The 121,896-nt window shown below is 38.4% G+C and overlaps 1 protein-coding gene and 1 pseudogene across 1 annotated transcript; one reads left to right on the top strand and one right to left on the bottom strand.

Moving 5' to 3' along the window:
• Nucleotides 1-505: 505 nt before the first annotated feature.
• Nucleotides 506-41,771, top strand: LOC127674798 (bile salt sulfotransferase 2-like). The gene is made up of 7 exons (XM_052170526.1): nucleotides 506-641; nucleotides 973-992; nucleotides 1,690-1,878; nucleotides 5,520-5,646; nucleotides 24,792-24,886; nucleotides 37,518-37,695; nucleotides 41,613-41,771. The coding sequence occupies exons 1-7, from the start codon at nucleotides 506-508 to the stop codon at nucleotides 41,723-41,725; spliced, it is 858 nt and encodes a 285-aa protein (XP_052026486.1). The 3' UTR covers nucleotides 41,726-41,771.
• An 8,768-nt stretch (nucleotides 41,772-50,539) lies between these two features.
• LOC127667671 (etoposide-induced protein 2.4 homolog) lies at nucleotides 50,540-52,423 on the bottom strand (annotated as a pseudogene).
• Between the last annotated feature and the right edge of the window lie 69,473 nt (nucleotides 52,424-121,896).

Genomic DNA, 121,896 nt, shown 5'->3' with positions numbered 1-121,896 from the left:
AGATAGCAACAAATATTAAAGAACAGATCATAAATATTGGAAAGGGAGGGATGGCTTTGAGTTGAAGAATAAGGGCAGTTAATGTACTATAAGTTCCTAAAAATCAACACAATTTTTAAGAAAAAGAATTGCTAAGTGAAGTTTCTGTGTGATTTCAGTCAGTTTCCTGCACATTTAAAATCATTCTGAAAGCTAAATATTATTAGAAGAATTTTAAATTAACCTGCATTTCTATGTCCTATTACATCTTACTAAGTTTCTGGTTGGAAGTCATAAACTCAGGCTCACAAATGCTGCAGAATGTTCTTTGTAGGAGTTCAAAATTGCTCAATACAGTAACCTTTGACTATGGGTTACAATATTTATTTCTTATCAGTAGCTAGTTTCACAACAAATGAAAGAATGTTAATGATTCTTTGCCTGCACTATAAATCTTAACACACAGTATTTGCTATAAGCTGAAGAGGTAGCCAGAACTGGAATCCCAAGAGCACCTACAAGGTTCATGATGTCAGAATATACTTGGTTTGAAGGAATAGCTTTTTCTGACAAAGTGGTTCAAAAAGAAATTTTGGAAGATATCCGTAATAAGTTTGTGGTGAAAGAAGAAGACTTAATCATGTTGACATACCCCAAGTCAGGTAAGTACCATCAGTAAGACTGATTCTGAATTATGGAAGGGAGGTAATGCCTTTGATCATCATTTATTTTGTGTGATGAGTAAACTGCTCTGTATACAAACATGTAAAATGAAGAGATTTGTGTGAGTTCTATTCAGTTCAACATAAGTGGACAAAGGTTATTACCTTTTACACAAGAACAATGATAGTGGACCCTGAGGCAGAATCTACCATTGGTGTCCCTATGTGGGTAAGATATAGAAGAGGGAGAGAGATGAGAATAAACAGAGGGAATAAGACTAAGAGTTAAAGCCATATGTGTGAGGATATACAGAGCAGAGGAGATTGCCAGGTAGAAATGCCATGGCTCTTGTCTAGGAAATGGAGTATGAAAACTCAAGACACCAAAAAACATCATAGTGGTTTGGGAATGGGTTGTGTGAAAAAAAGCACTGAGCATGGGGTAAGTATTAGACTGTTGACACTGAAAACACAATGACACAAAAATCCAAAAGTAGTGGAAATGCAGGAGAAAACAACCAGACAGTAACTCAGTAAAAGGAAGCTAGAGAAACATTTGTTGACAAATAAACACAAATGCAAGTATGTAGTATAAATATCCCCAAGGGTATTTATTCACCTCAAAAAGAAGTACTCAATAATACACTATAGCATATATGTATCTCAATAAAATGTACTAAATTAAATGATGAAGTCTCAGAGGGCAGATGCTATGACTATATCACTGTAGAATATATCTGTGATAGTCAAATTCATTCCATCAGAATATAGAATGATGGTGTCCTAGGGCTGGAGAAGATATTCCATTGGCAGGTTGCTGTTTACTGACTATAGGATATCAGTTTTGGAAAATGAAGTCTAGAATATGTTATGTGAATATGCTTTGTCTTATATCACGTGAGCATTTTGAACACCTCAAGTCTGTGTATTTGAAAATGCGCAGCACTCAGAATTGTATGGGCAGTTATTTTACTTCATGCCTTTTTACCAGAAGTGCTGAAATGAGCAAAAAAAGTCACTTTTCCTTTTCATCCAGGAACACATTGAGATTGTCTGCTTGATTCAGACCAAGGGAGATCCCAAGTGGATTCAATCTGTGCCCATCTGGGACCGCTCACCCTGGCTAGAGACTGACTATGGATATACTTTAATATTCAACAAGGAAGGACCACGGCTCTTCAGCTCCCATCTTCCCATCCAACTTTTCTCCAAGTCTCTCTTCAGTTCCAAGGCCAAGGTTGGTGTCCAGTGGTTGAGATTTTCTTTAGGCAAATCTTCTTTGAACTTAGTTTACCCTAACAAGTCTTGGAGCTCTTGCAGAAATGTGAAGGTGGGATTTTCAAGCACAAGGTGATGCTGATGTTTTCCCTAATCAGACTACATTAGAATACCAGGATGTAAAACATCACACAGTGATCCTGGGCAGCTTTTTTTTTTTAACATTCCCTTTGAAATATTTACTAATTTGTTTTATTGGTCATAGTCTACATTATTCCCAAATTAATTTCAAAGCATTCAAATCTTTTATTTGTATTAGACTTTTTCCTTATTTTCTTTTCAAATGCTATCCCCTTTCAATATTCTGTGTCTCCATGCTCACTAACCCACCAACCCGGGCCCAATTACCTCAACTGGCATTCTCCTACCCTAGAGCAATGACCCTTCACATGTCCAAGTGCCTCTTCTCTCATTGATGTCCTACCAGGTCATTCTCTACTATACATGTGGCTGGAGCCATTGGTCCATTCATATGTACACTTTGATTGGTGGTTAAATCCCTGGGAGCTCTGGGGCTTCTGGTTAGTTTATATTGTTGTTTTTCCATGAGGGTGGAAATTCCTTAAGCTCCTTAGGTTTTTTCACTAGCTCCTCCATTGGGAAGCCTGTATCCAGTTCAATGGTTGGCTGAGAGCATAACCTTCTGTATTTTTCAGGTACTATCAGGGCCTCTCAGGAAACAGCTATATCAGGTTCCTGTCAGGTAGAAATTGTTGGAACCCACAACAGTGTCTGGGTTTCCTAACGGTATATGGTAAGGATACCCAAGTCAGACAGTCTCTGAATGATCTTTCCTTCAGTCTCATTTCCACACTTTGTCTCTGTATTTCCTCCCATGGTTATTTTGTACCCCATACAAGAAGGACCAAAATCCACACCTTGGTCTTCTTTCTTCTTGAGCTTCATGTTGTCTTTGGAATACATGTTGGATTTTCTAAGCTTCTGTACTTATATCTGCTTATCAGTGAGTATACACAACGTGTGTTCTTTTGTGATTGGGTTATCTCACTCGGGACGATATTTTCTAGCTCCATCCATTTCCCTAAGAATTTCATGAAATCATTGTTTTTAATATAGCTGAGTAATACTCCATTTTGTAAAAATGTCAAATTTTCTGTATCCATTCTTCTGTTGAGGGATATCTGGGTCCTTTCCAGCTTCTAGCTATTATAAATAAGGCTGCTAGGAACATAGTAGAGAAAGTGTCCTTATTACATGTTGGAGAATCTTCTGGGTATATACCCGGGAGTGCTATAGCTGGATCCTCAGGAAGTAGTATAATCACTTTTCCAAAGAGACACCAAACTGATTTCCAGAATGTATGTATCAACTTACAATCCCAACAACACTGGAGGAGTGTTCCTCTTTTTCCACATTCTCAACTCCATCTGCTGTCACTTGTGTTTTTTATCTCAGTCATTCTGACCGTAGTGAGGTGTAATCTGAATGTTGTTCTGATTTGAATTTCCCTTATGACTAAGGATGTTGAACATTTCTTTAGTTGATTCTAGTCCATCCACTATTTCTCAGTTAAGAATTCTTTGCTTGACTCTATGCCCATTTTTCAATAGTTTGATTTGGTTCTCTAGAGTCTAACTTCTTGAGTTTTTTGTAAATTTGGTATATTAGCCCTCTATCCAACATATGACTGGCAAATATATTTCCAAATTTGTTAGTTGAAGTTTTGTCCTCTTGACAGTGTCGTTTGCCTTACAGAAGCTTTGTAATTTTATGAGGTCCCATTTGTCAATCCTTGATCTTAAAGCATAAGCTATTGGTGTTCTGTTCAGGAAATTTTCCTCTGTGCCTATGTGCTTGAAGCTATTTCCCACTTTCTTTTCTATTAATTTAAGCATATCTGGTTTTACATGGAGGTCCTTGATGTACTTGGACTTGAGTTTTGTACAAGGACATACGAATTAATCAATTTGCATTCTTGTACTTGCTGACCACCAGTTCAGCCAGCACCATTTGTTGAAAATGCTGTCTTTTTTCCACTGGATGGTTTTAGCACATTTGCCAAAGATCAAGTGAACATAGGTGTGTGGGTTCATTACTGGGTCTTCAGTTCTATTCCATTGATCTACTTCCCTGTCATTGTACTAGATTTTATCACTATTGCTCTGTAGTAGAACATGAGGTCAGGGATGTTGATGCCCCCAGAACTTCTTTCACTGTTGAGATTAATTTTTGCTGTGCTGGGTAGGCACGATTGGATTGATCGGTCAGTGAAGACCCTCATTGAAGCAGGGAAACTGGGAGTGAAAGGGTGGTTTCCCAGGAGGAGGCAGGAAACCAGAAAAGTGGATAATATTTGAAATGTAAATAAAAATATTCAACAAAATTTTTTTAAAAAAAAACCTCTAATAGTAGCTCGTGAGGTGGCTCAGGAGTTACTCTTAAGTACAGGATGCTCTTACAAATGACCCAAGGTCAGTTCCCTACATCTACATGGTGACTCACAACTGTCTGCAACTCTAGTCATTGGGCAACCAACCCCTTTTTATGTCTGGAGGTTTCAGTCCACATGTGGTGCATGAACATGAACATGTTCACTCAGGCACGCATTAATAAATATCTTTGAGTGTAAAAAAAGATGAGTTCTAGGGTAATTGGTACAAAATATATAGTTCATTTTATTAAGAATGATTACTTTTGGGGATAGAGGGAAGGTTCAGAAGTTAAGAGCAGTAACTGCTCTTCCAGAGGTATTGAGTTCAAATCCCAGCTTTCACACCATGGCTCATGTCCAATTGTAATGGGATACGATTCCTTCTGGTGTGTCTGAATATAGCAACAACAAACTCGCATATATAAAATAAATAGATCTTTTTAAAAATAAATGCATTTTACTTATTTTGTGTTTTGAAATTACAACAAAAAATATAATTATGTATATTATTTCCTCCCCTTTTTTTCACCCTCCAAACCCATTGATATATTGCTCTTTTCTCTCTCCCAAATATAAGGTTTCTTTTTTTCATTAATTCATGTTGCACACACAAACACACACACACACACACACACAGACACACACACACACACACACATATATATATATATATATATATATATATATATATACATAAAACTAAATATATTCATATGTTTATGTATACCTATATAGATATATTTACATGGTTCTAATGTATACAATATATATTCCTAATTAAATAAACAATCAATGTATTCCTAAATACTTCAGAACTTCCTTCTCAGTCAGTACAATATTATTTGTATGTATATTTTACAGGCTGGGCATTTGGTGTTGGATAACAAATTATTATTTTGATCTTTAGAACTGTTGAGTAAGTCTGTTTTGGGTTTATTTTTACAGTATTAATGAGCTAGTCATTTTCCTATTCCATTTTTGTAAATCAAATAAAATTAAAAAGGGGAATTATGACTATAGATTTTTACAGATATATATATATATATATATATATATATATATATATATATATATATATATATATTGTCCAAATAAAAATAATAAATGTATTTACAAACCTGTGGATAAATGATGATATCATGTAAATTATGCCAGTTAAATGGGAAGAAATAATAGTTGATCTTCCTTTACATTTTTTTCCATTTAAGATGATCTATGTCATCAGAAATCCAAGGGATGTTCTTGTGTCTGCTTATTTTTTCTGGGGTAAGACAAACTTTGTGAAGACTCCAGAGTCACTGGAAACTTATTTTGAATGGTTCCTCAAAGGAAATGGTGAGTATCCTGTGAAACATAGGAGATGTGGGAGACTCATAGATAATTATTTCATCAATTTATTTATTTATTCATGTTGTATCCCATTATCCAGAATCCCTCTCCTCTCAATGTCCCCTTCCAACAGCTCGTTTCCCCATTCCCCTCTTCTCTGAGAAAGGGTAGGTGCCTGCAAGGCATCTCCCAACCATGACACATAAGTTGTCTGCAGGACTTGGTGCATCCTCTCCCACTAAGGCAGACAAGACTTCCCAGGTAGGGGAATAGAATCCACAAATACGAAAAAGATTCAGGAACAGCCCCAGCTCTTGTTGTTGGGAGACTTTCCTGAAGACCAATCTGCACATCTGCTACATATGTCCAGGGGTCCTAAGTCGAGCTCATGATAGCTTTTTGGTTGGTGTTTCAGTTTCTGACAATGCCCAGAAGTCCTTATTAGTTAATTCTGTTGGTCTTCATCTGGAGTTCTTAACCTGTTTGTGTCCCTCAATGCTTTCCCAAACTCTTCCACAAGACTCTCAGAACTCTATCTAATGATTGGATGTGGCTTTCTACATCTATTTTACTCAGCTGTTGTATAGGACCTCTCAGAGCAGTTATTCTAGTCTCGTGTCTGCAACAGGAACAGTAACCGTGTCATGGATTGTTTCTTATCCATAGTGTATATTTCAAGTTAGGGCAGTAATTGACTGTCCATTCTCTCTGTCTCTGCTCCATCTCAGTCCATACATAGCTTGTACACAGGACACATTTATGCCCAAAGCTTTTGTGCTATTCTTATCCATACAAAGGGAGACCTACCAGGGTACATGAGGTGGTACTTTGGGCTGCATATCCCCTACTGTTATGAGTTTCAAATAGAGTCATTCCCATAGGCTTCCTGGAAGCAACAAGTCTTAGAGACTTTAAAATAATAGACAACGTGAGATGCAGATTAGGTTAGCCTTGACCTCTCTGTATAACCAGGGATGACCTCAAGCATGGTTGGTTCCTCCTTCGGGTACCTCTTGAGTTGAAGGATTACAAACACCATAATCTCTACTACTGTATATGCTACTTATTTTGTGCTGGGGCTAAAACCCACATTGCATGTGTGTTTCCTAAATTGCCTACATCTCTAGCCCTTTAATATCTTCTTTAGGGTCCATTTGTCCCTTTACATTCAACCAATCTTTGGGCCCAGGGCTCACCACCATTTCAAACCTGATTGTGAACGCTTTCTCTATTCACACACTACCACAGAACAGGACACAGCCACATATTGCCCCATGATATACCATTTTAGCAACATTTTGAGTATCTAGTCTTTCCAGACCCAATGTAGATTCTGGCATTTGTCATCATTTGATCAAGAAATGGACCACACAGACTCCTACATTTCAGCACTTAGCTCCCAGTTGATGTCAGGTTTCCAGAATGTTTATGAAACACAGCCTGGTTGGAGTAAGTATTCCATTCAAGGTGGGCTTTGAGAAGGTAAACCTTTAATCCACTTCCAGTGTACTCCTTCTGATTCCTACTTGTAGTTGAAGAAATGAAATCCCAGCTTTCCATTCCAACAGCTATGCCTAACACAAACATCATGTCTCTTCTGAGGTTGCTTTGTTTATCACAGCAACTGAAAAATGATAAATGCTATTTTCTTCCTACCATTCTTCTTTTTTTGTGGATTTTCTTAGTCTTTTTTTTGTAATGGTTTCTTTTACATCTTATACATTAGTCTGATCATCCCCCATTTAGTTAAAAGTTATCTTTCTAAATATTGTTAGTCTTAATCTCCTCTTTATCTCAAAAATATTTTCAGAGGTGGGGTAAGTGATTCTTGATATTTTGATTTTATTTAAATTCTTATTGAATTATATTAGTTATATATAATAAAGGGTTTTATTATGAGATTTTTATTTGTGTGTACAGGAATTATGATCACAATAATAGCCCACATAATTTTCTAGCCTTTTTGCTATTCTTGCTGATCCTGTTCCTGTGTAGAACTGGCTCTCCTTTGTACTTTCATACTCCTTTTCTGCATGTGTATGGTTTTGCTCCAGTGAGTTCCATTGGGGCTGCTTACTGGAGCAAATGCAAGGAGTCATTTTTATGAACATGGGTACCCAATCAGTGGTTACTCTATGGAAAAAAATTCCTTCCATGAGAAAGCACTAGCATCTTATAGATCCTGCAAGGATGGGGGTTCTCATGAGCCCTGATTCTAGCTACTGTTAATTTTCTATGAATCCTCAAAAATTGGATAGGTTTTGGGAGTAGCCCTTTTAGCCTTGATAGAATATTGAAGGGCCCCAGGTTTTGGAGGTCTTGAACAATAATCACAGATACTGTGAGTTCAGGAGTGCTGTGGCCATGCCACATCTAGAAGATAATATTCCACATCATTCTTCACCATCTTTAGGCTCTTTCATCATTCTCATACCTTCTTCCTTGATGTTTCCTAAATCTGTACTGTGGCCTATAGATGTCCCATTTATGTTGACTACTGAAAAGACACTAATTCTCAGCACTTTGGCTAGATTTGAGTCTCTGAATTTACCACTGCCTACTACAAGAAGCATCTTTTGATCAAGCTGACAGTAGAGATATTTTTATAGCTCACTGAAATTTTATTTTGCACACACATCTCAATTTTATTATCTATTTTTACGTTGATGAGCACATAGGCTGAACCTGTTTCCTAGCTATTGTGGGTAGAGGTGTAATGAGCTCAGATGTTCAACTACTTATTAATAGTCCATATCTATATATGTAGGAATATATACATATATACATAACTACATAGTGGTATACACCTAAGTATATGGTATCATACACCTAAGAACATAGTGTGTAATTAAGTATATACTTGTATACACCTAGGTATAAAGAAGTATAGATCTAAGTATGTAGCAGTATAAACCAAAGTACAAAGTAATACACTCCTAGATTTATAGTAGTATACACCTAAATAGCTTGAGTATATACTTTATATTTGACAACTGGGTCATATGGAAATCTGTTTTCAGCTTTTTGAGTAAACTACACAGTGATTTCAATAGTGACTGTGTGAGTGTGCACTACCACTAATGTTTCTCTTTTCCCTCATTTTCTTTTTAATTTTTTTAAAAGTTAGTATAAATTTTTAACATTTTTAAGTTTATTATAAAGAAATTTCAAATTAATAAATTAAATGCACAAACACTAATGATAATCAAATTCTATTCAACTTAATGAATTTATATATAATAATAATTGGTATTCAAGAAGAAGCTATTAAGCTTTACATTAAATATTGCTCTTTCAATATCACCTCAATTCAATAAATAATCCACCACCAAAACCAAAACACCATGACAGAAATAAAACTAAAACAACAATTAGCCATATATTCTGTTTCAACATTATTACTAATTACCTATATTTACTCCTTTCTCATCCCTTTATATTTAGATTTTCTTTTCCTAAGGCTTCATACATATGTTGTCATTTTTTTTCTTGCAATGACCATTCTTACTGGAAAAAGACAAGCACTCAAAATAGTTTTTATTTGCATTTCCCTGATGGCTAATAATGTTGAAGTGTTTGAAAATTGAGTTCCATGACACCGATTTTGCTCCAGTTTGTTTTCTTGATGGTGATTTTTTAAAAATTCTTTGTTGACTCTAGACACATGTAGCCTGCACACGTGTAACTGGCAAAGGTTTTCATGGATTCTGTAGCCTGCATCTTTACATGACTATTGAGTTCCACTGGGTTATAGAAGCCTCTTAATTTAGCAAGGTCCAACTTATCCATTATTGTCCTTGCTTACTGATTGGGATGAGTCCTATTCAGGAAGTCCTCAGCTTTGGCTATGTACTAGTTTCTCCTTTGGCAGTTTCATAGATTTGAGTCTTCTGTTGAGGTTCTTTATCCATTTGGGATTGGTGTGTGTCTGTCTGTCTGTCTCTCTGTCTCTGTCTCTGTCTCTGTCTCTCTCTCTCTCTCTCTCTCTCTCTCTCTCTCTCTCTCTGTCTCTCTGTGTGTGTGTGTGTGTGTGTGTGTGTGTCCATCCGTCTGTCTATCTGTCCGTCTCTCTGTCCATCTGTCTGTCTGTACTTATGGCTGACTGGCTGGCTGCCTGTGTCTGTATGTTTGAAGAAAATAAGATCTAAACTCACTCTTCTACATATAGCAATCCAGTTTCCAAAGCACCACTTACTGAAGAACTTGTGTTTCTCACATGTATATTCTTGTCATTTTGTCAAACATAAGGTGCCTTCACTTGTGTTAACATATTGTCTTGGTTTTCTAGTCCATTAATCTCTGTCTGTTTTGTAACAGGGCAATGATCTTTTTAATTACTATATCTCTGCAGTATAACTTAAAATAAGGTACTGCTTTTTCCAAGATTGGTATATCTGAAGAATTTTTTGCTTTCATACAAATTTATTATTGAACCATTTTTTTTGAAAATTACATACATGTTTGAATTATATTCTGATTACTGAAACCCTTCACCCTCTCTAATCTCCCTCTGCCATTTTAACCTCCATTCCCTACAGTCCTCTTTTAAAACATTCTTATCTCTTTATTTGTGACCCATTAGTATAACCATGATTAGAACTTTCTGTGAGGCTTTGGGGTTAAAATATCTATTAAGACCTAGTAGGGATCTCAGTTTGTAAACAAGTGAAGACAATCACTTCCTATTACCAACAATCCTTCAGTATCTAATACTTCAGCAGGTATTAGTGATGTTTCATGAGTCTTCTCCCCAGATACCATAAAAAACATTGACTCAACAGTCAAAATGCAAAATGCATGAATCTAGAAAACCTCCAGGAACTCCAGGACATAAACAGAAGACCAAACTGAAGGATTATATATAATTTTATTTATATTTTTATCTTAGAGGATTTATATCTTAAAGGTCCAGTAAATATCCACCAAACTGAAGGATTATATATAATTTTATTTATATTTTTATCTAAGAGAATTTATATATTAAAGGTCCAGTAAATATCCTCAACAAAATTGTAAAATAAAGCTTCCCTAATCTAGAGAAAGAGATGCACATGAACATACAAGAAGCCTTGAGAACTCCAAAAATACTGGACAAGAACAGAAATTTTTCCCAGCACATAATAAAAAAGACAGAAAATTCACTAAACAAAGAAATAATATTAAAAGCAGTAAGGGAAAATGGGCAAGTAACTCATAAAGGAAGACCTATGAGAATCACACCAGACTTCTCACCAGAGACAATAAAAGTTAGAAGATCCTAAGTAGACCTCATACAGACCCTAAGAGAAAACAAATGCCAGCCCAGGATACTATACTCAGCAAAACTCTCAATCAACATAGCACAATATCTGTAATCAAATCCAGCCCTACAAAGGATAATTGATGGAAAATGTCAACATAAAGAGGAAAACTACACCCTAGAAAAAGCAAGAATCTTCTTCCAACAAACCCAAAAGAAGATACCCACACAAACATTTAAAATACATAAAATAACAGTAAACAGCAATTACTATTCCCTAATCTCTCTCTCTCTCTCTCTCTCTCTCTCTCTCTCTCTCTCTCTCTCTCTCTCTCTCTCTCTCTCTCTCTCTCTCTCTCTCTCTCTCTCTCTCTCTCTCTCTCTCTCTCTCTCTCTCTCTCTCTCTCTTTCTCTCTCTTTCTTTCTCGATTGAGGAACAGGGTTTCTCTGTGTAGCCCTGGATCTCCTGGAGCTCACTCTGCAGACCATGATGGCCTCGAACTCAGAAATCCACCTGCCTCTGCCTCCCAAGTGCTGGGATTAAAGGCATGTGCCAACATCGCCCAGCTCCCTAATATCTCTTAACAACAATGGATGCATCTCCCCAATAAAATGACATAGACTAAAGAAATAATTTTCATATAAATCTTCAATTTTATCAGAAAATGTTTGTTGTAATTCTGCTTTTAAGCAATTCACTAATGTTTTTATGTCTACAATTTTATCTGCATTATTTTTCATGATAATCTTCAATTTTAATGTCTTTCAAAATACTCCCTCTATTTTATCAGAAATTTTTTCATTGTAAATCTTTGATTTTATCACAAATGTTTCTAATTCTACCTTCAATTAATTTAGAGTTTTTATTTCTAACATTTTATATGTAACATTTTCATGAAATAGTCAATTTTAACATGTTTGTCTATTTCTTTAATATTACAACTAATATTTTCCATGTAAGTCTTCAATGTTATCTGAAAATGTTTATAATTACACTTTCAATCAACTTAGAATTATCTTTTTTTATTTATTTTTATTTACATTGCAAATGATTTCCCCTTTTCTGGGTCCCCACTCCCCGCAAGTCCCACAAACCCTCTTCCGTCCCCCTATTCTTCCATCTACCCCTTCCCACTTCCCTGTTCTGGAATTCCCCTATACTCTTGCACTGAGTCTTTCCAGAACCAGGGCCCACTCCTCCATTCTTTTTGGACATCATTTAATTTGTGGATTATGTCCTGGGTATTCAAAGTTTCTAGGCTAATATCCACTTATCAGTGAGTGCATACCATGATTGATCTTTTGAGACTGGGTTACCTCACTTAGTATGATGTTCTCCAGCTCCATCCATTTGTCTAAGAATTTCATGAATTCATTGTTTCTAATGGCTGAATAGTACTCCATTGTATAAATATACCACATTTTTTGTATCCATTCCTCCGTTGAAGGACATCTAGGTTCTTTCCAGCTTCTGGCTATTACAAATAGGGCTGCTATGAACATAGTGGAGCATGTGTCCTTATTGCATGCTGAAGAATCCTCTGCATATATGCCCAGGAGTGGTATAACAGGGTCCTCAGGAAGTGACATGCCCAGTTTTCTGAGGAACCGCCAGACTGATTTCCAAAGTGGTTGCACCATCTTGCAATCCCACCAGCAGTGGAGGAGTGTTCCTCTTTCTCCACATCCTCGCCAACACCTGCTGTCTCCTGAATTTTTGACCTTAGCCATTCTGACTGGTGTGAGGTGAAATCTCAGGGTTGTTTTGATTTTCATTTCCCTAATAATTAATGATGTTGAACATTTCTTAAGATGTTTCTCAGCTCTCTGAAGTTCTTCATGTGAAAATTCTTTGTTTAGCTCCGTACCCCACTTTTTAATGGGGTTATTTGGATCTCTGGGTTCTACTTTCTTGAGTTCTTTGTATATATTAGATATTAGCCCTCTGTCAGATTTAGGGTTTGAGAAGATTCTTTCACAGTCTGTTGGTTGAGGTTTTGTCCTTTTGACGGTGTCCTTTGCCTTACAGAAACTTTGTAGTTTTATGAGGTCCCATTTGTCAATTCTTGATCTTAGAGCATAAGCTATTGGTGTTCTATTCAGGAACTTTTCCCCTGTGCCCATGTCCTCCAGGGTCTTCCCCAGTTTTTTTTTCAATTAGTTTCAGTGTGTCAGGTTTTATGTGGAAGTCCTTGATCCATTTGGAGTTAAGCTTGGTACAAGGAGATAAGAATAGATCGATGCGCATTCTTCTGCATGCTGACCTCCAATTGAAACAGCACCATTTGTTGAAAAGGCTATCTTTTTTCCATTGGATGTTTTCAGCCCCTTTGTCAAGGATCAAGTGGCCATAGGTGTGTGGGTTCATTTCTGGATCTTCAGTTCTGGTCCATTGATCTGCCTGCCTGTCACTGTACCAATACCATGCATTTTAACACTATTGCTCTGCAGTATTGCTTGAGGCCAGGGATACTGATTCCCCAGGATTTCTTTTGTTGTTGAGAATAGTTTTAGCTATCCTGGGTTTTTTGTTATTCCAGATGAATTTGAGAATTGCTCTTTCTAGCTCTATGAAGAACTGGGTTGGGATTTTTATGGGAATAGCATTGAATCTGTAGATTGCCTTTGGCAAGATGGCCATTTTAACTATATTAATCCTGCCAATCCACGAGCATGGAAGGTTTTTCCATTTCCTGAGATCTTCTTTGATTTCCTTCTTCAGAAATCATCAAACTCAGGGCTGAAATCAATCAAGTAGAAACCAAGAGAACCATACAAAGAATCAACAAGACCAAAAGCTGGTTCTTTGAAAAAATCAAAAAGATTCATAAACCCTTAGCCAGACTAACCAAAGGGCACAGAGAAAGTATCCAAATTAACAAAATTAGGAATGGAAATGGAGATATCACAACAGAAACCGAGGAAATTCAAAAAATCATCAGATCCTACTACAAAAACCTGTACTCAACACAACTGGAGAATCTGGAGGAAATGGACATTTTCTTAGACAGATACCAATTACCAAAATTAAACCAGGATCAAATAGACCATCTAAACAGACCCATAACCCCTAAAGAAATAGAAGGGGTCATAGATAGGCTTCCAACCAAAAAAAGCACAGGACCAGATGGTTTCAGTGCAGAATTCTATCAGACCTTCAAAGAAGACTTAACACCAATACTCTTCAAACTTCCACAAAATGGAAACAGAAGGAACACTACCCAACTCCTTCTTCGAAGCCACTATTATGCTGATACCAAAACCACACAAAGACCCAACTAAGAAAGAGAATTTCAGGCCAATTTCCCTTATGAATATCGATGCAAAAATACTAAATAAAATTCTTGCCCACCGAATCCAAGAACACATCAAAACGATCATCCGCCAAGATCAAGTAGGCTTCATTCCAGGGATGCAGGGATGGTTCAATATACGGAAATCCATAAATGCTATACACTACATAAACAAACTCAAAATAAAAAGCCACATGATCATTTCATTAGATGCTGAAAAAGCATTTGACAAAATTCAGCATCCTTTCATGCTAAAAGTCTTGGAAAGGACAGGAATTCACGGCCCATATCTAAACATAGTAAAAGCAATATACAGCAAACTGGTAGCCAACATCAAACTAAATGGAGAGAAACTTAGAATTATCTTTATCCTACCATTTTATCTATATAATTTCCATGATAATCCTCAATTCTAACATGTTTTTCTACATTTTCTACAATTTTATCAAAACTACTTCTCATGTAAATCTTCAATTATAGAATGTTTCTATCCTATATTTCAATTAATTTAGCAATGTTTTACATGTCCACCACTTTACTCTTTAATTTTCCATGAAAAGTGTCAATCTTAACGTGTTTATCTGAAATATTTTCCAAGTAAATCTTTAATTTTGTCATAAACTGTTTTTACTTCCCTTTACTTCCATTTTCAATAAATAAAACCAAAATTAAAAAATATATATGATCAGGTGGGCAGTGGTGGCACATGCCTGTAATCCCAGCAATCTGAGAGGCAGAGGCAGACAGATTTATGGGTTCGAGGCCATCATGGTCTACAGAGTGAGTTCCAGGACAGCCAGGGCTATACTGAGAAACCCTGTCTCAAAAAAAAAAAAAAAACAAATAAAAAAAAAACCAAAATATATGATCAAGTCATCTGCGAATAATGATACTCTGACTTCTTCCTTTCCAATTTGTATCCCTTTGGCATCCTTTTGTTGTTCCATTGCTCTGGCTAGGACTTTGAGTACTGTATTAAATAGAATGTAAACAGCCTTGTCTAGTCTATGATTTTAGTGAGATTGCTTCAAGTTCCTTTCCATTTAATTTGATATTGGCTACTGATTTGCTGTATATTTCTTTCACTATGTTTAGGTAGGGGCCTTGAATTCCTGTTCTTTCCAAGACTTTTTACATGATGGGCTGTTGAATTTTGTTTTAGATACACTAACCAACTAATGAGAAAATCATGCCATTTTTTTCTTTCAGTTTGGTTATATAGGGATTTATGTTGATGGATTTCCACATATTGAACCATTCTTGCATCTGTGAGATTAAGCATGCTTGATCGTGATAGATGATCATTTTGACATACTCTTGGATTCATATTTTGATAATTTTATTGCATATTTTGCATCAATATTAATAAAGGAAATTGGTCTGAAGATTCTTTGTTTAGTCATTATCTGGTTAAGATATTGGAGTAATTGTGGCTTCATAGAATGAATTGGGTAGTGTTTTTTTCTCTATTTTGTATAATAGTTTGAAGAGTATTGGTATTAGTTCTTGTTTGATGACCTGAAAGAACTCTAGACGAATTCCAAGTGGTCCTGGGCATTTTATGACTGGGAGTCTACCAATGACTACTAGGGGTTATGGGACTGTTTATATGGTTTACCTGATCCTAATCTAACTTTGGTACCTGAAATCTGTCTAGAAATTATTTTCTTTCATCTAGATTTTCCAGTTTTGTTGAGTATAGTCGTTTGTACTAGGATCTGAAGATATTTTTGGAATTCCTTGGTTTTTGTTGTTGTATCTCCCTTTTCATTTCTGATTTTGTTAACTTGGATAGTGTCCCTTTGCTCTCTGGTTAGACTGAATAGGGGTTTATGCATCTCCTGATTTTCTTGATTCTTCATATAGTTCTTTCTGTTTCTACATGGTTGATTTCAGTCCTGAATTTGATCATTTCTTCCTGTCTCCTCCTCTTTGTTGTATTTACTTATTTTTGTTCTAGAGCTTTCAGATGTGCTGACAAGATTCTTGCACATTCCAGTTCTGTTTTGGAGGCACTCAGAGTTATGACGTTTCATCTAGGCACTGCTTTCATTGTGTTTCATGGGTTTGGGTATGTTCTCCCTTTATTTTCATAAAATTCTAAAAGTCTTTATTTCTTCCTTGGCCCAGTTATCATTCAGTAGGGTGTTATTCAGATTCCATGTGAAGGTGTGCTTTCTGGGTTATTTTTTGGCTGGTATTGAAGACAAACCTTAGTATGTAGTAATCTGACAGGATGCATGGGATTATTTGAATCTTTTCCTATCTGTTGAGGCCTTTTCTGTAATCGACTATATGGCCAATTTTGGGAAAGGTCCTGTAAGGTGCTAAGAAGATGGTATTTTCTTTTGTTTTAATATGAAATGTGATATGTATGTGTGTGTGTGTGTGTGTGTGTGTGTGTGTGTGTGAAGTTCATAACTTCTGTTAGTTGAACTGTTTCTCTGTTTAGTTTCTGTTTCCAGGATATCTCCATTGATGAGAGTGATATATTGAAGTCTCCTACTTTTATTGTGTGAGGTGTAATGTGTGCTTTGAGGTTTAGTAAAGTTTGTTTTATGAATGTGCGTGACATTGCACTTGGAGCAAAGATGTTCAACATTGAGAATTCTTCTTTGAAGCTTTTTCTGTTGAGGAGTATGAAGTGTACTAAAAGTATCGTGCTACTTTTTTGGTAACTTAAGGTTGAAAGTTGATTTTATTCAATATTAGAATGGCTATTCTAGCTTGTTTCTTGGGAACATATGATTGGAAAATCATTTTCCTTCCTTTTACTTTGGGATAATATCTGTCTTTTTCACTGAGGTGGGTTTTTATATGTAGCAAAATGTTAGTTCCTGTTTTATATCCAGTATGTTAGTCTATGTATTTTTATTGGAGAATTAAATCCATTGATAGGAAGAGATATTAAGGAAAAGTGATTTTTGCTTCCTGTTATTTTGTTGTTAGAGGTGGAAATATGCTTATGCGTCTATGTCCTTTTTGGTTTGTTAAAAGAATAATTTCTTGCTTTTTCTAGGATGAAGTTTGCCTCTTTTATTGCAGTTTCCCATTTATTATCCTCTGTAGAGCTGTATTTGTAGAAAGTTAATGTGTGCATTTGTATTTGTCATGGAATATGTTGGTTTCTCAATCTATGGTAATTGAGAATGTTGTTGGGTACAGTAGCCTCGGATGGCATATTTCTTCTCGTAAAATCTCTACAACATATGCCCAGGATTCTGGCATATATAATCACTGGCAAGAATCTGGTCAAATCCTGAGAGGTATGCCATTATAAGTTACATTACCCTTTTCCCTTACTGGTTTTAATATTCTTTCTTTGTTTTGTGCATTTAATGCTTTCATTATTATATGAAGATAAGAATTTATTTCTGGTCCAATGTTTGGAATTCTGTATGCTTCCTGTATGTCCAAGTGTATCTCTTTCTTTTTTTATTCGATATATTCTTTATTTACATTTCAAGTGATTTTCCCTTTCCTGGATCCCCCCCCCGAAAGTCCCATAAGCTCCCTTCCCTTCCCCTGTTCCCAAATCTAACACTTCCCACTTCCCTGTTATTCCCCTACACTGCTGCACTGAGCCTTTCCTGGAGCAGGGGCCATTCCTTCCTTCTTCTTCAGCATCATTTGATATGTGCATTGTGTCTTGGATATTCAAAGATTCTAGGCTAATATCGGTTTATCTGTGAGTGCATACCATGAGTGTTCGTTTGAGACTAGATTAGCTCACTTAGGATGATGTTCTTCAGTTCCATCCATTTGTCTAAGAATTTCATGAATTCATTGTTTCTAATGGCTGAATAGTACTCCATTATGTATATGTATAATATTTTCTGTATCCAATCCTCTGTTGAGGGATATCTGGGTTCTTTCCACCTTTTGGCTATTATAGATAGGGCTGCTATGAGCATAGTGGAGCATGTATCCTTATTACATGCTGGGGAATCCTCTGGGTATAAGCCCAGGAGTGGTATACCAGGGTCCTCTGGAAGTATCATTCCCAATTTTCTGAGGAACTGGAGGAACTGACATGCTGACTTACAGAGTGATAGTACCATCTTGCAAACCTACCAGCAGTGGAGGACTGTGATTCTTTCTCCAAATCCTTGCCAGCGCCTGTTTTCTCCTGTTTTTGATCTTAGCCATTCTGACTGGTATGAGGTGAAATCTCAGGGGTGTTTTGATTTGCATTTCCCTGATGACTAAAGATGTTGAACATTTATTTAGGTGCTTCTTAGCCATTAAATATTCCTCATGTGAAAATTCTTTGTTTAGCTCTGTACCCCATATTTTAAGGGGGATATCTGGCTCTCTGGAGTCTACCTTCTTGAATTCTTTCTATGTCTTGGATATAAGCCCTCTGTCGGGTTCAGGGTTGGTGAAGATCCTTTCCCAATCTGTTAGTCGACGTTTTGTCCTTTTGACAGTGTCCTTTGCATTACAGAAACTTTGTAATTTTATGAAGTCCCATTTGTCAATTCTTGATCTTAGATTGTAAGCTATTGGTGCTCTGTTCAGGAACTTTTCCCAGTGCCCATGTCCTAAAGGGTCTTCCCCAGTTTCTTTTCTATTAGTTTCAGTGTGTCAGGTTTTATGTGGAGGTCCCTGATCCACTTGGAGTTGAGCTTAGTACAAGGAGATAAGAATGTATAAATTCACATTTTTCTGCATGCTGACCTCCAATTGAACCAGCACCATTTGTTGTAAAGGCTATCTTTTTTCCACTGGATGTTTTCAGCTCCTTTGTCAAAGATCAAGTGACTATAGGAGTGTGGGTTCATTTCAGCATCTTCAATTCAATTCCATTAATCCATTTGCCTGCCATTGTACCAATACCAAGCAGGTTTTAACACAAATGCTCTGTAGTACTGCTTGAGGCTGGGCATATGGATTCCCCCAGAATTTCTTTTGTTGTTGAGAATAGCTTTAGCTCTCCTGGGTTTTTTGTTATTCCAGATGAATTTGAGAATTGGTCTTTCTAACTCTATGAAAAATTGAGTTGGGATTTTGATGGGGATTACATTGAATCTGTAGATGGCTTTTGGCAAGATGGTCATTTTACTATATTAATCCTGCCAATCTAGGAGCATGGAAGATGTTTCCATCTTCTGAGATCTTCTTCGATTTTTTTCTCCAGTGACTTGAAGTTCCTGTCATATAGATATTTCACTTGTTTGGTTAGAGTCACCACTAGATACTTTATATTGTTTGTGACTATTGTGAAGGGTGTCATTTCCCTAATTTCTTTCTCAGCCTGTTTAACCTTTGAGTATAGGAAGGCTACTGATTTGCTTGAGTTAATTTTGTAACCAGCCACTTTGCCTAAGTTCTTTATCAGCTGTAGGAGTTCTCTGGTGGAGTTTTTTGGGTCGCTTAAGTATACTATCATATCGTCTGCAAATAGTGATAGTTTGACTTCTTCCTTTCCAATTTGTATTCCTTTGACATCCTTGTCTTGTCTAATTGCTCTAGCTAGAACTTCAAGTACTATAATGTATAAAAATGGAGAGAGAGGGCAGCCTTGTCTAGTCCCTGATTTTAGTGGGATTGCTTTAGGTTTATTTCCATTTAGTTTGATTTGGGCTACTGGTTTGCTGCATATTGCTTTTACTATGTTTAGGTATGGGCCTCCAACTCTGTTCTTTCCAAGACCTTTAACATGAAAGGATGCTGAATTTTGTAAAATGCTTTTTCAGCATCTTATTAAATGACCATGAGGTATTTTTCTTTGAGTTTGTTTATATAGTGGATTACATTGATGGATTTCCATATATTGAACTATCCCTGCATCGCTGGGCTGAAGCCTACTTGATTATGGTGAATGATAGATTTGATGTGTTCTTGGATTCAGTGGACAAGAATTTTATTGAATATTTTTACATCAATATTCATAAGGGAATTTTGTCTAAGGATCTCTTTTTTGTTGAATCTTTGTGTGGTTTCGGTATCAGTGAAATTGTGGCTTCATAGAAGAAGTTGGGTAATAATCCTTCTGTTTCTATCTTGTGGAATAGTTTGAGGAGTACTGGCATTAAGGCTCCTTTGAATGTCTGATATAATTCTGCACTAAAGCCATCTACTCCTGTGCTTTTTTTTTGGTGGGGAGACTGTCAGTGAACACTTCTATTTCCTTAGCGGTTATGGGACCATTTAGATGGTTTATCTGATCCTGATTAAATTTTGGTAATTGGTATCTGCCTAGGAAATTATCCACTTCACCCAGATTTTCCAATTTTGTTGAGTATAGGCTTTCATAGTAGGATATATTTTTTTGGTTTTCCTCTGTTTCTGTTGCTATTTCAGCCTTTTCATTTTTGATTTTGTTAATTTGGGTACTGTCTCTGGTTAGTCTGGTTAAAGGTTTATCTATCTTGTTGATTTTCAAAAATAACCTGCTCCTAATTTTATTGATTCATTGTATAGTTCTTTTTGTTTCAACTTTGTTGATTTCAGCCCTGAGTTTCATGATTTCCTGCCTTCTACTCCTCTTGGATGTACTTGCTTCTTTTTGTTCTAAAACTTTCAGGTGTTCTGTTAAACTGCTAGTGTATGGTCTCTCAAGCTTCTTTTGGGAGGCACTTGGAGCTATGAGTTTTCCTTTAGCCCTGCTTTTATTGTGTCCCATAATTTTGGGTTTGTTGTGCCTTCATTTTGATTAAATTTTAATACGTCTTTGATATCTTTCCTTCTTTCTTCCTTGACCAATTTATCATTGAGTAGAGAATTGTTCATCTTCCATGTGTATGTGGGCTTTTTGTTGTTTTTGTTGTTATTGAAGACAAGCCTTATTCCATAGTTATCTGATAGGAGGCATGGAATTAGTTCGACGGTCTCATATCTTTTGAGGTCTGTTTTGTGACCAATTATATGGCCAGTTTTGGAGAAGGCACCATGAGGTGCTGAGAAGAAGGTATAATCTTTTGATTTAGGATGAAATGTTCTATAGATATCTATTAAGTCCATTTGGTCCAAGACTTCTGTTAGTGTCACTGTGACTCCATTTAGTTTGTGTTTCCCTGATCTGTCCATTGAAGAGAGTGGGGTGTTTATGTCCCCCACAATTATTGTGTGGGGTACAATGTATGCTTTAAGATTTAGTAAGGTTTCCTTTATGAATGCAGGTGCCCTTGTATTTGGGGCATATATATTCAAAATTGAGAGTTCTTCCTGGTAGATTTTTCCTTTGATGAGTATAAGGTGGCCTTCTGTATCTTTTCTGATAACTTTTGGTTGAAAGTCTATCTGATATTAGAATGTCTTCTCCAGCTTGTTTTCTGGGACCATTTGCATGGAGAACTGTTTTCCAGCCTTTTACTCTTAGGTTGTGTTTGTCTTTGACACTGAGATGTGTTTCCTGTATACAGCAAAATGTTGGGTCTTGTTTAAGAATCCAGTCTGCTAGTCTATGTCTTTTTATTGGGGAATTGAGTCCACTGATGTTAAAAGATATTAAGGAATAGTGATTGTTGCTTCTTGCTGTTTCTGAAGTAATTTTTATGTTTGTATGGTTATTATCTTTTGGGTTTGTTGAAAGAAGATTACTTTCTTGCTTTTTCTTGTGTGTAGTTTCCCCTGCTTTGTTGGAGTTTTCCATTCATTATCCTTTCAAGGGCTGGATTTGTGCAAAGATACTGTGTAAATTTGTTTTGTCGTGAAAAACCTTGGTTTCTCCATTTATGGAGAGATTTGCTGGATATAGCAGTTTGGGTTGACACTTGTTTTCTTTTAGGGTCTGCCTGACTTCTGCCCAGGCTCTTCTGGCTTTCATGGACTATGGCAAGAAATCCGGTGTAACTCTGATATGGCCATACCATCCTGAATAAGCCCGATCTTGTCTGATCCCAAAAGCTAAGCATGGTCGGGCCTGGTTAGTTCTTGGATGGGAGTATCTCTTTCTTTAGGTTAAGGAAGTTTTCCTCTATAATTTTGTTGAAGATATTTGCTGGTAATTTATATTGGGAATCTGCTTTCTTCTGTACCTATTACTTTAGATTAGGTCTTCTCCTTCAGTACTAAATTTTCTGGATGTTTTGGGTTAGGAGCCTTTGGCATTTCACATTTTCTCTCACTGTTGTGCCAATGTTTTATATGGTATCTTCTCTATCTTAGATTCTCTCTTCTATCTCTTGCATATTTTTAGTAATGCTTGCATCTATGACTCATGATCTTTATTAGGTTTTCTATCTCCAGAGTTGTCTCCCTTTGTGATTTCTTTATTATTTCTACTTCCATTGTTAGATCCTGGATGGTTTTGTTCAATTCCTTCACCTGTTTGGTTGTGTTATCTTGTAATTCTATAAGGGATTTTGTGTTTCCTCTTTAAGGACTTCTACCTTATTAACCGTATTCTGCCGTATTTCTTTAAGGGAGTTATTTTTATCCTTCTTAAGACCCTCATCAGCATCATGAGATGTGATGTTAAATCCACATGTTGCTTTTCTGGTGTGTTGTGTTAACCAGTACTAGCTGTAATGGGAGCACTGTGTTCTGATCATGCCAAGTAGCCTTGGTTTTTGTTGGTAAGGCTCTTTTCCTGACTTTTCACTATCTGGTTATCCCTAGTCTTAGTTGGTCTTGCTATCTCTGGCTTGGGTTTGTGCCTCCTGTGGGTCTGTGACCCTGTGTTAGAACTCCTGGAAAACCAGATCACTCCTGGCAAGTCCTGTGTACAACAGGCTGTTGAATAGCCCCAGTTCCCAGATGCAGATGCTGACCAATGGGATCCTGGTCCAGTTGCTCTACTGTTCCCATGCCCTGTGAGTTCTTCTGTGGTCTTGCTCAGGCCAATTATAGAGAATATGGAAAGCTCACCTCCAAACCCAGGGGTGAAAGCACTCCAATGACAGCATCAATCTCCTTGCAGGATCCACGCTCAGAGATCTATCACATTTTAAAAGCATCGATTCCTAGTGATGCATTGTGGGGAGCATGAATATTCAGTGTAGTTGGATAAACACTCATAAAGTAATCTTACTCTATTCAGGAAGCTAAAAGTCACTAATAGTTCCTCAAAGTTAGCACAATATGACCAACCTCTTTCTCTATGCTGGGACTTAGTCTGCCTTAAGCTTGTATAGATCTTACACATAGTGTCCCAAGTGATGAGTTTATAATTCCAACTTCCATGAAGTGTCCAGAAAATATTGTTTTGGTAAAGTCATCAACTACCACTGCCTCTATAACATATCCTATAAACATCCAAAAATCCCTGAAATTTGGAGAAAAGGGTTTAATATAGAAGTCCCATTTAGTGATCACCACTCCAGAGTCTCTTATTGTGTGCACCTATAAGAGCTGTGGGTCTTTGAATTAATCACAGTTCACTACATAGAAAAGCTTTTCTGATGTTGGGTGACACTGAGAAACTACTCAAGGATTTTTTAAAAACCCCTTGAAATAGGACTTAGGTTTTGATACTGGTGACTTCAGAACTAAAATGGATTAGCACCACATATTAATTACTTCTTCCTGAATTATCTGCTTTGAGAATTTAATTTAGAAAAGCATTACATCTTCCTATGTCATGTGTTTGTGCTTGATTTATTTTTCATAATTTATTGTATTTTATGTAATATTTCCATTCTTTGATACTGTAAAAATTAAATATAGTATGCCATATTGTACTGGATTTGCAAGTGTGTACTCAAACACAGTATACATTCCACAGTATATAGATAACACAACTTAACCTTTTTCAAAATAAATACCATCCTTTGGGGCTATTTTGTGATGCTCATATGTGCATGGAATTGGGAACATCCATGCAGCCATTAGAAACGTAAGAGTGCTACTAAACCAATGGGGTGTGGACGTTTTTCTCATCTAGCTGTCATCAACTGCAAATATATCTTCAATGAGGAATAGGGACCCAGAATAACCCCCCCCCCACCATTCATCCTGGAATATTAACAAGCATTATGCAGTTTTTCTACAGGCAGCCATTGATGATATGAACACACTTGTACAACTGCTAAATCATGTTCAGGGGACAATATTCACAGAGGACAATTTCAAAGCACTTCACCCATTCTATAGCCTCTCCTTTCTACTTCCTGTTCCATGATATTCCCTGAGTGTTCGATAAGGGATGATATAAATCAGATCAATGACTGAGCACTCACAATAAAGCTGCACATTTTGATCACCGATGAGTCTCTGAATTAACTAAAGCCAGCTGCAAAAAATAATATCCAACAAAGGTTAAAGAAGGGCACAGATCCATGGGTGTGAATACAAATATTTAGAAGGTAGTTTGACAATATGACTATTAAGTAAAATTACAGTAGGAACCCTAGTTTGGAAATATCACAGCCCCAACCATAGGTTGATGTGATAGATTTCCCCCGAGCACATATCTCTGTCCTTGCAACTTGGTTGTAGTATCTCCTCATGGTATCAGTAGTAATTCTGTGTGGTAGTGAATTTGTTAATGAGCTTGATGTAATCAATTCTCTATTTGTATATTTGCCTCAAACAGCATATTTAATGCTATGAATACAGACTAGTTAGATGTTTCTTAGTGAAGTTTTCTGATGCTGCTTTCAGAAAGTGAAGAATTTTAAGCAGACCCTGTTTTAGTGCTTTGTAATTGATACTTCACTTCTCCCTGCACACAGTCTTATTTGGATCATGGTTTGAGCACGTCCGTGGCTGGCTATCCATGAGAGAATGTGATAACTTCTTGGTACTGTACTATGAAGATATGAAAAAGGTGAGCATCAGTCTTACAGTCACCACTCAGTCAAGAACTAGACCCTGGAATTGAGGAATGTTACTGAGAACTATGATTTTTTTGTTTATTTTAAATTTTTAGTAATTATATTTTATTAACTAAAATACTTTCTAATGTGAATGTATATTGATCATATTCACCCTCTCCCTGAAGCCTACCAGAACTTCTATACCTCCTTACCCACCAAACTTGGAAGTTTTTCCTCAAAAAAAAATATAATCCAATGACATGCCTCCCAAATCAAGGAAAGAAAATATAATAGAATGCAATATAAAATAATGTGCTGGATAGTTGTGTATCAACCTGTAACAAGCTAGAAACACTTGAGTGGAGGGAACTTTAATTATGGAAATGCCTCCATCAGGTCAGGCTGTAGGGAAACCTGCAAGGCACTTTTTTTCATTTCTTTCTTGCCTTTCTTTTTTCTTTTTTTGATGTTTCTTTTTTTATTCGATATATTTTTTTAATTACATTTCAAATGATTTCCCCTTTTCTGGCCTCCCCACTCCCCGAAAGTCCCATAAGTCCTCTTCCTTCCCCCTGTTCTCCCATACACCCCTTCCAACATCCCTGTTCTACTTTTGCCCTATACTGTTACACTGAGTCTTTCGAGAACCAGGCCACTCCTCCATTCTTAATGTACATCATTTGTTGTGTGGATTATGTTTTGGGTATTCCAATTTTCTAGGCTTATTAGTGAGTGCATATCATGATTTATCTTTTCAGACTGGGTTACTTCACTTAGTAGGATGGTCTCCAACTCCATCAATTTGTCTAAGAATTGCATGAATTCATTGTTTCTAATGGCTGAATAGTACTCCATTGTGTGTGTGTGTGTGTGTGTATATATATATATATATATATATATATATATATATATATATATATATATATATATATATAACATATTTTTGCATCGATTTTTCTGTTGAGGGATATCTGGGTTTTTTTCCAGGTTCTGGCTATTATAAATATGGCTACTATGAACATAGTGGAGCACATATCCTTATTACCTGCTGGGGAATCCTCTGGGTATATGCCCAGGAGTGATATAGCAGGATCCTCTGGAAGTGGCATGCCCAATTTTCTGAGGAAACACCAGATTGGTTTCAGGAGTGGTTGTAACAATTTGCAACCCCACCAGCAGTGGAGGAGTGTCCCTCTTTCTCCACATCCTCGCCAACACCTGCTGTCTCCTGAGTTTTTAATCTTAGCCATTCTGACTGGTATAAGGTGAAATCTCAGGGTTGTTTTGATTTGCATTTCCCTGATGACTAATGAAGTTGAGCATTTTTTAAGATGCTTCTCAGCTATCTGAAGTTCTTCAGGTGAAAACTCTTTGATTAGCTCTGTACCCCATTTTTAATAGGGTTATTTGGCTTTCTCGGGTCTAACTTCTTGAGTTCTTTGTATATATTGGATATTAGCCCTCTATCAGATATAGAGTTGGTGAAGATCTTTTCCCAATTTGTTGGTTACCGATTTGTCCTTTTGATGGTGTCCTTTGTCTTACAGAAACTTTGTAATTTTATGAGGTCCCATTTGTCTATTCTTGATCTTAGAGCATATGTTATTAGTGTTCTGTTCAGGAACTTTCCCACTGTACCAATGTCCTCAAGGGTCTTCCCCAGTTTCTTTTCTATTAGCTTCAGAGTGTCTGGTTTATGTGGAGGTCCTTTATCCATTTGGAGTTGAGCTTAGTACAAGGAGATAAGGATGGATCAATTCTCATTCTTCTGCATGCTGACCTCCAGTTGAACCAGCACCATTTGTTGAAAAGGCTATCTTTTTCCAGTGGATGTTTTCAACTCCTTTGTCGAGGATCAAGTGGCTATAGGTGTGTAGGTTCATTTCTGGATCTTCAATCCTATTCCATTGATCCACCTGTCTGTCTCTGTACCAATACCATGCAGTTTTTAACACTATTGCTCTGTAGTATTGCTTGAGGACCGGGATATTGATTTCCCCCAGAATTTCTTTTGTGTTGAGAATAGTTTTAGCTATCCTGGGTTTTTTGTTATTCCAGATGAATTTGAGAATTGCTCTTTCTTACTCTATGAAGAACTAAATTGGGATTTTGATGGGTATTGTGTTGAATCTGTATATTGCTTTTGGCAAAATGTCCATTTTAACTATATTAATCCTGCCAAACCATGAGCATGGGAGATTTTTCCATTTTCTGAGGTCTTCTTACATGTCCTTCTTCAGAGTCTTGAAGTTCTAGTGATACAGATCTTTCAATTGTTTGGTCAGAGTTACACCAAGGTCCTTTATACTGTTTGTGGCTATTTTGGAGGGTGTCATTTCCCTAATTTATTTCTCAGCCTGTTTATCATTTGAGTATAGGAAGGCTACTGGTTTGTTTAAATTGATTTTATAACCTGTCACTTTGCTGAAGTTGTTTATCACCTTTACAAGTTCTCTAGTGGAGTTTTTTGGGTCACTTAGAGTATCATATCATCTGCAAATAGTGATAGTTTGACTTCTTTGTTTCCAATTTGTATCCTTTTGACCTCCTTATGTTGTCTAATTGCCTGAGCTAGCACTTCAAGTACAATATTGAAACGATAAAGAGAGAGGGGGCAGCCTTGTCTAGTCCGTGATTTTAGTGGGATTGCTTCAAGTTTCTCTCTATTTAGTTTGATATTGGCTACCGGCTTGCTGTATATTGCTTTTGCTATGTTTAGGTATGGGCCTTAAATTCCTGTTCTTTCCAGACTTTAAGCATGAAAGGATGCTGAATTTTACCAAATGCTTTTTCAGCATTCAATGAAATGACTATGTGGTTTTATCTCTTTGAGTTTGTTTATGTGGTGGATTTCATTGATGGATTGCCATATATTTAACCATCCCTGCATCCCAGGGATAATGCATACTTGATCATGGTGGATGATCATTTTTATGTGTTCTTGGATTCGGTTGGCAAGAATTTTATTGAGTATTTTTGCATCAATGTTCATATGGGAAATCGGTCTGAAGTCCTCTTTCTTTGTTGGATCGTTGTGTGGTTTTGGTATCAGCATAATTGTGGCTTCATAGAAGGAGTTGGGTAGTGTTCCTTTCATTTCTATTTTGTGGAATAGTTTGAAGAGGATTGGTGTTAAGTCTTCTTTGTAGATCTGGTAGAATTCTGCACTGAAACCATCTGATCCTGTGCTTTTTTTGGTTGGAAGACTTTCTATGACCCCTTCTATTTCTTTAGGGATTATGGGACTGTTTAGATGATCTATTTGGTCCTGATTTAATTTTGGTATTTCGTATCTGTCTAGGAAATTGTCCATTTCCTCCAGATTCTCCAGTTATGCTGACTATAGGCTTTTGTAGTAGGATTTGATGATTTCTCAAATTTCCTCAGTTTCTGTTTTTATATTCCCCTTTTTATTTCTAATTTTGCTAATTTTGATACGTTCTCTGTGCCCTTTGGTCAGTCTGGCTAAGGGTTTATCTGTCTTGTTGATTTTCTCAAAGAACCAGCTCCTAGATTCGTTGACTCTTTGTATGGTTCTCTTTGTTTCCACTTGATTGATTTCAGCCCTGAGTTTGATGATTTCCTGTCTTCTACTCCTCCTGGGTGAATTAGCTTCTTTTTGTTCCAGGGCTTTCACGTGTGCCATTAAGCTGCTAGTGTGTGCTCTCTCCCGTTTCTTTTTGGAGGCACTCGGGGCTATGAGTTTTCCTATTAGTACTGCGTTCATTTTGTCCCAAAGGTTGGGGTATGTTGTCCCTTCATTTTCATTAAATTCTAAAAAGTCTCTGGTTTCTTTCTTTATTTCTTCTTTGGCAAAGGTGTCATTGAGTAGATTATTGTTCAACCTCAGTGTGTATGTGGGCTTTCTGTTGTTTTTGTTGCTATTGAAGACCACTCTTTGTCCATAGTGATCTCATAGGAGGCATGGGATTATTTCGATTTTCTTATATTTATTGAGGTCTTTCTTGTGACAAATTATATGGTTGATTTTGGAGCAGGTACAATGAGGTGCTGAGAAAAGGGTATATTCTTTTGCTTTAGGGTGAAATGGTTTATAAATATCAGTCAAATCTAATTGGTCCAAAGCTTCAACTCGTTTTACTGTGTCCCTGTTTAGTTTCTGTTTTCCTGATCAGTCCATTGAGGATAGTGGAATGTTGAAGTCAACCACAATTATTGTGTTAGGTGCAATGTGTGCTTTGAGCTTTAGTAAAGTTTCTTTTACAAATGAGGGTGTCCTTGCCTTTGGCACATAGATGTTCAGAATTGAGATTTCTTCTTGGTGGATTTTTCCTTTGACCCGCAAGAAGTGTCCTTCTGTGTCTCTTTTGATGATTTTAGGTTGAATTTCAATTCTATCTGATATTAGAATGGCTACTCCGGCTTGTTTCCTAAGACCATTGGCTTGTAAAACTGTCTTCCAGCCTTTTACTCTAAGATAGTTTTTGTCTTCGACACTGAGGTGTGTTTCCCGTAAGCACTGATTGTAGGGTCCTGTTTCCTTATCCAGTCTGTTAGTCTATGTCTTTTTATTGGGGAATTGAATCCATTGATGTTAAGAGATATTAAGGAATAGTGATTATTACTTCCTGTCATTTTTGATGTTATTTTTATATTTGAGTGGTTATCTTCTTTTGGGTTTGATGAAGGAAGGTTACTATCTTGCTTTTTCCAGGTGTAGTTTCCCTCCTTGTATTGGAGTTTTCCTCCTATTATTCTTTGTAGGGCTGGGTTTGTCGAAAGATAATGTGTAAATTTGGTTTTGTCATGGAATATCTTGGTTTCTCCATCTATGGTGATTGAGAGTTTTGTTGGGTATATTAATCTTTGCTGGCATTTGTGTTCTCTTAGAGTCTGCATGAGATCCACCTAGGATGTTCTAGCTTTCATGGCCTCTGATGAGAAATCTGGTGTGATTCTGATAGGTCTTCCTTGATATGTTACTTGACCTTTCTTTTTTGCCTCAGGCTATGACTGCTAACTGGTTCTGCCATGTAGCCAAGATGGTGCTGTGTGCACCCTCTGCAAGTCCTGGGACAGTCTGCCAGGCTGACAACCTCCTGGCTGGGTTAGCACACAGATGGCCCACCGGACAGTCCAGGGCCTGGGTGCAGTCCAATACCTATCAGGCTTAGACTCATGTGATGTTAGCCTCGGGCTATGACTGTTAGCTGGCTTTGTCTGCTAGAACTCTCTGGCATCCCATAGCCAAAATGGCGGCATGTGCTTCCTGTAAGTGCCTGGACAGACTGCAAGGCAAACAATCTCCTGGCCAGGCTGGCACACCAATAACCCCCACACAACTCAGGGCCTGGGTGCAGGCCAATGCCTCTCAGGCTTTGATCCCCACGATGTTGACTTCGGGCTAAGTCTGTGTACCTCGGGCTGTCGGTTCTCTCTGGTGTCTGAGAGCCAAGATGGTAGAGAGCCTCTCATAACTGACTGGCGGGAGGCCGAGTTCTGATGTGGCTTCAGTGCAGTGAAAATCGCTGTAACTCTTGCAGCCTGGCTGGCCAGCGATGGTCAGTGGTACCAGGCACAGGGCCTGCCAGGACCCTGTCGCCTAGGTTCCACAGATGGAGGCCCTGCCACTGAACAAGCTGCTGCTGCAGCAGCTGCTGCCCACAGGGCACTTTCTTAATCATTGATTCAAGGTAGAGGAAACATTTCCTTGTGGGAATTGCCATCCTTGGCTTCTATCAGGAAACAGGCTGCATTTTACATGGTGAACAAGACAGTAAGCAGCATGCCTCTATTTCCACAGCATCAGCACTAGCCACTATGTTCCTGTGCTATTTAACTTCTCCTGACTTCCTCAAAGTGTGAAAAATGCTGTATAAGTTTAAGCCAAATAATGTGTGATAAAGCAAAAACTATCACATCAAAGTTAGATAAGTCAAATGAACAAAAGGCAAAGAATCCCATTGAAAGCCCAAGGAGCATAACACATTCACTCACTCAGGAATCTCATGAAAACACTAAACTGGAGGCATTGATATAGACACAGAATATATGACAAAGAACCACGCAAGCTCTGCTTCATTTTCTGAGGGCTCATATCTGCTGGTGCTCTCAAGCTCCTCTTGCTTTTAATGCCCTTCAGCCACTTTTTCGGCAGGGTACACTGAGCTTTGAAAGGAGGGATTTGATGGAGACATCCACTGAGTGTATCTCACTCTCTATAATATATGGCTGAAAGTTTCTAAATTTGTCCCCATTTGATGCAAGAGGAAGCTTCTCTTATAACATGTAAACATTGCACTGTTCTCTGCATGTAGCAGAATATAATTAGGAGTCATTTTACCACTTTTTTTTCCTTTGTAAGACCATTATTTGGTTTCCCCATAGGCACCTGAGCTACTAAGTCTCAGGTCCTTGTTCACCAAAGCAGTTTAGGATGTGGGCTCCATCTCAGTCAATAGGACTTATGTCAAATAACTTATTGGATTATTATTCCTATAAGCTTTGAGCAACCATTGACCTAATTTATCTCACAAGTAGTAAACCACTATAGACAGAAAGACTTGTGTCTAGCTTGCTGTTTACATTTCTCTTTGTGGCACATGCAGAGTGCCTTTCTGTACTAAGACACAAGGATGTAAGCATGTAGGTTCTCTGTAGGGACCAGCTTGTCATCTTCACACTCAGTAATTTGTTTAGGTGTTGCCTTCAGCAAGGGGTACTTGCTGTCAGTTTGTGGAGAGCAACTTAAGCTCTTAGGAAGTGTCTGAGTTATGTGATAGGGATTCCCATGTGGTTCATTTGGCCAACTCAATTAAATGTAACCTAATCCTAGTGTTGGAATTTTTCATTCTTTCTTTGTGACATGAGATACCTATTATTTGGTGATTTCACTTTGATCACATTCATATATGAAAAAAAATTAGAAGTTTTTGTTGTACTAGATTTCAATACTTCTTCTCAAATACGTCTTAATTTCACCCGTCTCTCTCTGTACTCCCTTCAATAACCCCCTCTCTCTTTCCCTTTCCCACATGATTCCCCAATCCTAGCCCTTGTACATCCTTTCATAAAGTGTCCTATAGACTTGATGTTTTGATTATTATGTGCTCAGAGGAGTTTCTTTTCTCTTCCAAACTACTTTGTGTTCTATATGTTTCATGAACTTTGATAGGCATCTCTTTTTCATGTTAGTATTTTTCTATGATTTTGTTGAAAATATTTTCTGTGTTTTGACCTGGGTTTACTCTTTTTCTTCTATGCCTACTATTTATTGACCTGGCCCTTTCATTCTTGTGACCCTGATTTTCTGAATTTTATGGACCAAGGTTTTCTCTATAAATTTTTCTTTAATTTATTTATTTCTTCTATCATACCTTCAACAACTAAAGGCTTATAAATATTTTACTTGTTAGTGAATCTGCTTCTGAGATACGTTTTTGAATTCTTAAAATTTTCCTTTTGAGATTTCCTTCAACTCGTATTTGTAAATTTAGAATCAATTATAAATTGATTCTATTTTTACTCAGATGTAAGTCAGTTTAATTCATTTCTTTCCACTGTTTCGTTGTGATTTCATACATTTGTTTAAGTGATATACTCATTTCCTTTAAAAGACAACTATCATATTCATACAAGCTATATTCAGGACTTTTTCCTTGTGCCTCAGCTATGGTGAAATATTCAGGACCTGCAATATCATGGTTGCTGAGCGGTAGTGGTGACATATTATTCTGGATGTTACTGATTGTGTTTTTACACTGGCTTTTAGACATCTTAGATTAGGAAGATAATAATTCTAGGTTGGTGCTGATATTTGGTCTTGTCTTTATTGCATAGGAGTTTTGTTCCAAGGCTTCTGTTTCACTCTGGTTATTAGAAGAATGAGGTGGCTTTATGTAGCCTGTAAGAATTACATTGAGGTACATGGTTAGATGCGTTTATGGGTTGGGGACCTGAGAGTCAGGAATAGAGATTGTCTGGCCTCAGCAGAGAGACTTCACAAGAAGGACAAAAGCAGGGTGTTCCACCAAGATCTGCTTAGTCAATTTCCTGGGAATGGGACCAGGTAGTAGAGAGAGGCCACATCAGAATGCTTAATAAGAAGGTGGGGATGAGACTCATGGATTGGATTTGAAGAATGGAGGGAGAGCTGAAGATCTGATGGTGTAACATAATTTCTTCTTCTCATAATGTGCTGTGGCTTCCTCAGGAATGCATTCTGGAATTGAAGGCTGGGAAAAAGCAACTCACCCCACAAAGTTTGCTCTTCTGATATAGAGATAAGTATAAGACTTGGACATTGAGACACATTGGGAAAGGTGAAGATCTATCTGCTATTACTCTATATGTTTCCCTGGCCAGAGTAGTCTGTGAGCTCCCATGGACTGCTGAATTTGGGATCTGGGATAATACAATGAGTGGAGCGAGAAATTTAAGAAGGGAAAGATCTTTAAATCCATTAGAAAAGGGAAGTGCTCTCACAGGTTTTGTTCTGCAGAGATGACGATGAGACTTGATCATGGGATCTGGAAAAGGAGAGGGAAAGGTGATGGTCTGATATTAACATATTGCTGACCTTAAGGGATGGAGAAAAATACTTATTTAAAAAACTAAAGTGAAACTAAACAAAAACTGAAAGATGAAATTATTTACAAAATATTTGAGCCCTTAATGTTTTATCTCAGGAAGTAAGTAGAACATGTAAAAATAAAACCTTTCATCACATTCTTTTTCCCATACATAGAATCTTTTACTTAGTCATCATGAAGTTCAGTTTTTCCTAGAAAGGGTCACTAATTAACTATCTGCTGCACAATAGTGCTGACTCCCATAATTCTCCTTTCTGAGCATTTAGCCCATTCTTTTCAGTTATTGACATGATTGTTTACCTTCATATGAAATATTAATTTGAACTGTGATAAATATGCAAAAGAATGTTTTAAACCCATAAATTCTCATGGCCCCAAGAGGATGACTAGGATTTAAAGCACAATTTTTTGGTGATCTAAGATTTTGCTTTTTAATGACTATCTTCTAGGATTAAACTAACTGTGGTAGTACAAAGATATTATTGCAACAGTTGGATATCTGAGACAGAAAAAAATATGAATGTGATACCCAGTTAAGCTGCAACCTGAGATGCTTACTCAAAACAAAATCTCTCAGAAGTACCACCATGTAATAGTGAGAACATTTTTATGAAACTGTCACAAAGCTCTATTGTTCTCAAAAAGGCTAAATAAACAGTTTTATCCAGCACAAAAATAATATGTTGAGGTCTTTGTGCACATTCCTTCATTCTCCTTGATCATTGTCTAGCAGCATTGCTATAAGTTTCTTTAAACATCACAGGGCACATTAGGAGTGGTTGTACATACTTTCAATCCCAGCACTTGTAAGGAAAAAGCCAGATAGATGGATCTTGGATCTCTGCGAGCTTAAAGTATATTGGTCTCCAAAGCAAGTTCCATCCACAAAGACAAAACTCCATAGTGAGGCACAGTTTTAACACATTAATCTTCAATTCTATCATAAAATATTTCTATATTATTTTTCAATTAATTTAGCAGTTTTCTTAAAGTCTACCACTTTACTCTTTAATTGTCCATGAATTGTGAAATTTAACATGTTTTTTGATATATCTCTTCTATTTTATCAGAAATCTTATCCACATAAATATTCAATTTAATCATAAAATGCTTTTACTTCCTTTTTAAATAAAAGAACATAATTTTTTTAAAAAAGGAAAAAGATAAAATCTATTAGATTCAGTGTATCTTGTTTTATGTGGATGGTGTTGATCTACTTGGACTAGAGCTTTGTACAGGGAAATAAGAATCGATCAATTTGCATCCTTCTACATTTTGACTGGCAGTTGACTCAGCACCATTTGTTGAAAATGCTGTCTTTTATCCAGTGAATTGTTTTAGTTGCTTTGTCAAAGATCAAGTGACCATAGGTGGGAGGGTTCATTTCTGGGTCTTCATTTCTATTCCATTGATCTACCTGCCAGTCCCTGTGCCAACATCATGCAGTTTTTATCACTATTGCTCTGTAGTATAGCTTGATGTCAGGGATGTGGAGTCCACCAGAAGTTCTTTTATTCTTAAGTATACTTTTTGCTATCCTGGGTTTTTTGTTATTCTAGATAAATTTTGAAATTGCTCATTCTGACTCTATGAAGAATTGAGTTCAAATTTTGATAGGGATTGCAGTAGATCTCTAGATTACTTTAGGCAAGATGGTCATTTTTACTATATTAGCCCTACCAATCCATGTGCATGAGAGAACTTTCCATCTTCTGAGATCTTATTTTTTCCAAAACAGGGTTTCTTTGTGTAACCCTGGCTATCCTGGAACTCACTTTTAAGACCAAGCTGTCTCAGACTCAGAAATCTGCCTGTCTCTCCCTCCTAAGTGCTGGGAATAAAATTGTGCACCGCCACTGCCTGGCTTTCTGAGATCTTTAATTTCTTTCTTCAGCAACTTGAAAATCTTGTCATACAGATCTTTCACTTGCTTGATTAAAGTCACATCAAGTTTTTTATATCATTTGTGGCTATTGTGAAGGATGTCATTTCGCTAAATTCTTTCTCAGCCTTTTTATACTTTAAGAATAGGAAGGCTACTTATTTGTTTGAGTTCATTTTTATATCCATCCACTTTGCTGAAGTTGTTTAGCAGGTTTATGAGTTCTCTGGTGGAATTTTTAGGGTCACTTAAGTATACTATCATATCATATCATGTGCAAATAGTGACAGTTTGTCTTCTTCCTTTCCAATTATAATTCTTTGACCTTCTATTCTTGCCTAATTGTTCTGGCTAGGACATTGAGTACTAGATTGAATAGGTAGGGGGAGAGTGGACAGCCTTGACTAGTCCCTGATTTCAGTAGAATTGCTTCAAGTTTCTCTCCATTTAGTTTGATGTTGTTTACTGGTTTTCTTTATATTGCTTTTATGAACCTGGAGCACATGGACACAGGGGAAAATTTGCTAAACAGAACACCAATATCTTATGCTCTAAGATCAAGAATTGACAAATGGGACCTCATAAAATTACAAAGCTTTTGTAAGGCAAAGGACACTGCTAATAGGACAAAACATCCACCAACAGATTGTGAAAAGATCTTTACCAATCCTACTTCCAGCAGAGGACTAATATTCAATATAAACAAAGAACTCCAGAAGTTAGACTCCAGAAAACCAAATAACCCAATTAAAAATAGGTACAGAGGTAAATAAAAAATTCTCAACTGAGGAGTAACAGATGGCTCAGAAACACCTAAAGAAATGTTCAACATTCTTAATAATCAGGGAAATGTAAATCAAAATAAGCCTGATATTCTACCTCACACCAGTCAGAATGGCCAAGATCAAAAACTCGGGGGATGGCTGAGCAGTGGTGTCACATGCCTTTAATCCCAGCACTTGGGAAGCAGAAGCAGACAGATTTCTGAGTCCAAGGTCAGCCTGATCTACAGAGTGAGTTCCAGGACAGCCAGGGCTACACGCAGAAACCCTGTCTCAAAAAACAAAAGCAAAAACAAAAAATTTAAAAAAAAACTCAGGGACAACAAATTCTGGAGAGGATGTGAAAAAAAGATGAACACTCTTCCATTGCTGGTGTGACTGCAAGCTGGTAAAACCATTCTGGCAATCATTTTGGGGAGTTCCTCAGAAAATTGGACATAGCTCTACCTGAGGAGCCAGCTATACTACTCCTGGGCATATACCCAGAAGATACTCCAACCTGTAATAAAGACACAGGCTCCACTATGTTCAAAGCAGCGTTATTTATAAGAGCTAGAAGCAGGAATGAAGCCAGATGTTACTCAAGAGATGCATGGATACAGAAAATTTGGTACATGTACCCAAGGAGTACTACTCAGCTATTAAAAACAATGAATTCATGAAATTCTTAAGCAAATGGATGGAGCTAAAAACTATCATCCTGAGAGAGGTAACACAATCACAAAGCAAAACACATGGTATGCAATCACTGATAAGTGGATATTAGCCTAAAAGCTCAGAATACTCAAGATAGAACTCACAGACCACATGAAGCTCAAGATCAAGACAAAAGTGTGGATACTTTGATCCTTATCAGAAAGTGGATTAAAACATCCATGGCTCACAGCCAACCAATAGAAAGAGAATAGTTTCTCCAATGGAGCAGCTCAAGTGCTGCTCAAATAGCTGAAGAGGTGTGCAGCTCCGCAGAAGGAACAATAATATGTACCAACCAGTACCTACACCAATCTTAGGGACTTAACCATGAACCAAAGAGTACACATGGAGGGACCCACTGATCCAGCTAAATATATAGAAGACAACCATTTCGGACATCAATGAGAGGAGATGGTCCTGTGAAGGCTCAATTCTATGAGACACTGTGTCTAATATTTTCTCTACCCTGAAATGAAACCACAGACTCTGTCTTTTAGGGACCAGAGATAAGCCACATGGCAAGCCCAATCAATATATAAATGTATGTGTGAGCCCTTCCTCCCTTTGTTCCATTGCCTTTTCTTGTCCAAACCCCATTCATCCTCTCTCGTTTTCTGATGCCTTTTCTGCATATCCCTTTTCTCACCCCCAATCTACAGATCCCTTCTTTGCACCTGTTCTCTCAGTGATCTTTGTTTATAATCCTCATTTCTGTTTCATCTTCTTTTAGGATACAAAGGGAACCATAAAGAAGATCTGTGACTTCCTAGGGAAAAAATTAGGGCCAGATGAACTGGAAATGGTCCTCAAGTACAGCTCCTTCCAAGCCATGAAAGAAAACAACATGTCCAATTTTAGTCTTGCCAAGAATGATTTCAGTACTAATGACATAAACCTTATGAGAAAAGGTAAAGAGATTATCTACCTCCAGAATATGTCAGAACATGTGAAAGAGTTGTGGTGCCAATGAATCTCTAAGAGGTTGTTGGCAATACGGTGAGACTCAGTGTTCATCACTGATAGCTTCTCATAGTCATTGGAGGAGAATCTTTTTATGGACAAGATGTGGGCTTCAGACACTCTGAAAGGTTGATTTATTCTGAGAGATTTCTTGGGATTGGATATGGTCATATCTAATAACTTCAATGAAGAAAAAATGAGTAAAATATTCATGTTACTATAAGGCATTGCAAAGTTCCCTGTAACATAATTGTCAACTCTAAAATATAAAAAAAAAATGTATTGCAGTAGACCAAAGATTTATCTTAGGTGATAACCATAGAACCATAAAAATTACATTAACAGCTGGGAAAGATGCTGAACAGGCCAAGAGTAGACCCTCAAAAGGACTAGAAAATTCTGTAGTTTTAAAATCTGATGATACTTGTCAAGGTAAAAAAGTATATGAACATAAGTCCATGTCATTAAATACTTAAAGGAATGAAGTAGCTCTGTTAATAGCAAAAGAATAAGGACATGACAAGGAACAGATTTAGCAGAAAAATATCAGAGCAGATGGAAGAGAATTTAAACAAAATTCTATAAGGACAACTATTATTTCTGCTTTTGCAGTAAGATTATTCTAGTATGAGACCACATTTAGTTTGAATCTCTTCCAAATATACATACTATTTGTCAAGTTTATGCTACTTTAATTTCATGACCCCTTTCATCTTTCAGAATTATATCTCCTAGAAGAGGAATTTCAATCCTCTCCTTTCCAGTGTCACCTCTCTCTAATCTGGAAGCAGATTGTCTGTGTGGTTTCATAAATGTACAGTTAAGGAGTGACTTTGCCAAAATGAGTCAAACCTTGTACCTCACCCAGATCTAATTAGGTAATGATAGATGGAACTCAGAGGGGAAGATAAAAGGTGTCAGTCATCAGATATTTAACAATTAATAAAAACATGGATATAAATGAATAAAGTCAAGATTTATGGGTTTAATTTCCTTTTACCAATAATTAAAATGTTTCACACTTTACATTCAGACCTCCTCAACCCCAGAGAGTGAGATTAAGATAGTAACAATATAAGGATATCAGGAGTTTTCACAGATGAAATGAAGTCAAAGTAGTTACCAGATTGTATTTAATCCCACTACCCACTTGCTTCATTACTTCTTTATAGAGGGTGATAAAATGGATATGTCTGGAAACAATTTTGAAAGTAAAAGTATATAAAGATAATATTTGTCTTCTCAATTCCTCTATCATATTGGTGACAATTTTAATTATAAATGATAAGAAAATCTAAGAAAAAGACTAAAACCAATTTCATTATTTACCAATAAATAACCGAATTCCCTAAATCATAAAGCTTAAAAAGCTATATTAAGTGTGAGGCTTGCCTTATCCAGGAGGAATTCATTACACCTATTTTCCCATATCCTTTAATGGTTCTTCTCTTAATACACAAGTAAAATATCTTTTATTGCCCCTGTAGAACTGCTCTGTCAGCTTTACCCTAGAGACACAATCAGTCAAGTCGGTAAGATGACTCTGGATTTAACCTCCAAGTAATCCTTTTCCAAATGCAATTATAGTCATTGTAAGTCCATAGTTAGACACTGCAGGAAATACATCTATTCACCCTCATTCAGCCACTGTTTGGTTGACAGGAAATTCATGAATGCAATTACACAATCAAGACATGTGTAGGAAATATCTTCTGGCAAACCTCAAAAGTCCCAGTCCTCATTACTTCACAGTGTATGTTTACTGGTTACAATACTTGGGTCATTAATCATTTTAACTGGTATCTTCAGAAGATGTTAATCAGAGACACAAAGGGAAGATGACCTAAGGACAGAAAAGAAGCAGGCCATCTGCAGTCAAAACAAAGCAAAACAAAACAAAACAAAACAAACAAACAAACAAAAAAAAACAAAGATAAAAATCTAGACAACACCCTGGTGTGAGAACTCTAGTCTTAAGAACTATGAGGAAGTTCCTTTTCTTTCTTTTTGTAATTTTTTTCTATTTTGATGGTTATTTTCCTTATTTACATTCCAAATGTTATCTCATTTCCAGGTCTGCCCTCTGAAACCCCCTAATTCTACCCCCCCTCCCCTGCCTCTTTGAGAGTTCTCCCCCACCTTCCCCTGCCTTCCAACCCTGGAATTCCCATACACTCCCACACAAACACCACTTGTTAAGGTTATCCTACCATCTGACACACAAGAGTTTGGAAATATTTTTGGAAAGTAGGAATGAAAATAAATGTACTTTTACAAGCTGCACAGAATTTTGACATAGCTGAATTAGAACTCCATTTGTGTACCTCCAAAGAGGTGGTTTTCTCAGATGTACTGATTTATTTCATTGAGAAGACATTTCAGATTTGTTGAGTTTCTTATAATACAAGCTCTCTCTGGACTAGCTTATCAGGATCCAGGTATGCTGTGGAAAACAATAAGATAATATGTTCTAATAATGAAGAAAATAAGGAACCTGAGAGTAGCAATGAATATTAATAGATACCCATATTATTAGCCACTTTTATACTTATATCAATTAATGTTGTATTATTTGATTATACTGTATCAGTGGTTTATATTTTTATGAATTCTCCAAATTTTCTTTAATGTAGACCTGGCTAAATTTAAATTAACTCATGTGATGGTATAGAAAGAAAGTAATGTGATTAAAAAAGCATGACTTCTATTGACAATATTTTGGATTCAATACACATCCATCACTATCACACTGGGTAACATCTCAAAGACTAATTTTTCACCATCAGCAAAATAGAAGTCATGCCTCTACCTTTCTCGAGTATTCATTTACAAATACTTAAGAAAATATCCCACACTCAGTATAACCTACATGTCTCGCACTCTTTGCAAAATGAAACATTTAGTAAATTCAGAAACACTTTCTTTTTAAATATTTTAGATGCATATTCTGTGTGTATATTCAAAGCAGAAATGCATGGAACACTTGGCAATGCCACAGCTAGGACATAAAGCAAGGGTGGCACCAGCTGAGAGGTAAATGGAGGAAAGATATAATGAGAAGGTTACAATGTGATTAATAAGGAGACAAAGAGCAAGATGTAATTATATGAAAGATAGTAGCCCTCTCCCGCGTAGGAAGACGCAACACACCATGAATAGTTGGACAATTTCTAAGGCTCAAACTAAAGACCGTCTGGAATGGAGTGGTGAAAACCAATGTATGGTCAGAGGATACAGTGCTGCAAAGGACAGGAACTGGTATTATACAGATCTTCATGCATCACAAAACACTATGAGTGAGTGAAAGAGAAGTCCTGCAATGTTCTCAGCTGGGAGTGGTTGGTTCCCTTATATCTACTGGGAAGATCAAGACACCTGAAATGCTGCTCATAACTGAGTATATCTGCAACACTCAAGTGAATCCACATATAAACATAAGTAGAAAGTATTTTAAGATATTAATTAAAAGTTGCTAGCCTACACTGAAGAACTTCTATAAGTAAATACTAAAATGTAGACAGAACAATTGAAGTTCGTTAGGATCATTGCTCTTGATAAACACTGTTGAGTTGGTTAGCGTGATGGGAACATGTTTGATGGGAAGCAGCAATAATCTAGATATATAAAAAGTCAAGCCAGTGTTGCTGCTGTCAGATTGTGTAGCATATAGGTAGGGAGAGGAAAAGATGGGATATAATTTCCACAGAGGGAGAAGTCTGTATATAAGATTTCAGGGCTTAATGAGGTTTATGCACAAAGTGGTAGTTTGATTTAATAACTTTGTGTGAGAGCATTTGATGACAGGAGCTAGAGCAGTGTTATGACCATTATTAAGTCACCTATGTAGCTGCTTCACATTTTCTAGGTACAACTGGGGACTGGAAGAATCACTTCACGGTGGCCCAAGCTGAAGTCTTTGATAAAGTATTCCAGGAGAAAATGGCTGGTTTCCCTCCAGGGATGTTCCCATGGGAATAAGTTTTCAAAACTTTTAAATATATAAACACTGATGTTTATTGTTCCTATTTTCAGTATCTGTATAACTGAGTGTGGTTATAGAATAAATCCTGTTGTAGAATTGTGTTGATGATTTTTTTTAAACATAGTGTTACTAATACTAGTAGTAGCAACAGGTGGTGATTGTGGTAGTGGTGGTGGTGTGTATACATTTCTGTTTGTAGTGCCTTCAGAGGGCTGAATAGTGTATTTATTCTGAGGTATATGCAACTGCATGTAGCTGTAAACTTTCTGCTTTGGGTCCTAGGAACTGATCTTAGGACCTCTACCTAATCAATGCAGCACTATTAATCTCTCCACTTTTGAGAGTCATCCCTCAGCCTAGAATCATGGAGTCTTGAGTCATCAAATATTTGCTACTTTTATTACTGTTTTGTTATATATTGTCACCAAATTCCAATTTACTTCAAAGAATTCCAGCTTTAAAACATTTTATTTTCATTTAAATTAGTTGCTTATTTGGGAATTTATTAACTGAGGTCTAACATGGCAAAAGTTTATGAATGCAATGCTATGAAAATAAATATTACTCAGAATTTGTGTACTTACCATACTTTGCAGGAATACCAACTTGATTATTTGCTGAAGAAGCATGTATGTATATCCTTTTTATGGATATTTTCTTAATTTACATTTCAAAGGTTTCTCCTTTCCAGGTGTCCCCTTTAGAATCCCTCTAATCCATACCTCTCCCCATGCCTCTACAAGGGTGCTTGCATAACCACCCACCCACTCCTCTCTCCCTGCCCTGGCATTCCACTACCCTGGGGTATGGAACACTTTCAGGCCTAAGGGCCAGTTATCCCACAGATGCCAACAAGGCCATCTTATGCCACATATGGAGCCTGAGCCATGGGTCCTTCTATGTGTACTCTTTGGTTGGTGGTCCAGACCCTGATAGCTCTAGGGGTGTCTTTCCTGTTGACTCTTTGGCTCCCTACATGGAGCTGAAACCTCCCTCAGCATCTTCAGTGCCTTCTACAATTCCTTCATCAGGGACCCAGCACTCAATCCAATGGCTGACTGCAAGCATCTGCCTCAGTATTTGTCACACTCTGTTAAAGCCTTTCAGAATACAGCCATATCAGACTCCTGTCAGCAAGCACCTTCCTACATCCACAATAGTTTCTGGTTTGGAGACTGTATATGGAATGGCTAATATCCACTGATCAGTGAGTGCATACCATGTGTATTCTTTTGTGACTGACTTACCTCACTCTGGATGATATTTTCGAGATACATTCATTTGTCCATGAATTTCATGAAGCCATTATTTTTTTTATATATTTTTATTTTCTATATTCTTTGTTTACATTCCAAATGATTTCCCCTTTCTCGGATGCCCCCTCCCCATATGTGCCATAAACCTCCCTCCTTTTTCTCTGTCCTTATATTCCCTTCCCATGCTAGATCAATCCTTTACAGGATCAGGAGCCTCTCCATACTTCTACATGGGAGTCATTTGTTATGCAATTTGTGCCTTGGGTATTCAGGGCTTCTGGGTTAATTAATATCCACTTATCAGAGATTGCATTCCATGTGGATTCATTTGTGATTGGGCTACCTCACTTAGGATGATATTTTCCAGATCAAACCATTTGCCTAAAAATTTTGTGAATTCATTGTTTCTAATTGCTGAGTAGTATTCCATTGTGTAAATATACCACATTTTCTGTATCCATTCCTCCTTTGAGGGGCATCTGTGTTCTTTCCAGCTTCTGGCTATTATAAATAAGGCTGCTATGAACATAATGGAGCATGTGTCTTTATGGCATGCCAGGGAATCCTTTGGGTATATGCCCAGGAGAGGTATAACAGGGTCCTCCGGAAGTCTCATGTCCTATTTTCTGAGGAACCTCCAAACTGATTTCCACAGTGGTTGTACCATCTTACAGCCCCACCAGCAGTGGAGGTGTGTTCCTCTTTCTCCACATCCTCGCCAACACCTGCTGTCTCCTTAGTTTTTGACCTTAGCCATTCTGACTGGTGTAAGGTGAAATCTCAGGGAGGTTTTGATCTGCATTTCCCTAATGACGAATGATGTTGAACACTTCTTAAGGTGCCTCTCGGCCATCCGAATTTCTTCAGGTGAAAATTCTTTGTTAAGATCTGTACCCAATTTTTTAATAGGGTTATTTGGTTCCTTGGGGTCTAACTTCTTGAGTTCTTTGTATATATTGGATATTAGCCCTCTATCAGATGTAGGGTTGGTGAATATCCTTTCCCAATTTGATGGTTGCCGTTTTGTCCTTTTAACGTTGTCCTTTGCCTTACAGAAACTTTGTAATTTTATGAGGTCCCATTTGTCAATTCTTGATCTTAAAGCATAAGCTATTGGTTATCTGTTCAGGAACATTTCCCCTGTGCCCATGTCCTCAAGGGTCTTCCCCAGTTTCTTTTCTATTAGTTTCAGTGTGTCTGGATTTACATGGAGGTCCTTGATCCACATGGAGTGAAGTTTAGTACATGGAGATAAGAATGGATCAATTCGCATTCTTCTGCATGCTGACCTTCAATTGATCCAGCACCGTTGTTGAAAAGGCTATCTTTTTTCCACTGGATGTTTTTGGCTCCTTTGTCGAAGATCAAGTGACCATAGGTGTGTGGATTCATTTCTGGATCTTCTATTCTATTCCATTGGTCCACTTGTCTGTCACTGTGCCAATACCATGCAGTTTTTAACACTATTGCTCTGTAGTATTGCTTGAAGTCAGGGATACTGATTCCCCCACAATTTCTTTTGTTGTTGAGAATAGTTTTAGCTCTCCTGGGTTTTTTGTTGTTCCAGATGAATTTGAGAATTGCTTTTTCTAACTCTGTGAAGAACTGAGTTGGGATTTTGATGGGGATTGCATTGAATCTGTAGATCACTTTTGGCAAGATGGCCATTTTAACTATATTAATCCTGCCAATCCACGAGCATGGCAGATTTTTCCATTTTTCTGAGGTCTTCTTCGATTTCCTTCTTCAGAGACCTGAAGTTCTTATTGTGTAGATCTTTCACTTGTTTGGTTAGAGTCACACCAAGATACTTTATATTGTTTGTGGCTATTTTGAAGGGTGTCATTTCCCTAACTTCTTTCTCAGCCTGCTTATCCTTTGAGTATAGGAAGTATACTGATTTGCTTGAGTTGATTTTATAACCAGCCACTTTGCTGAAGTTGTTTATCAGATGTAGGAGTTCTCTGGTGGAGGTTTTCAGGTCACTTAAGTAGACTATCATGTCATCTGCAAATAGTGATAATTTGACTTCTTCCTTTCAAATTTGTATCCCCAATTTGTATCAAGATATGGAGAGAGAGGACAGCCTTGTCGAGGCCCTGATTTTAGTGGGATTGCTTCAAGTTTCTGTCCATTTAGTTTGATGTTGGCTACCGGTTTGCTGTATATTGCTTTAATGATGTTTAGGTATGGGCCTTGAATTCCTGTTCTTTCCAAGACTTTTAGCATGAAAGGATGCTAAATTTTGTCAAATGCTTTTTCTGCATCTAATGAGATGATCATATGGTTTTTTCTTTGAGTTTGTTTATGTAGTGGATTGCATTGATGGATTTCCTTATATTGAACCATCCCTACATCCCTGGGATGAAGCCTACTTGATCATGTTGGATGATCATTTTGATGTGTTCTTGGATTCGGTTGGCAAGAATTTTATTAAGTATTTTTGCATCAATATTCATAAGAGAAATTGGCCTGAAGTTCTCTTTCTTTTTTGGATCTTTGTGTGGTTTTGGTATCAGCGTAATTGTGGCTTCATAGAATGAGTTTGGTAGAGTTCCTTCTGTTTCTATTTTGTGGAATAGTTTGAAGAGTATTGGTGTTAGGTCTTCTATGAAGGTCTGATAGAACTCTGCACTGAAGCCATCTATTCCTGTGCTTTTTTTTTTTTTTTTTTGGTTGGGAGACTTTCTATGACCCTTTTTATTTCTTCAGGTCTTATGGGACTGTTTAGTTGATCTATTTGATCCTGATTTAGTTTTGGTGTTGGATATCTGTCTAGGAAACTGTCCATTTCCTCCAGATTCTCTAATTGTGTTGAGTATAGATGTTTAGATGTTTAGTATTACAGTGTGAAAATGTACCACATATTCGGTATCCACTCCTCTGTTGATATTTTCCTTATTTACATTTGAAATGTTATGCTCTTTCCTTGTTTCCCCACCATAACCTCCCTATCCCATCCCCCCTCACCCAGGTCATTATCCCACCTATGCTCATTACAATGTCCTGGTATTCCCCTACATTGGGGCAACAAGAATTCACAGACCAAGGGTCTCTCCAGGCCATCCTCTCCTACATATGCAACTGGACCCATGGTTACTCTTTAGTTAGTTGTTTAATACATGGGAGCTCTGGAGGTACTTGTTGCTTCATATTGTTATTCTTCCTATGGGGCTGAAACCCATTCAGCTCCTTGGGTCCTTTCTCAAGCGCCCCCATTTTGGACTTTGTTCTCAGTCCAATTTTTGGTTGAGATCATCCACCTCTGTATTTGTCAGGAACTGGCAGAGCCTTTCAGGAGATAGATATATCAGGTTCCTGTCAGCAAGAACTTGTTGACCTCCACAATAGTGTCTGGGATTGCTAACTGTATATAGGATAGATACCCAGGTTGGGCCGTATCTATACTGTCTTTTCTTCAGTCCCTGCTCCATACTTTGTCTCTGTTACACTGACCATTAGAATTTTGTTTCGCCATATAAGAACCAAAGTATCCACACTTTGGTCTTCCTTGTTCTAGAGCCTCATGTGAATTACATCCTGGGTATTCCAAGTTTCTGATCTAATATTCAATTTTCAGTGAGTGTATATCCTGTGTGTTCTTATGTGTTTGGATTATGTCACTCAGCATGATATTTTCTAGTTCCATCCATTTTCCTGAGAATTTCATGAATTCATCAGGGTTTTTTTTAATTGGAAATTTTTTATTGAAAAATGAAGTAAAAACATTTTATGATAAAATTGAAGATTTACATGTAAAATATTTTTATAAAATTGGAAAAAGAAAAAGAGGTTAAAATTGACAATTTTCATAAAAAATTAAAGAGTAAAATGGTAGATATGAAAATATTACTAAATTAATTGAAAAGGAAGTAGAATTGTTTTATGATAGAATTAAAAATTTATGTGGAAAATATTTCTGATAAAATTGTAGAAAAATATAGAATAATATGTTAAAAATAAAGATTATCATGGAAAATTACACAGATAAATGGTAGGTAGAAAACATTTCTAAGTTGACTGACAGTGGAATTATAAACGTTTTCTGATAAAATTGAAGATTTACATGGAAATATTTCTGATAAAATTGGGGAAATATATACAGAAATGTTAAAATTTACTATTTCATGGAAAATTATACAGATAAAATGGTAGGCATAAAATATTTCTAAGTTGATTGAAAGTGGAATTATAAACATTTTCTAATAAACTAGCCATTTGCCTAAGAATTTCATGATTGGGTAGTTTTTAATAGATAAGTAGTAATTGTTTGTGCAAATGTGCCACATTTTTCAGTATCCATTCCACTTTTGAAGGACATCTGAGTTCTCTCCAGCTTCTGGCTATTATACATAAGGCTGCTATGAACATAGTGGCCCATGTGTTCTAATTACACGTTGGAGCATGTTTTGGGAACATGTCCAGTAGGTGTATAGGTGGATTCTTAGGTAGTGCTATGTCAGATTTTCTGAGTAACTTCCAGACTGATTTCCAGACCTGTTGTAAAAGTTTACAATCCCACCAATAGACAAGGAGGGTTCCTCTTTCCTACATCCTCACCAGCATCTGCTGACACCTGAGTTTTTGTGCTTAGCCATTCTGATTGGTATGAGGTGGAAACTCAGGATTGTTTTGATTTGCATTTCCATGATGACTAAGGATGTTGAACATTTCTTCATGTGCTTCTCAGCCATTTGGTATTCCTCAGTTGAGAATTCTTTCTTTAGCATTGTATCCAGTTTTTAATAGGGTTATTTGGTTCTCAAGTGTCTAACTTTTTGAGTTCTTTGTATATATTACATATTAGTCCTCCATCAGATGTAGGCTTGGCAAAGATCCTTTCCCAATCTGTTGGTTATCATTTTTTCCCAGGCAGGTTTAGGTGACTCAAAGTGAACATGCAGGCCAAGAGGAAAGGTGAGGGGTGTGGGATCATGGATAGGTAAATGTTTGGCCATAGGGACTTTTTCCATTTACCAGACTGTTGGCAGTATGTGTAAAGGTCCCTTAAAATCCACATTCAAAGTCATCGAAGTACACATTAGGGGGTTATTGGATTACTCATACTGGCACCCCAAAAATAATTCAATATCCAAAAATGTCTGACAGGTTAGAGGCCTAAGTCTTCACGAAAGCCCACTACTAGCTACACAGTAAGTCCCAGACTTACTGTCAAAGCTTCCTTATCAGAGGCCTAGGGGTTTCTTAAAGAGCTGCAAGATCCCAGAGGGGGAGGGGAGCGAGAGAAGCCTTCTAGGAGTATGGTCACCCAAGAGTAGATGTTTTATCTCATATGTCAACTAGGAGGCAGTTCATAAGGACCATTGGCTGTGAAATGTCCACAACGTAATCCCCAGAATAAAGCTGTCCAGGCCCTATCGGGAAATTAGAGGATCTTCTGTTGGCTGGAGAAATTCTTTATCAATTAATATGCCCATTGTGTGTTTGTGAGATTCCACACTCAGGTATCAGGTAATATGGAACTGAGTGGTCAGCAAAGGCCCATTTGACTGTGTCAAATGTAACAGACAAGGCCTCTGGCAGGTCACAAGTGCCATGGACCCAGTTTTTAGGGTGAAAGGAGCAGAGCTACGGAGCAGATCAGGAAGGGCAGCAAGTGAAAAGAAAAACCAGTAAGATAAGCATTACAACAGGACTACAGCCAGTGCTGAGGCTGAAGTAGCTTTAATTTTTCCATCCTCAAGAAAAACACAGTGGAAGCTCCAAGCTCAAGAACTCTGCCCTGGGACCATGCAGAAGGGAAGGAATGGGGGCTTACCATATCTGAGCTAGCACGTGTTGATCTCTTGTGGTAGCTGCGGTGGAATGCAAACCTAGAGAGTTTCTAGATCCAAGTCACAAGGCACAAATGAGATTATAAAAAGATAAAGAGGAAAAGAATATGTTATATGGGGTATGTTGTGAGGTGTTGGGGATGAGGATGCCTCAGTAGGCCCATGCCAAGACATCCCTTCCCTCTGAAGTACCACACAATTGTTTGTATACTATAGAATGGAGTTTATTTAGGACATGTGGAGGGGAGTTAAGGGGGTAGTAGATGCAGAGAAAAGCAGAGAGAGAGAGAGAGTAAAGAGGCCAGCCATGAATACTTGGAGAGAGACGGGAAGGGAATGGTTAGGGAGGAGAAGACAAGAGGACAAGAGCCGAGAGAGAGAGAGAGAGAGAGAGAGAGAGAGAGAGAGAGAGAGAGAGAGAGAGAGAGAGAGAAGAGAGAGAAAAGAGAATAAGAAGATAAGGGGGGGGGTAAGAAGTCCCTGTTATAGTGGGCCTGTTCTATGTGCCTGTTACCAGGTAACTGTGGGGATAGGCATACCTGGCTATCTCCAGGTAACATGGGGGTAGAGCTTAGATAGAATCCAAACAGAAAGAGGAAAAATGTCTATATTTAATTCTTTAAGGATTTTTGTGTTTCTCCTTTGAGGGCTTCTACCAGTTTACCTGTGTTCTGTACTCTTTTTTAATGGGAAAACAGCTCACATTTAATTGTGATATTTCAAAATTGTACAAGTTTTTTTTTTTTACATCTGTCCTCTCACCCCATGTGTTGACTCTTAAAATGACAGGAAAGCATCACCAATCACAGGTCTGATGGTTTAGTAAGTTTACTCCCTCAGTTCCTATATAAAACACACAGTATTCCTTAAAACACCACTCTGAACTGGCAGTTGCCAACAATATATTTTATCTTTAGAGTTAAGAAGTTCAGGTTCTCTGAGCACACTACGATGCAGTGGCAATTATCCAGAACTGGTGCCATCCTGTAGCTGGGGAACTTTAAATGTACCAGTGGGAAAAAAATCTGTTTCTCCTACAAAGGGTCGAATGAACATGACTCCTCAAAACCTGACCTGTGTGGCTGAGGTCTATCTATCCCAACACCTCTGCTCCATTTCCCCCACCCCATTCTTTCCTTTCATGCAGCAGAGCAATAGATAACAAAACAGGCCTGAGTTACTAGAAAACAAAACAGTCATGGCTGTAGGAAGTGACTGGGAGCAACTGGGATGCTCCTTTACCTCTCACATACAATTTATTTGCTTCACATAAAACCAGTCACAACAAATTCATAAAATACAACAGCTAAAATTACAAAGCCCATTCATCCTGAAGTGCTAGAAGGCAGGAGGAAGTAGTATGACACATGGAAAGGGGGAAAGAATACTCAAGTCAGGGAAGGCACAGGAGATGGGAACTGCCAAAACAAAAACACTGGAAAACTCTGGTCCTTCCAGACTTAGGGCGGTGATAAAAAGCCACATATTGGGAGTCAACAGGATTCCAATTCAAAGACAAGGGAATTTACAAAGGGTCCTTGGCAGTGAGTCTTGCCATCCACTGAAGGGGTTGGAAAATAGAGAAGAGAGTTGCCACATCCTTTACACAGCTCCACCTGCCCCTTTGAAAGCAGGACTCAGTGGCTTGCAGCATCTTTCAATTTGGCAGGAGAAGGATATGTTGAAGGAAATTTCTCTGCAGAAAATGAGCTGCTCAGAGCTGACTGCAGGTAGATGGTCTTATGGAAAAGTCTGTTGCTTAAAAAGACCACCAAGGAAAAGAGGTGCAACTGGAAAAGGTATGCTCTTCCATTACTCTTTGCTTCATTGGCACTGATGAGGAATAAAGGAAATAGGATATAAAAGAGGCAGCCACCGATATGGTAGGATTGCATTACGATGAAGAAAGCCAAGGGTAAGCTCAATGTCATAAGGCCAATTCCTCTCTATGTTTGAAAATAGTTTGTGCATTTCAATCCCTTTGTTGAACCAATGGTACTCAAAGCAGTACAGTGAGTAGAGAAGAGATATATGCAGTAGACAAGCTGATCCTCAAGATGAATGGAGAAGAGACCCACAAACATCCCCTGAATAAGGAAAAGTGGCTGTAGCAAAAGGTTGACAAGCATGTCAACAATTATTTTTCTGAAACTGGGGATTGGATGAGGTTTCCTCCCTGATACCTCAAATGCAAGATTAGCTATATCTTGAAACCAAATGGCATTTACAACTTTGCAAAGCACAAACAGGGGGAGCACTCAAAGAACACTGAAAATTGATGTGAGGAAGAATTCCAGCCATGACCAAACATTTCCATGTAATGATGGATCACCAATAACCTGGACTGTTACTGATTGAAGCACAGAGATATACACTTAATAAAACAAAAGGAGAATGAACCAGAATGCTCCACCGTTCCAAGCACAACACTAAAACATTTGGCTAACAATATATGGCTTGCCCTCATGCTCCTGCTCTAGACTCAGTTGTCTCCTATTGGCCAAGAGGCTACTTGCACTTCTTTGACACAGCTCTTTTCCTTATTGTTATGAGCATCTAGCTTTGAAATGTACAGATGCCTCAGAAGGTGTCTTTGATTTACCTGCCAAGAGCCTGCAGAAAGGTTTGACACTGTCAACCATCTGGTCGCTGCCTATGCTACCAATTCCAGAGAGAGGGAATCACCCCCAAATCAGTAATCATGGAGGGACCCCTAAACCCTACTGCCATATATACAGCCCTGGCATTCCACCACTGAGGCTCAGTTCACCTGTTCTACACATGGCTGCCTGCTCTACCCCTGCACTCAGAGAGACAGGGCTGCCCCACTCCTATATTTCTTAAGGGAGTTATTTATCTCTTTCATAAATCTTCTGTCAGTATCATGAGATGTGATTTTAAATCCAAATCTTGCTTTTCTGAAGTTTTGGAATATTCTGGGTTTCCTGTAATGAAAGAACTGGTTTACAATGATTCCATATAGTCTTGGTTTCTGTTGGTAGGGTTCTTGTGGTTGTCTTTAGCCATCTGGTTATCTCTGGTGGTAGTTGGTCCTGCTGTCTCATGCAGGATCTTGTCCTTCCTGTGGGTCTGTAAGTCTGTTCCAGCACTTCCAGGAGTTCAGCTCTGTCCTGAATGGACCTGTGTACAGAGGGCTTTGGAGCAGTCGTTGCTCCAGGTGCAAATTCTAATCAAACCAAATCTAGAGTCCAGATTTCACTTAATGGTCTTTATATTTTATGCTCTGACTGAATAACTCATCAAGGTTTGATTATTCAATGAATTTTTCCAACCAAGTTTGCAAAGTTTTTCAACAATCCTCCCAAAAACCCATAATCATATCTGTCACAACAATACTGATTGCTGATGTCAGGTTATTTTAGTTATCATTACTATTGCTGTGTTATTGATTTTGTTCAGTGATGCAGGAGTTACCTATCAAGTTCAAGTACCTGGGTTTGCTCCTCAGCTCTAAAAAAAGATAAGATTACTATTTCAGACTGTAGTGTTAAATATTTACCATCTTTTACCGGGGTTTCTGTCTGCCTTTGGTAGGATAGTTCCTGGATGAAAGACACACTCAGCCTTTATATTTTAATATGGCTTAAATAGCACAAAACCTGGGTAGCTGCTTACCCTCCATGCTGTTAGAATCTACTTCATTATACATAACCCCAAGTTATTACTGTCTACTATGTTTATCTAGGCTGTTATTAGCACCCATTAGGCAGAGAATTGACCATGATATTATGGCTCAGCTAACCCAAGGTGGCCTTTTCTTTCTCTCTCCTGCATGTTATTCTTCTTCCTCATGGTCCAAAGCCTGAGAAACCCTAATCCCTCCTATGCCTCTTTTGCACAATGACTGGCTGTTGGCATCTTTATTTACCAACCACAACTAACTGGGGATAGAGTCACCAAGTGTTTTACATGCAGTCCCTCTCATCTTTGTGGAAATGAGTCCTAGAGGAACCAAATTAGCATTGGAATACAAGAAGCATTAGGTAAATTCTTCTACATCTGTGATGAAATACTATTACCAAAGCAACTGGAGGAAGAAACAGTTTATTTGGTTTATACTGATTTAATTGTTTTTCCCTGTATTTTTAAAAGGGATTTACTTTTTCCTCTTTAAGGGCTTCAACCTGTTTACCTGTGATGTTCTCTATTTCTTGAAGTTATTTGTCTGGTAATTAAAGGACACTATTATCTTCTTGAGATAGGATTTTAGGTAAGTATCCTGGTTTTCAAGTGTATTGGTCAATCCAGGGCTTGCTCTGATGGAAGAACTGGGTTCTGATAGTGTAAATATTAGAAGGTGTAAGTATTCTTACTTTCTCCAGTCATTTACCAATAGGAGAGCACTGCTTGTCCTAATTATTTCTCCATCACTATTAACGGCTAATCTCTAATATTACAGAGTAAAAAAATAAGACTTTACATCCCAGAGGAGAATGAAATGATAAATTTTAGAGACACACATGAAATAATAGTAGATAACCCTAGTTTTATCTGGATTTTATGTCTCATTTAAATATTTGACACAACTGGAATACTGCTTCATCATTTTTAATCTTTCTATGTATTTGAAATATTAAAGAGACATTTATGCTACCTTAATATATTTTGTGGGTGCTATCATTGAGGTATGTATGTGAACTTCAGAGGACAACTTGTAGTAGCTGGTTCTTGCCTTCCATCATGTTGATGCTAATATTGAACTTATTTCCTCAGGTTTGTTGTCAAGTACCTTTTATTCATTCTTTATTATTGAAAAAGGAAGTATAAACATTTTATGATAAAATTGAACAATTACATGGAAACTATTTCTGACAAAATTGAATAAATGCAAAGAAAACACATCAAAATGGGCAATTTTCATGTAAACTTAAACAGTAAAATGTGAGACATAAAAACATTGCAAAATTGATTAACAATGGAGGTAGAAACATTTTATGATAGAATTGAAGAATTACATGGAAAACATTTCTTTTTTTTTCTTTTAATTAGATATATTCTCTTTTTTTTTTATTCGATATAATTTATTTACATTTCAAATGATTTCCCCTTTTCTAGCCCCCCCACTCCCCGAAAGTCCCGCAAACCCCCTTCTCTTCCCCTGTCCTCCCATCCATCCCTTCCCACTTCCCCATTCTGGTTTTGCTGAATACTGTTTCACTGAGTCTTTCCAGAACCAGGGGCCACTCCTCCTTTCTTCTTATACCTCATTTGATGTGTGGATTATGTTTTGGGTATTCCAGTTTTCTAGGTTAATATCCACTTATTAGTGAGTGCATACCATGATTCACCTTTTGAGTCTGGGTTATCTCACTTAGTATGATATTCTCTAGCTCCATCCATTTGCCTAAGAATTTCATAAATTCATTGTTTCTAATGGCTGAATAGTACTCCATTGTGTAGATGTACCACATTTTTTGCACCCACTCTTCTGTTGAGGGATACCTGGGTTCTTTCCAGCATCTGGGAATTACAAATAGGGCTGCTATGAACATAGTAGAACATGTATCCTTATTACATGGTGGGGAGTCTTCTGGGTATATGCCCAGGAGGGGTATAGCAGGATCTTCTGGAAGTGAGGTACCCAGTTTTCGGAGGAACCGCCAGACTGATTTCCAGAGTGGTTGTACCAATTTGCAACCCCACCAGCAGTGGAGGAGTGTTCCTCTTTCTCCACACCCTCTCCAACACCTGCTGTCTCCTGAATTTTTAATCTTAGCCATTCTGACTAGTGTAAGATGAAATCTTAGGGTTGTTTTGATTTGCATTTCCCTAATGACTAATGAAGTTGAGCATTTTTTAAGATGTTTCTCCGCCATCCGAAGTTCTTCAGGTGAGAATTCTTTGTTTAACTCTGTACCCAATTTTTAATAGGGTTGTTTGGTTTTCTGGAGTCTAACTTCTTGAGTTCTTTATATATATTGGATATTAGCCCTCTATCTGATGTAGGATTGGTGAAGATCTTTTCCCAATTTGTTGGTTGCCGATTTGTCCTCTTGATGGTGTCCTTTGCCTTACAAAAACTTTGTAATTTTATGAGGTCCCATTTGTCAATTCTTGCTCTTATAGCATACGCTATTGGTGTTCTGTTCAGAAACTTTCTCCCTGTACCAATGTCCTCAAGGGTCTTCCCCAATTTCTTTTCTATTAGCTTCAGAGTGTCTGGCTTTATGTGGAGGTCCTTGATCCATTTGGATTTGAGCTTAGTACAAGGAGACAAGGATGGATCAATTCGCATTCTTCTGCATGCTGACCTCCAGTTGAACCAGCACCATTTGTTGAAAAGGCTATCTTTTTTCCATTGGATGTTTTCAGCCTCTTTGTCGAGGATCAAGTGGCCATAGGTGTGTGGGTTCATTTCAGGATCTTCAATCCTGTTCCATTGATCCTCCTGCCTGTCACTGTACCAATACCATGCAGTTTTTAACACTCTTGTTCTGTAGTATTGCTTGAGGTCAGGGATACTGATTCCCCCAGATTTTCTTTTGTTGCTGAGAATAGTTTTAGCTATCCTGGGTTTTTTGTTGTTCCAGATGAATTTGATAATTGCTCTTTCTAACTCTGTGAAGAATTGAGTTGGGATTTTGATGGGTATTGCATTGAATCTGTATAGTGCTTTAGGCAAAATGGCCATTTTAACTATATTGATTCTACCGATCCAGGAGCATGGGAGGTTTTCCCATTTTTTGAGGTCTTCTTCCATTTCCTTCTTCAGAGTCTTGAAGTTCTTGTCATACAGATCTTTCACATGTTTGGTAAGAGTCACCCCAAGATACTTTATACTGTTTGTGGCTATTGTGAAGGGGGTCATTTCCCTAATTTCTTTCTCAGCCTGCTTATCCTTTGAGTATAGGAAGGCCACTGATTTGCTTGAGTTGATTTTATAACCTGCCACTTTGCTGAAGTTGTTTATCAGCTGTAGGAGCTCTCTAGTGGAGTTCTTTGGGTCACTTAGGTAGACGATCATGTCGTCTGCAAATAATGATAGTTTGACTTCTTCCTTTCCAATTTGTATCCCTTTGACCTCCTTATGTTGTCGAATTGCCCGAGCTAGTACCTCAAGTACAATATTGAAAAGATAAGGAGAAAGGGGGCAGCCTTGTCTGGTCCCTGATTTCAGTGGGATTGCTTCAAGTTTCTCTCCATTTAGTTTGATGCTGGCTACCGGTTTGCTGTATATTGCTTTTACTATGTTTAGGTATGGGCCTTGAATTCCTGTTCTCTCCAAGACTTTAAGCATGAAGGGATGCTGAATTTTGTCAAATGCTTTTTCAGCATCCAATGAAATGACCATGTGGTTTTGTTCTTTGAGTTTGTTTATGTAGTGGATTGTATTGATGGATTTCCGTATATTGAACCAACCCTGCATTCCCGGGATAAAGCCTACTTGATCATGGTGGATGATCGTTTGGATGTGTTCTTGGATTCGGTTGGCAAGAATTTTATTGAGTATCTTTGCATCGATGTTCATAAGGGAAATTGGTCTGAAGTTCTCTTTCTTTGTTGGATCTTTTTGTGGCTTTGGTATCAGCGCAATTGTGGCTTCGTAGAAGGAATTGGGTAGTGTTCCTTCTGTTTCTATTTTGTGGAATAGTTTGAAGAGTATTGGTGTTAACTCTTCTTTGAAGGTCTGGTAGAATTCTGCACTGAAGCCATCTGGTCCTGTGCTTTTTTTGGTTGGAAGACTTTCTATGACTCCTTCTATTACTTTAGGCATTATGGGACTGTTTAGATGGTCTAGTTGGTCCTGATTTAATTTTGGTATTTGGTATCTGTCAAGGAAATTGTCCATTTCCTCCAGATTCTCCAGTTGTGTTGAGTATAGGCTCTTGTAGTAGGATCTGATGATTTTTTGGATTTCCTCAGTTTCCGTTGTTATATCTCCCTTTTCATTTCTAAGTTTGTTAATTTGGATACTTTCTCTGTGCCCTTTGGTCATTCTGGCTAAGGGTTTATCTATCTTGTTGATTTTCTCAAAGAACCAGCTCCTGGTATTGTTGATTTTTTGTATGGTTCTCTTTGTTTCTACTTGATTGATTTCGGCCCTGAGTTTCATGATTTCCTGCCTTCTACTCCTCCTGGGCAAAATAGCTTCTTTTTGTTCTAAGGCGTTCAGGTGTGTCATTAAGCTGGTAATGTATGCTCTCTCCATTTTCTTTTTGGAGGCACTCAGGGCTATGAGTTTTCCTCTTAGCACTGCTTTCATTGTGTCCCATAGGTTTGGGTATGTTGTGTTTTAATTTTCATTGTGTTCTAAACAGTCTTTAATTTCTTTCTTTATTTCTTCCTTGACCAAGGTATCATTGAGTAGAGTATTGTTCAGTTTCCACGTGTATGTGGGCTTTCTGTTGTTTCTGTTGCTATTGAAGACCACTTTTACTCCATAGTGATCAGATAGGAGGCATGGGATTAGTTCGATCTTCTTATATTTGTTGAGGTCTGTCTTGTGACCAGTTATATGGTCGATTTTGGAGAAGGTACCATGAGGTGCTGAGAAAAAGGTATATTCTTTTGTTTTAGGATAGAATGTTCTATATATATCTGTTAAATCTAATTGGTCCAAAGCTTCAATTAGTTTCATTGTGTCCCTGTTTAGTTTCTGTTTTCCTGATCGGTCCATTGAGGAAAGTGCAGTGTTGAAGTCACCCACAATTATTGTGTTAAGTGCAATGTGTGCTTTTAGTTTTAATAAAGTTTCTTTTACGAAAGAGGGTGCCCTTGCATTTGGTGCATAGATGTTCAGGATTGACAGTTCTTCTTTTTGTATTTTTCCTTTGACCAGCAAGAAGTGTCCCTCAGGGTCTCTTTTGATGACTTTGGGTTGAAAGTCAATTTTATCTGATATTAAAATGGCTACTCCAGCTTGTTTCCTGAGACCATTTGCTTGTAAAATTGTCTTCCAGCCTTTTACTCTAAGGTAGTGTTTGTCTTTGACCCTGAGGTGTGTTTCCTGTAAGCAGCAAAATGTAGGGTCCTATTTACGTATCCATTCAGTTAGTCTGTGTCTTTTTATTGGGGCATTAAGTCCGTTGATGTTAAGAGATATTAAGGAATAGTGATTGTTACTTCCTATCATTTTTGGCCTTATTTTTTAAATTTGAATGCTTAACTTCTTTTGGGTTTGATGAAAGGTTACTATCTTGCTTTTTCCAGGGTGAAGTTTCCCTCCTTGTATTGGTGTTGTCCTCCTATTATCCTTTTTAGGGCCGGGTTTGTGGATAGATATTGGGTAAACTTGGTTTTGTCATGAAATATCTTAGTTTCTCCATCTATGGTGATTGAGAGTTTTGCTGGATATAGTAGTTTTGGTTGGCATTTGTGTTCTCTTAGAGTCTGCATGAGATCTGCCCAGGACCTTCTAGCCTTCATAGTCTCAGGTGAAAAGTCTGCTGTGATTCTGATAGGTCTTCCTTTATATGTTACTTGGCCTTTTTCTCTTACTGCCTTTAGTATTCTTTCTTTGTTTAGAACATTTGGTGTTTTGATTATTATGTGACGGGAAGTATTTCTGTTCTGGTCCAGTCTGTTTGGAGTTCTGTAGGCTTCTTTTATATTCATGGGCATCTCTCTCTTTAGGTTAGGGAAGTTTTCTTCCATAATTTTATTGAAGATGTTTGCTGGCCCTTTAAGTTGTAAATCTTCACTCTCATCTATGCCTATGATCCTTAGGTTTGGTCTTCTCATTGTGTCCTGGATTTCCTGGATATTTTGGGTTACAAGCTTTTTGCATTTTGCATTTTCTTTAACTGTTGAGTCCATGGTTTCTATGGAATCTTCAGCATCTGAGATTCTTTCTTCTATCTCTTGTATTCTGTTGTTGATATTTGCATCTCTGTCCCCTGATTTCTTCCCAAGGCTTTCTATCTCCAAAGTTGTCTCCCTTTGAGTTTTCTTAGTTGTTTCTACTTCTGATTTTAGATCCTGGATGGTTTTGCTTAGCTCCTTCACTTACATGTTTGTGTTTTCCTGTAATTCTTTAAGAGATTTTTGTGTTTCCTCTTTCATGAGCTCAGCCTGTTGACCAAAGTTCTCCTGTATTTCTTTAAGAGATTTTTGTGTTTCGTCTTTCATGACCTCAGCCTGTTGAGCAAAGTTCTCCTGTATTTCTTTAAGTGTTTTTTGCATTTCCTCCTTGTTGGCTTTTGTATTCTCCTGGATTTCTTTCAATGATTTTTGTGTTTCCCTTGCAAGGGCTTCTAACTTTTGATCCATTTTCTCCTGAATTTCTTTATGTATGACCTTCATGTGTTCCTGTACCAGCATCATGACCAGTGATTTTAAATCCAAATCTTGTTTTACTGGTGTGCTGGGGTATCCAGGACATGTTGGTAGAGGAGAATTGGGTTCAGATGTTGCCATATTGCCTTGATTTCTGTTAGTGACGTTCCTGCGTTTGCCTTTTGCCATCTAGTTCTCACTGGTGTTAGTTTATCTTCTCAGTGCTGGACTCACCAGTGCAAGCTGCCCCTTCCCAGTTGGCCTCTGGTGCACAGCTTACCTCCTGCACTGCTTGTAGACAGTGTGCTGCTGCCCAGGCTGTTCAGATCCCAAAGCAGGCACCCGAAGGCTCCCGCTGGGGCCCGCTGGATTCACTGGAGCACACTGACTTCTCCCAGCTGGCCGCCCGGAAGCCCAGCTAGCCACTTGCAGGACTAGGAGATGTAATGCTGCCGCCCAGACTGATCTGGATCCGGAAGCGGAGAGAGTAGAGCTAAGGGCTTCTGCCTGAGGCCTTGCCCCAGATTGTGTCTGTGGAGCAGATGGAGCCCGTGTGCACTCCCAGGGAGTGCCGACGGTGTATGCTACTGTGACCTCCCCTGTGTTCCGCTCACTCCGCTGGGCAGCCGATCCGCCAACCAGGCTGTCGCACACAAGGTTAGCCTGGCCGCCCAGTCCCTGAGTCCAGGCAAAAGCCTGGGAGGCCAAGGTCCTAGCAAAGTTCCCCTAGGGCTATGACTGTTAATTGGGTCTGCCAGGTGACTAGGATGGCGGGCGTGCGCGCCCGCGCTCCCTGAAAGCGCTGGGAGAGTCTGCTTTGCTAACAATCACCTGGGCGGGTTGACTCACAGATGGCCCACCAAGCCGCCCAGTTCTTGGGGTCAGTCCTGTGCCTTTTGGGGCCTGGACCCCTGCTTTGTTAGCCTTAGGCTATGCCTGTTACAGGTCTGCCCGCCTGAGCTCTCTGTCTTCCTGCAGGCAAAATGGCGGCGGCGCGCTCGCAGGCCTGTGCAAAAAAACCTCCTGCCTGGGTTGGCACCCCGATGGCCCCCTGACCCGCCCAGGGCCTGGGTGCAGGCCAACGCCCGTCGGGCTCAGACCACCGTGGTGTTGGCCTCGGATTATGTTTGTGTACCTCAGTCCGATCCGTGGAGTATGGAACCAAGATGGATGCGCCTCTCCTGACTGGTGGGAGGCCGAGTTCTGAAGTGGCCTCCTTGCAGGAAAGGCACCGCACAACTGCAGCTGCTTACTGCCCAGCTGGTCAGCGGAGGTCAGTGGTCGTGGGCGCAGGGCCTAACTGGTCCCTGTGACGCCTTGGTTCCACTGCTGATGGCCCTTCAGCTGGAGCAGCCACTGCTGCCGCGGCCGCTGCCCTTTTTTTTTTTTATTCGATATAATTTATTTACATTTCAAATGATTTCCCCTTTTCTAGCCCCCCCACTCCCCGAAAGTCCCGCAAACCCCCTTCTCTTCCCCTGTCCTCCCACCCACCCCTTCCCACTTCCCCGTTCTGGTTTTGCTGAATACTGTTTCACTGAGTCTTTCCAGAACCAGGGGCCACTCCTCCTTTCTTCTTGTACCTCATTTGATGTGTGGATTATGTTTTGGGTATTCCAGTTTTCTAGGTTAATATCCATTTATTAGTGAGTGCATACCATGATTCACCTTTTGAGTCTGGGTTATCTCACTTAGTATGATATTCTCTAGCTCCATCCATTTGCCTAAGAATTTCATAAATTCATTGTTTCTAATGGCTGAATAGTACTCCATTGTGTAGATATACCACATTTTTTGCATCCACTCTTCTGTTGAGGGATACCTGGGTTCTTTCCAGCATCTGGCAATTACAAATAGGGCTGCTATGAACATAGTAGAACATGTATCCTTATTACATGGTGGGGAGTCTTCTGGGTATATGCCCAGGAGTGGTATAGCAGGATCTTCTGGAAGTAAGGTGCCCAGTTTTCGGAGGAACCGCCAGACTGATTTCCAGAGTGGTTGTACCAATTTGCAACCCCACCAGCAGTGGAGGAGTGTTCCTCTTTCTCCACACCCTCTCCAACACCTGCTGTCTCCTGAATTTTTAATCTTAGCCATTCTGACTGGTGTAAGATGAAATCTTAGGGTTGTTTTGATTTGCATTTCCCTAATGACTAATGAAGTTGAGCATTTTTTAAGATGTTTCTCCGCCATCCGAAGTTCTTCAGGTGAGAATTCTTTGTTTAACTCTGTACCCCATTTTTTAATAGGGTTGTTTGGTTTTCTGGAGTCTAACTTCTTGAGTTCTTTATATATATTGGATATTAGCCCTCTATCTGATGTAGGATTGGTGAAGATCTTTTCCCAATTTGTTGGTTGCCGATTTGTCCTCTTGATTGTGTCCTTTGCCTTACAGAAACTTTGTAATTTTATGAGGTCCCATTTGTCAATTCTTGCTCTTAGAGCATACGCTATTGGTGTTCTGTTCAGAAACTTTCTCTCTGTACCGATGTCCTCAAGGGTCTTCCCCAATTTCTTTTCTATTAGCTTCAGAGTGTCTGGCTTTATGTGGAGGTCCTTGATCCATTTGGATTTGAGCTTAGTACAAGGAGACAAGGATGGATCAATTCGCATTCTTCTGCATGCTGACCTCCAGTTGAACCAGCACCATTTGTTGAAAAGGCTATCTTTTTTCCATTGGATGTTTTCAGCCTCTTTGTCGAGGATCAAGTGGCCATAGGTGTGTGGGTTCATTTCAGGATCTTCAATCCTGTTCCATTGATCCTCCTGCCTGTCACTGTACCAATACCATGCAGTTTTTAACACTATTGCTCTGTAGTATTGCTTGAGGCCAGGGATACTGATTCCCCCAGATTTTCTTTTGTTGCTGAGAATAGTTTTAGCTATCCTGGGTTTTTTGTTGTTCCAGATGAATTTGATAATTGCTCTTTCTAACTCTGTGAAGAATTGAGTTGGGATTTTGATGGGTATTGCATTGAATCTGTATAGTGCTTTAGGCAAAATGGCCATTTTAACTATATTGATTCTACCGATCCAGGAGCATGGGAGGTTTTCCCATTTTTTGAGGTCTTCTTCCATTTCCTTCTTCAGAGTCTTGAAGTTCTTGTCATACAGATCTTTCACATGTTTGGTAAGGGTCACCCCAAGATACTTTATACTGTTTGTGGCTATTGTGAAGGGGGTCATTTCCCTAATTTCTTTCTCAGCCTGCTTATCCTTTGAGTATAGGAAGGCCACTGATTTGCTTGAGTTGATTTTATAACCTGCCACTTTGCTGAAGTTGTTTATCAGCTGTAGGAGCTCTCTAGTGGAGTTCTTTTGGTCACTTAGGTAGACGATCATGTCGTCTGCAAATAATGATAGTTTGACTTCTTCCTTTCCAATTTGTATCCCTTTGATCTCCTTATGTTGTCGAATTGCCCGAGCTAGTACCTCAAGTACAATATTGAAAAGATAAGGAGAAAGGGGGCAGCCTTGTCTGGTCCCTGATTTCAGTGGGATTGCTTCAAGTTTCTCTCCATTTAGTTTGATGCTGGCTACCGGTTTGCTGTATATTGCTTTTACTATGTTTAGGTATGGGCCTTGAATTCCTGTTCTCTCGAAGACTTTAAGCATGAAGGGATGCTGAATTTTGTCAAATGCTTTTTCAGCATCCAATGAAATGACCATGTGGTTTTGTTCTTTGAGTTTGTTTATGTAGTGGATTGTATTGATGGATTTCCGTATATTGAACCAACCCTGCATTCCCGGGATAAAGCCTACTTGATCATGGTGGATGATCGTTTGGATGTGTTCTTGGACTCGGTTGGCAAGGATTTTATTGAGTATTTTTGCATCGATGTTCATAAGGGAAATTGGTTCCCATTTCTTTTAAAATTGTAGAAACATATACAATAACATGCTAAAATTGAAGATTAACATGGAAAACTACAGATAAAATGGTAGGAATAAAATATTTCTATATAAAATGAAAGTGGAATTATAAATATCTTCTGGTAAATTGAAGATCTACAAGGAAAATATTTCTGGTAAATTGAAAAAATATATAGAAAAACTTATTACAAATTGACTATGTAATGGAAAAACAAACAGATAAAATGGTAGGCATAAAATATTTCTAAGTTAATTGAAATTGGAAATATAAATATTTTCTGATAAAATTGAAGATTTCCATGGAAAATATTTCTGACTAAATTGAAGAAATATATAGAAAAGCATGTTAAAATTAAAGATTATCATGGAAAATTACACAGAAAAAATGGTAGGTATAAAAATATTATTATGTTGATTAAAATTGGAATAATAAATATTTTCTGAAAAACTTGAAAATGTACATGGATTATATCTGATGAAATTGAAGAAATATACAGGAAAAATATGTAAGATGAGTCACCCAGTACTCCCAGAGCTCCAAGAGACAAATATATGAAGCAGACTGTACATGAAGTGTTACAAATTGCTCTGGATACATAAGCAGCAAAGGACTGCCTTGTTGGACATCAAATGGAGGACAGGTCCCTGGTCCTGGAAAGGCTCAATGCATCAGTCTAGGAGAATACCAGGACATGGAAGGGTAAATCACTTGAAAAGTAAATAAAGAATTTACTTTTCATATTTACTCTTTATATCTAATAAAAAGGAGTTTAGTATGGGCTGACATTTGCGTTCTTTTGGGGTCTGTATGAGATCTGCCCAGGATCTTTAAATTTCATTGCCTCAGGTGAGAAATCTACTGTAATTCTGATTGGTCAGCCATCATAAGATATTTGCCCTTTTTCTCTTACTGCTTTAATATTCTTTGTATGTTTAGTGCATTTGGTGTTTTGTTTATTATGTGCTGGGAGGACTTTCTGGTCTGGTCCAATCTGTTTGGAGTTCTGTAAGCTTCTTGTATGTTCATGTGTATCTCTTGCTTTAGATTAGGGAAGTTTCCTTCTATAATTTTGTTGAAGATATTTACTGGCCCTTTAATTTGGAAATCTTCACTCTGTTCTAAAACTATCATCCTTAAATCCACAAATCCAGCCCTACAAAGGATAATAGATGGAAATCACCAGTACAAGGAGGGAAACTACACACTAGAAAAAGCAAGAAAGTAATCTGCCCACAAACCCAAAGAAAGTAACCAAATAAACATGAAAATAACATCAAATATAATAGAAGTTTCCTGGCTCCCTGGTGCAAATGGCAGCTGGAAGGCACGACTACTCTCCCAGCATCTCCTCAGGTTTGGTGACAAGTATCTTACAGAGTCTCATCTCTAACTCAAGATTTGATAGAAATAGGACCTGAGATAAAACAGTAGCTTCATACCAGGACCTTAAGTCACTCAGAGTACAAAGACAACAGAACATATAAGTATCCATGTAAGATCCAGAAGTCTGATGAAAATAAAGCCTTAAGATATAATTCTGCTTACTAATTTATGAGAAAATTCTACACCATGGGTTATTATGGTCAGGGTAGGAGCAAATGTTAAAGATCAGTAGCTGGCACAGCAGATACAGGCAATTGCTTTGCAAGTGGGATGTAGTAAGTTCCTTGCATATCATCTATAAAGCAGAAAGGAATGAGGAATCCTCACCAAGTTCTTTGGGACCTCCATACACATGACAGACCCATGCTCCATAGTGTAATTGTATTATATAAATTTATATAATATCATAGTTTTATATCAAATTGACATAATTTATCTTAAAAGTGTGATCCTCATTCAGAAAATGTCTCCATAAGATCTGGCTGCAGGGCATTTTCTTTCCTTTTTTAAAAATTTCTATTTATTTTGTATTTTTTTTATTAACTTTATTTTTTAGCAGTCCAGTCATTATCCCCTACTGGGTCAACCCTCCCACAATTCCTCATCCCATTTTTCCTCCCACGTCGCCAAGAGGATGTCCCTAATTCCCAACATACAAGTCCCAACCAAACCTACCACCTGGCATTCCTAATCCCTGAGGACTCAAATTTCTTGAGGGTTACATGCATCTTCTCTACTGAAGCCAGACCTGGCAGTCCTCTGTTGTATATTATGTGTTGGGATCCTCATTCTAGCTAATGGATGCTGCCTGGTTAGTGGCTCACTATCTGGGATATCACAGGGATCCAGGGTAGTATAGACTGCTGATCTTAATATGGGGTTGCCCTCCTCATCAGCTTCTTCCATCCTTTCCTTATTTCAACCAGAGGGCTCTCCAACTTCAGTCCATTGGTTGGGTGTAAGTATCTACATTCATCTCTGTCAGCTGCTTTTGGGGCCTCTCAGGGGACAAGCATGCTAGGCTCCTGTTCATAAGCATACCATGCCATCACTAATAGTATCAGACCATGGAGCCTCCACTTGAAATTGATCCAAAAGTTAGCGGGTCACTTCCTTCAGTCTTTTCTGCATTTTAGTGCCCAAATTTCTTTTAGAAAGGAACAATTCTGCATCAGAGTTGTGACTGTGAGATTGAAAGCCTATCCCTCAATTTGATGTCCTATCTTTCAACTGGAGGTGGACTCTACAAGTTCTCTGTTAGCATTGTGGGCATTTCATCTAAGGTTCCTCTTTCTTAATAGCTTAATAGTATCCCATTGTTTAAATGAACCAAAATTTCTGAATTAACTCTTCTGTTGTGGGTCATCTGGATTATTTCCAGCTTCTGGCTGTCACAATAAGTCTGCTCTGAACATAGGGTATAGCACATGTCCTTTTGGCATAGTAGTGCATCTTTTGGATATATGGTCAAGAGTGGTATATCTGGATCTTCATGTGGATCTATTTTCAATTTTCTGAGGAACTGCCAGATTGGTTTCCAGAGTGGTTGTACCAGTTTCCACTCTTACCAGCATGGAGGAGTGTTTCTCTTTCTCCACATCCATGACTACAGGTGATGTCTCCTGAGTTTTTTTATTGTAGCCATTCTTTTTTGGAGTAAGGAGGAAACTCAGGGTCATTTCTACTCATAGGTTTTCCCAATTCCAGGTCTTGCCTTTGGAATACCTTATACCATTTCCCCTCCCCCTGCCTCTATGAGGGGGCTCCCACAGCCAGGCATTCCCATCTTTCCTCCCTGGCATTACCCTACATTGTGGCATTGAACACACTCAGGCCCACAAGCTTCTTCTCCCACTGATGTCCAAGAAGCCCATCCTCTGCCAAATATGTGACCAGTACCATGGATTCCTCAGTGTGTATTCTTTGATTGGTGGTCCATTCCCTGAGAGTTCCAGGGAATCTAGACTCTTGATACTGTTGTTCCTTCCATGGGGTTACAAACCCCCTCAGCTCCTTCAGATCCTTCTCCAACTCCTTAATTGGGAACCCCCAAGCTCAGTACAATGCTTGGCATTGAGCATCTGTCTCTGTTTTATAAGCACTGGCATAGCCTCTCAGGAGACAGCTATATCAGTCTTCAATCACTCATCATTTCCCAATATCCAAAACAGCATCCGGTTTGGTGGCTCAATATGAGATCAATCCCCAGGTGAGGCAGTCTCTAGATGGCCTTTTCTTCAGTCTCTGCTCCATACTCCGTCTCTATATTTCTTCCTGTTCACACTTTACTTTTTTAACCTTTCTAAGAAGTCCTGTGGATACACATCTTGGTCTTCCTTCTTCTTAGACTTCATATCATCTGGGAATTGAATCTTGGGTATTCCAAACTTTTGAACTAATATCCAGTTATCAGTGACTACATACCATGTATATTCTTTTGTGTCTGAATTACCTCACTCAGGGTGATATTTTCAACTTCCATCCACTTGCCTGAAAATTACATGAAATCATTGTTCTTAATAGATCAGTTGTATTCCATTGTATAAATGCACCACATTTTCTGTATTCATTCCTTTGTTGAGGGATGTCTGGGTTATTTTTGGCTGCTGGCGTTTATAAATATGGCTGCAATGAACTTAGGGGAGCTTGTGTCCTTATTACATGTTGGAACATCCTTTATATGCCTAGCAGTGGTATAGCTGAGTCCTCAGGTAGTACTATGTCCAATTTTCTGAGGAAACACCACACTGATTTCCAGACTAGTTGTTCCAGCTTGCAATCCCACCAACAATTGAGGAGTGTTTCTCATTCTCTACATTCTTGCCAGCATCTTCTGTTACCTGAGTTTTTTTTTTTTATGTTAGACATTTTGCCTAGTATGAGTTGGAATCTCAGGGTCTCAAGGTCATTTTGATTTTTATTTGCCTGATCATTAAGACTTTGACCATTTGCTTAACAGTTTTTTGGCAATTTGAGATTCTTCTGTTGAAAATTCTTCGTGTAGCTCTACAACCCATTTTTTGTTTGGATTATTTATTTTTGTGAGGTTAGTTCCTTGATTTTTTTTTTTATGTTTTGGATATTAGCCCTCCATCAGATCTATCTATAAATCTATAGTTTACCTGTTCATCCTATTTACTATTCCTTTGCCTTAGAGAAGCTTTTCAGTTTCATGAGGTCCCATGTATCAATTCTTGATTGTCAGGAGACATGTTGGAGTATGCTAATAGGTAGCTGGTTAGGAAAGGATGTAAAAAGTTGTTGCATGCAAATGGTTCTAAGAAACAAGCTGGATTTGACAATCTATATCCAATAAAATTGCCTTTCTACCAAAAATTATCAAGTGAGATGTGTAAGGACACTCCATATTAATCAAAAGAAAAGTACACCAAGATAAAGTCTCAATTCTGATCATCTATGCCCCTAAGGCAAGGGACATATATCTTTTCCCAAGATTGCCTGCTTCGGATTATTATATAACCTCCTGCAGTTTTGACTTTATTGGGCAAAGCCTTTAGGAAATGCATGTTAGGAATGATTCCTGCTATTAATATGCTTTTTCCTGTTACTATGAAACATACATAACAATCATTAATTAATAGCACACCTCGTTGGAGAAGATCTCTTCAAATCCATGATGTACTGTCTTACAGACATGCTATGAAGACAAATAGATGACTTAAGTCTTAATGATGATCCTAAAAGAATTCCTAAATTATATCTGTGATTATTAAGCTTTTTTGTAGTGGGATTGCTCTTAGGTTCTTTTCTGATATTCAAAACTATAATGAGAACTCTACTAGTCTCCCAAGTGTCACAAGTTAATTGCTCTGCTCTTAGATATTAGCCAGACTTTCTCCTCCTCAGAGCACATTACAAGACCTTATAAAATAATTAACCAAAGGTCATAAAAAGGGAACTAACAATTTATTAAAGGTGCTAGGACAGAAGATAAAATATTGACTGAGTTTATCTATTTAGAAGTTCACTAATAACTTAGTTATGGTTTTAAACCTGCAGTGTATTTGTGGAGTGGTGACAGGTGATGGGTGATTAGCCAGATAATTACTCCTAATGGATTTGCATGTAAATATTCCCTGTTGCAAAGTCCTATTTCAATTTATGATATGATTTTTGTATCAATTTGTGAGGACCTTTGTGACCATGTATGCTGAAAGATGTATAAGTACTAAGGAGAAAGAGATGGGGGGCAAATAGAGAAGATTTTTTTCCTTAGAAGAATCCTTTCTCTTACTAGAATTCTTGCCCCCTTTCCCTGCTTATAGAATTTTTCCTCTTGCCCATTTAGGAACTTTCTGCTTTTCCCCTTAGTTAGATTTCATTGGGAATTTTCTTACAACATAGTAATAAATACTATCATCACTTTTCTAAATGTCTCTTTTACTTCCTGCTACTTCTAACTAACAGGCTGAAAGAGCAGAGCAGTACCTGCTGAGACAGTACAAAGGCTATCCTTTTCTGAGTGTACTCAATGCATTCCTAATTTTAGGAAGAGATGTTAAATGCCAGAAACTGCAATTTATGGCCTCAGAGGATCACAACTCTCATGTCAGCTACAGTAGCAATGTAACTTAGACTTGGATAAGTAAATTTTTAATACAGCAAACCTAAATATCTGGGAAGACAAAGTCTTACACCTATATCTAATAAAGCCAAGTTTTACCCTCTGCCAATGCTTTTCCTCCTCCACTGTCTCAAGAAGAACTGACAAGAAAGAAGACCCCCCACTGGCACTGGCCTTTCAAGGGAAAGACAAATGAAAAGTGCCTTGAGATTCCATCTTATAACTGTCAGGCTTTAGTTTCTTTCATTATTTTTCCCTCATCAAGTTATCATTGAGTAGAGAATTGCAAAGTTGCCATGAGTATATGGGTTTTCTGTTGTTTTTTGTTGTTATTCAACTCTAGAATTGGACCATGGTGATATGAGAGAATGCATGGGATTTTTTCAATCTTCTTGTATTGTTTGGGGCTTGTTTTGTGACAAATTATATGGTCAACTTTGGAGAAGGTATCATGAAGTGCTGACAAGAAGGTATATTCTTTTGTTTTATGGTGAAATGTTCTGTAGATATTTTTTCAACCCATTTGCTTCATAACCTCTATTAGTTTCATTGTGTCTTTGTTTAGTTTCTGTTTCAATGACCTGTCCATTGGTGAGAGCTGGTGTGAAGTCACCCACTGTGGGTTTCAATGTGTTTTTTGATATTCAATGAACTTTCTTTTATAAATGTAATTGCTGTTGCATTTGGAGCATAGGATGATCAAAACTGAGACTTTACCTTTGTGGATTTTTCCTTAGATGAATATGAAGTGTCCATCCCCATATTACTTGATAACTTTTTTCTGAAAATAAATTTTATTAGATATAGAATGGCAAATCCAGCTTGTTTCTTTGGAACATTTGCTTGCAAAGCCTTTTCCATCCTTTCACTCTGAGGTAGTGACTGTCTTTTTCATTGATGTGTGCTTTTTGTAGATAGCAAAATGATGTATCTTGCTTGCCCATGCAGGCTTAATTAAAACAAAATATGCAATAATTAGTATTCCTAAATGTCAACAATGAACATGTTTAGAAAAATATCTCATTCACAATAGTTTAGAGTACAATGGAAATAATCCTGAACAGCAAAGTGAAAGACATTTACAACAAACATTTATTGACACATATTTTATTTATTCACTTTATATATTGATTCTGACAATCCTCCAAATGACCTCCTCACACCACCCTTCTCTGATTCTATGTCCACTTCTCCTTTGTGAGGTAGAAACTCCCATATGCATCGCCCCCAACCCTGGCACAACAAGTCTCTGCAGGGTTAGGCACTTCCACTCCCACTGAGACAAAACAATGTAGCCGAGCTAAAATAATATATCCTAGATAGAGGCAACAAATTTTGTAACAGCCATGGCTTCAGTTGCTCAGGACCTATATGAGTACCAAACTGATTATCTTCTACAAATATGTGGTGGGGTAGATTATGGGCTAAGCAGAGCTTATGTTCTTGGTTGGTGGTACAGTCTTCAGGAGCCCCATGGGTTCAGGTTAGCTGACTCTGTTGGTCTTCCTTAATTGTTTCTTCCTTAATTGTTACTGTCCCATTTTTGGTTCCTCAATCCTTCTCCAAATTCTTCCCCAAGAGTCCCCAATCTCCATCTTCTGTTTGGCTGTGGTCTCTGCATCTATCTGAATTTGCTGGTAGATAGAGCCTCTCAGGGTGCAGTCATGCTATAACCTATCTACAAGCACAGCAGAGTATCATTTTTGGTGTCAAGGATTGGTGCTTATCCATAGGATGGGTCTTTAGTTGGGCTGGTTATTGGTTGGCTATTCCTTCAGATTCTACTCCATCCTCCCACCAAGAGTAAGAACATTAGCAATAGAAAACAAGGCAACTTGGCATCATCAGAACATATTTCTCCCACTACAGCACACCATGGATACCAAAAAATACCAGAAAGCAAGACTGATTTAAAATCACATCTCAGCCTAGCAATGGTGGCACATGCCTGTAATCTCAGCACTTCGTGGCAGAGGTGGGCAGATTTCTAAGTTCAAGGCCAACCTGGTCTACACAATGAGTTCTGGGACAGCCACGGTTATACACAGAAACCATGTCTCTAAAACAAAAATAAATAAATAAATAAATAAATAAATAAATAAATAAATAAATAAATAAATAAATAAAATGACATCTTATGATTAAGATAGAGGACATTAAGCAGGACATAAATAACACCTTTAAAGAAATACAAGGGAAAACATGTATACAGATAGACGCCCTTCAAGAAGAAACACAAAAGCTCCTTAAAGGAGATTACAGAATTATAGGAAAAGACAGCCAAACAGGTGAAGGAATTGAAGAAAACCATCCAGGATCTAAAATTGGAAAAAGGAACAAGAAAGGAATCACAAAGAGAGACAACCCTAGAAAATCTAGGGAAAGAGATTAGGAGTCATAGGAGTCACCAAAAAAAAAAAAATGCAAAAGCAAAAAGAGAATATCTCAGGTGCAGAAGATACAATAGAAAAATTGAAACAACAGTTAAAGAAAATGCAAAATTCAAGAATATCCTAACCCAAATCATCCAGGAAATCCAGGATATCATAAAAATACCAAACCCAAGGATAATAGGTATAGAAGCAAAGGAGGATTTCCAACTTAAAAGGCCAGTAAATATCTTCAACAATATTATAGAAGAAAACTTCCTTAATATAAAGAAAGAGATGTCCATTAATATAAAAGAACTCTAAAGAATTCCAAATAGATTGTACTAGGGAAAAAAATCCTGCTTTCACACAATAGTCAAAACATGAAATGCACAAAACACAGAAAGAATATTAAAAGCAGTGAGGGAAAAGGGTCAAATAAGATATAAGGGTAGACCTAACTGAATTATACCATACTTCTGAACAGAAAATATAAAAACTAGAAGATCCTGGGCAGATGTCATACAGACCTTACAAAAACAAAAATGCCAGCCCAGGGTTTCCAGAAAAACTCTCAATTACCAGAGATGGATTTTCCATGAAATTTGTTGAAATAAACCCAAGAAACAAAGAAAAATTCCAGGAAAAAAATTTATACAATATCTTTCCACAAATCCAGCCCTACAAAGGATAGGACCCGGCAATTCTCTATATACAGGAAACATATTCAGTGTCAAAGACACACACAACCTCAGAGTAAAGGGCTGGAGAACAAATTTCAACGCAAATGCTCCCAAGAAAGAAACTGGAGTAGCCATTCTAATGTCAACAAAAATCAAATTTCAACCAAGAGTTATCAAAAGGCTAAGGAAGGACACTTTATAAACCTCAAGAGAAAAATCTATGTAGAAGAACTCTCAATTCTGTACATTTATGCTCCAAATAAAGGACACCCACTTTCATTTTAAAAAATTATTAAATCTCAAAGCAATAACTGCACCTCCCATAAAAATAGTAGGAGACTTCAACACATCATTCTCTTCAATAAACAGACCATGGAAACAGAAAGTAAAGAGTAACACAGTGAAACTAACAGAAGTTATGGACCAAATGGATTTAATAGATATCTAAAGGACATTTCATCCTAGAACAAAAGAATATATGTTCTTCTCAGCACATCATGGCACCATTTAAAAAAGTGAGCATATAATTGGTAACAAAACAGGACTCAACAGATAAAAGAAGATTACAATAATCCCATGCATGATATCAGATCACTATGGACTAAGGTTTGTCTTCAGTGCCAACAAAAACCAGAGAAAGCCAACATACACATAGAAGTTGAACAGCATGCTAATCAATGATAACTTAGTCAGGAAAGAAAGAAAGAAAGAAAGAAAGAAAGAAAGAAAGAAAGAAAGAAAGAAAGAAAGAAAGAAAGAAAGAAAGAAAGAAAGAAAGAAAGAAAGAAAGAAAGAAAGAAAGAAAGAAAGAAAGAAAGGAAGGAAGAAGGGAGGGAGGGAGGGAGGGGAGGGAGGGAGGAGGAAGGAAGGAAGGAAGGAAGGAAGGAAGGAAGGAAGGAAGGAAGGAAGGAAGGAAGGAAGAAGGAAGGAAAGTAACCAAGGAAGAAACCATGAAAGAAACAAAGAAAGAAACATAGAAACAAAAATAGAAAGAATAAAGAGCAGATGACTTTTTGAAATTTTATGAAAATTAATGATCAACATACCTGAAGTTTTTGGATACAATGAATACAGCGCTAAGAGGAAAACTCACAGCTCTGAGTGTCTACAAAAAGAAACTGGAGAGAGCATTGCAGTTTAATAGCACAACTGAATATTCTAGAACAAAAGGAAGAAAAAGAATTCAGTAGGAGGGGCTGTCAGGAAATAATCAAACAGGGTTGAAATCAACAAGGTAGAAACAAAAGGATCAACAAATACAGGAGCAGATTCTTTGACAAAGTCAACAGGATGGACAAACACTTAGCCAGAGGGCACAGAGACACAATCTAAATTTCCAAAATCAAAAATGGAAAAAAAGAGATACATTAGCAGAAACTGAGGAAATTAAAAAATAATCAGGTCCTACCACAAAGGCCTATATTGAACAAGACTGGAAAATCTGGATAAAATGGACAACTTTCTAGACAGATAGCAAATACCAAATTTAAATCAGAATCAGATAAGTCATGTGAACAGTCACATAACCCCTAAAGAAATACAAGCAGTCATTAAAAATCAGCCAACCTAAAACAGCACAGGTTTAGTGAAGAATTCTATTAGACCTTAAAAGAAGACCTAGTGGCAATAGTCTTTGAACTATTACACAAAACAGAAAAAGAAGGAACACTAGCCAATTCACTGTGTGAAACCACAGTTACACTGGTAACAAAAACACACAAAGAACAAACAAAAAAGAAAACTTTAGAACAATTGCCCTTATGAATATCAATGCAAAAATAATCAAAGAAATTCTCAAAAACTGAACCCAAGAACACACCAAAATGATCTTGATCATTTACCATGATCAAGTAGGCTTCATGCCAGAGATGCAGAGATGGTTCAGTACAGAGAAATCCAACAATGTAATCTGCTTTAAACATCCATATCAACATTTCACTAGATGCTGAAAAAGCATTCCTTCATGATAAAAGTCTTGGAAAGATCTTGAATTCAAGGCTCATAACAAACATAGTAAAAGCAACGTACAGCAAACCAGTAGCCAACCACAAACTAAATGGAGAAAACTTGAAGCAATCCCACTAAAATCAGAGACTAGACAAGGCTGTCCACTCTCTCCCTACCTATTCAATATAGTACTTGAAGTTCTTGCTTGAGCAATTAGACAACAAAAGGAGGTCAAAGAGATACAAATTGAAAAAAAAGAAGTCAAATTATCACTATTTGCAGAAGATATAATAGTATATTTATGTGACCTCAACAATTCCATCACAGAGCTCCTACAGCTGATATACAACTACAACAAAGTGGCCAGATATAAAAATATAACAAATCAGTGGCCTTTCTATATACTCAGAGGATAAATGGGTTGAGAAAGACATTGCGGTAAGGGTACAATTCACAATAGTCACAAACAATATAAATATCTTGGTGTGACTACAACCAAACAAGTGAAAGATCTGTATGACTAGAACTTCAAGGGTCTGAAGAAAGAAATTGAATTCAGAAGACTGAAATATCTCCCATGCTATGGATTGGCAGATTAATATAGTAAAGATGGCCATCTTGCCAAAAGCAATTTACAGATTCACTGCAATACCCATCAAAATTCCATCACAATTCTTCATAGAATTGTGGATATTCTGTGCAATAGAAAAAGAAATTATCAAATTTATCTGGAATAACAAGAAAAACAGGATAGTGAATACTATTCTCAATACTAAAAACTTCTGTGGAAATCACCATCCCTGACTTCAAGCTGTACTAAAGAGCAATAGTGATAAAAACTACATTATATAGGTACAATGACTGGGAGTTAGATCAAAGGAATAGACTAGAAAACCCAGAAATGAACCCATACACCTATGGTCATGTGATATTTAAAAAGGAGCTAAAACCTTCCAGTGGAAAAAAAGACGGCATTTTCAACAAATGGTATTAGTTCAACTGGCAGTCAACATGTACAAGAATACAAATAGTTCCATTCTTATTCTCCTGTATAAAGCTCAAGTTCAAGGGGATCAAGGACCTCCAGATAAAACCATATACACTGAATCTAATAGAAAAGTAAGTGAAGTAAAGTCTCAAACACATGGGCACAAGGGAAAATTCTTGAACAGAACCACAAAGGGTTATTTATTAAGATTTTGAAAAAAAATGGGACTTCATAAAATTGCAAAGCTTCTGTAAGGCAAAGGATACTGTCAATAGGACAAAATGGCAACTAACAGATTGGGAAAAATTCTTTACCAATCCTACATCTGATAGAGGGCTAGTATTGAATACATACAAAAACTAAAGAAGGTAGACTACAGAGAACCAAATAAAATTATTAAGAAATAGAGAATAGAGCTAAACAGAAAATTTTCTACTGAGGAAAGTCAAAGAAATGTACAACATCCTTAGTCATCAGGGAAATACAAATCAAAACAACCCTGAGATCCTACATCACATCATCATGATGGCTAAAATAAAAATCTCAGGTGACAGCAGATACTGGGAAGGATGTAGAGAAAGAGGAACACTCCTCCATTGCTGGTACAACTACAGTGGAAATCACCCAAGAGTTGCCTCAGAAAACTGGGCATAGTAATACCTGAGCGCCTAGCTATACCACTCCTGGGCATATACCCAGAAGATTCTATAACATGTAATAAGGACACATTTTACACTATGTTCATAGAAGCCATATTTATAATAGCCAGAACCCAGAAACAACCCAGATGTCTCTCTGCAGATACAGAAAATGTGGTACATCTACAAAATGGAAATCTACTCCTCTATCAAAACAATGACTACATAAAATTTACCGGCAAATGGATGGAACATGAAAATACCATCCTGAATGAGGTGACTCATTCACAAATGAATACATAATGTTTGACTCACTGGTACGTGAATACTAGTCATCCTATATACAGACCTCAAACTTGGTGGTATTGTGGATACAGGATGTGCTTGCTGACAGGAGCCTGATATGGCTTTCTCCTGGGAGTCTCTGCCAGAACCTGACAAATACAGAGGTGTGTGCTTGCAGCCAACAATTGGACTGAGTGTTGGTTTCCTGATGAGGGTATTGGAGAAGGGACTGAAGGAGCTGAGGGGAATTGCAGATCCACGGAGGGAGCATCATTGTCAACAGGCCAGATCCCCTGGGCAACCTGGGACAGGACCACAGAGCAAAGTATACACATGGAAGGATCCATGGCTCTGGCCACATATGTGACAGAGGAAAGCTTTGTTGGTATTAGTGGGAAAAAAAGGCATTTGGGCCTGAGGGATTTTGATTCCCCAGTGTAGGAAAATGACAGGGTGGGAAGTGTGTGAATAGGGGAGTTCATAGGGGAAGGGGAAGAGGATGTTTTGGGTTACAAGCTTTATGTATTTTGCATTTTCTTTGAGTATTGAGTCAATGTTTTCTATGGTATCTTCATAGCTTCAGATTCTTTCTTCTATCTCTTGTATTCTGTTTATGATGTTTGCATCTTTGACTCCTGAATTCTTTCCAAGGTTTTCTATTTCCAGAGTTGTCTCATTTTGTGATTTCTTTATTGTTTGAACTACTACTTTATGATCCTGGAAGGTTTTGTTCTCTTCATTCACTTGATTGTTTATGTTTCCCTGTACTTATTTAAGGGATTTTTGTGTTTCGTTTTAAGGGCTTTGTACCTGTTGACCCATGTTCTTGTTTATTTCTTTAAGGGAGTTACTTAAGTCCTTCTTGAAGCCTTCTATCAGCATCATGAGATACTATTTTAAATTCAACTCTTGCTTTTCTGGTGTGTTGAAGTATTCGGGACTTTCTGTGGTGGGAGACTGGGTCCTAATGTTGCCAAGTAGCCTTGGTTACTGTTTGCAGAATTCTTGCAGCTGCCTTTTGCCATCTGGTTATCTCTGGTGTTAGCTCATCTTGCTGTCTCTTCCTGGAGCTTGTCCCTCCTATTGGCCTGTAAGCCTGTGTCTGTACTCCAGGGAGTCCAACTGTCTTCTGGCAGAGTCTGTGGACAGAAGGCTAGGGAGCCTTCTGGCTCCCTGGTGCAAATGGCTTCCAGAAGAAAAGAGTCCTGGCCCAGCAGCTCCACTATTCATATACCCTATGTGCTCCTAGCTGTTTTCCTCCAGAGAGAACGTGGAAATCACACCTCCACACTCAGAAATTCAAAGACCAAACCCAAGGATTACAGGTATAGAAGAAAGTGAAGATTTCCAACATAAAGGGCCAATAAATATCTTCAACAAAATTATAGAAGAAAACTTCCCTAACCTAAAGAAAGAGATGCCCACAAACATACAAGAAGCCTACAAAGCTCCAAACAGACTGGACCAGACCAGAAAGTCCTTCCAGTACATAATAATCAAAACACCAAATGCACTAAACATACAAAGAATATTAAAAGAAGTAAGGGGAAAATGGCAAATAACTTATAAAGGCAAACAAAGCAAAATTACACCAGACTTCTCACCTGAAACAGTGAAAGCTAGAAGATCCTGGGCAGATCTTATACATACCCTAAGAGAATACAAATGCCAGCTCAGACTACTATACCCAGAAAAACTCTCAATCACCATAGACATAGAAACCAAGACATTCCATGATAAAACCAAATATAGGCAATTTCTTCCCACCAATTCAGCCCTACAAAGGATAACAGATGAAAAAAATGCCAACACAATAAGGGAAACTACACACTAGAGAAAGCAAGAAAGTAATCTTCTTCCAACAAACCCAAAAGAAGATATCCACACAAACATAAAATAAAATCAAAAATAGCAGGAAGCTACAATCACTATTCTGTAATATCCCTTAATATTAATGGACTCAATTACCTAATGAAAATACTCAGATTAACAGAAATATTTTTAACATAAATCTTCAATGTTATCAAAAATGTTTGTAATTCCTCTTTCAATTGATTTAGAAATTTTGAGGTCTACCATCTGCATTATTTTTCATGATAATCTTCAATTTTAACATGTTTTCCTATATATTTCTTCAAATTTATTAGAAATATTTTCCATGTAAATCTTCAGCTTTGTGGTTCATCTGTGTGCCAGCCCTATCATGGGTCATCTACCCTGCAGAGTAATCAGCATTTGGAGAGGCTCCCTGTCACCATCTTCACTCCCAGAGAAACTGGACAGGCAACTCCAGGTACACAGTGATATCCTGTGTTGAACATCACTTGGGAAACAGACCGCCAGGCTTCTGTCTGCACCCAAGACCTGGGCAGCTTTGTGGTTCATCTGTGTGCCCGCCCTGTCGAGGGTGGTTTGTCCTGCAAAGTAATCAGCACTTCGAGGGGTTCACTGCCACCATCTCCACTCCCAGAAGGACAGGACAGGCAAAACCAAATACACAAAGACAACCCTGAGTATAACATTGCTTAGGGCAAGGCACACCAGGGCTCCAAGAGCACCCAAGAGTAGAGCAGCCCATCAGCAACCTGTGCCAGGGGAAACCCAGTCATCCAAAGGAGCAGAAATAGCCTTACAGACTTAAGGAAGTGCAAGCACTAGACTGTAACAACAGGACCAAATAATACCAGAGATAACCAGATGAAAAAAGCAAATGCAGGAATGTTACTAACAGAAATCGAGGCAATATGGCAGCATCTGAATCCAATTCTCTGACAACAGCAAGTCCTGGATACCCCAACACACCAGAAAAACAAGACTTGATTTAAAATTACTGGTCATGATGCTGTTAGAGGAATAAATAAATCTCTTAAAGAAATACATGAGAACAAGGATCAAAAGGTAGAAGCATCTACAAGGGAAACACAAAAATCATTTAAAGAAATTCAGTAGAATATGGGTCAAATGATAGAAGCCAATAAAGAGGAAATGCAAAAAATCAATTAAATAAATACAGGAGAAATTGGGTCAACAGGCAGAAGTCATGAAAGAAGAAATGCAAAATTCTCTAAAAGAATTACAGGAAAACAGAAACAAAGGAGTGAAGGAATGGAGGAAAACCATCCAGGATCCAAAAACAGAAGTAGAAACAAGTAAGGAATTAGAAAGGGAGAAAATTTTGGAGAGAGAAAACCTTGGGAAGAAATCAGGGTTCATAGATGCAAATATCAGCAATGGATTACAAGAGACAGAAGAAAGAATTTCAGATGCCGAAGATACCATAGAAAGCATTGGTATGGTATCTCAACAGTCAAAGAAAATGCAAAATGCAAAAAGTGTGTAAACAAAAACATCAAGGAAATACAGGACACAATAAGAAGACCAAATGTAAGGATTATAGGTACTGATGAGAGTGAAGATTTGCAACTTAAAGGGCCAGCAAATATCTTCAACAAAATTATGGAAGAAAACCTTCCTAACCTAAAGATAAAGATGCCCATGAACATACAAGAAACCTACAGAACTCCAAACAGACTGGACCAGAACAGAAATACCTCCTCTCACATAATAATCAAAACCACAAATATACTAAACAAAAAAGAATATTAAAAGCAGATGAAAAAGCCAAGTAACATAAAAAGGAAGACCTATCAGAATTACACCAGACTTCTCAACAGAGACCATGAAAGCTAGAAGATCCTGGGTAGATCTCATACAGACACCAAGAGAACACAGAGGCCAACCAAGACTACTATACTCAGCAAAAGCCTCAATCACCATAGATGGAGAAAACAAGATATTCAATGTTAAAAGCAAATTTACACAATATCTTTCCACAAACCCAGCCACACAAAGAATAATATGTGGAAAATGCCAAAAAAAAAAAAAAAGGAGGGAAACTACACCCTGGAAAAAGCAAGATAGTAACCTTCTTTCATCAAACACAAAAGAAGATAACCACTCAATGATAAAAATAACATCAAAAATAACAGGAAGTAATAATCACTATTCCTTAATATCTCTTAGCATCAATGGACTCAATTCCCCCAAATAAAAATACATAGACTAACAGACTGGATACTTAGACAGGACCCTACATTTTGCTGCTTACATGAAACACACCTCAGTGTCAAAGACAAACACTACTTCAGAGTGAAAGGCTGGAAAACAATTTTCCAAGCAAATGGTCTCAGGATATAAGCCGGAGTAGCCATTCTAATATCTGATAAAATTGACTTTCAAACAAAGTCATCAAAGGAGACACAGAAGGATACTTCTTACTGGTCAACGGAAAAATCCACCAAGAAGAACTCTCAAATCTGAGCATCTATGCTCCAAATGCAAGGGCACCCTCATTCATAAAAGAAACTTTACTAAATCTCTAAGCACACATTGCACCTAATACAATAATTGTGGGTGACTTCAACACTCTACTCTCCTTAATGGACCAATCAAAAAAACAGAAACTAAACAAGGACACCGTGAAACTAATTGAAGCTCTGGACCAATTGGATTTAACAGATATATATATAGAGAGAGCATTTCATCCTAAAGCAAAAGTGTATACCTTTTTCTCATCACCTCATGGTACTTTCTCCAAATTCACCATACAATTGGTCACAAGATGGACCTCAACAGACATAAAAAGATCGAACTAATCCCATGCCTCTGATCAGATCACTTTGGGGTAAGAGTAGTCTTCAATAGCAACAAAAACAACAGAAAGCCCACATACATATGGAAGCTGAACAATACTCTACTCAATGATACCTTGGTCAAGGAAGAAATAAAGAGGAAATCAAAGACTTTCTAGAATTTAATGAAAATGAAGGCACAGCATACCCAAATTTATGGGACACAATGAAGGCAGTGCTAAGAGTAAAATTCATAGCCCTGAGTACCTCCAAAAAGAATCTGGTGAGAACATACACTAGCAGCTTAATGGCACTCCTGAAAGCCCTGGAACAAAAATAAGCAAATTCACCCAAGAGGAGTATAAGACAGAAAATCATCAAACTCAGGGCTGAAATCAAACAAATAGAAATGAATAGAACCATAAAAAGAATCAACAAAACCAGTAGCTGATTCTTTGAGAAAATCAACATGATATATAAACCCTTAGTCAGTCAAGTCAGAGGGCATAGAAACAGTATCCAAATTAACAAAGTTAGAAATGAAATGGGAGATATAACAACAGAAACTGGGGAAAATTCAAAACATCATCATATGCTACTACAAAAATCTATACACAACACAATGGGAGAATCTGGAGGAAATGTACAATTTCCTAGACAGATACCAAATACTAAAATTAAATCAGGACCAAATAGATCATCTAAACAGACCCATAACCCCTAAAGAAACAGAAGTGGTCATTGACCATCTTATAAACAAAAAAATCACAAGACCAGGAGGTTTTAGTTATAGGTTTTAGATATAATAATAGAAACTGTGGAAATTCAAAAAATCATCAGATCCTACTATAAAAGTCTATACTCAACACAACTGGAGAATCTGGAGGAAATAGACAGTTTCCTAGACAGATAACAAACACCAAAATTAATTCAGGATCAAATAGATTATCTAAACAGTTCCATAACCCCCCCCCAAAATAAAAGGGGTCATAGAAAATCTCCCAACCAAAAAAAGCACGGAACCAGCTGGCTTCAGTGCAGAGTTCTATCAGAAGTTCAAAGAAGACCTAACACCAATACTCTTCAAACTATTCCACAAAATAGAAACAGAAGGAGCTCTAGCCAACTCGTTCTCTGAAGCCACAATTAGGATGATAACAAAGCCACACAAAGATTCAACAAAGACGGAGAACTTCAGACCAATTTCCCTAATGAATATTGATGTAAAAAATGCTCAATAAAATTCTTGCCAACCTAATCCAAGAACACATCAAAACGATCATCCACCATGATCAAGTAGGCTTCATCACAGGAATGCAGGGATGGTTCAATATACAGAAATGATCAATGCTATCCACTACATAAACAAACTTAAAGAAAAAAAAAACCACATTGTCATTTCATTACATGCTGAAAACGCATTTGACAAAACTCAGCATCCTTTCCTGCTAAAAGTCTTAGAAAGAACAGGAATTCAAGTCCCATACCTAAACACAGTAAAAGCAATATAGAGCAAACCGACAGCCAACAACGAACTAAATGGAGAGAAGCTTGAAGCAATCCCACTAAAATCAGGAATTAGACAAGGATGCCCCCCTAGCCATATTTTTTCCTTTTTTTTCCTTCTTTTATATAATCTTAGTTTACATTCCAAATGATTTTTCCTTTCCTGGCTCTCCCCCTCCCCCTAAATCTCATAAGTCTACTTCCCTCTACCATTTCGCCAATATACCCCCTCCAACCCCTCTGTCCTGGAAATCCCCTAAAATGTGGCATGAAGCCTTTCCAGGACTGGGCCCTCTCCTTCCTTCTTCTGGGGAATTGTTTGATATGTGGGTTGTATTTTGTGTATTATGAGCTTCTGGGCTCATATCCACTTATCAGTGACTGCATTCCATGTGTGTGCTTTTGTGAATGAGTTACCTCACATAGTATGATATTTTCCAGTACCAACCATTCGCCTATAAATTTCATGAATTCATTGTTTTTAATTGCTGAGTAGTATTCCATTGTGTAAATATACCACATGTTCTGTATCCATTCCTCAATTGAGGGACATCTGGGTACTTTCTAGCTTCTGGCTATTATAAATAAGGCTGCTATGAACATAGTGGAGCATTTGTCCTTATTGCATGCAGGGGAATTCTCTGGGTATATGCCCAGGAGTGGTATAGCAGGGTCCTCCAGAAGTGCCGTGCCCGGTTGTCTGAGGAACCATCAGACTGGTTTCCAGAGTGGTTGTACCAGCTTAAAATCCCACCAGCAGTGGAGGAGTGTTCCTATTTCTCCACATTCTCGCCAACACCTGATGTCTCCTGAGATTTTAATCTTAGCCATTCTGACTGCTGTGATATGAAATCTCAAGGTTGTCTCAATTTGCATTTCCCTAATGACTAATGATGCTGAGCATTTCTTAATATGCTTCTTAGCCAACCGAAGTACTTCAAGTGAAAATTATTTGTTTAGCTCTGTACCCCATTTTTCATTAGGATTATTTGGATTTCTAAGGTATAACTTGCTGTGTACTATTTATATATACTGGATATTATACCTCTGTCGGATGCAGGGTTGCCATATATTTTCAATATAGTACTTGAAGTTCTAGCTAGAGCAATTAGACAAAAGTACGAGGTCAAAAGGATACAAATTGGAAAGGAAGAAGCCAAGCTATCACTAGTTGCAGATGATATGATAGTAAACTTAAGTGACCCAAAAAACTCCACCAAAGAACTCCTACAACTCATAAACAACTTCAGCAAAGTGACTGGTTATAAAATCATCTCAAGCAAATCAGTAGCATTCCTATCTACAATGATAGGAATAAGTAGCCTCAGAAAGAAATTAGTTAAATGACATCCTTCACAGTAGCCAGAAACAATATAAAGTATCTTGGTGTGACGCTAACCAAACAAGTGAAAGATCTGTATGACAAGAACTTCATATCTCTGAAGTAGGAAATCAAAGAAGACCTCAGAAAAGGGAAAAATCTTCCATGCTCATGGATTGGCAGGATTAATACAGTTAAAATGGCCATCTTGCCAAAAGCAATCTACAGATTCAATGCAATCCCCATCAAAATCCCAATACAGTTCTTCAGAGAACTAGAAAGAGCAATTCTCAAATTCATCTGGAATAACAAAAAACCCAGGATAGCTAAAACTATTCTCAACAGTAAAAGAACTTCTGGGGGAATCAGTATCCCAGACCTCAAACATTACTACAGAGCAATAGTGATAAAAAAAAAAAAAACTGCATGGTATTAGTACAATGTCAGGCAAGCGGATCAATGGAATAGGATTGAAGCCCCAGAAATGAACCCACACACCTATGGTCACTTGATCTTCGACAAAGGAACTGAAAGAATCCAATGGATAAAAGATAGCCTTTTCAACAAATAGTGCTGGTTCAATTGGAGGTCAGCATGCAGAAGAATGTGAATTGATTCATTATCTCCTTGTACTAAGCTCAACACCAAGTGGATCAAGGACTTCCACGTAAAACCTGACACACTGAAACTAATAGAAAAGAAACTGGGGAAGACCCTTGAGGACATAGGCACAAGGGAAAAGTTCCTGAACAAAACACCAATACCTTACACTCTAAGATCAAGAATTAATAAATGGGACCTCATAAAACTACAAAGTTTCTGTAAGGCAAAGGACACTGTCAAAAGGACAAAACATCAATCAACAGATTGGGGAAGGATCTTCATTAACCCTAAATCTGACAGAGGGCTAATATCTTACATATACAAATAACTCAAGAAGGTAGAACGCAGAGAACCAAATAACCCTATTAAAAAGTGGGGTACAGAGCTAAACAAAGAATTTTCACCTGAAGAATTTCGAATGGTTGAAAAGCACCTTAGGAAATGTTCAACATCATTAACCATTAGGGAAATTCAAATCAAAACAATCCTGAGATTTCACCTAACACCAGTCAGAATGGCTAAAATTAAAAACTCAGGAGACAGCAGGTGTTGGCGAGGGTGTGGAGAAAGCAGAACATCCTCCACTGCTGGTGGGATTGCAAGCTGGTAAAACTACTCTCGAAATAAGTCTGGCAGTTCCTCAGAAAACTGGGTACCACACTTCCAGAAGACCCTACTATACCACTCCTGGGCATATATCCAGAGAATTGCCCTGCATGCAATAAGGACACATGCTCCACTATGTTCATAGCAGCCTTTTTTATAATAGCCGGAAGCTAAAAAAAAAAAAAAAAAAAAAAAAAAAAAAAAAACCAGATGTCCCTCAATGAAGTACTGGATAGAGAAAATGTGATATATTTGCACAATACAATAACACTCAGCAATTAAATGCAATGAATTCATCAAGTTTTTAGACAAATGGTTGGAACTAGAAAATACCATCCTAAGTGAGATAACCCAATCACAAATGTATACACATAGAATGCAGTAACTGATAAGTGGATATTAAGAAGCCCAGAAGTTCTGAATACTAAAGACACAATTTACATATCAAATGATTCCCAAGGAGAAGGATGGGGATGGCCCTGTTCCTGGAAAGGTTTGATACAGCATTGTAGGGTATTACCAGGACAGATAAATGAAAGGCGGTGATTGGGGGATAGGATGAGAGAAGAGGTTTTATGGGAACTATAGAGAAGGTGGAAGCGGGAAAGGGGAAATCCTTTGGAATGTAAACAAATAATATAGAAAATAGCTAAGATGTACCTTCTTAATTGGTCTAAATTTTACCAATTAAGGAAATAAAAATTAAACTACTTTGAGATTTAATCTAATCTAGTCAGAAATACTATAACCAAGCAAATGACTGACAACAAATGCTGGTGAGATAGATGATTGTAAAAATTTGGGAAAAGTGTGAACCTCACCCTTAGTTGCACTGCAAATGAATGCAGTCCCTCTGCAAATCAGTGTAAAAAATGTATCATGTGGCACATATACAAGATTCTTTGCATATGCTGAGAGGGCTTGATATCTTACACCATAAATACTTTCTCATTCACGTTTTATATTGTTCTAGACATAATTCCAAGAAAACAAAAACAAATGTCCTTCAACTAATGAATGGCTAAAGAAAGTACGGTACTTATGTACAATTACATTTCACTTAGTTTTGGAGATACATGAAATCATGACAATTTTTAGCAAATAGGTGAATTAGGAATGAGTATAATATGGAAGGCAACCCAGATCCAGAAAGACAATTGTGAAATGTTCTCTTTTCTCTCTCTTTTTTTTATTAGATATTTTCTTTGTTTACATGTCAAATGTTGTTCCCTTTCCTAGTTTCCCCTTTGAAACCTCTTATCCCTTTCCTCGTGCCCCTGTTCACCACCCTACCCACTATTGCTTTCCCATCCTGACATTCCACAATACTGCCGTCTCTGAACCAAGGGCAAATACCCTTCTCAGAAGCAAAGGCATCTAGCCTTCTCAGAACCAAGGGCATCTCCTGCCTCAGGGTCCAACAAGGTCATCCTCTCCTACACATACAGCTGGAGCCAAGGGTCCCTCCATGTGTACTCTTTGTTTGCTGATTTAGTCCTTGGAAGCTCTGGGGCTACTGGTTGGTTTACAGTGCACTTCTTCTTATGGGGATGCAAGCCTCTTCAGTCCCTTCTATCAGTTCTCTAGTTCCTCCATTCTGGGACCTTGTGCTCAGTCCAATGATTGGCTGAGAGCATCCACCAATGTATTTGTCAGATACTGGTTTTGAATATATAGATGTGTGTTTGTAACCTGGAGTAACATCAGTAACTAGGAAAGTAAAAAGGGACAATTTGGGAGAGGAACTCTACATACTGAAACAGCACACAGGTGCTACAAAGGGAGAAATAGGAAAAATGGGGTGTGCATTTTGGAGACAGGACACAGATCTAATACACAGTCACAGAAGAGAAAAATTGGATAAATAAGAACAAAGATGTTTGAAAAGACATAGAGAATCATATTATCCAAAATTTATCTATAATCACATACAATATACATATATGGGTGAAACATTAATATGTAGTTCAAAGATATCATGCCATTTGAAATGATAATGTTCTCCCCAAGGACTATGGACTATATAACAATACCCTGGTATCATGCATGAGAATGTTTCTCTTAAGTATTTGGTCAGGAAAATCTGAGCACATACCCAGAACACCATACGCTATTGCTCCCCATGTTGCCTCTCAGAACTTGAAGATAAGAATGTGCTGCTGAAGCCATAATGCACTTCACATACAGAATTTGGAGAAATTGAGCTCAAATAGCCTGGATATCTTGTCCCGGTGAAGCCATTTTCATAAAGTAAGATGTTACTCAATCTGCCAAGGGAGAGGAACTCAAACTGTGCAGGTATGAAGCATGTGAGCAACAAGAATCACTTGATTGGGAAAACACTCACAGGGTCACAATTGTGGCACTTTTATCTTGGGAGAACCACAAGCTATATAATTAGACCTAAGTCCTACTCAAAAGGAGGGAAGACACGTCTGTCACTGTAAACATATACAACCCACCTGAGACTGGAAAAAGCAAAACCCCAAGAGTCTCACTTCCTACAGTTCCCTGAACCAGTGTAATTTCCAGCTGATTTCTAAATACCTGTCTTCATACACACAGCAAATGCAGATCTCACCCCCTTGTAAAAGATACTTCTTTTTGAACACATGGAGACTCTCACGAATATCCGCAAAGGCCCAAAATATAGATAATAACATTAAAGTCCCCAACCCCAACGGATACATCTGCAATAAATGCTTTCAACCTAAGACTCAGGGAAACAATCACAGAAGAGCGCACCGAAATCCACCATTTTCCCAAGATTCTGGTTGATAGAATATGTCTCTCTTAGACACATGAATTTTGACAGGATAGTTACCAAAACAAACCAACAAAATGACACTAGTAGGCACACCAAAGAGGTCAGAGGAAATTCTATATGCTTTTACCCTAGAAGAAGAAATACTTCATATCAATGGCCATTAAGAGTTGGAGAATAGCCTGCATTTGAAGTTGAAATCCCACATTGATTTTCTAATCTCAACTTCCTACCTTAGGAAACATCATATACAAGTACGAATGAATGGACTCAGTCCGTGTTCACATATAAATAGCAACAAATATAAAAGAAGAGAGCATAAACATGGGAAAGGGCAGGAGGGTTTTGAGGGAAAGAGTAAGGGCAGTTAATGTACTATGAGTTCCTCAAAATCAACACAACTTAAAAAAAAAAAAAAAAGAATTGCCAAGCAAAAATACCTGTGTGATCTCGGTCCTTTTTCTGCACATTTAAAATCATTCTGAAGGCCAAATTTTATTAGCAGACATTTTAACTTAACCTGCATTTCTATGTCTTACATCTTACTGAGTTTTTGGTTGGAAGTCATGAATTCTAGCTCACACATGCTGTAGAATGTTCTTTGTAGGAGCTCAAAATTGCTCAATTCAGTAACCTTTGACTACAGCTTACAATATTTATTTCTTCTTATCAGTAGCTAGTTTCAAAACAAATTAGAGAACGTTCATGATTGCCTGTACTATAAATCTTACCCCTCAGCATTTGCTGTATGCTGAAGAGGTATCCAGTACTGGAATCCTAACAGCACCTACAAAGTTTATGATGTCAGAGTATACTTGGTTTGAAAGAATAGCTTTTCCTACCAAAGCAGTTCAAAAAGAAATTTTGGAAGATATCTGTAATAAGTTTGTGGTGAAAGAAGAAGAATTGATCATATTACTTACCCCAAGTCTGGTAAGGACCCAAGTCAGGTAAGACTGATTCTGAATTGTAAAAGGGAGGTTAGGGCTTTGATCCTCATTCATTTTAGGTGATGAATAAAGTGTTTGGTATATCATCATTTAAAATGATGAGATTTGTGTGTGTTCCATTCAGTCCAACAAAAGTGGGCAAAGGTTATCATCTATTACACCAGAACAATGATAGTGGACCCTGAGGCGGACTCTGCCATTGATCTCTCTATATTGGTAAGATATAGAAGTGGGAGAGTGGTGAGAATAAACAGAAGAAATAACACCAAGCGATTAAGTCAGGTATGTAGAAGAGAGGACAGTGACTGGTAGATCTACCAAGAACCTTGTCTAGGAAATGGAGTCTGAAAACTCAAGACACCAAAAAGCAACATCATGGTGGCTTGGGAATGGATATTTCCTGTGTGAAAAAAGAACTGATCATTGGGTCATTATTAGGTGGCTGACATTAAAAGCACAATGACACAAAAAAATCCAAAAGCAGTGGAAATACAGCAAAAACCAACCAGAGAGTAACTCAGAAAAGGAAGCTAGAGAAACATCCACTGACAAATGAGCACACAAACACAAATGCAAGTGTGTGGGGCAAACAACAAAAGGAATTGATTTACCTCAGAAAGAAGTACTCAGTCATACACTACAGTATATATGCATCCCAATAAAAATGAATTAAATTAAATGATGAAGTCTCAGAGGGCAGATGCTATGATTATATAACTGTAGACTACATCTGTGATATTCAGATTAATTCCACCAGAATATAGAATGATGGTGGCCCAGGGCTGGAGATTATATTCCATTGGCAGGTTGCTGTTTACTGACTACAGGATGTCAGTTTTGCAAAATGAATTCTAGAATATGTTATGTGAATATGCTTTTTATTTATATCACGTGAAATTTTTGAACACCACAAGTCTATGTGCTTGAAAATGGGCAGCATTCAAAATTGTATAGGCAGTTATTCTATTTGATGCTTTTCCACAAAAACTGTTGAAAGGAGTGACAGTCACTTTTCTTTTTCATCCAGGAACAAACTGGCTGATTGAGATTGTCTGCTTGATTCATACCAAGGGAGATCCCAAGTGGATTCAATCTGTGCCCATCTGGGACTGATCACCCTGGCAAGAAACTGAGAATAGATATCCTGTAATAATCAATAAGGAAGGACGATAGCTTATGACCTCTAATCTTCCCATCCAACTTTTCTCCAAGTCTCTCTTCAGTTCAACGGCCAAGGTCAGTGTCCAGTGGTTGAGATTTTCTTTGACCAAATCCTCTTTGAACTTATATTACCCCAACAGTTCTTGGAGATCTTCCGGAAATGTGAAGGTGGGATTCTCATGCACAAATTATGCTGATATTTTCCCACATCAGATTATATTAGAGTATCAGAACATGAAACATCACACATTGATCCTGGGCAGTTTTTTTTTAACATTCTCTGAAATATTTACTAATTTGTCTTATTGCTTATAGTATACATTATTTCCAATTTAATTTCAAAGGGTTCAAATGTTTTTTTCTGTTTTTGACCTTTTCTTTATTTACTTTTCAAATGTTATCCCCTTTCAATATTCTGCCTCCCCCTGCTCACTAACCCACTCACCCGGCCCCAATGACCTCAAATGACATTTCCGTTCCCTGTGGCAATGAGCCTTCACATGTCCAAGTGCCTCTCTTTTCATTGGTATCTTACCAGATCATTCTCTGCTATACATGTGACTGGAGGAATGGGTCCATCCATATGCACTCTTTTGTTGGTGGTTAAGTCCCTGGAAGATCTAGGGTTACTGGTTAGTTCATATTCTTTTTCTTCCATGGGGCTGGAAATTCCTACATCTTCTTGGGTCCGCTCTCTAGCTCTTCAACTTGGGAGCCTGTACTCAATTCAATGATCGTCTGACAGCATCCTGTTCTGTATTTTTCAGGTACTGGCAGGGCCTCTCAGGAAACAGCTATATCAGGCTCTAGTCAGGTAGAAATTGTTGGAATCCACAATAGTGTCTCGGTTTCCTAACTGTACATTGTAAGGATCCCTAGGTGAGTCATTGTTTTTAATAGATAGGTAGTATTACATTGTGTGAATGTACCACATTTTCTGTATCCATTACTCAGTTGATACTTTATTTATATTTGAAATGTTATGCCCTTTCTACATTTCTCCACCAAAACGTCCTTATTACATCCCCACTTGCCCTGGTCACTAACCCGCCCATTCCTGCTTCCCTGTCCTAGCATTCTCCAACATTGGGGCAACAAGCCTTCTCAGAGCAATGGCCTCTCCTCCCATTGATATCCAACAAGGCCATCCTCAGCTACACATGCAACTGGATTCATGGGTCCCTCCCTGGGTACTTTTTGGTTAGTGGTTTAGTATGTGGGAAATCTGAGAGTACTAGTTGGGTCATATTGTTCTTCCTCCTATGGGATTACAAACCCATTGAGCTCCTTGGGTCCTTTCCCTAGCTCCCCACTGGGGACCCTGTGCTCAGTCCAATGGCTGAGCATATCCACCTCTGTATTTGTCAGAAACTTTCACAGCCCATCAGGAGACAACCATATCAAGCTCCTGTCAGCAAGAACTTGTTGGCATCCACAATAGGGTCTGGGATTGATAACTGCATATGGGGTATATCACCAGGTGGGGTAGTATTTGTATGACCTTTCCTTCAGTCTCTTCTCCACAATTTGTCTCTGTTTCTCTGCCCATGAGAATTTTGTTCCCCATTGTAAGAGAGATTTAAGTATCCACACTTTGGTCTTCCTTCTTTTGAGCTTCATGTGGTCTGTAAACTGTATCTTGGGTATTCCAAGATTCTGAGGTAATATCCAATTTTCAATGAGTGCATATCATGTATGTTCCTTTGTGATTGGTTTACCTCACTCAGCATGAACTATATTCTGGTTCCATCCATTGACCTTAATATTTTTTTTATTTTATTGAATATAATCTTCATTTATCTTTCAAATGCTAAAACCTTTCCCAGTTTTCCCCCTCCCAGAAAACCCCCAAAGCCCCCTCCTACCCCCAATCTCCAAGTATGTTACCCTCCACCCATCCCACTCCCACCTCCTGACCACTTAAATTGTCCTTTGTTGGGGCATATATTGAGCCTTTACTGGACCAAGGACCACTTCCTCTCACTGATGCCTTACAAGGTATTCCTCTGCTACATTTTTGGCTGGAACCATGTGTACACCTTGGATGACGATTTAGTCCCTGGGAGTCCTCAGGCATCTGGGTGGCTGACAACATTGTTCTTCCCATGGTGCTGCAAACACCCTCAGCTCCACTGGACCACCCTCCAACTCCTCCACTTGGGATCACACGCACACTCCAATGGTTGGCTATTACCATCTGCCTCTGTATGTGTAGGGCTCCAGCAGGGCCACTCTGGAGACAACTATGACATGCTCCTTTTGGTATGGACTTCCACGGGAAGCTCAAGAAGAAGGACTGAATTGGGGGGTGCTTTGGTTTCTCTGAGAAAGGGAACAAAATACTCACAGGACCAATAAAGGAGAAAAAGTGTGGAACAGAATCTGAAGTAAAGGGCAACCAGAGACTGCCCTACCTGGGGACTCATCCTAAAACCAGTTGACTAAGAATTTCATAAATTCATTGTTTGTAATATCTGAGTGAAATGTCATTGGGTAAATGTATCAAATTTTCTGTGTCCATAAGTCTGTTGAGGGACATCTGGGTTCTTTCCAGCTTCTAGCTACTATAAATAAGGTTGCTATGAACACAGTGGAACATGTGTCCTTATTACATGTTGGAGCATCTTCTGGGTATATGCCCAGGAGTAGTATAGCTGGGTTCTCAAGTAGTATTATGTCCAGTTTCCTGAGGAACCATAAAACTTATTTCCAGAGCGGTTGTACCAGCTTGAAATTCCACCAGCAATGGAGGAGTGCTCCTCTTTCTCCACATCCTCACCAGCATCTACAGTCACCTGAGTTTTTTATCTTAACAATTCTGACTGGTGTGTGGTAAATCTCAAGGCTGTTTTGATTTGCATTTCCATAGTGACTAAGGATGTTGAACATTTCTTTAGTTGTTTCTCAATCATTTGGTATTGTCCAACTGTAATTTGTTTAGCCCTTTACCCCAATTTTAATAGGTTTATTTGGTTCTCTGGAGTCTAACTTATTGAGTTCTTTGTAGATATTGGATATTAGCCTTCTGTTGGATGAGGGCAATATCTTTGGCAAAGATCTTTTCCCAATCCATTGGTTTCTTCTTTGTTCTATTGACAATGTTCTTTGCCTGACAGAAGCTTTGCAATTTTATGAGGTACCATTAGTTGATCCTTGATGTTTGAGCATAAGCCATTGGTGTTCATTTCAGGAAGTATTCCCCTGTACCCATGTTTTTGAGGTGTTTCCCCACTTTGTCTTCTATTAGACTCAGTATATATGGTTTTATGTGGTGGTCATTGAGCTCTGTACAGGGAGAAAACAATGAATCAAGTTGCATTCTACTACATGTTGACTGAGAGTTGAAACATCACCATTTGTTGAAAATGCTGTCTTTTAACCACTGGGTTGTTTTAGCTCCTTTGTCAAAAATCAAGTTATCATAGGTATATCAGTTCATTTCTAGGCCTTCAATTCTATGCCATTGGTCTACCTGCATGTTACTGTACCTATACCATGCAGTTTTTATCACTGTTGCTCTATAGTACAGCTTGAGATCATGGATGGTGATTCCTCCAGCTATTCTTTTATTGATGAGAATAGTTTTCACCATCCTGTGTTTATGTTATTTCAAATGAATATGAGAATTTCTCTTTATAACTACATGGAGAATTGAGTGGAAATTTTGTTGAAACTATAGATTGCTTTGGATGATGGCCATTTTTATTATATTAATCCTGTCAATCCATGAGCATAGGAGATCTTACCATCTTCTGAGATCTTCTTCCGTTTCTTTCCACAGAGACTTGACATTGTAGTACAGACCTTTCACTTGTTTCGTTAGAATCACACCAGGATAATTTATATTGTTTGTGACGATTGTGAAGAGTGTTGTTTCCATGATTTCTCTATCAGTTCATTTATCCATTATCCATTGAGTATAGGAAGGTTCCTGATTTGTTTGGGGTAATTTTATATCCAACCACTTTGTGCAAGTTGTTTATCAGTTTTAGGAATTCTCTGGTAGAATTTTTGGGGTCATTTAAGGATACTACCATATCATCTCCAAATTGTGATATTTTGAATTTTTCTCTCAAAGTTGTATCCCTTTGACATCCTTTTGCTGTCTAATTACTCTTGCTAGATAGAACTTCAAGTATTATACAGAATATAAAGGGAGACAGAGGGTAGCATTTTCTAATCCCTGATTTTAGTGGGACAGTTTTAAGTTTCTCTCCATTAACTTTGATATTGGCTACTGGTTTGCTGTATATTGATTTTACTATGTTAAGTTTTGGGCCTTGAATTCCTGAGCTTTGTTGAAAGTTACTATGTAAATTTGATTTGTCATGGAATATCTTGGTTTCTCCATCTATGATAGTAGAGATTTTTCTGGGTATAGTAGTCTGGACTGGCACTTGTCTTCTCTTTGGGTCTATATAAGATATGCCTAGGATCTTAAAAAGTCTTTAATATGTTTCTTAATTTCTTCCTTGACCAAGGTATTATTGAGTAAAGAATTGTTCAGCTTCTATGTGTATGTGGGTTTTCTGTTGTTTCTGTTGTTATTGAAGACCAGCCTTATCCCTTGTTTATTTGATTCATGTATAGTATTGCTTCAATCTTCCTGATTTTGCTGGGGCCTGTTTTCTTACTGAATATATGGACAATTTTGGAGAATTTGCCATGACGTGTTGAGAAGAATATATACTCATTTGTTTTAGGAAGAAATTTCCTATTGATATATGTTAACTTCATTTGATTTATAACTTCTGGTAGTTTCACTGTGTCTCTCTTTAGTTTCTGTGTCCATTTTCTATCCATTGATTAGAGTGGAGTGCAAGAGTCTCCCATGATTGCTATGTGAGGTGCAATAAATATTTTGAGCTTTATTCAAGTTTCTTTTATGAATGTGGGTGACCTTGCATTTGGAGCATAGATGTTCAAAATTGAGAGTTCATCTTGGCAATTTTTTTTTCTTTTATGAGTAGTAAGTCTCCTTATCTTTTTTGATAACTTTTGGTTGAAAGTCAATTTTACTTGGTTTTTTACTGATTATTCCAACTGGATGCTTGGGACAGTGTGCTTGGAAAAATGTTTTCCAATGTTTTACTCTGAGGTAGTGCCTGTCTTTGTCACAGAGGTGTGCTTCTTGTATACAACAAAATGCTGGGTCCTGTTTCTGAGTGTCCTGTTTCTGGTTCTAGTATGTTACTCTGGGTCTGTTTGTTGGATAAATGATACCATTGATATTAAGTGATATTAAGGAATATTCATTGTTGCTTCCTGTTATTTTTGTTGTTAGAGGTAAATAATGCTTATGTGGCTATCTTCTTTTAGTTTTGCTGAGGAATTACTTTCTTAATTTTTCTAGGGTGTAGTTTTCCTCCTTGTGTTGGACTTTTCCATCTATTATACTTTGTAGGGCTGGATTTGTGGGAAATTACTATGTAAATTTGATTTGTCATGGAATAACTTGGTTTCTCCATCTATGATAGTAGAGATTTTTCTGGGTATAGTAGTCTGGACTGGAACTTGTTTTCTCTTTGGGTCTGTATGAGATATGCCTGGGATCTTGTAGCTTTGATGGTCTCTGGAGAGAAGTCTAGTGTAATTCTGATAAGTCTGCGTTTTTGTGTTACTTAACCATTTTCTCTTGCTGCTTTTAATTTTCTTTCTTTGCTTGGTGCATTTGATGAAGTTTTCTCTTCTATCTCTTGTATTGTGTTGGTGATGCTTGCATCTATGACTCCTGGTCCCTTTCCTTGGTTTTCTATGTCCAGGGTTGTCTCCCTTTGAGATTTCTTTATTGTTTTGATTTGTAATTTTAGATCCTGGATGGTTTTGTTCAATTGCTTCACCTGTATACCTGTGCTCTCCTGTATTTCTTTAAGGGATTTATTTATGGCCTTCTTAAAGTTCTCTATCATTGTAATGAGATGTGATTTTAAATTGTAGTCTTGCTTTTCTGTTGTGATGGGTTATCCACGACTTTCTGTGGTGGTAAACCTGGGTTCTGATGATGCCTAGTAGCGTTGGTTACTTTTGCTTATGTTCTTGTCCTTGCCTCCCATCATCTGGATATCTCTGGTGTTAGCTGGTCTTGCAGTTTTTGACTGTGGCTTGTTCCTCCTGTGTGTTAGAACTCCTGAGAGACACACTCTTACTGGGATAAATTTGGGTATGGATATCTATGGTTCGGAGTCAGCTCAGAGGCACAGACAGAAATTGGAAGGACACTGTTCCTCGTTCTTCCTTGGTTCCTGTGAACTAATAGCTTTGTTTGTGAGGATACCGTTGAGCAGAAGTGGTGCTCTCACCTGTGCAATCGGGTGTATCAGCACTCTTGGGAAACCAACTCTCTCCTGGTGAGACTAGAGTGTGAAGAGTTGTACACCGGGGTCAGTTCCTGTCTGCAAACTGAAACCAGAAGGGTGACTCATATTTTAAATAATATTTTTAGATAGGAACTCACTGCATAGTTTGGTTATTTAAATACTGCTGAGACATGTCACTAGTCTCACCTGTGAATTTCAAAGTTGTGTTCTGTCTATCTCTGAGCTACTTCCTGTTCTTCACTAGGGAAAATCTGGCAATTGCTGTTCTGCTTAGCCATGCTCCTCAGGATATCATTAGTATATTCTAGGCAGTTGGTTTTAATTGTGAGACCTTTGCATTCACGATATCTTAGCATACATATATTTGTTTTTTGTTTATTTATATTGATTATTATATTTTTTAATTTTAGATATGTTTTATTTTTTTACTTTTAACTTTTGAGGACACAACTCTATTATTTTCTTCTCTTTCCTTACTCCAAACTATTGATGTATCAGTCATAAACTCTTTTTAATTCATGGTTTGATTTGTTTTCTTTCATTGGTGAAATGTGTATTATTCTTCAGTACATAAATTGCTCAGACTATATCATATTACTTGTATTAATATTTTGAGTTCTTTGTATACATTGAATATTAGCCTTCTATCAGATATAGGGATGATGAAAATTGTTTCCCAATTTTTTTGGTTGCCGTTTTGTCCTTTTGACAGTGTCCTTTGCCTTACAGAAACTTTGTAATTTTATGAGGTCCCATTTGACAATTCTTGATCTTAGAGCATAAGCTATCGGTGTTCTATTCAGGAACTTTTCCTGTGTGCCCAATTCCTCAAGAGTCTTTCCCAGTTTCTGTTCTATTAGTTTCAGTGTGTCTGGTTTTACGTGGAGGTCCTTGAACCACTTGGAGTTGAGTTTAGTACAAGGAGATAAGAATGGATCAATTTGCATTCTTCTGTATGTTGACCTCCAGTTGAAGCAGCACCATTTGTTGAAAAGGCTATCTTCTTTCCACTGGATGTTTTCTGCTCCTTCCTCAAAAATCAAGTGTCCATAGGTGTGTGGATTCATTTCTGGGTCTTCAATTCTATTCTCTTGGTCCACTTGCCTGTCACTGTGCCAATACCATGCAGTTTTTATCACTATCGCTCTGTAGTAAAGTTTAAGGTCTGGGAAACTGATTTCCCCAGAAGTTCTTTTACTGTTGAGAATAGTTTTAACTATCCTGGGTTTTTTGTTATTCCAGATGAATTTGAGAATTGGTCTATCTAATTCTATGAAGAACTGAATTGGGATTTTGATGGGGATTGTGTTGAATCTGTAGATTGCTTTTCGCGAGATCACCATTTTAACTATATTAATCCTGCCAATCGAGGAGCATGGAAATATTTTCCATTTTCTGAGGTCTTCTTCGATTTCCTTCTTCAGAGACCTGAAGTTCTTGTCGTATAAATCTTTCACTTGTTTTGTTAGAGACACACCAAGATACTTTATGTTGTTTGTGGCTATTGTGAAGGGTGTCATTTCCCTAATTTCTTTCTCAGTCTGCTTATTCTTTGATTATAGGAAGGCTACTGATTTCCTTGAGTTGATTTTGTAACCAGACACTTTGCTGAAGTTGTTTAACAGTTGTAGGAGCTCTCTGGTAGAGTTTTTTTGTGTGTCACTTAAGTATACTATCATATCATCTGCAAATAGTGATAGTCTAACTTATTTCTTTCCAATTTCTATCCCTTTGACCGCCTAATGTTGCCTAATTGCTCTAACTAGGATTTCAAGCACTATATTAAAAAGATATATGGAGAGGGGGCAGCCTTGTCTAGTCCCTGATTTCAGTGGGATTGCTTCAAGTTTCTCTCCAATTAGCTTGATGTTGGTTACCGATTTGCTGTATATTGCTTTTACCATGTGTAGATATGGACCTTGAATTCCTGTACTTTCTGAGACTTTTAGCATGAAAGGATGCTGAATTTTGTCAAATGCTTTTTCAGCATCTAATGAAATGACCATGTGGTTTTTCCTTTGAATTTGTTTATGTAGTGGATAGCTTTGATGGATTTCCATATATTTAACCATCCCTACATCCCTGGGATGAAGACTACCTGATTATGGTGGATGATCATTTTGGTGTGTGCTTGGATTCAGTGGACAAGAATTTTATTGAGTATTTTTGCATCGATATTCATCGAAATTGATCAGAAGTTCTCTTTCTTTGTTGGATCTTTGTGTACTTTTGGAATCAGTGTAATTGTGGTTTTTAGAATGAGGTGGGTAGTGTTCCTTCTGTTTCTATTTTGTGGAATAGTTTGAAGAGTATTGGTGTTAAGTCTTCTTTGAAGGTCTGATAGAATTCTGCACTAAAACCATCTGGTCCTGTGCTGGTTTTGGTTGGAATGCTTTCTATGACCCCTTCTAATTCTTTAGGGGTTATGGGACTGTTTAGATGATCTATTTGATCCTGACTGAACTTTGGTATTTGGTATCTGTCTAAGAAATTGTCCATTTCCTCCCAATTCTCCAGTTCTGTTGAGTATAGGCTTTTGTAGTAGGATCTAATAATGTTATGAATTTTCTCCGTTTCTGTTGTTATATCTCCCTTTTCATTTTTTTTCAATTTTTTTATTTAACATTTTTATTTTCTATATTCTTTGTTTACATTCCAAATAATTTCCCCTTTCTAAAATCCCCCTCCCCATATGTCCCATAAACCTTCTTCTCTCCATCCATTCTCCAATTAACTCCCTCCTTTTTCTCTGTCCTTATATTCCCCTCCAATGCTAGATCAATCCTTTCCAGGATCAGGACCCTCTCCATACTTCTTCATGGGAGTCCTTTGTTTTTTTGTTTTGTTTTGTTTTGTTTTAAAACTATTTTTTTTATTTTTATTGATATATTTTTATATATATTTCAAATGATTTCCCCTTTTCTGGGTGGGAAATGCAAATCAAAACAACCCTGAGATTTCACCTCACACCAGTCAGAATGGCTAAGGTCAAAAACTCAGGAGACATCAGGTGCTGGCGAGGATGTGGAGAAAGAGGAACACTCTTCCACTGCTGGTAGGATTGCAAGATGGTGCAACCACTTTGGAAATCAGTAGGGCGGTTCCTCAGAAAACTGGGCATGTCACTTCCTGAGGACCCTGTTATACCACTCCTGGGCATATATCCAGAGGATTCTTCAGCATGCAATCAGGACACATGCTCCACTATGTTCATAGCAGCCCTATTTGTAGTAGCCAGAACCTGGAAAGAACCCAGGTGTCCTTCAATGGAGGAATGGATACAAAAAATGTGGTATATTTACACAATGGAGTACTATTCAGCCATTAGAAACAATGAATTCATGAAATTCTTAGACAAATGGATGGAGCTGGAGAACATCATACTAAGTGAGGTAACCCAATCTCAAAAGATCAATCATGGTATGCACTCACTGATAAGTGGATATTAGCCTAGACACTTTGAATACCCAGGACATAATCCACAAATTAAATGATGTCCAAAAAGAATGTAGGAGTGGCCCTTGGTTCTGGAAAGACTCAGTGCAAGAGTATAGGGGAATTCCAGAACAGGGAAAGGGGAAGGGGTGGGTGGAAGAACAGGGGGACGGAAGAGGGCTTATGGGACTTGCGGGGAGTGGGGATCCCTTTTCATTTCTAATTTTGTTAATTTGGATACTGTCCTGTGCCCTTTGGTTAGTCTGGCTAAGGGTTTATCTACCTTGTTGATTTTTTTTTCAAAGAACCACATCCTGGTTTTGTTGCTTCTTTGTATGGTTCTTTGTTTCTACTTGATTGATTTCTGCCCTGAGTTTAATGATTTCCTGTCTTCTTCTCCTCCTGGTTGAATTAGTTTCTTTTTGTTTCAGGGCTTTCAGTTGTGCCATTAAATATCTTGTGTATGCTCTCTCCATTTTTCTTTTTGGAGGCACTCAGGGCTATGAGTTTTCCTCTTACCAATCCTTTCATTGTGTCCCATAGATTTGGATATGTTGTGCCTTCATTTTCATAAAAGTCTGAAAAGACTTTGATTTCTTCCTTTATTTCTTCCTTGACCAAGGTATCATTGAGTAGAGTATCATAGAGTTTCCATGTATATGTGGGCTTTCTGTTGTCTTTGCTGCTATTGAAGACAACTTTTAGTCCATAGTGATCTGATAAGAGGTATGGGATTATTTCAATCTTCTTATATTTGTTGAGGTCTGTCTTGTTACCAATAGTATGATCGATTTTGGAGAAGGTACCATGAGGTGCTGGGAAAAAAAGTTATATTCTTTTGCTTTGGGATGAAATGTTTTATATATATATATATATATATATATATATATATATATATATATATATATATATATATATATATATATATATATATTAAATCCTATTGGTCCAAAGCTTCAATTAGTTTAACTGTATCCCTGTTTAGTTTGTTTTCCTCATTGGCCCATTGAGGAGAGTGGGGTGTTGAAGTCACCCACCTTTTTGTGTTAGGTGCAATGTTAGCTTTGAGCTTTAGTAAAGTTTCGTTTACGAATGTCTTTGTTTCTCCATCTATGTGATTTTAGAGTTTTGCTCGATATAGTAGTCTTGGCTGGCCTTTGTGTTCTCTTAGAGTCTGTATGAGATCTGCCCAGGATCTTCTAGCTTTCATTGTCTCTGGTGAGATGTCTGGTGTAATTCTGATAGGTCTTCCTTTATATGTTACTTGGCCTTTTTATCTTACTGCCTTTAATATTTTTTCTTTGTTTAGTACATTTTGGGTCTTGATTATTATGTAACCAGAGGTATTTCTGTTCTGGTCCAGTCTGTTTGGGGTTCCGTAGGCTTCTTGTATATTCATGGGCATCTCGCTCTTTAGGTTAGGGAAGTTTTCTTCCATAATTTTGTTGAAGATATTTGCTGGCTCTTTCAGTTGTAAATCTTCACTTTCATATATACCTGCAATCCTTAGGTTTGGTCTTCTCATTGTGTCCTGGATTTCCTGGATTGTTATGGGTTACAAGCTTTTTGCATTTTGCCTTTTTTTTTTAACTGTTGCATCCATGGTTTCTATGGTATCTTCAGCATCTGACATTCTTTCTTCTACCTCTTATATTCTCTTGTTCATATTTGTATCTATGGCCCCTGATTTCTTCCCAAGGTTTTCTATCTCCAAAGTTGTCTCCTTTTGCAATTTCTTAGTTGTTTCTACTTCTGTTTTTAGATCCCGGATGGTTTTCCTTAGCTCCTGCACTTGCTTGTTTGCATTTTCCTATAATTCTTTAACAGAATTTTGTGTTTCCTCTTTCAAGACTTCTGCCTATTGACCAAAGTTCTCCTGTATTTCTTTAAGTGATTTTTGCATTTCTTCCTTATTGGCTTTTATCTTTTGAGCCATATTCTCCTGTTTTTCTTTAAATGATTTTTGTCTTTCCCTTGTAATAACTTCTAATTTTTTATCTGTTTCTCCTGAATTTCTTTAAGAGATTTATTTATATCCTTCATGTGTTCCTCTAACAGCATCATGACCATTGATTTTAAATTCAAATCTTGTTTTTCTGGTGTGCTGGGTTATCCAGGACTTGCTGTTTTTGTAGAATTGGGTTCTGATGCTGCCATATTGCCTTGATTTCTGTTAGTAATGTTCCTATGTTTGCTTTTGCCATCTAGTTCTCACTGGTCTTAGTTGGTCTTGTTGTCACTGGCTGGTGCGTCAACCTCCTGTGAGCCTATAAGGCTTTTTTTGCAACACTTCTTGACTGGGTTTCCCCTGGCACAGACTGCTGATGTGCTTCCCTCCTCTTGTGTGCCTTTGGAGCTCTACTGTGTCCTTTTTTCTTTTAATTTTAAATATTTTTTCTTTTTCTTATTGATATATTTTTATTTATATTTCACATGATTTCCCCTTTTTTGGGTCCCCACTCCCCGCAAGTCACATAAGCCCTCTTCCCTCCCCCTGTTCCTCAATCTACTCCTTCCTGCTTCCCTGTTCTGGAATTCCCCTATACTCTTGCACTGAGTCTTTCCAGAACCAGGGGCCACTCCTCCATTCTTTTTGGACATCATTTAATTTGTGGATTATGTCTTGGGTATTCAAAGTTTCTAGGCTAATATCCACTTATCAGTGAGTGCATACCATGATTGATCTTTTGAGACTGGGCTACCTGACTTAGTATGATGTTTTCCAGCTCCATCCATTTGTGTAAGAATTTCATGAATTCATTGTTTCTAAGTCTGAATAGTACTCCATTGTGTAAATATACCACATTTTTTGTATCCATTCCTCCATTGAAGGACACCTGGGTTCTTTCCAGGTTCTGGTTACTACAAATAGGGCTGCTATGAACATAGTGGAACATGTGTCCTTATTGCATGCTGAAGAATCCTCTGGATATATGCCCAGGAGTGGTATAACAGGGTCCTCAGGAAGTGTCATGCCCAGTTTTCTGAGGAACCGCCAAAGTGGTTGCACCATCTTGCAATCCCACCAGCAGTGGAGGAGTATTCCTCTTTCTCTGCATCCTCGCCAACACCTGCTGTCTCCTAAGTTTTTGACCTTAGCCATTCTGACTGGTGTGAGGTGAAATCTCAGGGTTCTGTTGATTTGCATTTCCCTAATGATTAATGATGTTGAACATTTCTTAAGGTGTTTCTCGGCCCTCCGAAGTTCTTCATGTGAAAATTCTTTGTTTAGCTCCGTACCCCACTTTTTAATGGGGTTATTTGGTCTCTGGGTTCTACCTTATTGAGTTCTTTGTATATATTAGATAATAACCCTCTGTCGGATTTAGGGTTGGTGAAGATCCTTTCCCAATCTGTTCCTCTCCTCTCAATGTCCACCTCCCACAGCTCCTTTCTCTACACCCCTCTCCTCTGAGAAGAGGTAGAGGCCACCTAGGTATCTCTCCACCATGATCCATCAATTCTCTGTAGGTCTTGGTGCATCCTCTCATACTCTGGCCAGACAAGGCTGCCCAGGTAGGGGAATGGGATTCAGAAACAGGCAACAGATTCAGGGACAGCCCCAGCTCTAGTTGTTTTGAGACCAGTATAAAGACCAAGCTGCATTTCTGCTACATATGTCCAGGGGTCCTAAGTTGAGCTCATGGTAACTTTTTGGTTGATGGTTCATTCTCTGAGTGTGCCCAAATGTCTAGGTGAATTGATACTGTTATTGTTCATCTGAAGTTCTTATCCACTTTGGGTCCCTAGTCCTTCCCCCCAACTCTTCCACAAGACACCCAGAGCTCTATCTAAACTTTGACTGTGAATTTTTACATCTGTTTTAGTCAGCTGATGGGTGGGTCCTCTCAAAGTACACTTGATCTAGGCTCTTGTCTACAAGCATATCAGAGTACCGGTAGCAGTGTCATGGGTTGTTTGTTGCCCATGGTGTGTATCTCAATTTAGGCCACTCTTTGATTGTCCATTTTTCCATCTCGGCTCCATCTTTGTCCCTTCACATCTTGTAAGTAGGACATATTTGTGGCCAAAGGTTTGTGGGTAGTTTGCTGTCCTTATCCCTACACTGGAAGGCCTACCTGGCTACATGACGTGGTACTTCAGACTCCATATCCCCTACTGTTAAGAGTCTGAGTTTCACCCCCATAGCCTCCCTGGAGCCTTCCCCATCTCATGTTGATTCCACCAGAAGTTCGTTTATTGTTGAGAATACTTTTTCCTATCCTGGGATTTTGATATTCCAGATAAAATTGGAAATTGTTCATTCTAACTCTAGGAAGAATTGAGTTGGAATTTTGATAGGGATTGCAGAGAAAGTGTAGATTGCTGTAGGCAAGATGGCCATTTCTACTATTTTATCCCTGCCAATCCAACAGCATGGAAGATCATCCCATCTTCTGAGATCTTCTTCAATTTCTATATTCAGTGACCTGATGTTCTTATTATACAGATCTTTCACTTGCTTAGTTAGAGTCACATCAAATTATCTTATATTACTTCTGGCTATTGTGAAGGGTGTCATTTCCCTAATTTCTTTCTCAGCCTCTTTATCCTTTGAGTATAGGAAAACTACTGATTTGCTTGAGTTAATTTTATTTCCACCACATTGCTGAAGTTGTTTACCAGGTTTAGGAGTTCTCTCGTGGGAGTTTTGGGGTCGTTTAAGTACACAACCATACCATGTGCAAATTGTGATAGTTTAACTTCTTCCTTTCTAGTTAGAATCCTTTGACCTCTTTATTTTGTCTAATTTCCCTAGGTATAATTTCAGGTACTATATTGAATGAATAAAGAGTAGGGGCAGCATTATCGAGTCCCTGATTTTAGTGGTATTGCTTCAAGTTTCTCTTTATTTAGTTTAATGTTGGCTACTGGTTTGTTTTCTGTTGCTTTGACAAACCTGGAACCCAAGGACACAAAGGAATATTTACTAAATAGAACACCAATAATTTATGGTCTAAAATCAAGAATTGAGAAATGGGAGCTCAAAAAGCTGCAAATCTTCTTTAAGACAAAGGACACTGTCAATAGGACAAAACAACAGCAAACAACAGATTGGGAAAAGATCTTTACCAATACTACATCCTGTAGAGGGCTAATATCTAATATATGCAAAGAACTCATGAAGTTAGACTACAGAGAACCAAAAAAACCTATTAAAAATGGGGTACAGAATTAAACAAAGAATTCTCAACTGAGGAATACCAAATGATTGAGAAACACCTAAAGAAATATTCAACATCCTTAATCATCAAGGAAATGCATATCAAAACAACCATGAGGTTCAACCTCACACCAGTCAGAATGGACAGTATCAAAAATCCAGGGGACAGCAAATGCTGGAGAGGATGTGAAGAAAGAGGAAAACTCCTCCATTTCTGGTGTGACTTCAATCTGGTAAAACCACTCTGGAAAACAGTTTGGCAGTTCCTCAGAAAATTGGACATAACACTAACTGAGGACCTAGCTATACGACCCATGAGCATATACACAGAAGATACTCCAACCTGTAATAAGGACACATGCTCCACTATGTCCATAGCAGCCTTATTTATAATAGCCAGAAGCTGGAAAGAACTCAGATGTCCATCAACAGAGGCATAGATACAGAAAATACGATACATTTACACAACAGAGTACTCAGCTATTAAAATTAATGAATCCATGAAATTCTTAAGCAAATGGATGGAAATAGCAAATATCATTCTGATTGAGGTAACCGAGTCACAAAATAAAACACATTGTATGCAATTGATGATAAGTGGTTATTAGACCAAAAGCTCAGAAAAAAACAGTATATAACTCACAGACCACATAAAGCTCAAGATGAAGGAAGGCCAAACTGTGAATACTTTGATCCTTATTGGAATGTGGAACAAAACTCCCATGTCTCATTGCCAACCAATGGAATGAGAATAGGGTCCCCAATGGAGCAACTCCAGAGAGAAACAAAGGAGCTGAAGAAGTTTGCAGCTCTGCAAAAGGAACAATATTATGTACCAACCAGTACCCACAGCAGTCCCAGGGATTAAAGCACCAACCAAATTGTAGACATGGAGGGACCCATGACTCCAGCTACATATGTAGAAGAGGACCATTTCAGACATCAATGAAGGGAGAGGCCACTGGTTCTGTGAAAGCTGGACTCCCCAGAATACTGGAATGCAAGTCAGGAAATTGGTGGGGAGAGGAGTGAGAAGCTGGAGGAGAGATGGGATAGGGGTTTTTCGATGGGGTAAAACAGAAATGGGTTGACATTTGAAATGTAAATAAAGCAAATATCTTTTAAAAAATCTCAGTATACTTAGGGGCTGTATCAACACACACATGCAAACACATGGCACTATGGAGATGAGGCAGGATCATCTAAAATTCAGGGTCTGTATGTTCTGCAAAGCAATTCTAAGTTTAACATTGGTTTTTTGAGACACTGTCTCTAATCTTTTCTCCTCCACGAAATGAAACCCCAGCCTCTGTCTTTTAGGGACCAGAGATCAGCCACATTGCAAGCCCACTCAATATATAAATGTGTGTGAGTATGTCCTCCCTTTGCTCCATTACCTTTTATTTTCCAAACTGCATTCATGCTGTCTCATTTGCTGATGCCTTTTCTACACATTTCTTTTTCTCATCCCCCATCTATAAATCCCTTCTTTGCATCTGTTCTCTCAGAGTTCTAGGCTTATCATCCTCATTTCTGTTTCATCTTCTTTTAGGATGCAAGGGAAACCATAAAGAAGATCTGTGACTTCCTAGGGAAAAATTAGGGCCAGATGAGATGGAACTGGTCCTCAAGCACAGCTCCTTCCAAGTCATGAAAGTAAAGAACAGGTCCAATTTTAGTCTCGCCTCAAACGATTTAGTGACTAATGGCTTGAACCTCATGCAAAAAGGTAAAGAGATTGTATGCAACCAGAATATGTCAGACCATGTGAAAAACTTGTTGTGCCAATGAATCTCTAAGAAGTTGCTGACAATATACTGAGAACCACTGTTCATCACTGATAACTTCTCACAGACATTACAGGGGAATGATTTTATAGACAAGATGGGGGCTTCAGATACCCTGAAAAGTATATTTATTCTGAGAGATATTTTGGGATTGGAGATGGTCATATCCAATAACTTTAATGAAAAAATAGGAAAATAGTCATGTTACTATGAGGCATTGTAAAGTTCCCTGTATCATAATCCTCAACTCTAAAATATAAAAATAAGTGTAATGATGAAGAACAAAGATACTTCTCAGATAATAACCATAGATTCACAAACAAATACATTAACAGCTGGGAAAGATGCTGAACATGTGAAGATTGCTGCCATATAATAGGCCAAGAGTAGACTCCCAAAAGGACTAAAATTTTCTCTAGTTTTAAAATCGTATAATACTTGTTAAGCTATGTTAATATTACTTTTGCTTCATGACTCCTCTCTTCTTTCAGAATTATTTCTCCTAGAAGAGAAATTTCAATCCTCTCTCTTTCTGTGCCACCTCTCTAATCGGGAAGCAGATTATCTGTGTGGTTTCATAGCTGTACAGTTAAGGATTGACTTTGCCAAAATGAATCAGAACTTGTGCCTCACCCAGATCTGATTAGGTAATGATATGTTAGATGGAACTGAAAGGGTCAGTCATCAGATATTTAACAATGAATAAAAACATGGGTATAAATGAATGCAGTCAAGAGCTATGGGTTTAATATCCTTTTATCCATAATTTAAATGTTTCAGCCTTTACCTTCAGCCCTCCTCAGCTCCAGAATGTGATACTTAAATAGTAACAATATACGGACATCGGGAGTTTTCACAGATGAAATGAAGTTAAGATAGTTACTAGATTGTATTTATTCTAATACTGTTAGTATCCTCATAATAAGAAATTTTGACTCAGATATAAGCATAATGATATGTCACCAATAACAAAAAGAGATTTGGAATCTAGATACTAAAGGCCAAGGCATCTGGAATAATACACTGCTGCTGCCAGATGCCTTCAAACTCCTGTACTACAGAATTTGTGGAGAAATATTTCTCTGCCCTAGAAATGAAGGTCTCACCTAAGAAAAATGGTCCTTTCTTAGATTTCCTATAATGAATCAGAATTTGGCAGAGGTAAAAAAAGTATATAAACATAAAGTATATCATTAAATACATAAAGGCATGAAGTAGTTCTGTTAATAGCAAAAGGATATGGAATGTGACAAGAAACAGTATTAGCAGAGACACATCAGAGCAGATGGAATAAAATTTAAACAAAATTCTATGAGGACAATTATTGTTTATGCTTTTGCAGTAAGATTGTTATAGGATTAGACCACATTTAGATTGATTCTCCTCAAAATACACATACAATTTGACATGTAGCATACATGATAGGAGGAATACATACATACATGCATACATACATATATACATATATACATACATACAGTAATTATAATCTTGTTCTGTCAAAACACTTGATAAGACTTCATTAGAGTTTGTATTTTAATTACCCTACTGATTATATGTAGCATAGATATTATGCATTTGAAGACAATTTTTATTCATGGGGATTGTTTTTCTTATACTAGTATGACACATATCTAGTAAGTCATGTACCTCTGTAAACCAGTTCACTGTTGGAGGACACAAACTTCATTACCCTCTTGCTTCACTACCTCCTTATAAAGGGTGATTAAAGAGATGTCCGGAAACAATTTTTAAAGGAAAAGTATATAAAGACAATATTTGTCTTCTTAATCCCTCTATCAGATTGGTGCAATTTTTGAATCACAAAGGATGAGAAATTCAAAAATAAGTGCTAAAACCAATTTCATTATTTACCATTAGATAACCTAGTACCCTAAATCATAAAACATTAAAAAGCTGTATTAAGTGTTAGACTGTCTTTAGCCAGGAGGAACCCATTACACCTATTTTCCCATATCCCTTAATGGTTACTATCTTGATACACAAGTAAAATATCTTGTATTGCCCCTAGAGAACTGCTTTGTCAGCTTTACCCCAAAGACACAATCATTCAAGTTGATAAGATGACTCTGGTTTTAACTTCCAAGTAATAATTTTCCAAATGCAATTGCTGTAGTCATTGTAATTCCATAGTTAGACAGCGCAGGAAATGCACACTACAGAGATGTTCACCCTCATTCAGCCACTCTTTGGTTGATAAGACATTTATAAAGGCAATTCCACAATCAAGACATGTGCAGAAAATATCTTCTGGCAAACCTCAAAAGTCCCAGCCCTCATTATTTCACAGTGTATGTTTACTGGTCACAGTACTTGGGCCATTATTCATTTCCACTGGTATCTTCAGAAGATGTTAATCAGAGGCACAAAGGGAAGATGATCTAAGGACAGAGGAAGAAGCTACCACCTGTAGGCAAAAAAAGCTTACAAAGACCTGGACAACACCCAGGTGTAAGACCTCCAGTCTTAAGAACTATGATGAAGTTTCTTTTCTTTTTTTAATATTTTTTTCTATTTTAATGGTTATTTGCTTTATTGACATTTTTAATCTCTTTTTCCATGTGTCCCCTCTGAAAACCCCCAATCCTGTACCCCTCCCCGTGCCTCTTTCAGGGTTCTCCCCTACCCATTCCTTCTTTCCCACCCTGGCATTCCCATACACTGGGGCATAAAAACAATATGTTAGGGTTAGCCTGCCCTCTGACACATAAGAGTTTGGAAAGACTTGGAAAGTAGGAATGAAAATAAATGTACTTCTACAAGGTGCACAGAATTTTGACATAGGTGAATTAGATCTCCACTTGTGTACCTCCAAAGATGTGGTTTTCTCAGATGGACTGATTTATTTCATTGAGAAGCCATATCGAATTTGTTGAGTTTCTTTTTTTTTATTCGATATATTTTTTATTTACATTTCAAATGATTTCCCTTTTCCTAGCGCCCCCACTCCCCGAAAGTCCCGTAAGCCCCCTTGTCTCCCCCTGTCCTCCCACCCACCCCTTCCCACTTCCCCGTTCTGGTTTTGCTGAATACTGTTTCACTGAGTCTTTCCAGAACAAGGGGCTTCTCTTCCTTTCTTCTTGTACCTCATTTGATGTGTAGATTATGTTTTGGGTATTCCGGGTTTCTAGGTTAATATCCACTTATTAGTGAGTGCATACCATGATTCACCTTTTGAGTCTGGGTTACCTCACTTAGTATGATGTTCTCTAGCTCCATCCATTTGCCTAAGAATTTCATGAATTCATTGTTTCTAATGACTCTTGTAGTTCAACCTATATCAAGATCCAGGTATATTGTGGAAAACAATTAGAAAACATGTTCTAATTAGGAAGAAAATAAGGAACCTGAGAGTAATAGTGGATATTGATAGGTACCCATATTTTTAGATGACACTTTTATATTTATATCAATTAAAGATATATTATTTGAATATACTGTATCATTGGTTTGCATTTTATGAATTCTTTATATTTTCTTTAATGTAGCCATCAAGGAATTAAAATTAACTTATGTGATGATACAGAAGAAAGTAATGTGATAAAAAAAAGCATGACTTCTATTGACAATCTCTTTGGATTCAAATACACATTCATCACTATCACACTGGGTAATATCTCAAAGAGTAATTTTTCTCCATCAGCAAAATAAGAGCATTGCCTATACCTATCTCATGTATTCACAAATTCATTAAAAATTAACCCACACTCAGTATGTCCTATATGTCTGGCACTCTTTGCAAAATGAACCATTTAGTAATTTCAGAAACACCTTCTTTTCAAATATATTAGATGCAAATTCTGTGTGTATGTTCAATCAGAAATGCATGGAATACATCACAGTGCCACTGCTAGCACATAAAGCAAGGATGGGGCCTGCTGAGAGGTAAAGGGAGGAAAGATATAAAAAGAAGTTTACAGTGTCATTAATAAGGAGACAAGGAACACGATTAATTATATGAAATATATTAGCCTTCTGGGGTGAAGGAAGACACAACGCACCATGAAGAGTTGGACAATTTTTAAGTCTCAAACTAAATACCATCAAGATTGGAGTGGTGAAAACCAATGTATGGTCAGAGGAGACAGTGCTAACAAAGGACAGGGGCTAAAATTATACAGATCATCATGCACCACAAAATACCATGCCTGAGTGAAACAAAAATTCTGCAATGTTCTCAGCTGGGAGTGGCTGGATCCCATGTATCTAATGGGAAGATCATGGCAACTGAAATGCTGCTCAAACTGTGTGTAACTGCAACACTCATGTGAACCTACACACACATAAGTACAATCTATTATAAGATATTAATTAAAAGTTGCTAGCCTGTAGTGAAGAACTTCTAGAACTAAATACTAAAATATAGACAGAACAATTAAAGTCTGTTTGGATCATTGAAATGATGAACATGATTGAGTTGGATAGTTTGATGGGAACATGTTTGTTTGATGGGAAGCAGGAATAATCTGATTATATAAAAAGTCAAGCCAGTGTTGCTGCCGTTAGACTGTCTAGCATACAGGATGGGAGTCGAAAAGGTATCCCGGCCCACGGGACCTAGTTATTCTTAGACCCGAGGGGAACCCAAGCCTGTAAAAGAAACTAGCAGGACAAAGGAGGAGACCAAGCATTAGGAGTTTATGTCAATGTCTGTTTATTAACAGGAAGAAGGCCTAATTTTAAGCCCTCTGTAAGGAGAGATAAGGAGGGGCTTCAGGAGAATGATTTAGGACACCAAAGAAAGGGAGGACATCTGGTACAGATGATGGCGACAGGCTGGCAGAGGCTGGAGGCATCATCTGCACCAGAACTTGGGAGGTATTGTAGGGGAGGACAATAATATCAGGATCGTTGCCAAAAAGCCTAAGGGCAGTTTCCCTAACAAGGCGCAGGATATGTGCCACCAGCTGGGGAGAGGTGGGCAGCACTCTAGAGGGAGAGGCCAGCAGATGGACCCAAAACAGGGGTTTAAGTTGCCACAGAAGGCCAGTGGGAGAAAAGGGAGTAGGTAAAACAAGAAACTGAAGAGGTAAATCTGGGGAGAAATACCCAATGTTTTGTTCATTTATAGCCTGTTCTACCTTGGCTAATAACATTCGTGCTTCATGGGTCAGCGTGCATGGGGAGGATGGATCTGAGTCCCCATGCAAAATATCAAACAAAGGTTTTAACTCTCCCGTGGTAAGTTTTAAGTAGGGGCAGAGCCAGTTAATATCTCCTAATAGACGTTGAAAACCATTAAGAGTCTGTAAGGAATCTCACCTTAAATGAATCTTTTGGGAGAGGATCTTGTTAGGAAACAACTCAAAGCCCAAAAACAAATGAGGGGGTGGATCTGAACCTTTTGGGGGGGATATTTGGAGTCCTTGACTCTAGAGTGCATTAATGAGTTCCTGACCAGCATAATATAATTGACCCTCATCTGGCCCTGCAATAAGTATATCATCTGTGTAATGTATAATGCATAGATCAGGATAAGATGTCCTGAAGGGATCAATTGTTTGAGCCACATATTTTTGGCAGAGGGTGGGACTGTTGGCCATGCCTTGAGGGAGAACTTTCCACTGAAAACAGGGGGAGGGTCCTATACAATTAACTATGGGAAGGCTAAACACAAAGCGTTTGCAGTCTTCAGGGTGGAGAGGGATAGAAAAGAAGCAATCTTTTAAATCAATGACTAATTTGACATGTCCCCTGGGAATAGCCACTGGGGAGGGGAGTCCAGATTGTAGGGCCCCCATGGGTATCGGAGTCTTATTTACTGCTCAAAGATCTTGCAGTACCCCCCACTTGCCATTTCGTTTTCGATTGACAAATATGGGGGTATTCCAGGGCGACATTGAAGGTTCAATATGTCCAGCTGCCAGCTGTTCCTGTACTAACTCCACGGCTGCGGACAATTTTTAGAAGGGAGGGACCATTGGTCAATCCAGACAGGAGACTCATCTTTCCAGGTGATCTTATCTGCCTGGCATGCAGGGGGATCAATGCCCCTTATGAAAAATGAGTATTGTAACCTAGGCCTGTGTGATCCATTTTGGGAGTGGTAGATACTGGCATGGATCTCCCCTGTCCATTTTTGCCTAATCCCTGTCCAGAGAGATAGCCCTGGGAGAGCATTTGTTGAGCAATAACTTCATTGGGACCACACATAAGGACTTTCATTTGAGAGTGAATGTCTCTTCCCCAGAGGTTAACAGGTAGACCAGAGACCACGAAGGGCTGAGTAGAGCCAGTATTTCCCTCATTGTCCTCCCAGGCCAGCATCTGTGAGCTCTGGAGAGTATTTTTTGATTGTCCAATCCCTTGCAGATGGGTCAGAGAGGCTTGTAAAGGCCAAGCAGGGAGGCCAGGCACTTTGCGAGATTATAGTCGAATCAGTGCCCTCGAAGCTTTTACCATTTATCTTAAGGGTAAGTATAGGATGATCTCTGGTGATTGCCTGGACCCTGGAAAGGTCTGAGGAACCTGGCTGAGAGGGGCCATGTTGTGTGCCTATCACCGGGTGGGAGATATCTAGGGGTAAAGGCAGGTCTTTTGCCAGGTGTTGCCCTTGAAAAACTGATACTGGACCCAGAGGGGCACTGACCAAGATCTTTCTCTCTCTGGTGTAATCATTATCTACCAGAGAGGGGTGAACTGTAAGTCCCTTTAGTGTGGTAGAGGCACACCCCAAAATTCGAAAATAAGTATGAGGTGGAGGGGGGCCATAGACCCCTGTGGAAAGGATTTGAACACTGTCCTCAGGTGTTAATATTGAGTCAGCGGAGGCGTGCAAATCCATTGCTGTGCTGCCTGAGGTTGCTCTGCAAAGGCTAGAGACTGATCTGGCTGCTGGCTGCTCCCTGTGGCCGGAAGGAATGAGGGGGGACCTGGGCTGGCCCCTTAGGGCCCCTGAGGGGGAAGCAGAGAATTCCCTGAGATTTCTGTTTGGGATCAGCACGTATTGGCCCAATGTTTGCCCTTTTTACAACATGGGCAGAGGGTATCAGGCTGTGTAGGCTGGGCAGTGGAGCTCGCAGGGGGCTAAGGAATATTAATAGAGGGGGCCACAGTGGAACACTGTCTGGCGAAATGTCCAAATTGACTGCACTTAAAGCAGCCATTCTGAAGGTTGGTATGTTGGCGGGCTGCACCCACTGCAAGCTGAACAGCTTGTGATACCTTATGAGTGAAATTATCTACATCACATCACGACAAAGACAAATCATTTCATTAAGATCTTTATCTTTAATTTTGCCACGTAACACAGCCTTACATGCCGAATTGGCATTCTCATAAGCCAGCTGCTTAATAAGTTTATTGTCTGTTTCCTCATGACCCAGGGTTCTTTCAGCAGCATCTAGTAGGCGTCTTACACACTCGCTATAATCTTCTTGAGCTCCCTGTATAATCTTGGTCAGAGGTGTAATAACTGAGCCTTTGGCTGGAATGGCTTGCCAGGCACTGAGAGCTGCACTAGCTATCTGTGCCAGGATGCCTATGGGAAAGCACTGCTGGCGAATCTCAGTGTATTTTCCCTGGCCACTATGTTTCTCAAAAGTCCAGGTCACAGAGGGTAATCGAGGGGATTTTTGGTTGAGAGCTGCTATAGACTGGCAGTGGTCGAGAAAATCAGCTTTCTATGATAAGAATTGTCCGCCTGTTAGGACAGATTGAACCACTCATAAGCATTCTCCAGGGAGCAAACACCCACCTCTTGGAATTGACTCAAGAACAGAGAGGGTAAAAGGAGCATTAGGCCCATAGGTCCTACCTGCTATACTGAGTTCTCTTAAGCTTTTAAAGTGTAATCTATGGAACTCTCCTTGCTCAGCGGGTGCCCACACCTCCCCTTCAGTTTTGCTCTCTTCCTAGCCCTCCACCTCCTCTTCACTGCCTGATTCAGCAGGAGGTAAATTTTGGGGAACAGCAGCGGCCCCGGCAGGGGGTCCTCCGAAGTGGAGGTGGGAAAATTAGGGGCCCCTACAGAACAGGTGATGACAGGAAAAGCTAGGGTTTTAGATTTCAGGCCCCGAGGAGTTTTCCTTTTAACATTACCCGGAGCTGTGGCTAAGTTTTCATCTTTAAAGCTGCTCAGGACCTCTTTAAAGTCACTTGGGACTGCTGCTGGAGGAGCAAGCAGAGTCTCCTTAAAGGAGACCTGCAATGATGCAAGTTCTGCAGAGAGCTGAGTAAACTGCTTGTGGAGGTGTAAAACTTCTTGTAATTCTGCAACCTGGGATGCAAGTTTGTCCCTGGCCTCCATAAGGGTAGCAACTGGCAGGGATGGAGGGGGCGGGGAATGGGTGTGCAGATTTGTGGCATATAAGGGGGTGGGCAACATGGAGGGCCTGAAGCAAATGGCAGTCAGTCGGACTTAATGGTAACAAGCAGCTTCCTCCTCCGTGGTGACTGTATTCTCAAGATCTAAAGGCTCTTTATTGTAGGGTCTCTTAAAGACTGGATTAATTAATGGCATATCAGAAGGGGATGGATCCCTCAGGAGCAGAGGATAAAGAGAAGTCATAGGAGCTCCTGGTGGGGACTCAGACCTGTCTCTAATAGCCAAGGAAGGTTTTGAAGAATTCTTTTTAGCTGAAAGCAAGGTCATTGAAGCTGCCACAGACAAAGGGCAGAGGCAATACTCAGTGACCCACAAAAGTTGTTTTCTGTCAGGGTCCTCATTTGCACTCTCTATTACATCACGAATGAGTCCCCATTAAGAAAAAAATGTGTCAGGAACAGCATCTCAGGGCCCTGCCTCATCAATTTTTCATTAGTTCTCAACCTACTCTTTGTCATTTTTTACAGTGGACCTCTGGTCCATCTATAATAAACCAAGGGCATGCCTGATCTATGAAAATAAAAAAAAAATTCTCAAATCCTTTTTTTTAAACTCAAACTCCTCTTTCCCTGAGGGAAGCTTTCAGGTCTCTAATGAAGACCGCTTCCTTAGACAAAGTATGGCCCATTTCTTACGGGACAGAAATGAAAACTTACTGAAGGAAGCCTTCTCTCATAAGCGGTGAGAGTTCTTTCCTCCCAATGACTTCTTTGCTGTGGCAGCCTTCTCCTTGGAATGTCCATCCCGCGAAGGTCCGTACCTTGAGTACCACGTTGAGGCACCATTTATCCTGGCCCACGGGAACTAGTTATTCTTAGACCCAAGGGGAACCCAAGCCTGTAAAAGAAACGAGCAGGACAAAGGAGGAGACCAAGCATTAGGAGTTTATGTCAAGGTCTGTTTATTAACGGGAAGAAGGTCTAGTTTTAAGCACACTGTAAGGAGAGATAAGGAGGGGCTGCAGGAGAGTGACTTAGGGCACCGAAGAAAGGGAGGACATCTGGTGGGGATGCTGGCGACAGGCTGGCAGAGGCTAGAGGCATCTTATGGCCTTTCTGGAATGCTGGTTCTTCTCTAACAACCTCAGGTGTTTTTCTAATATAAGAACCAGTTAGTTCTTACAATTATCCTTGTAAAAGAGGCTTCTAACAAGGGATCAGCAAAAGGGGACTCTTAAAGTGGGGGCTGTGGAAAGCCTGGTTTCCCGCAGTTTGGTCTCCTACAAAAAGGTGGGACATAATTTCCACAGAGGGAGAAGTCTATATATATATGATTTCAGGGCTTAAGAAAGTTTACACAGAAAATAAGAAGTTGATTTATTAAGTGTGTGGTATGAGTATATGATGTGAGGAGCTAAAGAGTGTTATGACCATTATTAATCCACCTATGCACCTGTTTCACATTCTCCAGGCACAACTTGGGACTGGAAGAATCACTTCACAGTGGCCCAAGCTGAAGCCTTCGATAAAATATTTCAGGAGAAAATGGCTGGTTTCCCTCCAGGGATGTTCCCATGGCAATAATTTTTCAAAACTTTTAACTATCATGTGAACACTGATATTTATGTTCTTATTGTTCTATATCTGAACAACTGAATGTGGTCATAGAATAAATCCTGTTGTAGAATTGTGAGGGTGATTTTTTTCAAAGAGTTACTAAGGTGAGTAGCTGCAACAGTAGTGGTAGTGGTTGTGGTGGTGGTGATGTGTATACCTTTCTGTAGTGCCTTCAAAGGCCAGAAGAGTGCATTGATTCTGAGGGACCTGCAGTTGCATGTAGCTGAAAACTTTCTGCTTTGTGTCTTAGGAATTGATCTCAGGTACTCTACTTAAGAAATCCAGTACTACTAATATCTCTCCATCCTTGAGGGTCATCTCTTCAGCCTAGAATCATGTTTTGAGTCATCAAATATTTACTACTTTTATTACTGTTTTGTTGTGTTTTATCAGCAAATTTCAATTTACTTCATAAAATTCCAGCTCTAAAACTTTTATTTTCCTTTAAATTAGTCGTTTATTTAGGAATTTGTTTCCTAGGATTGGGCATAACAAAAGTATCTAAATGTGACGCTATGGAAATTAAATAAGTGTTACTCAGTGTTTATGTATTTATCATACTTTGCATGAATAGCAGCTTAATTATTTGTGAAGAAGCATGTATGTATATTCTTTTTATGGATATTTTCTTTTCATTTCAAATGTTTTCCCTTTCCAGGTCCCCCCCTTCAGAATTCCTCTAAGACATGCCCCTCTCCATGCCTCTACACAAGTGCTCCCACACCCACCCACCCACTCCAGTCTTCCCACACTTGCATTCTCCTACACTGGGTCATGGAACACTTTCAGGCCCAATGGCCTCTCTTCCCACTGATGCCAACAAGATCACCTTATACCACACATGCAGCCTGAGCCATGGTTCCTTCTGTGTGTACCCTTTGGTTGGTGGTCCAGTCCCTGGAAGCTCCAGGGGTTTTTCCTTTTGACACTTTTGCTCCCTCCATGGGGCTTAAACCTCCCCCTCAGCATCTTCAGTGCCTTCTACAATTCCTCCATCAGGGACCCAGTGCTCGGTCCACTGGCTGTCTACAAGCATTCACCTCTTTATGTGGCAGGCTCTGTTAAAGCTTCTCAGAAGACAGCTATATCAGGCTCCGTCAGCATGCACTTTCCTATATCCACAATATCTTCCACTTTGGACACTGTATATGGGATGGCTAATATCCAAGTATCAGTGATTGTATGCCATGTGCATTCTTTTGTGACTGATGTACCTCACTCAGGATAATATTTTCTAGATATATCCAATTGTCTGTCAATTTTATGAAGACATTGTTTTTAATAGATGGGTAGTATTATTAGATTGTGTAAATGTACCACATTTTCTCTATCCATGACTGTTAGTATTTTCTTTATTTACATATCACATGTTATGCCCTTTCCTAATTTTCCCATCAAAACCTCCATATCCCATCCCCACTTGCCCTGGTCACTAACCCAACCACTCCCACTTTCCTGTCCTTACATTCCACTACTTTAGGGCAACAAGCCTTCACAAACCAAAGGCCTCTCCTCTCATTGATATCCAGTAAGGTCATCCTCTGCTACACATGCAGCTGGAGCCATGGATCCCTCCATAGATACTCTTTGGTTAGTGGTTTAGTATGTGGGAGCTCTGGGAGTACTTGTTGGGTCATATTTTTGTTCCTCTTATGGTGCTACAAGCCAATTCAGCTCCTTGTTTCCTTTCTCTAGCTCCCCCACTGGGGACTCTATGCTCAGTCCAATTGTTGGCTGAGATCATCCACCTCTGTATTTGTCAGGAACTGGCAGAACCTCTCTGGAGACAGCTGTATTAGGCTCCTGTCAGCAAGAACTTGTTGGCATCTACAATAATGTCTGGGATTGCTAACTCTATATGGGATAGATTCGGTGGGCCAGTATCTGTATGGCCTTTCCTTCAATCTCTGCTCCATATTTGTCTCCATTTCTCTGACCATGTGAATTTTGTTCCCCTTTATAAAGAGACCAAAATATCCACACTTTAGTCATACTTCTTTTTTTATTATTATTCGATATAATTTATTTACATTTCAAATGATTTCCCCTTTTCCAGCCCCCCCACTCCCCGAAAGTCCCGCAAGCCCCCTTCTCTTCCCCTGTCATCCCACCCACCCATTCCCACTTCCCCGTTCTGGTTTTGCTGAATACTGTTTCACTGAGTCTTTCCAGAACCAGGGGCCACTCCTCCTTTCTTCTTGTACCTCATTTGATGTGTGGATTATGTTTTGGGTATTCCAGTTTTCTAGGTTAATATCCACTTATTAGTGAGTGCATACCATGATTCACCTTTTGAGTCTGGGTTACCTCACTTAGTATGATATTCTCTAGCTCCATCCATTTGCCTAAGAATTTCATGAATTCATTGTTTCTAATGGCTGAATAGTACTCCATTGTGTAGATATACCACATTTTTTGCATCCACTCTTCTGTTGAGGGATACCTGGGTTCTTTCCAGCATCTGGCAATTACAAATAGGGCTGCTATGAACATAGTAGAACATGTATCCTTATTACATGGGGGGGGGTCTTCTGGGTATATGCCCAGGAGTGGTATAGCAGGATCTTCTGGAAGTAAGGTGCCCAGTTTTCGGAGGAACCGCCAGACTGATTTCCAGAGTGGTTGTACCAATTTGTAACCCCACCAGCAGTGGAGGAGTGTTCCTCTTTCTCCACACCCTCTCCAACACCTGCTGTCTCCTGAATTTTTAATCTTAGCCATTCTGACTGGTGTAAGATGAAATCTTAGGGTTGTTTTGATTTGCATTTCCCTAATGACTAATGAAGTTGAGCATTTTTTAAGATGCTTCTCTGCCATCCGAAGTTCTTCAGGTGAGAATTCTTTGTTTAACTCTGTACCCCATTTTTTAATAGGGTTGTTTGGTTTTCTGGAGTCTAACTTCTTGAGTTCTTTATATATATTGGATATTAGCCCTATATCTGATGTAGGATTGGTGAAGATCTTTTCCCAATTTGTTGGTTGCCGATTTGTCCTCTTGATGGTGTCCTTTGCCTTACAGAAACTTTGTAATTTTATGAGGTCCCATTTGTCAATTCTTGCTCTTAGAGCATACGCTATTGGTGTTCTGTTCAGAAACTTTCTCTCTGTACCGATGTCCTCAAGGGTCTTCCCCAGTTTTTTTTCTATTAGCTTCAGAGTGTCTGGCTTTATGTGGAGGTCCTTGATCCATTTGGATTTGAGCTTAGTACAAGGAGACCAGAATGGATCAATTCGCATTCTTCTGCATGCTGACCTCCAGTTGAACCAGCACCATTTGTTGAAAAGGCTATCTTTTTTCCATTGGATGTTTTCAGCCTCTTTGTCGAGGATCAAGTGGCCATAGGTGTGTGGGTTCATTTCTGGATCTTCAATCCTGTTCCATTGATCCTCCTGCCTGTCACTGTACCAATACCATGCAGTTTTTAACACTATAGTGCAGAATTCTACCAGACCTTCAAAGAAGAGTTAACACCAATACTCTTCAAACTATTCCACAAAATAGAAACAGAAGGAACACTACCCAATTCCTTCTACGAAGCCACAATTACGCTGATACCAAAGCCACACAAAGATCCAACAAAGAAAGAGAACTTCAGACCAATTTCCCTTATGAACATCGATGCAAAAATACTCAATAAAATTCTTGCGAACCGAATCCAAGAACACATCAAAACGATCATCCACCATGATCAAGTAGGCTTTATCCCGGGAATGCAGGGTTGGTTCAATATACGGAAATCCATCAATACAATCCACTACATAAACAAACTCAAAGAACAAAACCACATGGTCATTTCATTGGATGCTGAAAAAGCATTTGACAAAATTCAGCATCCCTTCATGCTTAAAGTCTTGGAGAGAACAGGAATTCAAGGCCCATACCTAAACATAGTAAAAGCAATATACAGCAAACCGGTAGCCAGCATCAAACTAAATGGAGAGAAACTTGAAGCAATCCCACTGAAATCAGGGACCAGACAAGGCTGCCCCCTTTCTCCTTATCTTTTCAATATTGTACTTGAGGTACTAGCTCGGGCAATTCGACAACATAAGGAGGTCAAAGGGATACAAATTGGAAAGGAAGAAGTCAAACTATCATTATTTGCAGACGACATGATCGTCTACCTAAGTGACCCAAAGAACTCCACAAGAGAGCTCCTACAGCTGATAAACAACTTCAGCAAAGTGTCAGGTTATAAAGTCAACTCAAGCAAATCAGTGACCTTCCTATACTCAAAGGATAAGCAGGCTGAGAAAGAAATTAGGGAAATGACCCCCTTCACAATAGCCACAAACAGTATAAAGTATCTTGGGGTGACTCTTACCAAACATGTGAAAGATCTGTATGACAAGAACTTCAAGACTCTGAAGAAGGAAATGGAAGAAGACCTCAAAAAATGGGAAAACCTCCCATGCTCATGGATCGGTAGAATTAATATAGTTAAAATGGCCATTTTGCCTAAAGCACTATACAGATTCAATGCAATACCCATCAAAATCCCAACTCAATTCTTCACAGAGTTAGAAAGAGCAATTATCAAATTCATCTGGAACAACAAAAAACCCAGGATAGCTAAAACTATTCTCAGCAACAAAAGGAAATCTGGGGGAATCAGTATCCCTGACCTCAAGCAATACTACAGAGCAATAGTGGTCATACTTCTTTTGAGCTTCATGTGGTCTGGGAATTATATCTTGGGTATTCCAAGATTCTGAGCTAATATCCAATTTTCAGTGAGTGCATATCATATGTGTTCTTTTATGATTGAGTTACCTCACTCAGTATGATATTTTTTAGTTACACCCTTAGACTTAAGATTTTTTTATATTATTGAGTATAATCTTCATTTACATTTCAACTGCTAAAACATTTCCCAGTTTCCCCCCTCTTGCAAAACCTGCAACCCCTCCTCCCACCCCTTACCTCTACCCAACCCATACCTACCTCCCCCACCCTTGATTTCCCTTTGTTGGGGCATCTATTGAGCCTTTACTTGACCAAGGACCACTCCTCCAACTGATGCCTGACAAGGCATTTCTCTGCCACATTTTTGGCTAAAACCATGTATACCCTTTGGTTGATGGTTTACTCCCAGGGAGTCCAGGGACATCTGGGTGGCCAACATCTTTGTTCTTACCATGGGGCTATAAACCCTTCAGCTCTTTAGGACTATCCCCCAACTCCTCCATTGGGGATCCCATGCCCAGTACAATGGTTGCTTACTACCATCTGCCTCTGTATGTGTAAGGCTCTGGCAGGGCCCCACCAAAGACAACCATAACATGCTCTTTTTGGAATGCACTTCCACAGGAAGCTCAAGGAGAAGGAGGACTGATTTGGGTGTACTTTGGTTCCTCTGAGACAGGGAACAAAATACTCACAGGAGCAATAAAGTAGACAAAGTATGGAGCAGAGACTAAAGTAAAGGCCACCCAGAGACTCTGTGGCCTGGGGATTCATCCTATAAACAGTTGCCTAAGAAATTCATAAATTCTTTGTTTGTAATAGCTGAGTAAAACATCATTATGTAACTGTACCACATTTTCTGTATCCATGAGTCTGTTGAGGGACATCTGGGTTCTTTCCTGCTTCTATTATAAATAGAAGCTGACCAATATAAATAAGGCTGCTATGAACATACTGGAGCATGTGCCCTTATTACATGTTGGAGCAATTTCTGTGTATATGCCCAGGTATAGTATAGCTAGGTCCTCAGGTAGTATCACTTCCAATTTTCTGGGGAAACACAAAACTTATTTCCAGAGTGGTTGTACCAGCTTGCAATTCTACGAGCAATGGAGGAGTGCTCCTCTTTCTCCACATCCTCACCAGCATCTGCAGTCACCTGAGTTTTTCATCTTAGCTATTCTGACTGGTGTGCAGTAGAATCTAAGGGTGGTTTTGATTTGCATTTCCCTAGTGACTGAGGATGTTGAACAATTCTTCAGGTTTTTCTCAATCATTTGGTATTCCTCA

This window comes from Apodemus sylvaticus, chromosome 1, assembly GCF_947179515.1.
Source record: "Apodemus sylvaticus chromosome 1, mApoSyl1.1, whole genome shotgun sequence".
Taxonomy (NCBI): domain Eukaryota; kingdom Metazoa; phylum Chordata; class Mammalia; order Rodentia; family Muridae; genus Apodemus; species Apodemus sylvaticus.
Note: the sequence above shows the minus strand (reverse complement) of the source record. Positions and strands in the feature narration are given on the sequence as shown.

Coding starts and splice junctions, on each gene's coding strand:
- LOC127674798 (XM_052170526.1), top strand. CDS start 506: ATGATGTCAGAATATACTTGGTTTGAAGGAATAGCTTTTTCTGACAAA. Junction 642..972: donor GTTGACATACCCCAAGTCAG/GTAAGTACCATC, acceptor GGAGATTGCCAG/GTAGAAATGCCATGGCTCTT. Junction 1,879..5,519: donor TCTTCAGTTCCAAGGCCAAG/GTTGGTGTCCAG, acceptor TTTCCATTTAAG/ATGATCTATGTCATCAGAAA.